This window comes from Dendrobates tinctorius, unplaced genomic scaffold (genome assembly GCF_039654945.1).
Source record: "Dendrobates tinctorius isolate UK_male_01 unplaced genomic scaffold, ASM3965494v1 ptg000020l, whole genome shotgun sequence".
Taxonomy (NCBI): domain Eukaryota; kingdom Metazoa; phylum Chordata; class Amphibia; order Anura; family Dendrobatidae; genus Dendrobates; species Dendrobates tinctorius.
Window position 1 is genome coordinate 11,446,320 of NW_027361688.1, and position 144,179 is coordinate 11,590,498.

Consider the following 144,179-nt stretch of genomic DNA (forward strand, 5'->3'; position numbering starts at 1 on the left):
TCCTATGTACAAGAATATAACTACTGTAATACTGCCCTTATGTACAAGAATATAACTACTATAATACTGCCCCCATGTACAAGAATATAATTACTATAATACTGCACCCTATGTACAAGAATATAACTACTATAATACTGCCCCTATGTACAAGAATATAACTACTATAATACTGCCCCCTATGTACAAGAATATAACTACTATAATACTGCCCCTATGTACTAGAATATAGCTACTATAATACTGCCCCTTATGTACAAGAATATAACTACTATAATACTGCCCCCTATGTACAAGAATATAACTAATACTGCCCCTATGTACAAGAATATACTATAATACTGCCCCTATGTACAAGACTATAACTACTATAATACTGCCCCCTATGTACAAGAATATAACTACTATAATACTGCCTCCTATGTACAAGACTATAACTACTATAATACTGCCCCTATGTACAAGAATATAACTACTATAATACTGCTCCTATATACAAGAATATAACTACTATAATACTGCCCCCTAAGTACAAAAATATAACTACTATAATACTGCCCCCTATGTACAAGAATATAACTACTATAATACTGCTCCCTATACACAAGACTATAACTACTATAATACTGCCCCCCTATGTACAAGAATATAACTACTATAATACTGCCCCCTATGTACAAGAATATAACTACTATAATACTGCCCATATGTACAAGAATATAACTACTATAATACTGCCCCTATGTACATGAATATAACTACTATAATACTGCTCCCTATGTACAAGAATATAACTACTATAATACTGCTCCCTATGTACAAGAATATAACTACTATAATACTGCCCCCTATGTACAAGAATATAACTACTATAATACTGCCCCTATGTACAAGAATATAACTACTATAACCCTGCTCCTATGTACAAGAATATAACTACTATAATACTGCCCCTCTGTACAAGAATATAACTACTATAATACTGCCCCCTATGTACAAGAATATATCTACTATAATACTGCCCCCTATGTACAAGAATATAACTACTATAATACTGCTCCTATGTACAAGAATATATCTACTATAATACTGCCCCTATGTACAAGAATATAACTACTATAATACTGCCCCTATGTACAAGAATATAACTACTATAATACTGCCCCCTATGTACAAGAATATAACTACTATAATACTGCCCCCCTATGTACTGCCGCTGTCTATGGGATGGGGGTCGCATACTGCAGCTGTCTATGGGATGGAGGCTGCGTTCTGCCGCCGTCTATGGGATGTAGGCCGCGTCCTGCCGCTGTCTATGGGATGGGGGTCGCGTCCTGCCGCTGTCTATGGGATGGAGGTCGCATCCTGCCGCTGTCTATGGGATGGAGGCCGCGTCCTGCCGCTGTCTATGGGATGGGGGCCGCGTCCTGCCGCTGCCTATGGGATGGAGGCCACGTCCTGCCGCTGTCTATGGGATAGGGGCCGCGTCCTGCCGCTGTCTATGGGATGGAGGCCAAGTCCTGCCGCTGTCTATGGGATAGGGGCCGCGTCCTGCCGCTTTCTATGGGATGGAAGCCGCGTCCTGCCGCTTCCTATGGGATAGGGGCCGCGTCCTGCCGCTGTCTATGGGATGGAGCCCGCGTCCTGCCGCTGTCTATGGGATGGGGGCCGCGTCCTGCCGCTGTCTATGGGATGGGGGCCGCGTCCTGCCGCTGTCTATGGGATAGGGGCCGCGTCCTGCCGCTGTCTATGGGATGGGGGCCGCGTCCTGCCGCTTTCTATGGGATGGAAGCCACGTCCTGCCGCTGTCTATGGGATGGGGGCCGCGTAATGCCGCTGTCTATGGGATGGGGGCCATGTCCTGCTGCTGTCTATGGGATGGAGGCCGTGTCCTGTTGCTGTCTATGGGATGGGGGCTGCGTCTTGCTGCTGTCTATGAGATGGAGGCCGTGTCCTGTTGCTGTCTATGGGATGGGGGCTGCGTCCTGTTGCTGTCTATGGGATGGGGGCTGCGTCCTGTTGCTGTCTATGGGATGGGGGCCGTGTCCTGCCGCTGTCCATGGGATGGAGGCCGCGTCCTGTTGCTGTCTATGGGATGGAGGCCGTGTCCTGTTGCTGTCTATGGGATGGAGGCCGTGTCCTGTTGCTGTCTATGGGATGGGGGCTGCGTCTTGCTGCTGTCTATGAGATGGAGGCCGTGTCCTGTTGCTGTCTATGGGATGGGGGCCGTGTCCTGTTGCTGTCTATGGGATGGAGGCCGTGTCCTGTTGCTGTCTATGGGATGGGGGCTGCGTCCTGTTGCTGTCTATGGGATGGAGGCCGTGTCCTGTTGCTGTCTATGGGATGGGGGCTGCGTCTTGCTGCTGTCTATGAGATGGAGGCCGTGTCCTGTTGCTGTCTATGGGATGGGGGCTGCGTCCTGTTGCTGTCTATGGGATGGGGGCTGCGTCCTGTTGCTGTCTATGGGATGGGGGCCGTGTCCTGCCGCTGTCCATGGGATGGAGGCCGCGTCCTGTTGCTGTCTATGGGATGGGGGCCGTGTCCTGCCGCTGTCCATGGGATGGAGGCCGCGTCCTGCCGCTGTCCATGGGATGGAGGCCGCGTCCTGTTGCTGTCTATGGGATGGGGGCCGTGACCAATTTCACAAATGAAAGGAGACAACGGTCACATGTGACCCTCAGGTCGTCCCTTGATTGCCAGGACCCCTCAGTGTACTCCTCGCCTCTGTTCACACTGGTCATTATAGCCTCTCGTCTTCCTCGTCTGTTAAAGGAGCGATTCCAAAAACTTTTTTTTTTTTCAAAAAGCAGCGCCACCCCTGTCCTCAGGCTTGTTGCGGTATTGCAAGTGAGATCCATTCACTTTAATAGAGCAGAGCTGCAATACCAGAAACATCCTGATGACAGGGGTGGCGCTGTTTTTTTTTTGTTTTTTTTTGGGGGGGGGGGGGGGGAGACATTTTTTCTATTCTCAGCCCAGTGCGACAACCAACCCAGCCACCATTATATAACCCACCGAGGTTGTCAGGAAAGCCTGAGCTGATGAACACATCTCCGGATAGGGGCGATCTAGACTGGGGGGACATTTGATGGGTTTTAGACCCGTAAACATTTTTTTCTGTGATATCTGTGGCGGATTTCACACGTTTTAAAGCCGACGGGAAAAATCAGCAGCGAAACTTACATTTTCCACATGCAGATTTTGCTGCTGATTTGCACGAGTGTCCGATTTTTCCGCGCCGTGTGGTCGTGCCCCCATAGAGAAAGGCAGCCATATTAGGATTGTCAGGCTTGGTTTCGTGCATGATAGGAATCCTGGCCCCTGAGACACAGACGCGGGGCCGCACCCAGCAGCAACGATGATGCATTCAGGTCACACACATTCCGGGGGATCGTGTCTGCGGCGCACATGTCACCTAATACATTCAATGTCCCTTTAAACCACAGCGACAGGTGATTGGCTGTTGAATGCCCGTCCCATGCCCCTCTCGATGCACTGATTGGATAGGTGTCACTACCACGCCCGCTGTCATTCTTTCCCTGCTTCCTATTGGTTGTTTATTCCCACAGACTCGCCGCTTACTTGTAATTTCTCCTCGAGCTGATTGGATGTCTCTCGTTTGGTTCCGCCCCTGTCTGGTCTATCCGGCCGCTGATTGGCTGTGTCTCCATAATGTTGCAGGAAGCTCCCAGCTGATCCGCTATGAGGGCAGGAAGTGTCGCCTGACTGGGGGTCTGTGTCACCGGCCGCGGGGCGATGAGAGGATCGGCGGCAGCGGCGGACCCTGATGGATGATGGCCGCGGTGAAGAGTCACAGCCGGGTGGGGAAGAGAGAGGAGGAGAACGGGGCTCTGGACCGCTCCCTGCAGCAGATGATCTCAGCCATAGTGGACGAGAGGAACCGCCTCAACATCCGCCAGGAGCTCAGCGGCCTGGGTGAGTGAGGCTCCGGGGGATGACGGAGGGGGACACTGGGCGGTGTGATCGGGCTGAGCCTCCCCGGTGTGAGCCGTCCCAGGGAGCAGGAGCAGCGCCTCCTCCGTGCAGGAAGCGTGTATGTGTGTGGTCACACGGTGCGATCACTATGGGAGGAGCGGCGGGTCCTGCACCGGGGAAGAGCAGCTGTCAGATGGAGGGACAGAAACTGCACGGTGTGACGTGTACAGAGTGTGTGTGTGTGTACAGAGTGTGTGTGTGTGTACAGAGTGTGTGTGTGTGTACAGAGAGTGTGTGTGTGTGTGTACAGAGAGTGTGTGTGTGTGTACAGAGAGTGTGTGTGTGTGTGTACAGAGAGTGTGTGTGTGTGTGTACAGAGTGTGTGTACAGAGTGTGTGTGTCTCTCCTCCTGTCCGTTCCTGTGAGGTTGTGGCTGATGTCACCGGTCTGCGCTGTGTTGTCGGCTTCTACCTCTCTACAGTGTCACATTATTCTGCTGACATTCTTTTTTCTTCCATCCTTCCTATATTGAGCCTCTCTTGCTGGTTTCCGGTTGCTGTATTGGGGTCCGGTGCTGACCTTCGGGGGGGGGGCCCGTCTCTGTCCTCTCTCGTCAATAATGTGATGTTAATTTACCCACGATTTAATTTCTAAACTGCTTCTACCTCCGATATGAGTAGGGGGTCCTGCATTTCGTTGCGGGGTCCTGATTGCCCCCCTCCTCTGCCCCGGATTCGTCTTTCATGCTGATTGTGACGTCTTTTTAAGGGACCCTAACCCCTCAGGACGTTCCTGACCCCGTTTGTGCCACAGCTGAATATACTTCTATTGTAATCTGATGTCAGCCGGTCCAGGCTAAAGACAGTGAACATAAAAATCCAGACCGGTCTCCTAACTCCTTGCCGCCATAGGATGTTCTATCCCAGCTCGCTTTATGGCAATGCTGCACTATTATAAGGTGATTCCTTTAAATGTATCATCCCTTTAAGAGAGCCCCATGCAGCTGTGGTATCTGGTGAGGTGGAGGTTCTGGAAGCGTCAGACATGTCTTTTGTTCATGAGTTGAAAATAGGTGTTGTAACATGATGTCATTTAAAGGGCCAGAGGCCTCAAATAGTGCAGGCGAAAAAGTCTATTACCAGAATTGGATTGTTCTGAAATCCCTCGTCCTGCTCACCCTGCGGAGACTGTTGGCAGATCTATGGCCCCTCCGATCGTATCTGTATTTTCATCGTCTGTAGTTCTTAAAGGGGAACTCCACCTCAACATGACACACAAGACTATCCATCATCGATGGCCAGATCTAGAAGGATGCTGCCGATGTCTGAAAAGGATTTGCCCCTTTAAGTGAATTTTTACAAAATTTAATCAGGAAGTTATAAATAATGTGCAGATCTGTCCGTTCTGGTTTCTGATCACACAAATAATCTCAGTTCCTCATTTCATGTAACCCAAGAAAAAGTCCTCCTTCCTCTACTGATTGTGCGCAGATAAACCTCAAACATTACACAAAGGATTGGGCGCAGCTCTCACCCCGATTCCCCTCTGTATCAGAAAGTTAGGTGCTTTTATGTGTCCAGGTTATTGCGGAACTGCAATATTGTAGTCAGTGGTAATATGTAACCCCGTATTCACTACCAGACACTGGTCACTTTCTAAATTCATGACATTACTGATCCTGAGTTACCTCCTGTATTATATTCCAGAGCTGCACTCACTTTTCTGCTGGTGCAGTCACTGTGTACATACATTACTGATCCTGAGTTACATCCTGTATTATACCCCAGAGCTGCACTCACTTTTCTGCTTGTGCAGTCACTGTGTATATACATTACATTACTGATCCTGAGTTACACCCTGTATTATACTCCAGAGCTGCACTCACTATTCTGCTGGTGCAGTCACTGTGTACATACATTACTGATCCTGAGTTACATCCTGTATTATACCCCAGAGCTGCACTCACTTTTCTGCTTGTGCAGTCACTGTGTATATACATTACATTACTGATCCTGAGTTACACCCTGTATTATACTCCAGAGCTGCACTCACTATTCTGCTGGTGCAGTCACTGTGTATATACATTACATTACTGATCCTGAGTTACATCCTGTATTATACTCCAGAGCTGCACTCACTATTCTGCTGGTGCAGTCACTGTGTACATACATTACTGATCCTGAGTTACATCCTGTATTATACCCCAGAGCTGCACTCACTATTCTGCTGGTGCAGTCACTGTGTACATACATTACATTACTGATCCTGAGTTACATCCTATATTATACCCCAGAGCTGCACTCACTATTCTGCTGGTGCAGTCACTGTGTACATACATTACATTACTGATCCCGAGTTACCTCCTGTATTATACTCCAGAGCTGTACTCACTATTCTGCTGGTGCAGTCACTGTGTGCATACATTACATTACTGATCCTGAGTTACATCCTGTATTATTCCCCAAAGCTGCACTCACTATTCTGCTGGTGCAGTCACTGTGTACATACATTACATTACTGATCCTGAGTTACATCCTGTATTATACTCCAGAGCTGCACTCACTATTCTGCTGGTGCAGTCACTGTGTACATACATTACATTACTGATCCTGAGTTACATCCTGTATTATACTCCAGAGCTGCACTCACTATTCTCCTGGTGCAGTCACTGTGTACATACATTACATTACTGATCCTGAGTTACATCCTGTATTATACCCTAGAGCTGCACTCACTATTCTGCTGATGCAGTCATTGTGTACATACATTACTGATCCTGAGTTACATCCTGTATTATACTCCAGAGCTGCACTCACTATTCTGCTGGTGCAGTCACTGTGTACATACATTACTGATCCTGAGTTACCTCCTGTATTATACCCCAGAGCTGCACTCACTATTCTGCTGGTGCAGTCACTGTGTACATATATTACATTACTGATCCTGAGTTACATCCTGTATTATACTCCAGAGCTGCACTCACTATTCTGCTGGTGCAGTCATTGTGTACATACATTACATTACTGATCCTGAGTTACATCCTGTATTATACTCCAGAGCTGCACTCACTATTCTGCTGGTGCAGTCATTGTGTACATACATTACATTACTGATCCTGAGTTACATCCTGTATTATACCCCAGAGCTGCACTCACTATTCTGCTGGTGCAGTCACTGTGTACATACATTACTGATCCTGAGTTACTCCTGTATTATACCCCAGAGCTGCACTCACTATTCTGCTGGTGCAGTCACTGTGTACATACATTACATTACTGATCCCGAGTTACACCCTGTATTATACCCCAGAGCTGCACTCACTATTCTGCTGGTGCAGTCACTGTGTACATACATTACATTACTGATCCTGAGTTACATCCTGTATTATACTCCAGAGCTGCACTCACTATTCTGCTGGTGCAGTCACTGTGTACATACATTACATTACTGATCCTGAGTTACCTCCTGTATTATACTCCAGAGCTGCACTCACTATTCTGCTGGTGCAGTCACTGTATACATACATTACATTACTGATCCTGAGTTACCTCCTGTATTATACTCCAGAGCTGCACTCACTATTCTGCTGGTGCAGTCACTGTGTACATACATTATATTACTGATCCTGAGTTACCTCCTGTATTATACTCCAGAGCTGCACTCACTATTCTGCTGGTGCAGTCACTGTGTACATACAGGATGTAACTCAGGATCAGTAATGTAATGTATGTACACAGTGACTGCACCAGCAGAATAGTGAGTGCAGCTCTGGAGTATAATACAGGAGGTAACTCAGGATCAGTAATGTATGTACACAGTGACTGCACCAGCAGAATAGTGAGTGCAGCTCTGGAGTATAATACAGGATGTAACTCTGGATCAGTCATGTAATGTATGTACACAGTGACTGCACCAGCAGAATAGTGAGTGCAGCTCTGGAGTATAATACAGGATGTAACTCAGGATCAGTAATGTAATGTATTATACTCCAGAGCTGCACTCACTATTCTGCTGGTGCAGTCACTGTGTACATACATTACATGACTGATCCAGAGTTACATCCTGTGTTATACTCCAGAGCTGCACTCACTATTCTGCTGGTGCAGTCACTGTGTACATACATTACTGATCCTGAGTTACCTCCTGTATTATACTCCAGAGCTGCACTCACTATTCTGCTGGTGCAGTCACTGTGTACATACATTATATTACTGATCCTGAGTTACCTCCTGTATTATACTCCAGAGCTGCACTCACTATTCTGCTGGTGCAGTCACTGTGTACATACATTACATGACTGATCCAGAGTTACATCCTGTATTATACTCCAGAGCTGCACTCACTATTCTGCTGGTGCAGTCACTGTGTACATACATTACTGATCCTGAGTTACATCCTGTATTATACTCCAGAGCTGCACTCACTATTCTGCTGGTGCAGTCACTGTGTACATACATTATATTACTGATCCTGAGTTACCTCCTGTATTATACTCCAGAGCTGCACTCACTATTCTGCTGGTGCAGTCACTGTGTACATATATTACATTACTGATCCTGAGTTACCTCCTGTATTATACCCCAGAGCTGCACTCACTATTCTGCTGGTGCAGTCACTGTGTACATACATTACATTACTGATCCTGAGTTATATCCTGTATTATACTCCAGAGCTGCACTCACTATTCTGCTGGTTCAGTCACTGTGTACATACATTACATTACTGATCCTCAGTTATATCCTGTATTATACTCCAGAGCTGCGTTCACTATTCTGCTGGTTCAGTCACTGTGTACATACATTACATTACTGACCCTGAGTTACATCCTGTATTATACTCCAGAGCTGCACTCACTATTCTGCTGGTGCAGTCACTGTGTACATACATTACATTACTGATCCTGAGTTACCTCCTGTATTATACCCCAGAGCTGCACTCACTATTCTGCTGGTGCAGTCACTGTGTACATACATTACATTACTGATCCTGAGTTACCTCCTGTATTATACTCCAGAGCTGCACTCACTATTCTGCTGGTGCAGTCCCTCCGTTGCTCGGTGTCGCCTCCTCTTCTCACTGTACAGCTGGATTCTTGGTGACTCTCGCACTGCGGTTACACAAGTCACACGGAGCCTCCAAATAGTTACAAAGAGTAAACAGGAAAATATTGGCTGTGGCTCCTGTGTTCACACCCGGGGGGCGATGTGCAGACTGAGGGGGCTGTCATCCTGCCGCTATCGGTGTGGGGGCGATTCTGGACCCTTACTCTCACTTGTGATCTCGGCGATCGGACGGCCTGCAGGTGATGAGAAGTACTGATAACGGGGAACAAAAACGCCTTTTATATTATAATCCCATATGGGACTCAAGTAATGCCCCCGTATTCAGTGTCCGTATAATGCTGCAGTACAGTGCCCCCTGCCGTTCTACATTAATGCCGCTGTGCTGGGCTTGAGTGTGGGATCTGTGCTGCAGTGTCGCCTGTGATAGTTAGGATTCGGCAGACAAGTCTGTGCCTCTGTTGTTCCTCCTGGAATTTTACGAATGAATGAGTTGACGGCTGGGTGATCTCCATGTCCTGCCGTGTGTCCTCCCAACTCTCTGATATTAGTTGGACTTTTACAAGAGGAGTGAAATCACAAGTCGCACATTTCCAGGAGGAATTACAGAGGGACGGCATAAAAAAAAAAAAAAAGTTGGGAAACCCCAAAGGTGCGGTTTATGGGACTTGTCCCTGTGTCACTGTCCGGTGTTGCTGCTTACAGTGAGTCCTGCTGACCAGACCAGAATGATTTCCGTAACTTGCCGTAGGATGATCCAGAACCTTCTCTGGATGGCTCTGGTAACCCACCTGACCTGTAGCAGAGCAGTGCTGCAGTGTAAAGCATGGAGAGAAATTGAGGACTCATTGCCAGGGTGTACGTCTAAGTACGCCACTTCTTTTAGTCACCATTAGATATGACACCCAGTGAATCTATCCATGATCCTTCCCCTGCCACATGCTGAGAGCTAACAAGTCCTCTCATGACGTGTTCTACCTGTGTCCACTCCCTGGCAGCCATCCAGTCCACCCGTCCCACTCCTGCCCACACTTTGGGCATCCACCCTGTCAGTCTATCACTTGTCCTACCCATCCCTCATCCTGGACAGCCATCCAGTTCTCCCATCCCTCTTTCTACCCCTGCCCAGACCCTAGGCTGCCACCCATCGCTCATCCTACCCTGGGCCACATCCTAGGCTGCCACCCATCTCTTATCCTACCCCTGCCCCATCCTAGGCTGCCACCCATCTCTTATCCTACCCCTGCCCCATCCTAGGCTGCCACCCATCTCTTATCCTACCCCTGCCCCATCCTAGGCTGCCACCCATCGCTCATCCTACCCTGGCCCACATCCTAGGCTGCCACCCATCGCTTGTCCTACCCCTGCCCCATCCTAGGCTGCCATCCATCGCTCATCCTACCCTGGCCCACATCCTAGGCTGCCACCCATCGCTTATCCTACCCCTGCCCCATCCTAGGCTGCCACCCATCGCTTATCCTACCCCTGCCCCATCCTAGGCTGCCACCCATCGCTTATCCTAGGCTGCCACCCATCGCGTATCCTACCCCTGCCCCATCCTAGCCTGCCACCCATCGCTCATCCTACCCCTGCCCCATCCTAGGCTGCCACCCATCGCTTATCCTACCCCTGCCCCATTCTAGGCTGCCACCCATCGCTTATCCTACCCCTGCCCCATCCTAGGCTGCCACCCATCGCTCATCCTACCCCTGCCCCATTCTAGGCTGCCACCCATTGCTTATCCTACCCCTGCCCCATTCTAGGCTGCCAACCATCGCTCATCCTACCCCCGCCCACATTCTAAGCTGCCACCCATCGCTTATTCTAGGCTGCCACCCATCTCACATCCTACTCCTGCCGCATCCCTAATCTTAACCCTGCCACATCCTAGGAGCTAAGAAGTCCGCCATGACGCATCCTACCTGGGTCCACTCCCAGTCCACCCGTCCCTTGTTCTATCCCTACCCACACTTTGGGCATCCACCCAGTCCGTCTATCACTTGTCCTGCCCGTCCCTCATCCAACCTTTGCCACACCATGATAGGATAGGCGCACAGGGTAACCATTGTCCTACCCCTGCCACACCATAGGCTGCCACACCCTGGATAGCCATCCAGTCCTCCCATCCCTCGTTCTACCCCTGCCCAGACCCTAGGCTGCCACCCATGCCTAGTCTTACTCCTCCTGTATCCTAAAGAGCCATCCAGTCTGCCCATGACATGTTTTACCGTTGTCCACTCCTTGGTCAGCCATCCAGTCCTCCCATCCCTCGTCCTACCCCTGCCGCTCCATGTGCCCACTTGGTGTCCTTCTCATTAGGACTACATGGCGGTGGGTCTGCTAATAACGCACCAACACTACTCCTGTATTGGCCCTGACCTCAGATCCCCCGTGTTTCTGGGGGAAGATCTGGGATGAGATCGCCGTCACGTGACAAAGATGGCAGAATATTTTTCATGAAATATTAATCAGACGGAGCGATGATAGCGGTGAGAAGCCGGCGCGTCTGTCTATGGAAACCATTACAAAACAATGTCGGTACTTTTCCATTAGCCGAATGGCAGTGACCCGCGGGCGGTCCGAATCCCCCATACGTGTCCATCATCCAGACCCACCACTGACTTAGGGTCTCTCCAGTCCATGGCGTCTTGGTACTGGGTAGGCCCAGTACTTGTCCGGTCTTGGAGATGAGGCTCTGGCACCAAGCAGAGGGCCTCAGACCATTTCCTGACGCTCGGGGGCTCGAGTGGGGTGAGGTTTTGGGGCGAAAGCATCATTGGGGATTCGGCAGTGATGGGGGGGGGGGGGGGGGAAAATCACGTGGGCACAAACGTTCCCCATTTCTTTTGCCGGATACCCTATGTCCATGGTCGGGGCACCTGTGGTGGCCATGGGTCTGTGTTTTTTTTTTTTAAGGGGGAAAAAAAAAGCGGTGCAGACTGTTCACAAATTTTGCTCAAAATTGCGCTTTATTTGTCTCCAACCTTTTTGTGCAATTTATTTATTTTAGTGTAAAAAGCAACACAAAAATTGTGCAAAAAAACCTAAAAAAAACTGCGTAAAAACTTAATAAACTTTTTAAAAAGTCACAATTAACGAATCGTCCAAAAAAAAAGATCAAAACCCCAAATTCCGTTCACAATGACCTTTAAAAAATGGCGCAGGTGAAAAAAATCCCCAAAAAACGATAAATGCAATAACTGGCCCCTGTTTCTGAGGGGCCCAATGAATTGAGGATCCATTTACTAAAAAAAAAACCCAAACCTTAAATTTGTTATTTCTGTAATAGAGCAGTGCTGCAGTGTAAAGCATGTGGCGTACATATAACGTCCAATCCTTCCATCTAGTGAAAAAGCAGTCATGTTTATTTTTTTTTTTTCCTACTCTCCCGACAACCCCTTTAAGTAAATGGCCCGCCTCTGCTATAAGGGGGTTCAGCTCTCCATACAAAGACTTCCTGCTTTTTTTTACCAAGCAGTCAATAGGAACAGCACTGGGGAGGAGTCTAGACAGGAAGAGCCGGTGACTTCATCAGAAGTGAGACAGGAAGGCGGAGCTCAGACTACAGCCCATTCTCCGGGGCGTGCAGAGCAGCTGCAGTTGCAGATCAGGGCTGAGCCCGTTTTTAGCAGAGCTAGGGCAGTGCAGAGGTTGTAGGAGCGAGCTTACAGGTAAGTGGCACCCATAGGTGCTGCTGGGTGGGCGATGTAGCCCGCACTGCCCCTCGGCTTTAACTGCACGTTATGTGACCTGTGGACCCCGGGGCTTCTCCTGCTGCAGCATTTCTTAGCTTTCTCCCTCTTTTTTGGGCTTTGTTCACATTGCTTTGCCACATTCAGAGCGCTCAGTGGGGACACGGCGTGCGACATCCAGGTAGCCAGAGCCTCCTCATCTCCGCAGATGGCAGCCCCCCTCCCTCCTTCCCCCCGTGCAGCTCCCAACTTTCAGCCCTCCTCCTCTTCCTCGCCCTTCCTGCTGCACACACTAGCCCCGTCCTCCTCCATAGTCCTGGCCGCTCGCACACAGCAGTCACATGAGACACGTGCAGCCGCACAGGCTTTTTCCAATTTGGCAAGCCCCCCCATTGATCAGAGGCGTATGGAGGGGCAGCCCTCTTCCCCATGTACGTTCCCAGGAATAACGAGGCGCTGGATTTATAACGTTGCCCCGAGATGAGCGGCATCGAGTGTTCGTTAGCCACTTCTCACCCAAGATCTGAGTCCGGGGTGAATGATAGGGCGCAGTCCATCAACCAAAATAAAGGAAGATCTACCTGCTGACTGTTTCCACTGAGCCTCTGTATGTGTATACAGCTTAGTTCCCTTTTTTTTTTTTTTTTGAAGGTGGGGGGTGTTTAAGTATATACAGCAGCTGCGCCTTATTTTTTCAGGAAGTTATCTTACATGTGCGGTCATAAAATACCCCTCCCTTTTGAGAGAGGATTAGGAAAACATGGCTGTTTTATTTCTATTAGCAGCGCCACCCTTGTCCACAGGTTGTTTGTGGTATTGCAGGTTATTTCCATTCCCTTTTAATAATACTGGGTTGCAGTACCAGATATGACCTGTTGTGGCTCGGTTTTTGAAAAATGTACCCCCCCCCCCACCCCTTAAAAAGAAATATCTGGGTGCCCCTCTGTATATTCGTGCAACCCCCTTCCTACCCCAGATTTAGCGACGATAAATAATAGCCGGACATAGGAACCAAAAAGTAAGTAAAAAAAAAAAAATTAAATTGTGACCTTCCGATACTCTCTGCCCATTACCTTCTAAACTTTGCCTTTAGCATCACACAAAGGCGGCACTGAATAGGCGAGTACCTCACATTTTGGGCTTGCGGGGACCATTAATATCAGGTCGGTGGGGGATCAGTTGCTCTTGGTGCCGGCCCGGAAGTGATCGTTGCAAAGCAGAACTCCACAGCGCCATCAACTGTATAGTGGCCGTGACCGGATACTGCACTTCTGCCCCCCTTTAAATGAATAGGGCCAGATCTGCAGTACCTCACTTTGGCCACTATACAGTTGACGGAGCTGTGTGATTTTTGTTCCACAACTGAGCACCGAAACCGGCTATTCAGTGGGGATTCTGAGTGTCGCCCCCTCTGATCAAATATTGATGTATCGGACAAGGGGTGTACCATAAACAGCATAGTTACCACCCATAATATGGCTAGGAGATATGTGATCGCTAGGGATTCAACCCCCTCCGTTAATCACATGAACATAGGTCACAAAATTCAATGTATGGAGAGAGTGGTACTGAGCATGTGCGGACAATGCTTAGGAGCGTGGTGGTCGCACATGCTCAGTAACTCCTCATTCACACAGATGACTTTGAGACCATGGTCCCATCAGTGGAGAACCCTCGTGATTAATATAACTCTGCCCTGTCGTCTAGATTTAACGTGTTCCTCAAATCTGGTTTTGCTGTGTTCTAGGATGCCTTCTTGTATAGTACACGGCTGTACCTCCTCTTCGAAAACCAAAGACCCGGCTCCGGTTCTTCACGCCTTCCCACCAGAAATTGAAAATGTGAGGACGTGGCTCCTACAGACGAAACAAGATTTCGGAAACCTGAAGGAATTCAGTAAAAAAGTTTCGAAAGCGCCAAGAGGAAGTTACCGCATGTGTTCTCTTCACTTTGGCAGAGAGTGCTACGAAATTAGAGGACGCTCGTATTTTCTGAAAAGGGGAGCAATCCCTACCATCTTCGACTTTCCAAAAAAAGCCCCCCCAAAAGCCCCAATAGAGCAGAAAGAAGAGGAGCCAAACACTCCCGTAAAAAAAATAAAAAGGGGTGCGAATGTGACCTTAACAGAAGCGGAAATGGCCGCCATGGACCACTGCTATGCCGGGTCGGTACCAGACGTGTCCTCCATTGACCAGACGTGTGGTAGCAGCAGTTTAGCCGAGGAATCCATAGTGGATGTAGAAGTCGTGCCCGATTCTCCAACGAACAGTCCCTTCGAAGACCTCGCTCCAAAATTTGCTAAAAGAAAAAAAATCAAGTTACCCCCACCCAAAAGAGTGGTGTCGAGAGTGACCGATTTTAACCCTCGTCCGACGCACCGCGGTTCAAACACCGACCCTTATTTTGGAAAAACGCACAAAAGAATTTCCGCAAATCTACGTCCCAAACATTTTTCTGTCGGCGTCCAATGTAACTTGCCAATTTTACCCCCAATGTCTCTCGAAGTGAAACAATGCCAGGCGGTGCCCTCGATTGGTACAGGAGGTTTGTCGAGGAGAAATATACGGAAGATGGTGCTACATCGGGGAAAGGTTTATGTTATGATTTAGTCGAAGATGATAAAATTTTGGACAATTTGTGTCTCTATTGAGTGAGACCACCGCATTCTGGTTACCAGCTGGTAAATAAAGTCCTACGGGGCGTTGTAATGAGTCAGTTGGATGGTGACTTCTTCACCCAACATCAGAGATGGTCGTAGTGAAGATGGCTTCTGGAATTAAGTATCATTAGTACGATTTCCCCCCCAAATCTTTGGTACTTTGTGCCTCACGTAACTTGTCTCCGCCAGGATTTGGTAGCATCACCTACTTTTGGTGCTCGTTGGCAAATAAGTACTAAAAAAATTAGTCTAGATGGGGAACAAATGGCTTGAGAAGTAGTTTTAAGTAATTGGTTGGGTCAAACAAATTTTGTCCACTTGTGAAAATCAACGGCCAGTTGAGGACATCTTCGTCATCTCTCCTTCTCCTATGTTTCTAATACTGTAAAGGTGGGATAGACGTCTATGACCAACCATAGACCAATGGTGACTTCAAAGCCGTAGAAGGTGGCTACGTGAACTGTCAAAAGCCAGCAATAAACCTGAAGGATACTTCTCGAAGCCATGTCGAAGAAGTGGTATCCCATCATAACAATAGCCCAATATATTCTTCATAGTGTGAAGACCTTTAAGGATGGTTCCAATTGTGGTTGGTTGGTGGTTGGTTGTAGACCCTAACCAGGAACCGTTGCGTTTTGGTCGGTTGGTTGTAGACCTTATTCAGGAGTATTGGTAGAATTCTGGTGGAAGTTCTTATTTCTTGTAGTACCAGATATCAGGTTTGACGAGATGAAAAGCTAACGAGATGTTGCAGAAGAAGAAGGTTAACGTAGATGAATCTGAACTTTTTTTTTGAGGTATAACATTTAGAAAAGAAAATGTAATTCTTAACAAATTTCAGTATTTGTGTTTTTGTTTTTTTTTCTTTATATCGACCGTTGACTTGGGTGCACGAGAGGGACGTATGAAGTTTGTTGGTTTCTTTTTTTTTTTTGTTTTGCTCGATTTAATAAAGACTTTTTGGTTCTCGTGTATTCGTGTTTGGTCAAATGATTTTTCATATAGAGGCATCTTAAAAAGAGAAATTTTGCACAAAAAAAATCTGAAAGAAAAGTTTTGCATGATTTAAAAGTTTCTAATGGCACCAGACGAAAAACTGTCGAGAACCCATGACGGAAGATATTGAGGGGTGACAGGGTCGGAGTTAAAAAGCAGAGGCCACTATTCCATTTGATATAACCAGGCGTGGATACGGATGAAATGGCGACCAAACTCTCAGACGTCCGTGGAGCTCTGGTCAAGCTTGGACTGGCCGTGGGTCTCTTAACCGGTGTGTGAAAGCCTCATAGAAGTGTATATATGGGTCGGGAGACCTGCGACCAGTCCGAGGTCGGACGATTTACACGTCTGAATGTCCGCCTCCAGTAGGCGTATACGCCCGAAAATAATGCACGACACAGCACATGTTAACTTGTCTGCTCCATTTATGGTCTATGGTCCTGTTGACACATACGCCCAAATCTTTTCTTTATGGGGTTGTTGGGATGCAAGCTGCGACGGGATCAATGAATGTGGGACACAACGCAGTGTGAAAGGAGCCTTAGGGCTCATACACATGTCAGTGATTTTTCTTGTACGAGAAAAAAAATCTGGAGTGTGGTCGTAGTGTGGTCGTAGTGTGGTCGTAGTGTGGTCGTAGTGTGGTCGTAGTGTGGTCGTAGTGTGGTCGTAGTGTGGTCGTAGTGTGGTCGTAGTGTGGTCGTAGTGTGGTCGTAGTGTGGTCGTAGTGTGGTCGTAGTGTGGTCGTAGTGTGGTCGTAGTGTGGTCGTAGTGTGGTCGTAGTGTGGTCGTAGTTTTGCTAATGTGATTCATGGACAAGAGGGGTGGGAAATATCGCTGCCTACAAGAACCTCGTATTGGGACCTTCCAACCATCCAATGTGGAAATCCAGCTTTTCCTCAATCAATAGATGGAGTCCGGGGACCGATCGGACATGCTGAATTTTGGTGCCCAATCCTTTTGTTCCCGTGATAGATACTTCGCCACCACCCCCCCCCCCCCCCCCATTAAATAAAAAACAAAAAACGGAGGAAATGGCAGTACATGTCGATAGAATCTCACAAACGTAGTTATTTGGTCATAGTATTAACTTTTTAAAAAGTCACAGTTGGTGAAATGGCCAAAAAACATCTGGAAAATAATAATAAAATGAATAAAAACCGGCCCATTGTGGCAAACGATTATAAAAACCAAAACATGTATGAAATACTTTTAAAAAAGATGCAAGTTAAAAGAATAAATTGGCGCAAATGAAAGACTAAAAAAAAAATCACAAAAAATAAAGTGAACACAATGAATCGGGCACATGGTGCTTTATGTTCTTGTAGATGGGCAGAAAAATGGAACTAAAGGGAGTGATGGATATGTCACCTTACCAATGTTGGCGCTGCCCAATAGAGTCCACAGCCATAGGATCCCGTACGATCTACCATGTTTTAATTTTTATAACATTTTAAGAATTATTATTAATGTTTACCACAATAAAAACACACAATATTGAAAAAAATAAATAAATAAAATGTAAAAATATATATATATATATATATATATATATATATATTTATTTTTTTTATTTATTCCTCTGTCTTTTCAGGCTGCTTTAAAGATGACCGCATTGTATTCTGGACCTGGATGTATTCCACCTATTTTATGGAAAAATGGGCTCCTCGGCAGGACGACATGCTGTTCTACGTGCGGCGGAAGCTTTCTTACGTAAACGCGGACGGAAGTGAAGGCACAAAGGTGACTACCAGAGGCGTACCCCGCAGGGTAAATGCTACATCCCCTTTCCCTAAAATCCATCATTTATTCATTGATGTTTAGCTCTATATACAGGACTGTTTATAAACAGAGGGATTCCACAATGCGGAGTTCCAGGTAAAGAGTTCTATGATTTTTTTTTTTTTTTTTTTTTTTAATATAGGTGATGCGAAAATAATTAAATAGTCGCATCACCTGTTAAAAAAAAAAAAAAAAAAAAGATTCATAGAACTCCTCCACATGGTCCCTCTGTTTATTCCTCCTGGAAATGGATAAAGTTAAAACCTAGAGGGCGTGTCATTACATACCTTAACACCATACCAATCAGGGCAGGCGGTCTCTTAACTGTCAACTGACACGACCCAATGAAATGGGGATCCGGTTATGAATTTCCAGGAGGAACAACTGAGGGACAACATGGAGAAGTGCACAGTGATATCTGAGGCATGGGGGGAGGTACAATATCTGTACTGTAGTTGTACTATTATGAGATCTGAAATTGTCCATCTGCTTTCATGTAAGAACCCCCCCAAGGGAGGAAATTCGAGCGAGAACTAAATACTCAGATTTAGTTCTCTAAATAAATAAATAAATAAATATATATAATTTTTTTTTTTTTTTTTTTATTTATGATTTTGCTTAATAAACTCAACTTTTTTTTTAAATTTTATTATTATGAGTAATGCCTCCACCATGGTGGTAACATTTTTGATCTAATAGCTTCGTATCTCATGATTTTAGTTCATGCTTTACCACTTTAAATTGCTTTTATCACTTCCACTCATCCGTGCCTAGAAATAAAGTTTATGGGTTGTACAAAATTTAGAAATACTTGGTCGCTTTCTTCCAGAAATGGTGCCACCCTCTGTTCACAGGTCATGTGTGGTATTACAGCTCTGCTACAGTGCAGTGAATGGGGCTTAGCTGCAATACCACAGTCAACCTGAGAACAGAGGTGGCGCTGTTTTAAGACGCAGTCGTGTGTTGGTTTTTGTTTGGTTTTTTTTTGCTTTGGACAACCTTTTTAAGAGACAGGAACAGTCTAGTGTTTTGAAGGCTTTTGTACGAATCCCCCATCAGGGCCATTGACGTTACATAGGCAGAACGTAGAACTTTAGACTCCATTTCACCTTCTTTCTGGCGGTGTCCTTCATTTTTAGCAGAGGCAGCATTGGAGGAGCGCAGGGGCACTGAAGCTGGTCGGATCCAGCGAGCTTCAGAGCAGCGCTTCCAAGCTCTATAGCGCAGAGCTTGTAAAAGCTGAGCTCCTCGCCAAGATTAGCCGCCGCTGATACTGTAGAGGTGGCCGGTAACGTAGGCAGTAAGCGTTAAACTATGAAAATTTAAAACTGAAAAGTAAATTGCTTGCTTTTTAAAATAAAAGAAAAAAAAATTACAAGCCCTTTGCAATTTTTTTTTCCCATTTATGAAGAGGAGATTCCAGATCCTGGAAGAACATAAAGTAGAGTCCAGAAGTTTCATGTTTTGAAGCACAATGGCTTCATTACAAGAAAAAAAAACCAAAACAACAAAAGACTAAAATCATTAAAAAAAGAAAGCAAAAGACTAAAATCTTTCAAAAAAAATGTGCACAACTGATAGCAAGAAATGAAGAAAAAATCCAACTAGAGACATAAAAATATATACTGAACTAATAAATACCTAAACACTGTACTAAACTGATGGGGGGGGGGGGGGGGGAGGGAAAGGATTCTGGGCAAATTAAAAATACAAATGCCGAATTAATAAAAATAAAATCTATACTTGACTAATAAAAGTAAAACCTACTATACTAGTAACATTAAAATATGAAAAAAATCATTAAAAAAACAATGCCGAGGTGGGGGAATTACAGAATTAATTAAATATATTAAGCTATAAAAATATAACAAAAATACTGAACTAAAAGGGAAACTATAAATACCAATCTATTAAAACATGAGCCGTACCTGACATAGGAATATGCTGAACTAATGACAGAAAAAATAATAAAACTACGCCAATAAAAAAAAAAAAAAACAATTTTAAAAAGATGCAATATAACAAATACTGGAAAATAAAAAAATAAATTGAAAACTAAAGTCCGAGACTTCCTGGGTGATGGAGGAAAAATGATCAATATGGTCAATAATCTACCGACCAAGTTCACCCTTTTGGATTCTGCTTCTTTCAGCAGGTGGATGTTGAGGTTTATCGTAAGGACTCGAAGAAGCTTCCTGGCCTTGGAGACCCCGACATTGACTGGGAGGAGAGCGTCTACTTGAACCTTGTTTTGCAGAAGGTGAGTAATTGTGCGTTGTGTATGGAGTTGTGGGTTTCTCCCTCGCATGCCGCTGCCGGAGGAGAGGTGGCTGCATACGCGCGGTTCTCTCTATTAGTCTGTGTGGGTAATATATCTAAAAAGATCAAGCGATCCCATTCACTGCCATAGGCTGACTGTGCGCTCAAAGGCAAAGGAAACCTGATGATGCAAGACCCGACCGAAGCCACAAAATCCTGCGAAAGTCTTCAGTATCATCCATACCCCCCGAAATAATATTACTGGTGAAACTACTCCCAAATTCTGTCTTCACAGCAAAGTCAAGACGCGCAGTGTCCTCACCAGCCCTCCCTATTTAACCCCATTTTCTCACTCTGCCAGATGACCATCACTTTGCTATGGACTTGTGAAAGCTGCTTATCTTGACTCGGGCAGTACTACACTGTACTGTGAAAGCTGCTTCTCTTGTCTCGGGCAGTACTACACTGTGTGATCTGCTTCTCTTGACTCAGGCAGGACTACACTGTGTGAAAGCTGCTTACCTTGACTCGGGCAGTACTACACTGTACTGTGAAAGCTGCTTATCTTGTCTCGGGCAGTACTACTCTGTGAAAGCTGCTTATCTTGTCTCAGGCAGTACTACACTGTGTGAGCTGCTTCTCTTGACTCAGGCAGGACTACACTGTGTGAAAGCTGCTTATCTTGACTCGGGCAAGACTACACTGTGTGAAAGCTGCTTATCTTGACTCAGGCAGTACTACACTGTGTGAAAGCTGCTTATCTTGTCTCGGGCAGTACTGCTCTGTGAAAGCTTCTTATCTTGACTCGGACAAGACTATACTGTGTGAAAGCTGCTTCTCTTGACTCAGGCAGTACTACACTGTGTGAGCTGCTTCTCTTGACTCAGGCAGGACTACACTGTGTGAAAGCTGCTTATCTTGACTCAGGCAGGACTACACTGTGTGAAAGCTGCTTATCTTGACTCAGGCAGGACTACACTGGGTGAAAGCTGCTTATCTTGACTCGGGCAGGACTACACTGTGTGAAAGCTGCTTATCTTGACTCGGGCAAGACTACACTGTGTGAAAGCTGCTTATCTTGACTCAGGCAGTACTACACTGTGTGAAAGCTGCTTATCTTGTCTCGGGCAGTACTGCTCTGTGAAAGCTTCTTATCTTGACTCGGACAAGACTATACTGTGTGAAAGCTGCTTCTCTTGACTCAGGCAGGACTACACTGTGTGAAAGCTGCTTCTCTTGACTCAGGCAGGACTACACTGTGTGAAAGCTGCTTATCTTGACTCAGGCAGGACTACACTGTGTGAAAGCTGCTTATCTTGACTCGGGCAAGACTACACTGTGTGAAAGCTGCTTATCTTGACTCAGGCAGTACTACACTGTGTGAAAGCTGCTTATCTTGTCTCGGGCAGTACTGCTCTGTGAAAGCTTCTTATCTTGACTTGGACAAGACTATATTGTGTGAAAGCTGCTTCTCTTGACTCAGGCAGGACTACACTGTGTGAAAGCTGCTTCTCTTGACTCAGGCAGGACTACACTGTGTGAAAGCTGCTTATCTTGACTCAGGCAGGACTACACTGTGTGAAAGCTGCTTATCTTGACTCAGGCAGGACTACACTGTGTGAAAGCTGCTTATCTTGACTCGGGCAAGACTACACTGTGTGAAAGCTGCTTATCTTGACTCGGGCAAGACTACACTGTGTGAAAGCTGCTTATCTTGACTCAGGCAGTACTACACTGTGTGAAAGCTGCTTATCTTGTCTCGGGCAGTACTGCTCTGTGAAAGCTTCTTATCTTGACTTGGACAAGACTATATTGTGTGAAAGCTGCTTCTCTTGACTCAGGCAGGACTACACTGTGTGAAAGCTGCTTCTCTTGACTCAGGCAGGACTACACTGTGTGAAAGCTGCTTATTTTGACGCAGGCAGGACTACATTGTGTGAAAGCTGCTTATCTTGACTCGGGCAGTACTACACTGTGTGAAAGCTGCTTCTCTTGACTCAGGCAGGACTACACTGTGTGAAAGCTGCTTCTCTTGACTCAGGCAGGACTACACTGTGTGAAAGCTGCTTCTCTTGACTCAGGCAGGACTACACTGTGTGAAAGCTGCTTATTTTGACGCAGGCAGGACTACATTGTGTGAAAGCTGCTTATCTTGACTCGGGCAGTACTACACTGTGTGAAAGCTGCTTATCTTGTCTCGGGCAGTACTGCTCTGTGAAAGCTTCTTATCTTGACTTGGACAAGACTATATTGTGTGAAAGCTGCTTCTCTTGACTCAGGCAGGACTACACTGTGTGAAAGCTGCTTCTCTTGACTCAGGCAGGACTACACTGTGTGAAAGCTGCTTATTTTGACGCAGGCAGGACTACATTGTGTGAAAGCTGCTTATCTTGACTCGGGCAGTACTACACTGTGTGAAAGCTGCTTATCTTGACTCGGGTGGTTCTACACTGTATCTGTGAACTTGGATACTTTTACTGGAGAGGAGAGTAACAGCATTAATAACACTGATATTTCATAGCTGATTAATAGTTTGGGGTTCTAGCCCTATCATCTGACCTCCCCTACCATTTCCCTACGAGTTACCACTCAGCTGTTCTGGACTCCAGAAAGGCAGAATTGCCAGAATATACAGCGATGGCGGCTGGATGTATCCTCATTTCTGTGTATTTTCTTTTCCCCACAGCTGGATTACATGGTGACCTGTGCGGTGTGCACACGCTCTGAGGCCGGAGACATCCACATCCATAAGAAGAAATCCCAGGTGGGTGCACGGTCTACCGAGACGCTGCCTAAACGTCAATTTACTTTGTATTCATACAGTTGTAGCGGAGTGGAGTTTTTCATTTGATATCATGATGTAGGTTTACATGGGACTGCAGGGTAAGGCCTCTTTCACACTTCAGTTTTTTGCATCAGTTCAAATCCGCCAAAAAGACAAGCGGATCCGTTCTCAACTGGTGTGAACGGATGCCACAGGAGGGAGGGAGGTTATGCCAGGAACATGTATTGTCTATCCATAGGGTAGGTGGTAACTGGCATCACTGGGTGTCTGACTGGATCTTCTCGGTAGTGCGCATGCGCGACCTCCACCCTAATTACTATTATGGGAGCGGTCATGCACAGCTTCCATGCACGGTGAGTAGTTGCATGGGCACTGCCGACGCATGGGCACTACCGCTCTACTCACTGGACTGTGGTATTTTTGTGTGCTATATGTATATATAATTTCATATTTTATTTTTCTAAAATGTGTGATCAGCAAGTATTCGCTTCTCCAAGCAAACACCCCATGGACAGTAAGGGAGAAGAGTCGAAGATCAGTTATCCCAATATCTTCTACATGATAGACAACTTTGAGGAGGTAGGGCGCGTGTGTGTATGTAGGGCGTGTATGTAGGGCGTGTGTGTGTGTGTGTGTGTGTGTGTGTGTAGGGCATGCGTGTGTATGTAATATGTATATATGTTACAGCATGGTCACTATGGAGCGTTGTTGTCTTTTAGGTGTTCAGTGACATGACCGTAGGGGAAGGGGAGATGGTTTGTGTGGAGCTTGTGGCCAGCGACAAGACAAACACCTTTCAGGGAGTCATATTCCAGGGATCCATCCGATACGAGGCTCTAAAGAAAGTATACGACAACCGGGTAAATATGTGATTTGGATAGTCGGACAGGGTGGGCTCTCCTCGCTCCACAGACCCCCCTATATGTGCTATGCTATAAGGATGCAGATATGTGGGAAAACCTCTTAAATAAATGTGACTGTCCTGTAATGTAATGGGTAATAGATTTCTCCTGTTTTGGGCCCAGGTCAGCGTTGCGGCAAAGATGGCCCAGAAGATGTCGTTCGGCTTCTATAAATACAACAACATGGAGTTTGTGCGGATGAAGGGGCCGCAGGGTAAAGGGCACGCGGAGATGGCTGTGAGCAGAGTGTCCACCGGGGACACGTCTCCATACGGCACCGAGGAGGATTCCAACCCCGGGTCACCCCTGCATGAGCGGGTGAATTACGTTCTGCACAGTCATAACTTTCCAAATCCAGAGTACCCCTTTATAGATCTAATTTGATGTAATATTTGACTATAAAATGAAAAATTTCACACACGCACGATTCTTCTATAACCAATGCCATAGGTTTGTTTCGCAACAATAAGGTTGTTAAGGTCTTGAGACAGCTCACAAATTATATCTTTTTGTTTACATTTTCTGTTTTTTTTTTTTTTTTTTGTGTGTGTGTTCATTTACCATTTTTATATCTCCCCTCCCCACCAGGTCACATCATTCAGCACTCCCCCCACTCCCGAACGTAACAACCGTCCTTCCTTTTTCTCGCCATCCCTGAAAAGGAAAGTGCCGAGGAACCGAATCGCTGAGATGAAGAAATCTCACTCCGCCAATGACAGCGAGGAATTTTTCCGGGACAGCGATGATGGGGGAGGTATGGATTGATCAGATATTGATGTGAGAGGGAGTATTTAAAAAAAAAAAACAAAAAAAAAACTCTGTTAAAGGGGTTCTCTACTTTTGGCAGCCCTTGTGTGAAAGTCATCTTGAAAATTTAGTTTTTCACAAAGTGCCTTCCATCTTGGAGCTCCCCTGATCAGCTGTGATCTGTGGAAACACTTGGCAGCAAGTGCTCAGTTTCCCTACAGTGCCACCACAGGCGAAATTAAATATTACACAGAGGTCCATTCATATCAATAGTGCAGGTTGGGTCCTCCAGAGAGACGCTCTTTATAACCGATATCTACTCTTCCTGACAGATGAGGATCCTGAACACAAGACCCTCCTCTAATAACCCAGGATTCCTATAAAGGGGTAGTCCAGCTTAGAGAGGCCATTTCTAGACCCTTTTAAAGTGTATCCTTATAGTTTTAGAATCTGAATAGATCCAAAATCGATGTAACCATACTTATGTTTTTTTAGAGAGGTCAGAGCTGTAGACGTGCATAGACATGGGGATCAAAAATGTAATTCTTTCTGCCTGAAGCCTCCACTAGGGGGAGCTCTCTGCATAGAGATGTATACAGATGCTATTGAAAGCAATAGGAAACTAGTTCTTTTTACCTAGTGACTAATTAATGGGGCGGGTCACAATGAGCTGCCAGTCATTAAAGGAGCCTCTCTTGTACCCCCTCTCCGCAGATATCCATAATGTCACCAACCTGAGGTCGCGCTCGCTGTCTGGGACGGGGAGATCCTTGGTCGGGTCGTGGCTGAAACTGAACAGAACTGACGAGAACTTCCTACTCTATGCACACCTGACCTACGTCACTTTGCCGCTGCAGCGCATCTTGTCAGGTGAGCCTTAGCGTGTAACACTTAATTTCGACCCAATCTTCTGCGCCTTCTTTACAGTGTGACGTGTACTCTCAGTTACTGTGGTCACAGCGCCACCCCTTTCTACAAGTTGTGTCTGGTATTGCAACTTGTATTCAAAGCTTTTTTAATTATATATCAAAAAATTTTAATTTACTACAATTGCAACCCCAAAGTGTCAATTGTGGCCCCTTCCTGTAGCAATTATTTTTATACATTGTGTATATATATATTTTTAATATTTTACACATTGTTCCCCCCCACAATATCATTTTTGGGGTCATATCAACATTTAAATACATTTTCACTGTTGCTGACTTCCCTGTAACTGGGGCCGGCATATTGTCTCCCAGGTACAAGGCAGATTTCAGCTCCTCGCTGTTACAGCAGGACTGATCTGGGGATCTCAGGACCTCGGCTGCTCCCTTCCTGGCACATGCTGATGACCTGGGTCTGGAGGAGGCGCAGCACTCCGGTATACAGCGATCAGGAAGGCAGAGATGGTATTAATCCACCTCTGCCTGGGGATTTTTTTTTTTTTTTTTTTTTTTTTTTTTTACAGCTTTTCGATCCTCCATGAAGCTGTTGCCTCTACAGCGCAGCTTATATACGGACCACCCAAGTGTTATAAATCATTGGGTGGCCTTCAAAGAGTTAAATAACTAATTCATTTCCTTTGAGGGAAGAATATAATAATAAAAAATATAAATATATATTTTTTTTTTTTCCCCCTGCAGATATTTTGGAAGTTCGACAGAAGCCAATCCTGATGTCATAGCAAATACAGTCGGCACTGCCTTTGGGAAAACTGCATTTTTCACTGCCATAGTGCCTAACCTGACCTGCAGTGTTTTTTTTTTTTTTTTTTTTCCCGTGAGCGGCACTACCACCTAGTGTCCACCCAGTGTACCTGCACCGAACAAAAGACGAGAGCGACGGGGACAAGCTTGTGCTTCCTACTGCCTACGACGGACCCCGCAGCAGTAGGAAAGAAATACCAGCCAGTCTAAAGTGCCTCTTTTTAACCCTTTCACCCAGCCTCGCTCTCGCCATCTAGTGGTCCTGTGGGGACTTTCTAATGAAAATAAAAATGAAAAAAAAAAAAGTCTCTAACTGCGGCCCGTCACGCTTTATAAACTATTTCTTATACCTTCTTTTATTGCGCGGGTTGGGGGAGGGGAGAGCAGGCTCGTCTGTGTACGTACGCGGGTCCGGTCCGAGAATTTCAATGATTGTGGACTCTGGACTTACTCTGTATTTTGATGTCTTTCGTCCGCCCTCCTGTCCTGCGAGTGATGTGTGCAGACGTCCGCGTCTGGGAACTTTTTTTTTTTTTCTGTATTTTTTTTTTATATATATATATATATATATATATATATATATATATATATATATATATATATATATATATAATATTATTTTTTTTTTTTTTGTGTGTGTAAAAGGGAAAAAAATTGAGCAAAAAGGACAAATTTCATCTTGTGATTTTTTTTTTTTTTTTTTTTTGTGAACTTGGAAAAAAAAAAACTTGTATAAAAGTATTAATGATGTGATTGTTGTACCTTGCGCAATACAGACGAGGTCCCAAGACTGGAATTCGGTGGCTTTTTTTTTTGGCTGTAGCCAGTAACAGGGCTGTAAGGAGAAAGAACACAGAAAATGAAAGTGCACTTACGGGTTTTGTACAGCAGAGGGCGCTCTTTGTCCAATTAGAATATTGAGTAACGCGGCTCCTCTCTCTTCTGCAGGTGGGCGGGGAATCAGTGCCGTCACTTCCACAGATCTGTGGCCGCTATCACGTGTGAGCAGCAGTATTTTTTTTAGAAAGTTGCCCATGTTCCTCTGTTATTCCTCCTGGAAATGTAGATCGACAATTGGGTGTTACAACTGAATGACAAATGAAATGGTGTCCTTCCAATTGGAGCATACCGTGCGGACTGCACCCCGCTGATGAGGGAACTGCTGGCATCTATTTCCAGGAGGAGTAACTGAGGAGCAGCCACTGACCACAGAAGGATGAATATATAATGCAGGTCCCTATTGTATGATGTCCCTGTGTAGAGCTCTGGCCGCAGACACTGATTATTTCCACGTGTTTGAATCTCCAGGGACAGGAGGCCTCTGACTACTGACATCTTGGTACATAAGTAATGGCACCGTGTCAGCAATAAACCTGTCACCATGTTGCTTTTCCCCATCTGTATAGATTTCCGGTGTCGGGAACAGATCAGAGACTGGAGTCTAAACTCTGCCCGGTAACATAAAGGGAATCTGCACGGTGTACATAAAGGGGTCACTATGTACGCGCATCATGTTACCTCCTGTATTATACCCCAGAGCTGCACTCACTATTCTGCTGGTGCAGTCACTGTGTACATACATTTACATTACTGATCCTGAGTTACCTCCTGTATTATACCCCAGAGCTGCACTCACTATTCTGCTGGTGCAGTCACTGTGTACATACATTACATTACTGATCCTGAGTTACATCCTGTATGTACACAGTGACTGCACCAGCAGAATAGTGAGTGCAGCTCTGGAGTATAATACAGGATGTAACTCAGGATCAGTAATGTAATGTATTATACTCCAGAGCTGCACTCACTATTCTGCTGGTGCAGTCACTGTGTACATACAGTTGTGGCCAAAAGTATTGACACCCCTGCAATTCTGTCAGATAATACTCAGTTTCTTCCTGAAAATGATTGCAAACACAAATTCTTTGGTATTATTATCTTCATTTAATTTGTCTTAAATGAAAAAACACAAAAGAGAATAAAGCAAAACATTTATCATTTCACACAAAACTCCAAAAATGGGCCAGACAAAAGTATTGGCACCCTCAGCCTAATACTTGGTTGCACAACCTTTAGCCAAAATAACTGCGACCATCCGCTTCCGGTAACCATCAATGAGTTTCTTACAATGCTCTGCTGGAATTTTAGACCATTCTTCTTTGGCAAACTGCTCCAGGTCCCTGATATTAGAAGGGTGCCTTCTCCAAACTGCCATTTTTAGATCTCTCCACAGGTGTTCTATGGGATTCAGGTCTGGACTCATTGCTGGCCACCTTAGAAGTCTCCAGTGCTTTCTCTCAAACCATTTTCTAGTGCTTTTTGAAGTGTGTTTTGGGTCATTGTCCTGCTGGAAGACCCATGACCTCTGAGGGAGACCCAGCTTTCTCACACTGGGCCCTACATTATGCTGCAAAATTTGTTGGTAGTCTTCAGACTTCATAATGCCATGCACACGGTCAAGCAGTCCAGTGCCAGAGGCAGCAAAGCAACCCCAAAACATAAGGGAACCTCTGCCATGTTTGACTGTAGGGACTGTGTTTTTTTTCTTTGAATGCCTCTTTTTTTTCTCCTGTAAACTCTATGTTGATGCCTTTGCCCAAAAATCTCTACTTTGGCTCATCTGACCAGAGAACATTCTTCCAAAACGTTTTAGGCTTTTTCAGGTAAGTTTTGGCAAACTCCAGCCTGGCTTTTTTATGTCTCGGGGTAAGAAGTGGGGTCTTCCTGGGTCTCCTACCATACAGTCCCTTTCCATTCAGACGCCGACGGATAGTACGGGTTGACACTGTTGTACCATCGGACTGCAGGGCAGCTTGAACTTGTTTGGATGTTAGTCGAGGTTCTTTATCTAACATCTGCACAATCTTGCGTTGAAATCTCTTGTCAATTTTTCTTTTCCGGCCACATCTAGGGAGGTTAGCCACAGTGCCATGGGCTTTACACTTCTTGATGACACTGCGCACGGTAGACACAGGAACATTCAGGTCTTTGGAGATGGACTTGTAGCCTTGAGATTGCTCATGCTTCCTCACAATTTGGTTTCTCAAGTCCTCAGACAGTTCTTTGGTCTTCTTTCTTTTCTCCATGCTCAATGTGGTACACACAAGGACACAGGACAGAGGTTGAGTCAACTTTAATCCATGTCAACTGGCTGCAAGTGTGATTTAGTTATTGCCAACACCTGTTAGGTGCCACAGGTAAGTTACAGGTGCTGTTAATTACACAAATTAGAGAAGCATCACATGATTTTTCGAACAGTGCCAATACTTTTGTCCACCCTCTTTTTTTATGTTTGGTGTGGAATTATATCCAATTTGGCTTTAGGACAATTCTTTTTGTGTTTTTTCATTTAAGACAAATTAAATGAAGATAATAATACCAAAGAATTTGTGTTTGCAATAATTTTCAGGAAGAAACTGAGTATTATCTGACAGAATTGCAGGGGTGTCAATACTTTTGGCCACAACTGTACATTACTGATCCTGAGTTACCTCCTGTATTATTCTCCAGAGCTGCACTCACTATCCTGCTGGTGCAGTCACTGTGTACATACATTACTGATCCTGAGTTACCTCCTGTATTATACTCCAGAGCTGCGCTCACTATTCTGCTGGTGCAGTCACTGTGTACATACATTACATTACTGATCCTGAGTTACCTCCTGTATTATACTCCAGAGCTGCACTCACTATTCTGCTGGTGCAGTCACTGTACATACATTACATTACTGATCCTGAGTTACATCCTGTATTATACTCCAGAGCTGCGCTCACTATTCTGCTGGTGCAGTCACTGTGTACATACATTACATTACTGATCCTGAGTTACCTCCTGTATTATACTCCAGAGCTGCACTCACTATTCTGCTGGTGCAGTCACTGTGTACATACATTACATTACTGATCCTGAGATATTCTTTATTATACTCCAGAGCTGCACTCACTATTCTGCTGGTGCAGTCACTGTGTACATACATTACATTACTGATCCTGAGTTACATCCTGTATTATATTCCAGAGCTGCACTCACTATTCTGCTGGTGCAGTCACTGTGTACATACATTACATTACTGATCCTGAGATATTCTTTATTATACTCCAGAGCTGCACTCACTATTCTGCTGGTGCAGTCACTGTACATACATTACATTACTGATCCTGAGATACATCCTGTATTATACTCCAGAGCTGCACTCACTATTCTGCTGGTGCAGTCACTGTGTACATACATTACATTACTGATCCTGAGTTACATCCTGTATTATACCCCAGAGCTGCACTCACTATTCTGCTGGTGCAGTCACTGTGTACATACATTACATTACTGATCCTGAGTTACCTCCTGTATTATACTCCAGAGCTGCACTCACTATTCTGCTGGTGCAGTCACTGTGTACATACATTACTGATCCTGAGATACATCCTGTATTATACTCCAGAGCTGCACTCACTATTCTGCTGGTGCAGTCACTGTGTACATACATTACATTACTGATCCAGAGTTACATCCTGTATTATACCCCAGAGCTGCACTCACTATTCTGCTGGTGCAGTCACTGTGTACATACATTACTGATCCTGAGTTACCTCCTGTATTATACTCCAGAGCTGGACTCACTATTCTTACCTCATCTCAAAGCTGGATTCATATCGCCACCGCTCAGTACTACTGTGTTGTCTTCCTTGCTGTAGCTGGTCTGTGTGTGCTGGGTAGGGGGAGACATAATCGCCTTTCTATATGCAGCAGCTCAGAGTCAACTGCAAATTAGTCTGCAAAACCAGCCTCACATATCACTAATGTGCTTGATGGGAGATAAGTCTGGAGACGCTGCAGGCTATGGCTGCTCTTCGAGGTATGACCAACATGCGGCCTGGCAAACCGGCTACTGGGACAGTTTGGAGAAATGGCCGTACCACATCAGTAGCTAAGTCAGCCTTTGAAGCAGCTGGCACCTTCTGTCCTATTTTTTTTTTTTGCCTCCTCCTGGGTGGCAAAGTCTGCCTGGGCAAGAGTATTTAGTCAGGGTGTTCTAGCGGCAGCTCCTCCGGATGAGATGACAGATTTGGATGGTCATATTGTCCATGCTGGCAAATACCTTTTTAACTGCTTCCTCAGATGCGGCCGGTTGTTCTGCCAGGGCTACCAGCAACATCGTCGTTATACACCGCATTCTCTGGATGAAAGCGTGGCATGCAGATCCACAGATAGTGACATACCGTTGAAAAGTCATCTTTTCTACCCCCCAGGAAGAAGTTTTCTTTCTGTCGCGCCAGCCGAAACATCCGTCTCAGGCTCCAGCGGTTCTTCAGGCCCTCTCCCCTATTTCGTACAGGGTTAATCGTACCAGTTCCCCGGAACGTACGGTTTCCAGGAAGTTTATCTTCATCTTCCTGTTTGTGTTCAGCATCAGAGGTTCTTACGGTTTGTTATCCAGGTGGATCACTAGCAGGTCTTGGCTCTTCCCTTCGCCCTGGCCTCAGACACCAGAGTATTCTTGAAAGTCATGGCAGCAGTCTTGGCCATCCTTCACTCCAAGGGATTCCTTACGTTGGATGATCTTCCGATCAATGGGGCAGTCTTCCGAGACTGCGACCAGTCTTCAGTTCATGATGGACACTCTGGTCCATGTAGGTTGGATTGTCAGCAGAGAGAAGTCCTCCCTGACTCCAGCTCCTGGTGTTTCTGAGCATGAGGTTCAACACTGCCCAAGCCCGCGTCTCCTTTCCAAAGGAGAGCTTGTTATCCCGCTCCCAGGGGTTCCACACTCTAAAGCAACCGGCTTCTCTCTCCCTGCGGTCCTGCATGAGAATTCTGGGGAGGATTATTGCCGTCATGGAGGCCATGCCTTTGGCCCAGGTCCATACCTGTCCTCTTCAGCTGGCCGTCTAATTGGCTTGGGAGAAGACCGTCTCTCTGGACCGACCTGGGCTTCTGCCTCTTAAGGTGAGGCAGCTCTTAATTGGTGGACTCTATCTGCTTCAGTCCTGTGCGTGAAGTCTTTCCTTCCGCTCTGGCGGCAGGTCTTCACCACCTGCACCAGTCTCCTCAGTTGGGGGGACGGTCTTCTTCATCAGCACAGGGTCGCTGGAACGCCCAAGAAGCTGTTCACCATCAATTTCCTGGAGAAAAGGGCAATTTTCCTTTGCCGCTGTCAGACCCTCCTCGCAGGCCAGCCGGTCTGGATCAGGGCTGTGGAGTCGGTAAGCCACAGTTGCGACTCCGACTCCTGGATTTTATCAGGCTCCGGCTCCGACTCCTTCATAAATGGCCAATTCATAACAACAAATTTACTGTTGTAAGGCTAGTTTCACACTTGCTTTTTTTTGCAGCGCGTTTTTCCCGCAAAAAAACGCATTGAAAAAACGCATACATAAGCATACAACTGCTGCGTTTTTTTCAAGCATTTTTATGAGCATGCATGAAAAAAACGCAGCGTTTTTATGCGTTTGTATGCGTTTTTAGCGCGTTTTTACCGCGTTTGCGTTTTTTTCCAACATTTTAAGGTGGCCCCTACACTACCCAAACCATGACTTTACTAACCCTAACCCTGACCCTAACCCTGACCCTAACCCTGACCCTAACCCTGACCCTAAACCTTAACAAAACCATACTTAACCCTAATCCTGACCCTAACCCTGACCCTAATCCTTAACAAAACCATACTTAACCCTAACCCTGACCCTAACCCTGACCCTAACCCTTAACCAAATCATACTTAACCCTAACCCAAACCCTAAACCCTAACTAACCCTAACCCTAACCCTGACCCTAACCCTGACCCTAACCCTAACAAAACCATACTTAACCCTAACCCTGACCCTAACCCTAACCCTAACCCTGACCCTAACCCTTAACAAAACCATACTTAACCCTAATCCTGACCCTAACCCTGACCCTAATCCTTAACAAAACCATACTTAACCCTAACCCTGACCCTAACCCTGACCCTAACCCTAACCCTGACCCTAAACCTTAACAAAACCATACTTAACCCTAATCCTGACCCTAACCCTGACCCTAATCCTTAACAAAACCATACTTAACCCTAACCCTGACCCTGACCCTAACCCTGACCCTAACCCTGACCCTTAACAAAACCATACTTAACCCTAATCCTGACCCTAACCCTGACCCTAACCCTTAACCAAACCATACTAAACCCTAACCCTGACCCAAAACCCAACCCTAACCCTGACCCTAACCCTAACCCTAAACCCCCTTAACTAACCCTAACTCTAACTCAAACCCCTAAATTCCATGGTTAAAAAAAAAAAACGCATATGCAAAAAAACGCTTACATGAGCATGCCAGTGCGCACATATGCGCATCCATAGGCTATAATGGCCCTTTTTAGCGCAAAACGTGCGCATATGTGCGCATGCGCTTTTTTTCAGGGCCAAAAAATGCAACATGATGCGTCTGGAAAATCCAATCGCACACCCCAAAAAAACGCAGCGCATGAAAATCGCATACATGCGCTTACAAGCGCGCAAGTATGCGCACCCATGTTAAAGATAGGGGAAAAAACGCATGCGCAGGTTAGCGTTTTTTTCCAGCGCTAAAAAACGCAAATGTGAAACCAGCCTAAAATATTAAACATCGTGCTTATTCAGTTTCTCACCATCATATAAGTAATCAGACCACTTAGAGCAAAAACTACATTTATTAGAATACAATTAGAATATAGCAAATAACTTTTATAAACTTTTCTAAACTGTAAGTAAATATGCAATAAACACTTTTATGCAGTTAATAAGAAATCTATAAATTTGACCTCAGAAAAAGTATTGCCTCTGTCAGATCCTCCTTCATGGATGCCCTGAAATCTGATCTAATTATTTTGAGAGCAGAGAACAACCTCTCTACACTAACTTGTGTTGGTGGCAAAGCAGTAACCACTCGGGCAACATCTCTGACAATGTCAGGATACAGAGGAATCGCTTGTTGCACTGTTATTTTTGATGAACGGTCAAATTTCTCAATTTCTTTTAGTGCACATGAAAAATTCTGCTGAAATGTACTGGCTGTGTTCCTTGATGGGGATGACTCTTCTTCTATGCGGGAACGCTTTGCACGGTCCTTGTGATCCAAATAATTTTCAAAATTAAATTCTTCATCAGTTGATGATGAGGGTGAAGATGTGGCAGGACGACCAAATTCTTCTTGTTCCTCCTGACTGTTCTGCAACCCTTTCATCCTTACTGCTATTTCAAGCAGAGCTTCTTTTCCTTTACTTAGCTGTTGATCCTCTAGAAGAATCCGATGCATTGGGTCTACATAAACAGCTGCCAAAAGAATGTTATTTTGTAATAGTAGCTCCTCCGTTTCATTGATGTAGCAATGCCACTTGAAATTAACCCTCCTCTTTGGGACAGGCGAAACATCAGGTTCTTCCACTCCTTTAAGAAAATACCTGGAGTTAAGTCCTCTGCTTGTAATTTTTTAGTCACTGTAAATGGGTGCTCTAGCAATTTTTCCAGCTCAGTCACCTGATTCCACTGACTTTCATTTAGCGTCAGTTGAGGGTTAGCCATGTCTACAAGAAAGGTTTTCAGTTCAACCAAGCGCTGAATCATTAAGTACTGCCCCATCGTGTGGCTTGATCAATAATTGCCCCTTTTCCAGCACGTCTCTTCAAAATTGAGTCAACTTTAGGGGTTCTGGCAACAGTAGCCAATTTTTTCACCTTGCCAATCAGTGCAGCAGCATGTCCTTCTTGCAGACTGTCTCTTATAGCCAGCTGTAGCGTATGCACAACACAGCGCATGTGATGAATGAAAGAACATTGACACAGTTTCAACAAGATCATCTAAACTATCATGTTGCTGTTCATCTGAAGCAACTTCAGTTTGCTCCTCAGTTACAATACTGTGTTCCTCTATTTCAAACATTTCTGTGTCTGTGGACCCAGAATGTTCTTCTAGCTGCTGGTCACCATCATTACTCTCATTCATTAGCTTAATAGTACTTATCATATTTGAAGCATTGTCAGTTACGACAGAAAGAACTTGCTCTTTTTTAAGTTCATAGTCTTGCAGAACCTTTTCCACCAAGACCTGGAGAAACTCACTGGTGTGATGAGCTTTGGTGTCTTTTACTGCCAATGTCTTGGTAACTATTTCATTTTTGTCACAAACAAATCGGACATTGATGGCAAAATAGTTCACTCTGTGACGTGTGCAGGCATCCATTTTAAGAAACAGAAAGCGTCCCTTGAGAGTTTTTTTAAGTTCTTCCTTTTGTTTAAAAGCTTCTTCGATTACTAATTTTCTAATACTCTCTCTCTCCAGAGAAACACCAAGCTTGCGGGCCATTTCCCCATTCAGACACATAAAAGCTGGTCGTGAAAATAATGAAATAGGCACACTATCCTTTACAACAAGCTCTATGATCTGTTTTTTAAATGTATCTACTGTCATTGTCACAGTAACTTTGTCACTGACAAAATATCTTGTAACTGATGGCTGCAAAGTTCTCTGCTCCTTTGTTTGGCTGGAAGAGCTGGGCACTGGTTCATTGGTTTGGATGCAGTCTCTCTCATCCACTGCTTTCAGTACTTCTGGATGAAAGAGCTGTAAATGTCTCTTTAGATTAGAAGCTCTGGTAGGAGCATTTTTATCTTTGCCTGAATATGCACTCATCTTGGCTTCACAGCATTTGTTTTCGTCTGGATCATTTGTCATACACTGACAGACATAATGTTTTCTATCTTGAGTGATGGTGAAATGTTCAAATACAGCTGATTTAATGTGATGCTTCTTTGACATTCTCAGGTTTTTAATTCTGCATTCACAATCCAAATGACAATTGTTTTTCCTAAAAACAATTGTACAAAATTATTGCCAGGTCGTACAACTGATATAGTGGTCAGTAATACTGTTATTATTCCTCATGTTCTCACAGTTAACTGATGCAAAGTTTGTTGAAAGGATAATACTTCTTACAGTCTTCCTCTTCTGAGTAGCAGGCAGCTGTGAGATGCTTGGAAGACGCACACCTAGTATGATCTAGTCTAGAGGAGGAGCTTTACTACTAAGAATTTGCAACACATTTTCAGTTTCATACATTGTAAGTAGGGGGGTTGGGGCAGCATGAGGTTAACCAAGTATAAGATTAGATAAGGGCAGTGGAGAACAGTGACACACAAGAAGTAAGGGTACCGTTACACCTAGCGACTCACCAGCGATCCCGACCAGCGATATGACGCGGTCAGGATCCCTGGTGAATCGCTAGGTGGTCGCTAGTGAGCTGCCACTCAGGCAGATCTCACCAGCGACATCGCTGGGGACAGGGGTCGCTACTTACCTTTCAGACGTGGCGATCCTGCGTCCTCCCGCCCGGCTCCACGCGTCGCTCGTCAGCACCACAGGAAGCACCGCAGGAAGTGGACGACGAGGAATGGTCCAGCAGCTTCTCGCGCGATCAGCGATAACCGGCGGGGGAGCCGGTCGGAGGTAAGTATCACATGCAGCGATATCGCTAGTAATATCGCTGTAACGTCACAAAATCGGTGACTTTACAGCGATATTGCTAGCGATATCGCAGTGTGTAACGGGGGCTTAAGAAATGTCTCTATCTCCAGCAGAACTGCTTATCACTGTTGTTCATAGTTTGATAGAACATATATATTTGAGTAACATTTATAAAATTCATATGAAAGTTCAATTATGAAATATTAATACATTTTTTTTTAAAGCTGGAGTCGGAGTCGGTACATTTCTACCGACTCCGACCAAAACTAACTCCGACTCCGCAGCCCTGGTCTGGATACAGTCCGACTATTCCACTGCCATGATTTTCATAAACCATCAAGGCGGGTCTCGCAGCTCTAGGTTATAGTACAGGTATCCAGAATTCTGCATTGGGCAGAATCATAGAATCGTAGAGTTGGAAGGGACCTCCTGGGCCATCTGGTCCAACCCCCTGCTCAAAGCAGGATTCGCTAAATCATCCCAGTCAGATGTCTGTCCAGCCTCTGTTTGAAGACTTCCATTGAAGGAGAACTCACCACTTCTCGTGGCAGCCTGTTCCACTCATTGATCACTGTCAAAAAGTTTTTTCTAATATCTAATCTGTGTCTCCTCCCATTCAGTTTCATCCCATTGCTTCTAGTCTTTCCTTGTGCAAATGAGAATAAAGTTGATCCTTCTACAATGTGACAGCCCTTTAGATATTTGTAGACAGCAATTAAGTCTCCTCTCAGTCTTCTCTTTTGCAAACTAAACATTCCCAAATCCTGCAACCTTTCCTCATAAGACAGGGTTTGCAGACCGGTCACCATTCTGGTCGCTCTTTTCTGAACTTGCTCCAGTTTGTTGATGTCTTTTTTAAAATGTGGTGCCCAAAACTGGACACAATATTCCAGATGAGGTCTGACCAAAGAGGAGTAGAGGGAAATAATGACTTCACGTGATCTAGACTGTATGCTTCTGTTAATACATCCTAGAACTGCATTTGCCTTTTTTGCTGCTGCATCACACTGTTGACTCATATTCAGTCTGTGATCTATTAGTATACCCAAGTCTTTTTCACATGTGCTGTCACTTAGCCCTATTCCTCCCATTCTATATATGCTTTTTTCATTTTTATTGCCCAGATGTAGTACTTTGCATTTCTCCCTGTTAAAAACCATTCTGTTAGTTACTGCCCACTTCTCCAGTTTATTTAAATCTTTTTGAATCCTCTCTCTCTCTTCTCTAGTATTAGCTATCCCTCCTAGCTTTGTGTCATCAGCAAATTTAATCAGTTTACCCTCAATTCCTTCATCTAAATCTTTGATAAAGATGTTGAACAATACAGGGCCCAGGACAGAGCCCTGTGGTACCCCACTTGAGACATTCTTCCAACTGGATGTGCAGCCATTTACGACCACTCTTTGGGTCCGATCACTAAGCCAGCTATGAATCCACCTAACAGTTGCCTTGTCCATTCCATACTTAGTCATTTTTTCAATAAGGATTGTATGAGAGACTTTGTCAAATGCTTTGCTGAAGTCAAGATATACTATATCTACAGCATTTCCTTGATCCACCCAATCAGTGATACCGTCATAGAAGGAAATTAAGTTAGTCTGACATGACTTATTAGTTACAAACCCATGCTGACTCTGTTTGATCACTTCATTCTTATCCAGGTATTGACTTACATGTTGTTTAATAATTTGTTCAAAGATCTTTCCTGGTATAGAAGTCAGACTCACCGGCCTATAGTTGCCTGGGTCCACCTTCTTCCCCTTTTTGAAGATAGGAACAACATTTGCTCTTCTCCAGTCTTCTGGCACTTCTCCTGTTCTCCAAGAATTTTCAAAGATTATGGAGAGTGGTTCAGAAATTTCTTCTGCTATCTCCTTCAGTACTCTGGGGTGTAATTCATCTGGACCTGGAGACTTGAATTCATTTAGGTTAGCTAAGTGTTTCCTCACTATCTTTCTGTTTATAGATATCCTGGATTCTTCTATTCCCTTAATAGGACAGTGAATAACAGTTGGTGTTACATTTCCCTTCTGAGAGAAAACAGATGCAAAATAGGAATTTAAAAGTTCAGCCTTCTCAACATCCTGTCTTACCATTTCATCATTTTCATCCTGTAAAAATCCTATAGCATCTTTGACTTTTCTTTTACTTTTGACATATCCCCAAAATCCTTTATTATTGCTTTTGACATCTTTTGCAAGCCTCAATTCATTTTCAGCTTTAGCTAATCTGATTTGTGCCCTGCAGATTCTGCAGACAGCATTATATTCTTTAGATATGCCTCCCTCTTTCCATTTTATAAACATTTTTTTCTTCCTTTTTAGCATGTGCTTAAGTTCTGTGTTCACCCATCCTGGTTTCCTTAAATGCTTCCTATTCTTCCCTCTTTTCGGAATTGTTTACAACTGTGCTTTGAGAATTTCATTTTTCAAGATTTCCCATCCTTCCTGGACATTTTTGTCTTTAAGGATATCCAGCCATTGGATCCCTCCAATTATCTTTCTGAATCCCTTAAAATCTGCCTTTCTGAAATCTAACCTTGACGTCTGAGTCTTCACAGGTCTTCCGCCTCAAGTTATCCAAAATTCTAGAATGTCATGTTCCCGCCATATCAGCCGTGCACATTCAGAGGATGGAAAATTGGGCAGCCGATTCCCAGACCTGTCAGGGTCTCCTATCGGGCGGGTGGTCATTCAGCCCCTTGTTTTCCAAGAATTGTTAAAAAGTTCAAGACAGAAGGGATTCCTGTAATTGATAGCTCCTGATTGGCCAAGATGGGTTTGGTGAACATGCTCATGGATGCTCCATGAAGGCTTTCAGATCATCTGGATCTTCCTTCGCTAGGCCCCTCTTCCACCAGAGTTCACAGTCTCCAAGTTTAATAGCATGGCTGTTGAGGCTGCAGTTCTGAGAGAGGCTGTTATTTTTTTTCCTCATAAGGTCATTCAGACCTTGATTAGGGCAAGAAAACCAGCATCCTCACGTATCTACCACAGATGCTGGAAGGCCATCTTCCTGTGGTGTGAGGACAACAATTTGATTCCCATGTCCTTTTCCTTCCATCCTTTTTTCCCCACAAGCAGATCTAGTCTCTGGCCCATCACTCAGTACTCTTAAGGGGCAAGTTTCTGCTCTGTCCATTCTTTTCCAATGAGATCTGGTGTCTTGTTCCCAGGTAAAGTTTTCTTCAAGGAATCGCCCGCCTGGATAGATCTATGGGATCTTAATCTTGTCGCACTCTTTTATTTGAGCCCATTCAGTTTTCTCTTGTCATGGGAGGTTGCCATTACAGCCATCAGGGGAGTTTGCGTTAGCGGCGTTATGCTGCCGCTCTCCGTTCCCGATTCTACGTCAGGACAAGGTAGTTATCAGAACTGTTTCTTCCTTTTTACCAAAGGTGGTCTTTTCATTTTACATTAATATACATTGTCCTTTGCCTGGAGTACTCCCTCCTGGGCAGCTTTGTCACCAGGTCTCAGCTTTACAGATGTAAGGCTGTGACCTGGTCATCTTTGCACACCTTCATGAGGCTTACAGGGTTCATACTCATGCCTTGTCTGATGCAGGCCTAAGAAGGAAGGTATGGCAGGCGGCAGTTTCGCCCTTTGGCAAGTTTTTTTTTTTTTTTTGGTGTTACGTTCTTTCTGTTCCCACCCTTGGAACTGCTTTAGGACATCCCATGGTTCCCTGTGTCCCCCAATGAAGAAAGAAAGATTTTTGGTAATCACCATAAAATCCTTTGGAGCCCTAATTGGGGGACAAACAACTACCATTTTTGGGCCTACGTGCCTTTGTTGTTGAGTTGGTGCATATGTGAAGTTTTTGGTTGCTTCTCCTACCGCTTTAACACTTAACTGAGGTGCTTGGTTCCTGTCAGTGGGTGTATACTACTGAGGAGCCATTTTTCTTTTTTGCATAGTGTCAGCCTCTTAGCGACAGCAGCATATACCCCATAGTTACCTGTGTCCACCAATGAAGGCTCAAAGAGATTTTACAGTGAGTACCAAAAATCCTTTTTTGTTTTACATCATTTGCAGATCATGTGAAAGAAAGCCGCCATATATTTTACCATCACACAACTACCATTAATGACGATGTACAGAGGCCATCTGCCAGAACATTAGTTTCCATGTTTTACCCTCAATTCAAACTTGTAAAAATATCTGCCCCCCTCAAGACTTCAAATCTGATCATCCCAACTCCATTATGGTGATTTTTTTTTTTTATTAATCAGGTATTTTAGTATATTCCTGTGCAATCTGACAGAAGGGTGTAAAACACAAGTGGAGGGGGAAAAAAAACCCATTGTCAAGCATTTGTACAAAGATGTCCATTGCTCAGAGAAAATAAGAGATGGTATAAGGGGGGCAGGGGGTGACATATTTTACACCAGGAAGATGCACTCCTCAGGCAGCTTCTCACTTCCTACATTGATGATGTGACCAATTTCCTAATAGGCGGCGATGGTCTCTGCAGAACTACAAGTTCCAGAAGGTCAACAAAACAAACTAGTCAACTCAGATGTAAGGCGTGGAGAAATATGGTGGGTACAGGAAGTGTGATCCCTCAAAGGCGCTTTATAACTGTGGCTTTGACCTATGGAATCACCCCCTCCCCACGGGCTTACAACATGGCTTATTTGTGATGAGAGCTTTACATGACACTTAGTAAATACGGCCATAAAGGACAACATCCATCAGACCATTACACGGCATTCATTACACCTGTCGGCATAGGGGGGGGGGGGGATTGAATAATGAGCCCATATAGTCCCCAAAAATTAGGACTTTGGGTGTAAAGACAAAAGATCAAAAACCACTCTGAACAGCCGGGACCCTACAAGCTTCATTTATTTCACTGCCACTTACTCGCCATCCACTCTGGAAATCATCCAATCCCAAAAACACATTTAATTAGCACAATATTAACACGTACAAAATAGATTTAAGAGGGAACGGTCGCTAAGTTTGGAGCCACTGAAGCACCCGTCCTTATCAGTAAGTAAATGAGCTTACGGGTTTGCGAGAGGAGTCAAGATCTCTCCTCCTGCTCCCAGCAATGCCAAAGAATCCTGCGCAGGCCTCACGAGTGTAATACACGAGGCCACCAACCCAAGAGAAATTGAGCCCCCCCCGCAAAAGAGTAATACTTGAGCCCGCCACCCAACGAGAAGAGTCCCAGACTCATGGAAGGTAACCACTTCCAACCCAGTGCTGGAATGACCCAGGTATGATTGGAAATCCAGAACCCAAATGATGGCATCATAACCCAAAACCTAGCTACAGGTTCCCTTTTTAAAGGGGTTGTCTTGCGATGCCTACTTACACTTGACAACACCTTGAAAAAAAAAAAAAAAAAAATATTTAGCAGCCCTCATTTATATATAAAAACAAAACAGAAAAGCAAAACAATGACATAATTGATGTCAGAATTGAGTTTTTGCTCCTCAGATACACAAGTCTGAACTGGATGCATCAGTAAGAGGTCTGAAAATCTGGGATGTGAAGGACGGGTCTGAAAACGGAAACATCGAATAGATTTTTTTTATAAACGGTAAAAGGGATTCCCCATCAGCGAGATTTATCCCTGGTATCGAGCAGTTTTAGCCTAAAGTTTTCAAACACTCTTGCAAAGCACTCGTGTAATATGATGCAGTCAGTATTCAATAACTCCACGAGTCACCCGCAGTCTCATCTGGGAAAAGTTGCACCAAATCTGCATTCTGCATTAAATCGCACCCAAAGTAGTGATGACTACAATATCCTGCTTTGGGAACAGTAAAAACATCACTTCCCAGTGCAGATTCCACATGGTAAAAATATATTATATATTTTTTTGCAAGACTGTTTCTTTGCAATGAAAAAAGGTAAACGAGTAGGGTTCCTCAAGAGGCTGGTCTAGCAATAGGGGTGGATAACTGGGTAAACCTTTCCTCCTATATTGGGGTTTATAGTTTATGACATAGCACTAGTACGGCATCTCTTCATGATTACAGAATCCCTAACAATCCTGACACGTGCTGGTTTTGCAATGTGTGCCATTAGGTTGCCCCAGCCCAGTTGACAGGGACACTGCCTTTCATCCAAGATCAGACCCCCATCAATCATTGGGAATACCCCTTTTCATAACATTGGTCCTGATTCACGAGACCAATGTAAAATAGACATTTTTGCGATTTAATACAGAAATCATCCACAACAAGGAAAGTGAACATCAGTCACAACGGCGTTCAGCGCGCAGATGTCGAGCGGGAAGAAAGCAACGCGAGTCCTTGATCGTTGCATGACACTTCCCATTCCCTCACAGAGCAGTTGTATGTGAGGACCAACTAAGGCTTTGGCTGTGATAATCAGCCATTCACATTGACAGCAGGCAGATTACTTTCTTACTTGACACCTTTCCATAAAGCTTCATTACCATCCAAATCTTTCCTGACCAAAAAAAAATTAAACTTTGAAAAAAACATTTTCAATCTTTCTGTATTGAGAAGATACGTGGGCCTTAAGATCAGGAATGAGCAGCAACTTGGCAAAAGGAGGAAGAAAAATCCCATGAAGGCATTTGGGGTGGGGGGTATATTAAGCCCCTTTTTTCTCCAAAAGAATTTTGTGCAGCTCGTCAGCGTCCTCTGTGGTTTTTACTCGGATTAGCATGGTGGCAGGGACGGACTGGTTCTTCTCGTCGATGGGAGGGTTGGGGACGCAGACAACGATCACGTTGTTCTTTCCCATTCTTGAACACGGCATCGAGGGCTGGACCAAAATATTCAACAAGATGTTTCCTGCAATTATAAAAAGGGACATCTGTATTAGAAAATACTAAAAATAAAAAAAAAAAAAAAAAAAAGAATTCCAGCCTCTTAGTGAGCAATTCTGTATTATCATACAAGACAAAGCAGTCTGGAATAAATGGAGGAATACAAGGAGCCGTGTTGTTCCTGCAGCATCCGACTTGGTCATCGGCAAAATGCTCCACGTTTAGAGTGACGGAAGTCATCCATTGAGGGAGGACTTAGAGCTGCCACGAGATGAATCCATTATTTCCCTCAGGGGAGAAACCCTGCAGCTCAGAACATGAGGATTTTGCAGAAGTGGCTTGTAGTGACGAGCGAATGTGGACTGACATGATATGATATGATATGATATACGAGCACGCCCAGATGCTCTGATAACACGTCATCTCAGCACCTTCGCTCATCACTAGTGGCTTGGTCTTTATTTGCCCGCCTGTCACAGATACGCACGTCCTCTGCTTTGAGACAGTGATGAATACTTTGGAGGACAGAGCTTCCAATAGGTGTGTGCAACTGAGAAAGTTGACGTGATGACGTCACTACACTGCGTATACTGTGCAGAGTCCGTGCACCGGAGCAGAGAGAGGGGAGTAAGTTTTCTTTTTCCGTGTGTATGGGAGACGGGGACTCACGTTGCATCTAGGGAGGCCATGTGGGGGGCTCACGCTGCATCTAGGTGTCTGTGTGGTTTCAGACTGCATATACAAGGGCAGTGTGTGGGTTCATATGGTACAGTTGTGGCCAAAAGTATTGACACCCCTGCAATTCTGTCAGATAATATTCAGTTTCTTCCTGAAAATGATTGCAAACACAAATTCTTTGGTATTATTATCTTCATTTAATTTGTCTTAAATGAAAAAACACAAAAGAGAATGAAGCAAAAAGCAAAACATTGATCATTTCACACAAAACTTCAAAAATGGGCCAGACAAAAGTATTGGCACCCTCAGCCTAATACTTGGTTGCACAACCTTTAGCCAAAATAACTGCGACCAACCGCTTCCAGTAACCATCAATGAGTTTCTTACAATGCTCTGCTGGAAACTGCTCCAGGTCCCTGATATTAGAAGGGTGCCTTCTCCAAACTGCCATTTTTAGATCTCTCCACAGGTGTTCTATAGGATTCAGGTCTGGACTCATTGCTGGCCACCTTAGAAGTCTCCAGTGCTTTCTCTCAAACCATTTTCTAGTGCTTTTTGAAGTGTGTTTTGGGTCATTGTCCTGCTGGAAGACCCATGACCTCTGAGGTAGACCCAGCTTTCTCACACTGGGCCCTACATTATGCTGCAAAATTTGTTGGTAGTCTTCTGACTTCATAATGCCATGCACACGGTCAAGCAGTCCAGTGCCAGAGGCAGCAAAGCAACCCCAAAACATAAGGGAACCTCCACCATGCTTGACTGTAGGGACCATGATGTTTTCTTTGAATGCCTCTTTTTTTCTCCTGTAAACTCTATGTTGATGCCTTTGCCCAAAAATCTCTACTTTTGTCTCATCTGACCAGAGAACATTCTTCCAAAACGTTTTAGGCTTTTTCAGGTAAGTTTTGGCAAACTCCAGCCTGGCTTTTTTATGTCTCGGGGTAAGAAGTGGGGTCTTCCTGGGTCTCCTACCATACAGTCCCTTTTCATTCAGACGCCGACGGATAGTACGGGTTGACACTGTTGTACCCTCAGACTGCAGGCAGCTTGAACTTGTTTGGATGTTAGTCGAGGTTCTTTATCCAACATCCGCACAATCTTGCGTTGAAATCTCTTGTCAATTTTTCTTTTCCATCCACATCTAGGGAGGTTAGCCACAGTGCCATGGGCTTTAAACTTCTTGATGACACTGCGCTCGGTAGACACAGGAACATTCAGGTCTTTGGAGATGGACTTGTAGCCTTGAGATTGCTCATGCTTCACCACAATTTGGTTTCTCAAGTCCTTAGACAGTTCTTTGGTCTTCTTTCTGTTCTCCATGCTCAATGTGGTACACACAAGGACACAGGACAGAGGTTGAGTCAACTTTAATCCATGTCAACTGGCTGCAAGTGTGATTTAGTTATTGCCAACACCTGTTAAGTGCCACAGGTAAGTTACAGGTGCTGATAATTTCACAAATTAGAGAAGCATCACATGATTTTTCGAACAGTGCCAATACTTTTGTCCACCCTCTTTTTTATGTTTGGTGTGGAATTATATCCAATTTGGCTTTAGGACAATTCTTTTTTGTGTTTTTTTATTTAAGACAAATTAAATGAAAATAATAATACCAAAGAATTTGTGTTTGCAATCATTTTCAGGAAGAAACTGAGTATTATCTGACAGAATTGCAGGGGTGTCAATACTTTTGGCCACAACTGTATATGGGGGGAGTTGTCAGACTAACTCTGCTCAATATTGAGTGACACAATATGAAAGAAAAAGTTATACGTTAATATTGAGCAGAATTAATTTCAGCCTATTGGTTCGTTCACCACCACAGTCAAGTTTCTCATGTGGCCCGCCCTCGGGAAAGTTAATTGCCCACCTCTGCTATGGACTGATTGTCAAGTCTGCTCCCCTGGGGGACTTAGTGATTTTAGGTTGCACAGCAGGAACATCTACAGGTAGGAGTGAGAAAGTGCAGCAAGTCTTTTGCCGACACTCGAGACGTTATTAATTTTAATAAAGTAATTATAGCCCTGCTCTGACTTCAGCATGGAAAGTTTCACAGCTACTGAGATCTAAACCAGCTCTATATGGCATTTTACCATATTGATATTCGGATTATTTGACAGCGCCAATGACAAGTGTGAATAAGAGCCTATACCATGTGCTAAGGGTCTGGTACTCACCTAGGTTGGTATCTGCACGGATCAGCAGCTGCACCTTTTGATCTTCTAACATTTTTAGATGAAGGGTGCCGACTCCTTTCTCCTTAAATTCGTTATCTTTTTTGTAGAATAATTTGCACCTGGAAGGAAAAGGAGATTTTGATTTGATAAGTTTTGAGAATGAAATGACGCCGCACATCTGGTCCTCCAGTATATCTAGAAGAGAGAGAGTCTGTATGGATTACCACTAAACCTTGTAACCATATGTTGGTGAAGAGGAGAACCAGATTTTGTGGGCGATCTGAAAAGACATATTGGCAGAAGGAACATAAAAAAAAAATTACGTGGCCCTTTCTTCCAAGATAACAGTGTGAGCACTAGATAGAAAACCAATCCATTTTCCATCAGGTGCGACCATGAATTTTTATTTTTTTTTCTCTCCATGTCATCCAATGCCTGTAGTAGGATGCAATTAGAACATGGCAGGCAAGTTTTATACTTAAAAAGGAGTTTTACGCTCTATAATAAACAATACCAAAAGGATAAAAGTCATATTTAACCCAAAGTCCAACCGTACTGGAAGTAATGACTTCTCGACCATCAGTCACCCGGCCCTGCGGCCAATTAGTAGTCTGGTCACTCGTGGTTGCCACGTCTATTATTGGGGTGATATCCCATTGGTAACGTTTAATAACGTGCAAATTTATTTTTTACGAAAGCCAAGAGCATTCGATACTAACTTTTTGGAATAGAAGGCATCATCTTCTTTCACTTCTTGAACAACTTCTTTTGGCGGCTCATCCACTTCTTCCTCATCACCTCCTTCGCCTGAAATTTTTTTAAAAAAGGTGAAAGCATGAAAAAAAAGGAAAAACAAAATCCAGAAAATTTGTATCAGGGTGAAAAATACCTTTAACGACAAACTTTGAATCAAAAAGGAAACCACAACTTTCTTATAATTATAAAACAAACAAAAAAAAGTATCTTCAGGGGCTACTTTGTATTGCAGGGACCCCCACCGATCCTGAAAAGGAAGAGACGGCAGAGTGGACCGTTTTGGATAGGCTATCAATATCAGGATTGTGGGGGGGACCAAAGCCCAAAACACCCGCTGTAGTGGCAGGACTTGGACCCACACCAATCTGACCATGATGGACAATCAACGAGGAAATAGGTCTCACTAAAAACACAATTGGCCCCCAGATCCCATAGCTGTGCACAATGTATAGACAATAAATAATCCCCTATGATCCACTGTGACATATTCCGCAAACACAATCATTTAAGGGCACCTGCACATTTACCTGAATCTTCGCTCTTCTTGGTGGACGACGATACAACAGAGGAGGCTCCGATGCTGCTCTTGCTTGCATCTTTACCAAAGAGATTGGCAGCCCCAGCGACAAACGAGAATCCAGCCGCAGACCCAGAGCCAAAGGAAGCAAAGCTACTAGTGTCCGCCTTTTGGCTGAATGAGAAGAGAGAAGCAGCCGGCGGAGTCTTTTTTTCTGAAGAGGATGGAGCCAGTTGTTCAGATTTATTTTCTTTACAGGTAAAAGTAAAAGATGGTTTGGGTTCCACCATAGAGGCAGCGAACGATGGAATGGTCGGGACGCCCTTGGAGTTGTCGCTCTCAGATCCGCTGTCTGAGCTGGTTCCGTATTTCTGCTCGATGGTGGCTATGTGTTGTTCGTAGTCTTTAAATATCGGCGTCAGGTCGCACAGAGGATTGGCATCCACGTGCTTCACGATCCAGTCACGGACAGAGAAGTTTAGGGACGCTAACTGTTTGTTGTAGTCGCTGGAGCCGATGGACTTGTTTGGACCAGAACCAGAGGTAGATGAAGATTTCTCGCCATTGGTTTTTGCAGCGCTGGACGCTCCAGGGGTGGAAGATGCGGGACCATTTGTGAAGGAGGACCCTGTGGATGAAAGACAACGTAGTAAGGGAAAAGTGAAGCAAGACAAGCTATTTAAAAGAAAAAAAAAAAAAAAAAAAAAAAAAAAAAAAAAGGTAACCACAGTTTTAAAAATTTTTTCCAGAGAAATACACTTTCTTCCTGTTCCCGAACTGATCATTCTCACAACCAAACAGGAGGTGAGAGATAGGGCTCAAAGTTCTATGGAGAAGTGCGACTGCCGTTTCTCACACCAGAATGCCCGCGTCCGCCTCTGGCCCCCTCCCCCATGAAAATGCCTGTGACCACCTCCAGGCCCCCATAGAATGTCTACATTCTCTTCATAGGAGTTTTAAAAGCACCAACAGTAAAAAAAAAAAAAAACCAAAACCCTACTTCATCTGCGTCAAAATGAAGATGTAGTAAAGTTGAAACGAGCGTCGGGGTCTGAGGTTATAGTGCACCAAACCAAATAAACTAAACTATTCTCTATGCCAGCATTTGGTTTTCAGTCATAGAGGCATGGTGCGCCACTGGTGAGCATACAGAGCAGCCGCTGCACCAACTAACAGCCAGCCTCAATGCAGAGGGAGTGTTTGTCAGGGCTGGGAGCACAGCGATGACTGAACACCGAATGTTTGCAAGGAGAATAAAGATGGATTTTTGGTTCTTACCGTAAAATCTCTTTCTTGGAGCCTTCATTGGGGGGACACAGAATACCATGGGTGTATGCTGCTGCTGCTAGGAGGCTGACACTATGCAAAAACAAGAAAATTAGCTCCTCCCCGGCAGTATACACCCACCGACAGGCACCAAGCACCTCAGTTGGTGAAAAAGCAGTAGGACAAGCAACGAGAAAAACTCGAACCATATGTACCAACCCAACAAGGGACTCTAAGACCCAACACGGTACAACTTAAACTGGGAGGGTGCTGTGTCCCCCAATGAAGGCTCCAAGAAAGATTTTACGGTAAGAACCAAAAATCCATCTTTCTTTATCGCCTTATTGGGGGACACAGAATACCATGGGACGTCCCAAAGCAGTCCCAAGGGTGGGAACAGCAATAAGGAACGAAGGTAACCGAAAGGCTTAGGTCGGCCGGTGAGCTACCGCCGCCTGCAGAACCTTCCTACCAACCACAGCATCAGACGAGGCCTGGGTATGAACCCTGTAGAACCTCGTGAAGGTGTGCAAAGATGACCAGGTTGCGGCCTTGCAAATTTGCATGGCCGAGGCCTGGTGACGAGCAGCCCACGAAGCCGCCACAGCCCGGGTGGAATGAGCTCTTACTCCCGGAGGGGGCCGCTTTTCCTGAAGACGATACGCTTCCAGAATGGTAGAACGAATCCAGCGAGCGATCGTGGATTTGGAAGCCGGAAGGCCCTTCTGGCGACCTTCAGAGATGATCAGCAAGGACTCAGACAGACGAAAGGAAGAAGTCCTGGCGAGATAGACACGCAGGGCTCTAACTACGTCCAGTTTGCGGAGAGACTTCTCAAGAGGATGAGATGGAGCCGGACAAAAAGGAAGGACGATATCCTCATTGATATGGAAAGCGGAAACCACCTTTGGAAGAAAAGAAGGAACAGGCCTGAGGACGGCTTTGTCCTGATGGAGAATGAGGTAAGGGGAACGACATGACAAGGCCGCCAATTCAGAAACTCTTCTGATGGATGAAATGGCGATCAAAAAGGTGACCTTCCAAGAGAGAAGGGACAAAGGAATGTCCTGGAGAGGCTCGAACGGCGCCTTCTGGAGAGCGCTAAGGACGAGGTTGAGATCCCACGGATCTATTGGCGAATGATGAGGAGGAGCCACGTGGGAAACCCCTTGTAGAAAGGTCTTGACCTGTGGTAGAGAAGCTAGCTCTCTTTGGAAGAGGATAGAGAGAGCGGAAACCTGGCCCTTGAGCGTACTGAGGGACAGACCCGCGTCTAGCCCAGCCTGAAGAAACCCCAGGATAGACGGGATAGAAAAAGACATTGGGAAGACTCTGTTATCATCGCACCAACAGAAAAAAGCTTTCCAGTACCTATAGTAAATGCGGGAAGAGGCTGGTTTCCTGGCTCTGATCACAGTTTGAATAACCTGACTGGACAGACCTGATTCCTTCAGAATTGCGGTCACAACGGCCATGCCGTCAAACTCAGAGACTGAGAATTCTCGTGGTAAAGGGGGCCTTGCGAGAGAAGATTTGGACGGTCCGGAAGCCTCCAGGGAACGTCCGCGAGCATGTTGACCAGTTCCGCGTACCAAGGCCGTCTCGGCCAATCTGGAGCGACTAGAATCACTGGTACGCCTTCCGCTTTTATCTTTTTGACCACCCGAGGGATCAATGCCAGAGGCGGGAACATATATGGAAGTTGAAACTGGGACCACGGAGTCACCAGTGCGTCGCATGCGACGGCTAGAGGGTCCCTGGACCTGGCTACGAACTGCGGCACCTTGTGGTTCATCCGAGATGCCATGAGATCGACATCCGGGGTGCCCCAACGGTCGCATATCTGAGAGAAAACCGTGGGGTGCAGGGACCATTCGCCGGACGCTAGGCCCTGGCGACTTAGAAAGTCGGCTGCCCAATTTTCCACCCCTGGAATATGGACGGCGGAGATTGTCGGAACGTAACGTTCTGCCCTGCGTAATATTTTGGCCACTTCTGACATTACTTGTTTGCTGCGCGTGCCCCCCTGATGGTTGATGTACGCCACGGCCGTGGCGTTGTCCGACTGAATACGGACCGGCTTGCCGGAGAGGAGGGGCTGCCAATGAAGAAGGGCCAGGAAAATAGCCCTGATCTCCAAAAGATTGATTGGGAGGAGAGACTCCTGTGGCTTCCAGCGGCCTTGGGCCGCTTTCTGATGGAACACAGCTCCCCATCCTAGAAGGCTCGCATCTGCGGTGATGATTTGCCACTGAGGCGGAAGGAAGGACCTCCCTTGGAGAACTGACGCTGGCCGTAGCCACCAAGTGAGAGACTGCCTCACTATGAGAGGAAGCCGAATAGGACGGTCCAAGGACATCGTGGTCTTGTCCCAGGCTGAAAGCAGAGACAGCTGGAGGGGGCGAAGATGAAACTGCGCAAAGGGCACCGCTTCCATGGCGGCCACCATCTTCCCCAGGACCTTCATGCAGAACCGAATGGGAATGGGAGCAGGCGTCTTGAGAGTTCTGATGCCTTTGGACAGAGTTGTAAATTTGTCCTTTGGAAGAAAAACACGGGCTAGCTCCGTGTCGAATTCCATACCCAGAAAGGTCAGACGCTGGGTGGGGATCAGAATGGACTTCTCCTTGTTGACCAGCCAACCTAGGCGGCTGAGAGTGTCCAGGGTTATCTGAAGGCTCCGGAGACAGTCCTGGTGAGACGAACCCTTGATCAAAAGATCGTCCAGATAAGGAATGATGAGGATCCCTCTGGAGCGAAGGATAGCCATGACGGTCGCCATCACCTTCGTGAAAACCCGGGGCGCTGAAGCCAGGCCGAAAGGAAGAGCTGTGAACTGAAAGTGGTCTCCCTGAAACGCAAATCGAAGATACTTCTGATGTTGCACACAGATTGGAATGTGCAGATAGGCATCCCGAATGTCCACCGAGCAGAGAAATTCCCCGGGCTCCATGGAAGCAATCACCGACCGAAGAGACTCCATCCTGAAATGAAGAATCTTCACGTGGCGATTGAGCAGTTTGAGGTCCAGAATAGGACGAAGAGAGCAGTCTTTCTTCGGGACCACAAAGAGATTGGAGTAGAACCCGGAAAACCGTTCGTCTGAGGGAACGGGAACAATGACTCCGGCGGAAAGGGAGGAAATGGCCTGCAGAAAACCCGGAATCTGGGCCCGCTGTCGCGGAGGACGAGACCGGAAAAACCGTCTGTTCGGGAGTGAAGCAAATTCGATTTTGTAACCGGATGCGACGAGTTCTCTGACCCAAGCGCCGTCGACAACGGACAGCCAAGCATCCGCGAAAAAGGAAAGTCTGCCTCCCACCCTGGAAGAAATTCCAGGTGGGGGTGACCCGTCACTTAGACGAAAATCTGCCGGAACTGGCTCCTGCAGACCTGGAATATTGACCTCTAGATCTCCAGCGAGGAGCGGGTTTGTAGGAAGGTTTCCTCTGATCCCGCTCCCTGGAGGCAGGCGGCCGATCCTGTTGAGTGGCTCTCTCCGTGGCAGAGAAGGGACGAAAGGGCCTGAACGGTCGAATCCCCCTTCTGTTGAAAGGACGTTTTGGTCGAGACTGGGGAAGCGAAGTACTTTTACCTCCAGTGGCATCGGAAATTATCTGATCCAGCTTTGCTCCAAAGAGCCTAGAGCCATGGAATGGCAGATTGGTAAGCGACTTTTTTGAAGTAGTGTCCGCATTCCATGACTTTAGCCAAAGGACTCGGCGTACAGCTACTATGTTGCTGTTACCCCTTGCTACGCAGCCGGCCGCGTCCAAGGAGGCGGCCAAAAGGTATTTTCCCGCCTGGTTAATCTGATCTGCAAGATCTGCCAACTCGTCTTGAGGAGCTGACGCTAAGATGCCTCTCCGAAGAATTTTTGCCCAAGCGGAAATGACCTTCGCCACCCAGGCGGATGCGAAAATAGGGCAGAGAGAGGCGCCAGATGCCTCAAAGATAGACTTAGCCAGAGATTCAATCTGCCTGTCAGTAGGATCTTTGAGCGATGCCCCGTCTGGCAGAGAGAGCACCGTTTGAGGCTATCCGGGAAACTGGAGGATCTACCTCGGGAGCCTTGGACCACTTTGAGAGCAGTTCTGCGTCAAAGGGGTACAGAACGTCCAAGTACTTGCGGCCTGAGAAACGTTGCTCAGGGCGCTCCCAGTGTTTGGATAAGGTAGTGTCGAAATCGTTGTGATTTGGAAAGGTTCGAGACAGAGGTCTGGCTCGTCTAAGGAGAACAGAGCTTTCCTGAGTTGGAGCCTCATCCTGTTTAAGTTTTAGTGTTTGGAAGATAGCTGCAATAAGACTATCGACCATGTCCCGCGTCTTAGAAACGCTGTTCCCCTCTGAGCTAGCTTCCGAATGGGAATCCTCGCCTGACTGAAGGTTGTCATCCGAGGAAGGAGAAGGAGGCCTGGGAGCGGAAGGGCCCTGCGAGCTCGAAGACAAAGTGGACAGAGCCCGCTTCCTAGAAGTCCTTCCCTGTCTGTCTCTCTGAAGGTCGCGGTCAGGTGCGGACGACTCACCCCGAGAGGTGGTCGGGGCAGAGGTGGCTGAGGATAGCTGAGGTAAATGTTCTAAGACCTGGATCAGCGACTGTGATACTTTTGTCAAGTCAGAAACGGACTGTGACATTGTAACGGCCCACTCCGGGGGAAGAGAGGAGGGAAGAGCGCCCTCCGCCCGGGACTCTGTGCGTTCCTGAGATGCTGACATATTTGAAGGACTGCAGGGGGGGCAGAATGGGGACGACTGACCCGATGCCCACTTCTTTTTACAGCGCGCACAGGCGTAATAGGTAGCGGTGGGCCTGAAGCAGAGATCCCCTGAAGGGTTGGGCATAAGTAAACTGCACTGATTGGCTGCAGATATTAGGGAATAACTGCCGAGGAGAGCTAATCCTTGCCTCAGAGCCGAGCCTACCTAGATTCTGTGCGAGCAGCAGAAGAAAACGCCGAAGTGTCCCCCAAACCGCGCAGGAAGGAGTGATTCAGGCATCAGGAAACGCTGTGCTGGGAGATGGGCGGAGCTTAGCGGCCGCGCCGTGATTGGTTAATAGCGACTGGGGAGGGCATGGTAGAAGAGGGGGCTGGCATCCAAAAGAGAAAGAAGCCCTGTGATGGGCTAGAAAAGGCGCGCTGAAAAGAGCGCGCTCAGGAAGGGAGGAGGGAGAGCAGAGGACTTCCCCGCGCTGAGGGGAAAATGAAAGTGAAAGTGCCTCCCACCCTGACGGCACCGCAGCCCCATGCCCGACATACCGCGCTAAGAATGAGCTGACCAGGTCCTGACGCTGCGGTGAGTGAGGGGATCCCCGTAGACTCCCTGGCTAGAGCAGGGAAAGTGAAGGAAGGCAAGCGGCTGAGCGCGCGACAGGCAGAAAAAGGGCGGGAGATTCAAACTTGTGGAAGTGCAAAACCAGGTCCCTTCTTCTCCCATGTCACTGGAGCTTATGCAGGGCCGGAGGGAACGTACAGGCACTTACCTGACGTCCCAGAAGAGGATGACCACAGGGGCCCACGGGGAAACGGCAGGCCGCTGGGAGGGGAAGGAGTCCTCTGTACCCGCATCCTGCAGAAGACGGCTTGAAACACCTGCGATCGCCGTCTTCCTCTCAGCCCTGTCCCAAGAAAGGGGTGAGGAGGGGGATTCGGCAAGGACCAGCCACCTGTCCGTAACCCTTGTCACCAGAAGGTGATAGGGAAAAGTCCTGCCTGCGGTACTGAGAGTTGCGATGTGGGTGACACCACACTGCTCGCTCAGCCGCATGATATGGGAAATAAGAGTAACAACTATACCCTGTTTCCCGATGGAAAAGAACCTAAAAGAGAAAAGAGGGAAAAATTAAAAAGTTCAAACTAAACCTGAAAGGAAAATTGGATTAAAACTGCGGATCTGGGGAGATCCCGGTCCGCCTCCTACAGACACTAAGCACAAACTGAGGTGCTTGGTGCCTGTCGGTGGGTGTATACTGCCGGGGAGGAGCTAATTTTCTTGTTTTTGCATAGTGTCAGCCTCCTAGCAGCAGCAGCATACACCCATGGTATTCTGTGTCTCCCAATAAGGCGATAAAGAAAGTTCATTTTCTACCCGTGGCGTGCATGTGCCGGGCAGCATAACACTGCTAACTTTCAGATTAACCGCATACCTGCAGGTTAATAGCGTTATTTCTGGCGATAAATCAGAGTTACACGATATATTTGAAAATTTAGAAGGGTCTGTACCAAGACCCCCCCCACCCCAAACTAGATAAAAGCACTGTATAGCTTCCAACATACGGAGTTTTTTTTTTTTTTTTTCTTATCCAAATTGGCTCATTGGCTGTAAAATGTGGAAGCACATTCCCCCCTTATTTGCAGGACCCATGCACACTTCTCCATTTTTTACATAAAAAGTCAAATAAGCCTGTTCTGGAGTGAGAAGGACCCATGTGCCAATCATTTATGGCATCCTTCAAGTAAGACATGAATGTACCGGAGTGGAAGACCCTTCACGTGCTCGATAAGGGTGAATTCACATAAGAACGAACAGAGCAGCCGTTACAAGCAGAGGAGCTGCCTGGCGTAAAATATATCTGAATACTTGACACTGGGGACCACAAACTACAGGAGACTTTTGGGGGCAGGGGGGTTTCCTAGTGGAGACCCAGTTTGTCAGCCATTTATAGAGGTGTCCCATCCAGACAATTACGTCTAAGGCGGAATGCACACGTAGCTTATTAATGGAGCGGGTTTTGTAGCGGCAAGTCGGCAGCAAAAAAAAAAAAAAAAAAAAAAAAAAAAACTCACTGAATCTGTAACATGACAACTAAGCAGAGCTGTGACAACCCAGAAACTCACCGACAGACTGCTTGCTTTCCCCCAGAGGCTTTGAGGCGAACATTGATGGCGTGCGGTTCCCATTGGTCAGTCCATCGAATGACTTTGCAGCAGATTCGCTTCCAAATCCACCAAAACTTGCTCCGGATGGGGCAAATAAACCTTTAAATCCTTTAAAAGCTCCACTGCTCTCAGACTAGAGGGGGAAATACAAAGACGCAGGTTTAGCTTCAAGAAGATGCAGGTGACAAGTTACCGACATACCGCGGTTAATACCTCGCTTCCTAGATTCCTCCTCTTCGCCTTCTTAATTTCTCTGCTCTTCAAAACGTCCTGACTAGCGACACAGAACCTTCCTGCCTGTAAGACAGATAGACAGACGATGAGACGGACAAAGTAACATGGGTGAAAATTGTGCTCGTTATGCAAAAGCTAAAAGAACAAAGGGAGAAAACTTCACGGCATTTGTAAGACATTATAACCCTGGAAGAACTATTGGGTCACAAAGGCTCCAAACATTGCAGGATGACAGCATCGATTAAAGGGGGCTTTATGCTAAATACATTTATTGCTTATCCAGATCATCTCTATATATAAAAGTGAATATGTATGTATGTATGTATGTATGTATGTATGTATCACCAACCAATCACGAAGCATCTTTCATTTTACCAGAGCTGTTCTAAAGAAGTTGAGCTGTGATTGGTTGCTATGAGCAACAGTTTTCCTTGCAACCAATCACTAAGCATCTCTCACTTCACCAGAGCTGGTGAAAAGTAGCTGAGCTGTGATTGGTTCCTACGAGCAAATTTTCCCACTTGACAACACCTCAGCAGACATTGACATGGTGGGAGAAATCTAGCATCCCCAGGAACATAAGCTCCCAGCCATTGTCTGCCCCCCAGAAAGGAGCAGAGAGCACGTGACATAAAGGAATCCCCCCCTCCCGTGCCTATATACCCATCACACATCCTCCATCCCGTAGGCACATCTTCCCTCTTAAAGGGTTTATTGGTATGGAAGTCAGAGCAAATCCATCCAGGGGTTTGGTTTTGACCCCAGGCCTCTCTTAAAGGGATCCCTGGTATGGAAGATAGGACCGTTCCACTCCGCTCTGTGGTTCTGACCCCAGGGTCTCTTAAAGGGATCACTGGTAGGGAAGTTAGGGCAAATCCATCCAGCGCTTTGGTTCTGACCCCAGGCCTCTCTTAAGAGGATCCCCGGTATGGAAGTTAGGGCAAATCCCTAAACGCTCTGATTCTGACCCCAGGGTTCTATTAAAGAGATCATTGGTATGCAAGTCATGGCAAATCCACTCAACACTCTGGTTCTGATCCCAGTCTCTCTTAAAGGGATCCCCGGTATGGAAGGGAGGTCAAATCCACTCTGCGCTTTGGTACCGACCCCAGGCTCTCTTAAAGGGATCCCCAGTATGGAAGTTAGTACCATTCCACTCAGCGCTCTTGTTCTGACCCCAGGCTGACGGGATGATATGGGATATTAGGTGTAGTAGTCCAGTGGCTCTGGCTGACGGGATGGTGTGGGATATTTGCTAGTTGCCCATACAGCGACGTTTCGGTCCTGGGAGTTGTGGTCCTCTCTCAAATATATATACTCTTCAGCTATTAGAGTATAAAACCATAAAAACTCAAGTGCAAAACTGTGGGAGCAAAAAAAAAAAAAAAACCACGTGTGGACATAAATAGTTGCCATGCTTAATTTTTGGTTGACTGGGATTGTGTTTTTTGCTGAATGAGCTGAATTTTTTTTTTTTTTTTTTTTTTTTTTTACTTATAACGTTCTGGGGTCGATACCACTTGATTATCTTTCTTTATTCTTTTTTTCTGGGAGGCAAAGTGAAAAAACTCCTGCCACATCCATTTTTTGCATGTTTCAGTGTTCACAAGTATGGAATAAATATGACATTTTAGTAGTTTGGAAACACACTCGATTATTTTCTTTCCAGAAACTAGGGGCAATTCTAACATACATATATATGAATAGTGAACGTTTGATCTAATATACATTATACGCAGTCACCTGCTAAGCGCTTTTATAAAATACACCAATACTGTAAAAGTTGGGTCCACGATGTGATTTTTAAGCGTTTTTGCTGCGATTTTCGGAGCGAAAACATTTAAAAATCTTGTACATGACGCATCCCATGCATTCCTATGGCATTCCGCACATGCTGTGCTAATGCTGCACTTTTTTCCGCGGCGGAATCGCATCGCGGAAAAAAAAAAATCGCAGCATGATCATTCTTTTGTGCGGAATCGCAAAGAATTGCCGCGATTCCGCACCCATAGGAATGCATGAGAATCGCTTACTTCCCGCATGTGGCTATGCCCACCATGCGGGAAGTTAAGCGTCTCATGTGCGGTTGGTACCCACGGTGTGGAGGAGAGGAGACTGTCCTCCAGGCCCAGGGTACCATACCCCTGTAAAAAAAAAAAAAAAAAAAAAAAATAAAATATAAAAAAAAAAATAAAATAAAAAAAAAAAAAATCGGGGTATATTTACTTCCGATGTCCCGCGCTGCATTCCCGGGCCTCAGCGCTCCCAGTAATGCCTTGCGGCAAGGTCCTGTGATGACGTGGTCTCGCGAGATCGCTATAGTAACGCGAGACCAACGTCATCACAGGTCTCGCAAGGCATCGCTGAGAACGCTGAGGCCCGGGATGGCAGCGCGGGACGTCGGAAGGTAAATATACCCCGATTTTTCATTTTTTCATTTTTTTTTTTTAATCATTTTTAACATTTTATCTTTTACTATTGATGCCGCATAGGCGGCCTCAATAGTAAAAAGCTGGTCACACTTGTCAAACACTGTTTGACGAGTATGACCAAACTGTCAATCACTTTCCAAGCGATGCTTCAAATCGCTTGGAAAGTGCTTGAGAAAATCGCGGCAAAATCACGAACAGAATCGCGGTAAAATCGCGGTGAAAAAACTGCGTGATTTCTGGGAAGGAGTCCGATTTTCATTGTGCGTTTTAAAACGCTACGTGGGCCCATAGCCTTAAAGGGTTATTCCCCGTCCATACGATAGGGGATGACGTGATAGCTGGGGCTTGGATCTGTAGTACTGTCCACGACCTCGGGTTTAAGGCACTGAAGCAATAAACAAGGGCTTCAGACACTGCACTCCCATGAAGCGGTCGTCTGCTTTTATCCAACTTCTGCCAGCAGAAATAACCCCCCCCGCCCAAAATAAAAACCCCAAACCTCCCAAAACAGAGCTTGACTCAACTTCCACAGGTCAAGTGCTGAGTCTACGCACCTGATCCAGTGTCTTGTTTGGCTGCACAGTTGATGTCATGTCAACAGCGCTGCAGCCAATCACTGAGCTTAGCTAATGATTGAGCCTACAGGTAGATGTTTGGTGAAAGCAGAAACCTCCACAGTGGTGCGCATGCTCCTTGTACCGGCGTGGCAAAAAATGCCGACAGATCACAAAGCCGCATCAACACAACGGTAATAAAAAAAACCCAAAAAAACAAAAAAAAAAAAATTAAAGCAACAATATTCGGTTTCATAAATAGAGAGCGCAGAAAACAGACAACACTCACATCCTCAGTCTCTTCCTCTTGGTCCCAGTTCCGGTCCGTCAGCTCCTTGTCTGCTACTCTCTTGGCCATTTTCACCTGCACTGAAGAGACACGAAGATAAAGTTTTCTGTGGATCGTGCAATAATCACATCCAGAGAGTCAGTCCTGTAGAAAACATGAGCCGGTCTCCGGCCGTATCCACATCTGTCAATGTTATCTCTGGTTTCTAATTTCTCTTACTATAGCAGGAAGCAGAATTTGGAAAGTCCGGGCGACGATGTGAACACGTGTGATCTGATCAGCACTGCGCGGACGCAGTCGGTCTGAAGAGGCGCCTGATCCCTGCACAGAATCAGCTGCGCCATTACAGCATTTTTGTAATGCAATGACAGCAAATAAACATGTACAGCTTTTAGGAAACTCATGTGCTGATTTGCTGCGGATTTGTGACAAATGGGCACAGCCAACGGGGGTCACATACAGAACGATGCACAACGGATTTATTTTCTCTAACTAGCATGTATCTTCTTAGGCCTCTTTCACACATCAGGTTTTCGCCGTCAGGCGCGATCCGGCGCTTTTGACAGAAACCGGATCCGGCGAAGTGCAATGCCGGATCCGTTTTCCCCCCCATTGACTTGCATTTGCGCCGGATCGCGCAGGATGGCCATGCGTTTCATCCGGTTTTCGCCGGATCCGGCAATGTGTCGCGATCCGGCGTCTGGAAAAAACGGTGACTGTAACGTTTGTCTCCGTCGAAAAAGCCGGACACGTCGGATCCGGCGCGTCCGGCTTTTTCACACAACGAAAGCCTATGAGCGCCGCAATGCGCCGGATCCGGTTTTTTGGTCTGAGCATGCTCCGTAGCTCTGCCCACAAGACATATATAAAAGCAAGACAGTGGGACCCACAGCCACACCCAACATGCCACCCAAGACAGCAACCAGGCGCAGGAGAAGGCAGGAGACCACTGCAGCACCATCCGCACCACCACCACCCCAAATGGAGCAGCAAATAGAACATGCTGAGGAGGGGAGGCCAGCAGCAGATGAGAGTCGGTAATTATCAAATCCCCCATTCCTCCAAACTAGGGCTATTGAATATCAAGATATTCATTGGCCCTTTGTTTCTCTTTATTCAACAGCCGCCCAATAGATGCAGCAGCAATGGCAGCAGCTGGACCACCACCCACAGGCATGGAGTGTGGCCACCAGGAAGACAGCACATCATCTTCTGGGAGCCCTCCCTCGCATCGTCAGCGTTTGACGGTAAGTTTTTATTTCCAAAATCCATCTTCTCTGTAATATATGTCTATTCATTGCCTTTTATTTCAAAACAGGAATCACAAGATGAAGAGGAGCTCCCAGAAGAAGGAAGGGGTGGACAGACACTTGGAGTGGGCTCACAATTCGTACGTTTTTTTGCATCAAACGCAGAAACACAACATCACACTACACACAACACATAGAAAACAATGTTCTGCAGACCACACACAGCAAACAAATGCCTACATCCAAAGACATAACTTTTTTTGTTTTCTTCTCTAGTCTTCCCAATCTGGTGCTTGGCCAAGAGGTCCTCGCAGTGCCTCCCAGGGTCGTTGGCGACAGCAACGCGGCGGTCACCAGCGTGTAAGTATAAATATTTTTGCTTTGTTTTTTTGCACTTTTTATTTCATTTCTTTTGTGGAGGCTAATTATGTTATTTTTGTCTTTTTCTTTAACAGCCTTCACAGCGTGCTACCGACTCTGACGGTGAGGATGGAGGGATTGATGTGGACCGCCTCATCGATCTCGTCAGAGAAAGGGAGCCGCTCTGGAATATGGCTGACCGCCGCCACGCTGACCTGATTGTTACCCGACGACTCTGGGAGGAAATCTGTTCTCTCCTTGTGGGCCGCTGGGAGGACCTCGAAGCTCGGGCCCAGATTAAAGAGCGTAAGTATATACAGTACCGGTTGCTTGATGTAAACCAGTGTTTCCCGAACTCCAGTCCTCGTGGTCCCCACGGATCATGTGTTCAGGATTTCTATTTACTATGGAAATCCTGAAAACATGACCCCTGGGGACCATGAGGACTGGAGTTTGGGAAACACTGATGTTGTATACTAACCACTCCTTTCTCGTTTCAGGGAACAGAATTGTGAATCGGTGGCGGTCTGTGAGGGATCGTTTCAAGAAGGAGTTCAATAAAGAGATGCGGGCCCCGAGTGGATCTGGAGGACGCAGGAGCAAGTACAAGTACGCAGAAGCCCTGTCGTTCCTCCGGGAAACAATGGTCACCAGAAGGTAAATATTACACACCACATGTGAAAAAAAATGTTATATGTAAAATTTTTTTTCAGCCAGGGCCATACCATGTCAGTATTTTAATTGTTTTTTTTCCTCTTTATTCCACAGCACGGTGAGCAGCACTCGGGAGCCGGCACGATTGGACCCTTCTGAGGCGATCCCTGAGGAGACCGGCACCGAGGGACACTTCGACCGCCCCGGTACATCTGCACCTTCCCAGCCTTCCCACACATTCGACCCATCTGTCCCATCCACCAGCACAGGAGCATCGTGGCCGCCTACATTACATGAAGCTGCTGGTGAGGAGATCGCTTTCCCTTTACCCCACCCTTCTGCCCCTGCCACCTCTAGTACACCTGCGGGTACTGGGCGGCAGCGGCAGAGGGGTCAGGAAAAGACTTATGCGCCAGAGTTCTTGCATCTGAATGCATCTTTCCAGAACTGTCTAAAAGTCTTGTCAGAGCAAATATCCGCAGGCTATCAGCAGATCAACTCCAGCATTCTGGAGGTGAAGACACTTCTGCAAACCATGCATTCAGAAGCAAGATCTTCGCCAAACCACACCTTTTTCAGGTCTGTTGTGGAGCGCATGGAAACGCTCTCTCCTGCCCAGCAGATGCATGTAATGCATTCATGCCACGCTGCTCTCCAGCAAGTTACCTCCCAACCTCCTCCTCCCACCACAGTAGTTCCTCCACCTGCACCCCCTCCAGCCACTTTCCATCCTCCCCCTCCTATTACGCACCAGCAACCTCCCCAGCACCAGCAACCTGCCCCGTACCAGACATCTCCCCACTTCCAGCAACCTGCCCCGTACCAGACATCTCCCCACTTCCAGCAACCTGCCCCGTACCAGACATCTCCCCACTTCCAGCAACCTGCCCCGTACCAGACATCTCCCCACTTCCAGCAACCTGCCCCGTACCAGACATCTCCCCACTTCCAGCAACCTGCCCCGTACCAGACATCTCCCCACTTCCAGCAACCTGCCCCGTACCAGACATCTCCCCACTTCCAGCAACCTGCCCCGTACCAGACATCTCCCCACTTCCAGCAACCTGCCCCGTACCAGACATCTCCCCACTTCCAGCAACCTGCCCCGTACCAAACTCCTTCCCCATACAACTTGCCATCAACATCATCTGCTCCTACAGTCCCTGCCCAACCCTCCACTCCACCACCTCTTCTGCTTCCCACATGTCCACCCATTCTGTAGTTTTTTCCACACCTTCACCTCTAACTGTTCCTTCCCCACCACGATCCCAGTCCTCTCTCCACACTCCCAGTGTCGAAGTGTCCCGCAGCCCCTACAGCAGTATTTCCACCACACACTACACAGAATTATAATGTGTGTATTTAAATAAAAATGACCAGTTTTATGGTTTCAGTTTTATAGTTTCAAAGTTTTATTAAACAAGTTTATTAAAATTTTAAAAAAGTTTACTAAAAAAAAACATTTTTCAATAAAAGTTAAATTATTTTACACTGGTTGTCTGTCATTTCTTTCTGCGGCGAAAAAGGTTAAATACAGGGTATTTAAAAGGTGAAATGGTATTCAAAACTAGGTATATAACTGTGGGTAAATTTTAGCTTTTTGCCACAGTTGTGTTCCTGGTTGTGTTTGAAGCAAAGTATTTCACCTAAAAAGTTGTGTTTATTGTTGGTGATTTCCTAACAATGTACACAACTTTTGTTAAAAGGTGAAATACTTTGCATAAAACACAACCAGGTACACACCTGTGGCCTAAAGCTAAAAATAGAGACCATGACAAGATAGCCAACTTTGGTTGGCAAAGGTATATACTGTTGGTCCAGAAGGTACACAAGTTTGGTTAGGGCACAAATCTTTCACACTCTGTCATCCTGCCAGTGTACTCTGCCTTGAGGTGACAAAGTATAGTGCAAAATTGTCCCTCATTACTGAAACCGTCACAGAACTTCTAGTGGTAATGTCATGGTAATCTTGCAAGGTGGTTTCTTCAGAGGTGTCCTCAATGGAAATGGGTTCCTTGCAGATAACAAAATTGTGGAGTACCACGCACGCTTTGATCACCTCGTCCACAGTTTCTGTCTTGAGGTTGATCGCAGTCAATAGGACCCGCCATTTGGCTGTCAGAATACCAAAGGTACATTCAACCATTCTTCTTGCTCTTGTGAGGCGGTAATTAAAAATGCGTTTTGGTCTTGTCAATCCTCTGCTAGAGTACGGTTTCAAAAGGTGTTCTGACAGCTGGAAGGCTTCATCCCCTACACAGACAAATGGCATAGGTGGACCAGATGTTTGCGGCAGCGGTCTAGGTGGTGGGAACTGGAAGGTGTTTCCATACAGTTTACGCCCCATGGCAGACAGTTTGAAAACTTGAGAGTCATTGGAGCGGCCATAGGCCCCAATATCAACCGCAATAAATTTGTATTCCGCGTCAGCGATGGCCATGAGGACAATTGAAAAATATTTCTTGTAATTGAAATATTCCAATCCCGATCCAGCTGGCTTTACAATGCGGATATGTTTCCCGTCCACAGCGCCCAAGCAGTTTGGAAACTGACATATCTGTTGAAACTTGTCAGCAATTTCAATCCACCTCTCTGTTGTGGGCTCTGGTAAAAACTCTTCAGCTAAGGAGTCCCACAGTGCACGGCATGTGTACTTCACAATTCCAGATATGGTGGAAATCCCGAGTCTGTACTGGAAATGCAGTGACGAAAGGGATTCTCCAGTTGCAAGAAATCTGTGGGGAATTAAAAAACAATAAATTAGTTTTAAATCACAGCATTACATACCAAAACTGACCTATAACACTTGGAGATACAAATTACCACCAACAAGATTGCAGTGAAAGTGTGCTCTGATGCGATCATATCCAATAAATGTGGCTTACCTTAAAGTCACCATCAGACGCTCTGCGGGTGAAACAGAGAAGCGGCAATAGGTGTCCGCTTTTCTTATGAGGTGTGCAATGCGCTCCACCAAGTAATCAAAATTCTCCATTTTCATCCTAACATATCCAAAAAATTTATCCGGGTTTCGTCGAAGGTCCATGCATAGTGTAGAATAGACCCCACGCGTCATTCTCTTGGCTGTGATGGGGTGGATCCACAAACGTCGTCTACGATGCCTGATGCGCTGCTGTCTCGCTCTCTCCTTCTCCAGAACAATCACCCTCAAACGATTCGCCTCCGCTGTAAAATCCGCCAAATTCTTCAAAATATTTCCAATCACAACATCCATCTTCGCCAGTAACTTGCTCTTCTCTCCAACCTGCACTTTCTCCTCTACAACCTGTCAAAGAAGGGCTGTAGGAACACGCTATATATAGTTTTCCAGTAGCCAATCCCGTTCGGAAGGCCACAAGGGTCAATTTTAAAAACCGGATCCGGCGTAATCCGTCGAAAAAACGGATAGAAAAACGGATGAACCGGATGAGACGGATCCGGTTTTGTCTGTCCAGAAAAAGACGGATCCGGCAGAAAACCGGATCCGTCACATCCGGTTTTAAGAAACATTTGCCGGATCCGGCGTTCCGGCACGACGCCGGATCGCGCCTGACGCCGAAAACCTGATGTGTGAAAGTAGCCTTAATTGGGAACCTCAAGCCTTGACCTATGGTGTTATGGGAGTGTTGTGAACCCCATCCTAGCGAATTGTCTTCTATATTGAAGGTATATTACAGGCCACAGATAGTTCTACAATCAACCCGCTGACCCTCCCGGACATGGGGGAGGGGGAATTCAACCTGCTGACCCTCCCGGACACAGGGGTGCTCATCCCGACGAGGTCCTGCTTCCTCTACGAGAGTTGCCAGTTGACAAGTCGGCCGGCCGTTCATCTCTGGGAGAAGAATGAATGATCAGCAGTCCAAATTCAAACATGTCCCATCAACATCCCTCCCAACTACTCACACATTAGATATCAGAGGGTTAAGCAGACATTACTCTGAGTATGGGGGGGCCTTATGACCAGTGTCTTTATTAAAGGGATATCTGACACAAAGTTTAGGAAAATTCCCTGCTGTCACACCTGTGACGGCTGAATTCACAACTGCGGCCGCTACCACTTGGAGACTAAAGGTCGCCCACAAATCCCTGGCAACGACAAACATCCTCACAACTATTACACGTCAAGCCAAGTCTTGCACCATTTCTCCCCCGCAGAGGAGAACAGGAGTCACATTGCATCAGATCCCCATGTGGCGGAGTCTGTACAGCACCTTATCACCAACCCAGCCTCCGCACTGCAGCCTTCCTGAAGATCTGTTGACCCAGACAGATGCTGCCCATACACCATGAAATCTGGCCGAATCTGCCGAGAAGACCCATTTGTAATGTGTAAGTGGTAGGCTCAGGGACACCCACATGTCCTGAGAGGTTTCCTTGCACAACTATATTTTCATCCATGACAGGGACGTGGCAGGACACCAGACCTGACCAAATGATCGCAATGTTTAGAGTAAAACCCCGTTACACACTGCGATATCGCTAGCAATATCGCTGTAAAGTCACCGATTTTGTGACGTTACAGCGATATTACTAGCGATATCGCTGCATGTGATACTTACCTCCGACCGGCTCCCCCGCTGGTTATCGCTGATCGCGCGACAAGCTGCTGGACCATTCCTCGTCGTCCACTTCCTGCGGCGCTTCCTGTGGCGCCGACGAGCGACGCGTGGAGCCGGGCGGGAGGACGCAGGATCGCCGCGTCTGACAGGTAAGTAGCGATCCCCGTCCCCAGCGATGTCGCTGGTGAGATCTGCCTGAGTGGCAGCTCACTAGCGACCACCTAGCGATTCACCAGCGATCCTGACCGCGTCATATCGCTGGTCGGGATCGCTGGTGAGTCGCTAGGTGTAACGGTACCCTTACTCTTTAACCCCTTCACCCCCAAGGGTGGTTTGCACGTTCATGACCGGGCCAATTTTTACAATTCTGACCACTGTACCTTTATGAGGTCATAACTCTGGAATGCTTCCATGGATCCCGGTGATTCTGACATTGTTTTCTCGTGACATATTGTACTTCATGTTAGTGGTAAAATTTCATTCAAATAACTTGCGTTTATTTGTGAAAAAAAACGGAAATTTGGCAAAAATTTTGAAAATTTCGCAATTTTCCAACTTTGAATTTTTATGCCCTTAAATCACAGAGATACGGCACACAAAAAACTTGATAACTAACATTTCCCACATGTTTACTTTACATCAGCACAATTTTGGAACCAAAATTTTTTTTTGTTAGGAAGTTATAAGGGTTAAAAGTTGACCAGCGATCTCTCATTTTTACAACACCATTTTATTTTTAGGACCACATCACATTTGAAGCCAGTTTGAGGGGTCTATATGATAGAAAATACCCAAAAGTGACACCATTCTAAAAGCTGCACCCCTTAAGGTGCTCAAAACCACATTCAAGAAGTTTATTAACCCTTTAGGTGCGTCACAGGAATTTTTTTGAATATTTAAAAAAAATGAACATCTAACTTTTTTTCACAAAAAAAATACTTCAGGTTCAATTTTTTTTATTTTACCAAGGGTAACAGGAGAAATTGGACTGCAAAAGTTATTGTGCAATTTGTCCTGAGTACGCCGATACCTGATTTGTGGGGGGGGGGGGGGGGGACGACTGTTTCGGCGCATGGCAGAGCTCAGAATGGAAGGAGCGCCGTTTGACTTTTTCAATGCAAAATTGGCTGGAATTCAGATCGGACGCCATGTCACGTTTGGAGAGTCCCTGATGTTCCTAAACAGTGGAAACCCCCTACAAGTGACCCCATTTTGGAAACTAGACCCCCCAAGGAACTTATCTAGATATGTGGTGAGAACTTTAAACCCACAAGGGCTTTACAGAAGTTTATAACATACAGCGGTACAATTAAAAAATCATTTTTTCCACAAAAATGATCTTTTCACCCTGTTTTTATTTTTCCAAGGGTAACAGCACCCTAAAAGTTATTGTGCAATTTCTCCTGAGTACGCTGATACCCCACATGTGGGGGTAAACCACTATTTGGGCGCATGGCAGAGCTCGGAAGGGAAGCAGCGCCATTTGACGTTTTTGGCTGGAATTGAGATCGGACACCATGTCGCGATTGGAAAACCCCTGATGTACCTAAACAGTGGAAACCCCCCACAAATAACACCATTTTGGAAACTAGACCCCCAAGGGACTTATCTAGATGTGTGGTGAGCACTTTGAACCCCCCAGTGCTTCACAGAAGTTTATAACGCCCGGGCGTGAAAATAAAAAATTCGTATTTTTTCCACAAACATGATCAATTAGTCCCCAATTTTTTTATTTTCCCAAGGGTAACAGGAGAAATTGAACCCCAAAAGTTGTTGCCCAATTTGTCCTGAGTACGCTGACGCCCCACATGTGGGAGAAAACTACTGTATGGACACACGTCGGGGCTCGGAAGGGAAGCAGTGACGTTTTGGAATGCAGACTTTGAGGGAATGTTCTGCGGGTGTCATGTTGCCTTTGGAGAGCCCCCAATGTACCTAAACAGTGGAAACCCCCCACAAATGACACCATTTTGAAAACTAGACCCCCTAAGGAACTTATCTAGATGTGAGGTGAGCACTTTGAACCCCCAAGGGCTTCACAGAAGTTTATAATGCCCGGGCATGAAAATAAAAAATTCGTATTTTTTCCACAAACATGATCAATTAGTCCCCAATTTTTTTATTTTCCCAAGGGTAACAGGAGAAATTGGACCCCAAAAGTTGTTGTCCAATTTGTCATGAGTACGCTGACACCCCATATGTGGGAGAAAACTACTGTATGGACACACGTCGGGGCTCGGAAGGGAAGCAGTGACGTTTTGGAATGCAGACTTTGATGGAATGGTCTGCGGGTGTCATGTGCGTTTGGAGAGCCCCTGATGTACCTAAACTATTGAAACTCCCCACAAGTGACCCCATTTTGGACACTAGACCCCCCACGGAACTTATCTAGATGTGTGGTGAGCACTTTGAACCCCCCAGTGCTTCACAGAAGTTTATAACGCTCGGACGTGAAAATAAAAAAATCATTTTTTCCACAAAAATGATATTTTTGCCCCCAATTTTTTTATTTTCCTAAGGGTAACAGGAGAAATTGGACCCCAAAAATTGTAGGCTGATACCCTACATGTGGGGGTAAAACACTGTTTGGGCGCATGGCAGAGCTTGGAAGGGAAGGAGCACCATTTGACTTTTTCAACTCAGAATTGGCTGGAATTGAGATCAGACGCAATGCTGCATTTGGAGAGCCCCTGATGTGCCCAAACAGTGGAAACCCCCAATTCTAACTCCAACCCGAACCCCAACACACCCCTAACCCTAATCTCAGCCCTAGCCCTAACCTAACCCTAATGGAAAAATTGAAATAAATACATTTTTTTTATTTTATTATTTTTCCCCAACTAAGGGGGTGATAACGGGGGGTTTGATTTACTATTTATGGCGGTTTTTATGTTTGGCGGCTGTCGCACGCTAAGGCTAGTTTCACATTAGCGTTTTTTTGCGCAGCGCATCGGGCGCATAAAAAACGCAAAGAAAAACGCAAAACAAACGCGCTTTTTTTAACGTCATGCGCACGCTGATGTGTAAAAAAAACGCAGCGTTGTTTGCGTTTTACATGCGTTTTTTGCATGCGTTGGCGTTTTTTATGCGCATGCGTTTTTAAGTGTGACTTTTTTCCATTGTCTAGAGAACATTCCAGACTTGTTTACCTCAAAAACGCATGCGCAAAAAAACGCAAGCGTGCGCAAGACCATGCGCACGCATGCGTTCCCATAGGCTCCAATGTGGTGTTTTTGCGCATTCCGTGCGCAAGCGTGCGCATGCGTTTTTTTGACGAGACAGGGCGGAACCAAAAATGCAACATGTTGCGTCTGGCGCACCTGGCGCAAAAGACAAAAAAACGCATGCGCACGAAAACGCAAGTATGCGCAAGACCATGCGCACGTCATGTTAAGTATAGGTGCGCAGTGCGCATGCGCACGGGTGCGCACGATGCGCTGCGCACAAAAGCGCTAATGTGAAACCAGCCTAAAAGACGCTTTTTATTGTAAAAATAGTTTTTGCATCGCCACATATTGAGAGCTATAATTTTTCCGTATTTTGACCCACCGAGTCATGTGAGGTCTTATTTTTTGCAGGACGAGTTGACGTTTTTATTGGTACCATTTTCGGGCACGTGACATTTTTTGATCGCTTTTTATTCCGATTTTTGGGACGCAGAATGAACAAAAACCAGCGTTTCATGAATTTCTTTTGGGGGAGTGCGTTTACACCGTTCCGCGTGCGGTAAAATTGATAAAGCGGTTTTATTCTTCGGGTCAGTACGGTTACAGCGATACCTCATTTAGGTCGTTTTTTTATGTTTTGTCGGTTTTTATGCAATGAAAACTATTTTATATAAAAAATAATTATTTTTGCATCGCTTTATTCTGCGAGCTATAACTTTTTTATTTTTTCGCTGATGATGCTGTGTGGTGGCTCGTTTCTTGCGGGACAAGATGACGTTTTCAGCGGTACCATGGATATTTATATCCGTCTTTTTGATCGCGCGTTATTACACTTTTTGTTTGGCGGTATGATAAATCATTTTTTGCTTTGTTTTTTATTTTTATTTTTTAAGGGGTTCACTAAAGGGGTTAACTAATGGGACAGTTTTATAGGGCGGGTCATTACGGACGCGGCGATACCTAATATGTGTACTTTTATTGTTTGGTTTTTTTATTTCCAAAAAATGGATTTATTTGGGGGAATATTTTTTTTTGTTTTTCTAATTTATTTGCCAATTTTTTTTTTAATTGTTTTTACACTTTTTTTTTACTTTATTACATAGTCCCAGGTGGGACATCACTGTCCTGTGACAGATCGCTGATCTGTCACATCACAGATCACTGTGACAGATCAGCAATCTGTCACAGGCATTGAAGAAGACGTCCTCTTGCCTGCGCTTTGCAGGCACTGAGGAAGCCAGCTTCCTGCAGGCTCCCGAAGGCCCCCCGTCGCCATATTGGATTCGGGGGCCTGCAGAAAAGGAGCCCCCCGCAGCAGCGCTGCACATTGCGCTGCCGTGGGGGGCTCAGGGAAGCACGGAGGGAGCCCCCTCCCTGCCGATGCTTCCCTTTAACCCCCGGTACACCGCAATCGTGTTTGATCGCGGTGTGCAAGGGGTTAACGTGTCGGGGGCGGTCCGTGACCGCCCCTGACACATTATCACAGCTGACACCAGGCACAATCAGCTGACACCCTGCCGCGATCAGCGGCGCTCACCACGTGGGCGCCGCTGATCGCAGTAGACGTACTATCCCGTCTATGGGCATAGGGGCCTGGGTCCCATGGACGGGATAGTACGTCTGATGTCAGAAAGGGGTTAAGCCAGCTTCTGTAGCCATGTGGGACATCCGGGCACTTTGGTTGGAGGAGAGATTGTATGTCCACTGTGTTAAATCCACCTCAGAGTCCTGCCCCGAATACTAAGAAGGGAGAGAAGTGGCTGCCGGACTGGATCGCCCGGACGGTTCAGATATGGACAGGCGCCTGGACCACTGGGCAGACGATCATCGCACCAGTAGATCATTACCCCAACTTGACAGGTTGATTACTCATGTCTGAATTCCTATTTGGTTATCCTGGATAAGATTAGTGAACTGCAGAGTAAATATGGACGTTAGTCCGGTGATAGTTTCCGGTGAAAACTACGGGTCCATCCCAAGTCAGACGTGTGTATAAAGCCGGCTCAGGAGCAGTGATCGATCACCACTTAAAGAGAATCTGTCAGCAGGATTAAGCCCTATAAACCAAAGGCATGGCCATAATGGCACCGTGATGCAGATTAGTCTGATGTCAATGTATCTGGCTGAATACTCACCTCGTGAAGTTTTCCTCAAGTGACGTCTTCTGTGCCGGCCGTGGGATCAGGGTCTTCTAGGCCCCCCAGCCTCCTTTACCAAAAAGGTTGCACCGCCATGATTGTGTGGGTGGTGCGTGCACAGTGCGAGTTGGGTGTCCTTCAATAAAATGGCGCCAATATCTCGATCTGCGCTGCATCCGGCACCATTATGGCCATGCCTTTAGTTTGTCAGCAGGATTTAGCTCTATAAAGTCTCTTGAAAGGGGTTGTGTCAACTTTGGAAATTATCCCCCCCAAAAGTGTAGAAGAGAACTACTACTCAATCGCTGATGGTCCTAAGAACCAGGGCTCTCGTGAACACAGCCGGTGGTAGGTCAGGAGCCATTTATTCCTACAGGGGGTGTGTGTGCTAAGAGCAGCGGACACAAGTGGTCAACCATTACACGCCCCGATTATTGGGATGAGGGCCCGAGACACGACAACAACTTCCAAACTTGAGAATACCCTGTTGAATGCCTCGGTCAGTCTCCAACAGTGACATCTAAACGGAGTCTGAGGCCGTCAGCACCCCCCCATGAAGCAATCAGAGGGTACTCATGGGTTGCCATGGCAGTGGATGGCACCAGATGCCGCCATCTTTGAGCCCAGGTACACATGGCGGTTCCCAGTAGGATTAGGTGGATTTCTCCATTATGCAAAATTAAAGAAAAGAGGAAAAAAAAAAAAAAAATATATAAACAAATATCTAAAAAGTATGAATATGTAAAATATATAAAAAAATTTATAGTATATAAAAATATATAAATAGAAGTATATAAAATTAAAGAAAATAAATATATATATACAAAATTATATAAGTAAATTATATATATATATATATATATATATATATATATATATATATATATATATATATATATATATATAAAAATAAAGAAAAAGATATATAAACAAATATATAAAAAAATAATATAAAATAAATACAGAAATATATAAAACAATATAAAAAGAGAAAAAATATATAATTATATATAAAAAAAATACAAATAAAAAAGAAGAAAAAACTGGGTTAAAAACAGGAAAAAATAGACAACTTGTATCAATGCGTCTGGGAGAAATCGGATCTGTCGGGCGAAATACATATATAAAACGAGAAATAGCTATTTTTTGGCGGCGATCAAAACGTCGCACGGACCCTGAAGTGGCATCGATAAAAACTACGACTCGACGGAAAAGAAGAGACGTTATACGGCTTCGTAGGCGGAAAAATATAAAGTTACAGCGCTCGGAAGAAGGCGAGAACATTAATGGGGGCAGAAAACTGAAAAAGGCTTCACAGGAAAGGGTTAATGTAAGGCACTAGGCGGTATACCGCACAGCACGCGGTCATATACCGCGTCCACGCCGCCATGTGACAGGATCCCGGGCCCGGCCTCCTCCACCCCCTCAGCCTCCATATTTACCTCCACAGGACGCGAGTGAGGCCTGCTCGCTCCACAGCCGCGCACACGACGACGCCCAACCGCCACCTCACACGCACATTCCGCCCGGCAACACGAAGAAGGCGGGAAACGTCTTCAGGCCGCCATTTTGTAAGAGCGCCGACAGGTCCAAGCGCCAGTGCGCAGACTCCAGCAGCAATGGCCGGAAGGAGGCGGAGGGGAATGGGCTGAGCTACGGCGCTCCATTCATGAAAAGAGAAGTTGCGACTGCGCATGCGTTGCGGGAGTGAGTGACGTCATTGCCCAGCGAGCAAAAAGTGAGGCGCATGCGCGGTTTCTTCTGATTCCAAAACAGTGAAGTGCTGAAGTGATTCTGGTGCTGTGGAACTAAAAGTCCCAGCTGTGGGTTTCTGATGAGATTTGTAGCAGCTGCATTATTTCACTAATATGGTGGGAGGAGCCAGCATTGACCAGCCCCCTCCACTAGGTGGAGCTCACTTCTCACCTGCATATTCGTCATATGTAGTATGGGCATATATAGTGTCCTAGAACCTAGTATGAAGACATACGTGTCCCCCCCAAACAATCGCAGCCCCTTCCTTAGTCATGTCCCCATCCTGAGTCCCTTCCTGTAATATTGTCCCCCCCATCTTGGGCCCTTCCAGTAATAATGTCCCCCATCCTGGGCAGTCTCATTTTGGTGTAATGTCCTCCATCCTGGCTCCTTCTTTAATAATCATCACCATTCCAGACCTCTTCTTGGTATAATGTTTTCCATCCTGGCTCCCTCTAGTAATAATGTGTCCGATTCTGGGCCTCTCCTTGGTCTAATGTCCTCCATCCTGGGCCTCTCCTTGGTATAATGTCCCCTATCCTCGGCCCCTTCGTGTTGAAATGTTTTCCATCCTGGCCCCTTCCAGTAATAATGTCCCCCATTCTGGGCCTCTTCTTGGTATAATGTCCTCCATCCTGGCCCCTTCCAGTAATATTGTCCCCCATTCTGGGCCTCTTCTTGGTCTAATGTCCTCCATCCTGGGCCTCTCCTTGGTATAATGTCCCCTATCCTCGGCCCCTTCGTGTTGTAATGTTTTCCATCCTGGCCCCTTCCAGTAATAATGTCCCCCATCCTCGGCCCCTTCCAGTAATAATGTCCCCCATTCTGGGCCTCTTCTTGGTATAATGTCCTCCATCCTTGCCCCTTCCAGTAATAATGTCCCCAATTCTGGGCCTCTTCTTGGTATAATGTCCTCCATCCTGGCCCCTTCCAGTAATAATGTCCCCCTTTCTGGGCCTCTTCTTGGTATAATGTCATCAATCCTGGCCCCTTCCAGTAATAATGTCCCCCATTCTGGGCCTCTTCTTGGTATAATGTCCTCCATCCTGGCCCCTTCCAGTAATAATGTCCCCCTTTCTGGGCCTCTTCTTGGTATAATGTCCTCCATCCTGGCCCCTTCCAGTAATAATGTCCCCCATTCTGGGCTTCTTCTTGGTACAATGTCCTCCATCCTGGCCCCTTCCAGTAATAATGTCCCCCATTCTGGGCCTCTTCTTGGTATAGTGTCCTCCATCCTGGCCCCTTCCAGTAATAATGTCCCCCATTCTGGGCCTCTTCTTGGTACAATGTCCTCCATCCTGGCCCCTTCCAGTAATAATGTCCCCCATTCTGGGCCTCTTCTTGGTATAATGTCCTCCATCCTGGCCCCTTCCAGTAATAATGTCCCCCATTCTGGGCCTCTTCTTGGTACAATGTCCTCCATCCTGGCCCCTTCCTATAATAATGTCCCTCACCCTGGTCCCTTCCATGTATAATGTCCCCCATCCTCGACCCCTTCCTGGTATAATATCCCTCATCCAGCTCCCATTTTACGTTCTATCATTATTTCCCTGGAGCTTCTTATTTTTTTTTGCAGGAGATGCTGTACTTTCCATTGCAATAGCAAAAACAAAAAAAACCTGCCAGGACAAAAATAACAACATGAATTAATTAAAAATTAATGAACTTTATTGAATACAGATTATAGAAACATGACAATTTTCAACAAAGTTAATTCATTTTTAATTAATTAATTCTATTATTTTTGTCCTGGCACGTTTGTTGGTATAGCTATGGCTGTTAGTGCCTTCCGGGACAACTTACATCTATCTTTTTAATCGCGAGTCGATGAGGTGATAACCGGAGCCGCTTCTCTCTGTCTAACCGCTTAGATGCTGGTCGCTGTTAACCACAGTGTTTAGGGGGTTAATCAGGCTGGGATCAGAGTTATGTGGAATATTACGGCTCTGCATGGTGCGGGCTCAGCTCCTGCACCTGCGCCATTATTATGCTGTACATACATACCCTACAGCTATCCATGCCTGGGTACCCCACTGATCACCTTCCTCTTCCTTAGAATAAATAAAGGAAGCATAAAGTATCCCTGTCCTTTCCCATACAAGCTGTAGAAAAGCCCTCCTCCATTAATCATAATCTATTCTGCCAGCACTATAGGTGTTGGACCTTTCTTTCCCCTCACTATTCAGTAAACATCGCCCCCTACTGTTGACAAATGACTTGCCTGCCCTGAACAGAAAGCCATTATGCCTGTAAACTGGAAGAAATGTTCTCCTGCTTGCTTAGGTCTCCGTCGGTACTTTACAGCTGATATTGACGATGATAATGAGATGACTTTGCTGATTTTGTCCCAGTCTACACAGCAAAGCTACATACTGTCTAATGTGAAAGCTGTTTTTATTTTCTTTAAAAAAAAACTGTAGTTCTAATACAGTTCTAAAACTGTAACTGTTCTAATAGAAACCTGACTTTCCGGACATAATGTTCTAAAGCAGAAATGAGCTCAGAACAGTAGTCACTTCCCTTCTCCCGCTAAGCGACGAGGTATGAGAAAGCTCTTTCCTGGAACACGGTAATGCAAGCAATGATATCACCTGAAGCACATGGGCCCCAATGCAAAATCTCCAAAGGGTCCCCCTGGTCTTTAATAGTACTGGTCTCTAAAATGAAGCAAAAGGACCTTTTTAAGTAAAGTATGATGTTTCTGGAACATTCTAGAATCTCCCATTTCACTCTGAGGAGAAAATCGCCTTGTCACACAGCTGCAGCCCCCCATCCTTTTGTTTCTCCCTCCTTAGCAGCTGTGTGTGTGTGCTGGTCTGCCTGCTGGTAACAGGACACCGGCCATTTCCTCTCGTGGCTTTTTCCTCCCCCCTCCCTGCACAGCTAAGTGAAAGGATGTCTTTTGTTTTTAAAACTAGGGGCTTGAATTCAGCTATGGGAAGTATTAAAACAAGTCATATTGCAAAAACCATACACCGCAGAGATATAATATTTACATTTCTGCGAAAGGCACGAAACCAGCTTTTCTACCCCTAGTTTTCACGGCTCTAACCCCTCCAGAAACTGAGATATGGATTGCTCCCAAATGGAGTGTCTTAAGTATGGCATGTTTGATGTTGTTTTATTGGGTTCGATAAACTACAACCAATTAGACCCTCGGTGAGTTTATACGAGCTTTTCTCGTCTAGATCAGGGGTCCCCAACCGCCAGTCCGCGGCCCAGCACCGGGCCGCTGCAGTGCCCTTGCCGGTCCGCGGACAAAAGGGGAGCCAGGGGCGGTCAGTGGCGTAGCGGGGCCCTCATGTGTAGCGGCGGCAGGGAGCGATCCAAGCAGCTCCGCTGCCTGCAAGAGGGAATAGCAGGAGCGGAGCTGCAAGGACCCGTCCACTGCGTCCAGCTTCCTGCCCACCGCCCGCGCTTCCTGTCTCTGACACAGAGAGGAGCGCGCTGCTGCTGTGTCAGAGCGAGGAAGCGCGGGCGGCGGGCAGGTGAGAGGAGAGAGGTGGTGTGTATGTACGTATAATATGTGAATGTGTGTGTGTGTGTGTGTGTGTGTAGCCTGGCCCTGGAGGAGATGGGGACATGAGGAGAAGGCCATGAGGGGAGTGATGGAGAGACAGCAGTGATGGGGAGAAGGGAGTGATGGGGTGAAGGCAATGATGGGGAGAGGGGAGTGATGGGCTGAAGGCAATGATAGGGAGAAGGCAGTGATGGGGTGAAGGCAATGATGGGGAGAGGGGAGTGATGGGCTGAAGGCAATGATGGGGAGAAGGCAGTGATGGGGTGAAGGCAATGATGGGGAGAGGGGAGTGATGGGGTGAAGGCAATGATGGGGAGAAGGGGGTGATGGGCTGAAGGCAATGATGGGGAGAAGGGAGTGATGGGGTGAAGGCAATGATGGGGAGAGGGGAGTGATGGGGTGAAGGCAATGATGGGGAGAGGGGAGTGATGGGCTGAAGGCAATGATGGGGAGAAGGGAGTGATGGGGTGAAGGCAATGATGGGGTGAAGGCAATGATTGGGAGAGGGAGTGATGGGGAGAAGGGAGTGATGGGGTGAAGGCAATGATGGGGAGAGGGGAGTGATGGGGTGAAGGCAATGATGGGGAGAGGGGAGTGATGGGGTGAAGGCAATGATGGGGAGAAGGGGGTGATGGGCTGAAGGCAATGATGGGGAGAAGGGAGTGATGGGGTGAAGGCAATGATGGGGAGAGGGGAGTGATGGGGTGAAGGCAATGATGGGGAGAGGGGAGTGATGGGGTGAAGGCAATGATGGGGAGAAGGGGGTGATGGGCTGAAGGCAATGATGGGGAGAAGGGAGTGATGGGGTGAAGGCAATGATGGGGAGAGGGGAGTTTTGGGGTGAAGGCAATGATGGGGAGAGGGGAGTGATGGGCTGAAGGCAATGATGGGGAGAAGGGAGTGATGGGGTGAAGGCAATGATGGGGTGAAGGCAATGATGGGGAGAGGGAGTGATGGGGAGAAGGGAGTGATGGGGTGAAGGCAATGATGGGGAGAGGGGAGTGATGGGGTGAAGGCAATGATGGGGAGAGGGGAGTGATGGGCTGAAGGCAATGATGGGGTGAAGGCAATGATGGGGAGAAGGGAGTGATGGGGTGAAGGCAATGATGGGGAGAGGGGAGTGATGGGTTGAAGGCAATGATGGGGAGAAGGGAGTGATGGGGTGAAGGCAATGATGGGGAGAGGGGAGTGATGGGGTGAAGGCAATGATGGGGAGAGGGGAGTGATGGGGTGAAGGCAATGATGGGGAGAAGGGAGTGATGGGGTGAAGGCAATGATGGGGAGAAGGGGGTGATGGAGCACTCATTCAAAACCTATGGTGAGTTGAGTCACATTATAAATGTTATTTAATTATAAGTATGCACTGCTACACTACAACCGTGTCCATAGCCACGCCCCCTTATGACCAAAGCCCCGCCCCTGCCACACCTCCATCCCCGCCCTGCCGGGCCATGGAAGAATGGTCTTGCTTGAAACCGGTCCCTGGTGCAAAAAAGGTTGGGGACCACTGGTCTAGATATAGTTAGTATAAGTTTTTAGTTAAATTGCAACCTAGAGAGTAGGGGGGCAGACCTCCAGACCGCCCCTTTCATGAGGTCACAAATCCAAAGGGATAAGGTATTCCCTCCCAAAATTCATTCAGTTGTAGCTGGAGATTTGATGCTGACAAGACGTGCAGATGTCTTGGGATATTTGGCTGCTGCCCATCCCCCAGCCACATGGGTTTGCCTAATACCAACTAAGCACATGTAAGTGTTAATCTCTGTTTTCTTAATCCTTGTTATTTTATATTTGCATTGTACATATCTAATGTCTCAACTTTGTAACAACTTTTATCTGTGTAATCACTGCCCGCATTTTGGGAATAAATGATAAAATTATCAGTCTGCCTTCATGCTCTAAGAAACGAACTATGCGCCTTTTTTAGATAATCGCTACTAATTTGGGGGTTTGCCACGGACCCTCTTAATTAACTCTTTGATTAAGTGAATCGTGGCTGGTGGCAGCGTGGTGTGTGCGGTTGGTTAGGCTAGTTGGCAGTACGGAAGGGTCTTATATTGCTGAATGAGTGTCAGGCTGAGGCCAAAGCATTGATAATTCCCTTACTGCAGTAGTCTAATTGCCCGTGCACAACAAGCAGCCCATCCGGCGGCTAATTATCCTAGGTGCAGTTCCCTGACTGACCTGAGTGTAAGGGGGGCGCCGGAGAGCTGCGAGTTCCATTGTGGAACTGAGAAGGTGGGATATCCATATATCCCCGCAGTTCTTGGAAGGTTGTTAGCAGTGGTGGGGCAACCAAAATACCCCCCTGCGGTAAATTGTTAGAGCGAGATTAGCTTGCTGTATATTTTTGTCACATGGTGCCAGCGGTGGGATAACTAAGATAAGCCCCCACTGTGCCTGTGATAGCCGTGTGCCAGCAGTGCGTCGCGTCCCTCCGTCCGCTGACATACTGGTGCCAGTGGTGGGATCGTGACATATTGGTGGCACAGGGCGTGCTTGTGCTTTCGTTCGTCACAGGTAATGCAAGCAATGATATCACCTGAAGCACATCAGCCCCAATGCAAAATCTCCAAAGGGTCCCCCGGTCTTTAATAGTACTGATCTCTAAAATGAAGCAAAAGAACCTTTTGGGCTCCAGGACCTGGATGTGACTGTAACCCCGGCACCCTCTATAGTTAGAGACATGATTCCTGGATTGTAATACCCTTTAAAAGTGAATCTGTCACCAGGTTTTTGCTATGGAATCTGAGAGCAGCATGATGTAGGGACAGAGACCCTGATTCCAGTGATGTGCTACTTACTGGGTTGCTTGCTGTAGTTTTGATAAGATCACTGTTTTATCTGCTGCACATGTAGCAGAGCTCAGAATGCTGAGCCCTGTATAACCCTTCCCCCACCACTGATTGGCAGCTTTCTGTGTCCACTGTGCATAGGCAGAAAGTTGCCAATCAGTGGAGGGGCGGGGTTAGAGCAGGAGGACTAGGAGACATGGGACCCCTAGTCCTGTAGTGATAATTTCCTGCTGATAAAACACTGATTTTATTGAAACAACAACACACAGCCCAGTAAGTGACACATCGCTGGAATCAGGGTCTCTGCCCCTACGTTATGCTGTTCTAAGAAACCTGCTGACAGATTCCCTTTGAAAACAAAAGCAGAGTCTTTGTGTTTTTTAAGACACATGTCGTTCACTTCTTTAGTGATACTAATCTGCAATACCACTCAGAGCCTGTAGTCAAAGGGGGGCACTGTTTAAGCCAAAGCAATCATGATTAACTAGACACCGGGTCGCACACCGTACCCTCTGTTTTATCGCCATTAACCCAATGCTGCCATTACAATTATCCCACGTCTCCCGTAAAGTACCCCCAGCTATGAATAAGAGCTGCCCCCCAAAAAGATAGATTATAATAGCTTTTTTTTTTCAAAGGGGTTGTAAAGAATAAAAAAAAAAAACAAGTCTGCTTTCTTAAAAAAAAAAAACAGCACCACACTTGTCCACATGTTGTGCGTGGTATTGCAGATCAGCCCCACTCACTTCTATGGATCTGCAATACCAGACACAACCAGCAGATGGGAGTGGCGCTGTTTCTGGAAAAATAAGCCGGTTTTTTCTTCTAAATTGGAAAATGATGTACTGTCTATACCACTGACAACACCCCTGTATATGCATGCTCCATTTCAAGGCTCTATGTCAGGTCCGGTGGAGGCTTGCATCATTGTAAGTGATGTGTAATAGCGCTGAGGACATTATCTCGGCCTTCTATTAACATGAGGCAGCAGATACAAGTGGCAGCGTTAGCGCAGAGCTGCGAGCAAACGCCGAGCTGTCCGTCACCACACGTTCAGACTGTTAAACCCGTAATGAATGATAGACACTGATCTCCCAGGAAAATCTATAATAGGATCTGCTATAATAGAGCAAGAGACATCAGGAAATATCCAGGAACGGCCCATGAATGAGAATGAAGTTCTCGGCTATTCACGTCGGAGCACCACGATACGTGCAGAATTTCAGGACTTTTATCAGAGACGCATAAGGACTTTCATGATTAAAGGGGTAGTCCAGGCTTGAGGCTCAAGTTTGCAGTCACTCTATGGGACTACAGATGTGTGAATCCTCATGGTGCGCAGTTTGGGAACCTGTCAGCATTCTCCAGTCCCAGGAGCGGCGCACGCGTAACTTCAAGAATGCGATCAGCATACATGCGGTCACATACCGACTAGACGTGTGCAGCAGTGAATTGAGCAAGTCTAGTTGGAATGTGGCTGCCCGCTGGAGAACCCTTTGGTTTCGGAAAGAGAGCTCAGCCACAGAGACTGGAGCACAGGTTTGGGTTTATGGAGACCCTGAAATGGCAAAAGAGAAAATGGGGCTGAGGCAACGTGTAGGCTGGACTTGGAAGCTTTACTGAAGAAATACTAGACCTGACCAGGTCGGGACACAGAGGAGGAAGCATTGGGGCCCAAACCATGTAACGGAAGTGTTTGTCACAAGTAATGTGCCACCGCAATGCCTGAACCTCCGTCTAGCGCAGAAACTTTATCTGCTAAGTCAAGCACTTGCTACCAACTCTTCATTTTTGCACACCAGAGTGACTCCTCCTGTGACAAAAATGTGGATTCAAGATTCAAATATGTTTCTGTCAATTTATGGCATGCAACCATAGAGGAAGATTTCTAAGGAAATTACTGCCACACACACACACCACGCACACACTGACACTCTGTTGTACTCCACGTTAGGGTTTGCAGATGGCTTGGTGTGATCCCATTTGATCATCTGCCTGGACCTATACAAGGTCTAAAAAGACACACATCTGTGTATTGGTATTAAGACTTCTAAGTGCTCCAGAGGTCTTACTTCCTGCAGCCTCCAGGTCCTCTGCAACCTGTTCCCAGTCACTTTAGACTTTAGGACTTCTTCTACCTGTCTGCGGTCTCCAGGATCTCTGCCACCTGTTCCCGGTCTCCTATCTACCTGCAATCTCCAGGTCCTCTGATACCTGTCTGCGGTCTCCAGGACCTCTGCTGCCTGTTCCTGGTCTCCTGTCTACCTGCAATCTCCAGGACCTCTGATACCTGTCTGCGGTCTCCAGGATCTCTGCCACCTGTTCCCGGTCTCCTATCTACCTGCAATCTCCAGGACCTCTGATACCTGTCTGCGGTCTCCAGGACCTCTGCTGCCTGTTCCCGGTCTCCTGTCTACCTGCAATCTCCAGAACCTTTGCTACCTTTATGTGGTCTCCAGGACCTCTGCTGCCTGTTCCCGGTCTCCTGTCTACCTGCAATCTCCAGGACCTTTGCTACCTCTCTGTGGTCTCCAGGACCTCTGCTGCCTGTTCCCGGTCTCCTGTCTACCTGCAATCTCCAGGATCTCTGATACCTGTCTGTGGTCTCCAGGACCTCTGCTGCCTGTTCCTGGTCTCCTGTCCACCTGCAACCTCCAGGACCTCTGATACCTGTCTACGGTCTCCAGGACCTTTGCCACCTGTTCCCGGTCTCCTGTCCACCTGCAACCTCCAGGACCTCTGATACCTGTCTACGGTCTCCAGGACCTTTGCCACCTGTTCCCAGTCTCCTGTCCACCTGCAACCTCCAGGACCTCTGATACCTGTCTACGGTCTCCAGGACCTCTACCACCTGTTCCCGGTCTCCTGTCCACCTGCGACCTCCGGGACCTCTGATACCTGTCTGCGGTCTCCAGGACCTCTGCTGCTTGTTCCTTGTCTCCTGTCTACCTGCAGTCTCCAGAACCTTTGCTACCTCTATGTGGTCTCCAGGACTTCTGCTGCCTGTACCTGGTTTCCTGTCTACCTGATCTCCATGACCTTTGCTACCTCTCTGTTGTCTCCAGGACCTCTGCTGCCTGCTCCCGGTCTCCTGTCTACCTGCAATCTCCAGGACCTCTGCCACCTATTTATGGTCTCCATGACCTCTGCTACCTGTTCCCGGTCTCCTGTCCACTTGCTGTCTCCAGGAACTCTGCAACCTGTCTGTGGTCTCCAGGACCTCTGCTATCTTTTCCTGGTTCTATTGTCCACCTGCTGTCTCCAGGACCTCTGCTCCCTGTTTTCTGCACGCCTCACCTGCCTGCTCCACCGATGCCCGTGGCCTGTAAGCCCACCAGGACCTTGGGCTTTCAGGATTCATCTCACCAGTCGAGCCTAACATCCCCATATGTTTCTTTTCCTGTTGATATGTTCCCGTGTTTTTACTTTATGTGTTTGTTTCCTTTTGTGATGCTTATGGGTCGCCCTCCCAGGGCTGTGGGGTACTCGGTACCGGGCCGTTCTCTCAGAGGGGAATGTCACAGCAGCGGTGACCCGGTCCGTGGCCCTGGGCGCCCATGTAAAAGGGATGAAGTGATGGAATAAAGTTTATTAGTGAATGATTCGTGACGCCACCTGTAGTGTTCGGCAATGAATGATGTTAAGCCGACGCTGCAGACAGATCCTCTGGGACAGATGGTGTGGTGCAGCAATGATGGTATAGCCCTCCACAGGCAGGGCTGTTGTCCCAGGGAAGAGTTGGTGAAGTGACACTGAGATGGTGTAGTGTCAGGCGCAGGGAATGTAGCAGTGCCTGGCGGGTTGACGCAGGAATAAGTGGAGGACACCAGGGCATGTAGTTCCAAAGCTTTACTCACAGTCTGTTGCGGCACAAGAGCTCGCATCCACGCCTTGTCCTCCGGGTCAGGAGCTCAGCCAACTTCCAGGCAAGATGAAGTCCTCCTTTCCAGCACTCCGCCAACATGCGCCTTTTCTGAACGTCTCCCTCTTAGCGCCTTTAGTGAAGTACTCACAGTACTGAGTTACACTGGAGTTCCTCCTTTCAGATGTTCCTATGAACTCTACTTGTACGGCAGACAGCTGTAGCCTGCTTCGGCGACTCCTTGTTACTAAGTCCCGGCTCACTATCGTTGCTGTTGTGCCCCCCAAGTCTTGTGTGGGAATAAAGTGGTGACAACTTCTATTCCTCCAGTGTCTGCTGCAGGACCATTAGTATCCAAACAACCTCGGGGACCGGACCCCGGCCTTGCGCTTAGAACTTGGGAAGGGTTCTCCTCTAACCCTAATCCTTAGTTCTGTTCTTCTCTTCACGTTCCATACTAATTCTTTCCTTCTTATGGAGAGTCAGGCTTTCTATCGGTGTTCCTTTCCTGTGCCAGCGGACCCAGATCACTGAGGTCGGGTGCAGCACTTCCTTCATCCATCCCACTCCGGGGATCTCCTTTCACAGACTGACCTTGTCAGACTCCTATGACTAACTCCCTAATCCTAGACCACTTCCCGCTCTTTTAGTGCAAAACTAAACTCCACCCGCCTCCCAGCACGCTTCGTGCAGTACCTCTGTGGCGACTGAACCCTCAGGGGCACCACACTTACCTTCCTTGGTATTTTGGTTGCCGATGTTCTGTGGGCCACAGTATATAGTGCTGCATTTAATCCCTTACATATCAGTCTGTAGGAGGTGTAGGAAGGACAGGCTGAGGCAAGGTTTGATGCTGATTAAGGGGCAGTGTTATGGCACTGTCTGTTCCTGGTAGCCTGGCAGGTCTTATTATGGCTTTGCTTATACACAGGAGCTCTGTATATAGTGTGTAATACAGTGATCACTGGTGACATTATACACAGGAGCTCTGTATATAGGGTCAGTGTACAGGTAATACACTGATTACCAGTGACATTATACACAGGAACTCTGAATATAGTGTCAGTGCACAGGTAATACAGTGATCACCGGTGACATTATACACAGGAGATCTGTATATAGTGTCAATGTACAGGTAACACAGTGATTACCAGTGCCATTATACACAGGAGCTCTGTATATAGTGTCAGTGTACAGGTAATACAGTGATCACCGGTGACATTATGCACAGGAACTCTGTATATAGTGTCAATGTACAGGTAACACAGTGATTACCAGTGCCATTATACACAGGAGCTCTGTATATAAGGTCAGTGTACAGGTAATACACTGATTACCAGTGCCATTATACACAGGAGCTCTGTATATTATGTCAGTGTACAGGTAACACAGTGATTACCAGTGCCATTACACACAGGAGCTCTGTATATAGTGTCAGTGTACAGGTAATACAGTGATCACCGGTGACATTATACACAGGAGCTCTGTATATAGTCTCAGTGTACAGGTAATACAATGGTCACCAGTGACATTATACACAGGAACTCTGTATATAGTGTCACTGTACAGGTAACACCCTTTTTAAATCATTTTATTAAAAAATAAAGTTTTTCATACTTCTCATACGATCCCCTGCAGATGCAGCTCTGCTTGTGGGGACTTGGTGAAAGGCGCACGTACATGCCGGCGCAAATGCGCTGACGTCATCGCGTATGCACCGTCATGAGCACGTCACAGAAGAGGTGGAGGAACTCCTTTGGAGCTGCACAGCTGTTCCGTGCAGCTCCAGGAAGGCCCCCCGCGCCGAGATGTGTGCTGCTGTTGGTGGTGTGCTGGAAGTAGCACACCCTACTTTATTATACCCCGGGGCCAGGTGAGCAGAGGTCCAAAAGGGGGGCTCAGACTGGGTCTGGGCTTCTCCTCTTTAGTTCTGCTCACCGGGCCCCATACAACAATAAGGGCAGTAACGCTCTTATGGCGGCCCTGTATCCAAGCAATGAAAATCGAGGCTCTCAGAAGGATCCTCAGTGCCTGCCCTCACCTACTAAACTCCCTCCCCTCTCCTTAGACTTCAATAAGTAGCTGTAATCTGATCCCTCAGTGAGCAGCCAGTCCTCTTGTTTTGACCCATATGGATTTTACCAGGAGGAAACGGGAAAAGAATTGGCTAGTAATGTCACGCACAGTGTGGGAAGACTAAGTGCAACACAGGGGGAAGAGGAGGGGGGAGCTCAAACACTAGGGAGGTGGGGAGTGGAGACCCCTAGGCAGCTCTAACCTCACCCTGTCTGCCCTAAATGTCCCTATATAGGTTCTGCACCTATCGCTGAGCATGAACCTAATCCCTGCCTGACCCTGGTTAGGGAGAGGATGGGGTATGCAATAGTCAGTCCCCACTATAACTTAATACAGAGAGGATAGACAAAAAAGGGGAACACTTATCTTGAGCAGACTCAGAGAGGTAACACCAGACGTCCTCCAACAGCACCAGAGAGGAAGATAGCGGACTGCTATAGCTCCAGGTCTTCACAAGGGAGGAATGTGAATATCACCAGCGATTCCCAGAAGCAGACTGGGAGTCTATAAACACCCAGATCCATGTGTGTCAATTAGAGCCAGAGGGAGGTTACCACTGGGTCCAAGAGTAAGAAGGATTAAGAAGGCATCTGCAAAGCCAAACGCAGAAACCTTCTGCAGCCAGATGCAGAGCGACTGACTTACAGCATCTGACACACCCGTGACACATAGGTGAAGAAAGAAGCCTATTTTTCTGATAAGAAAAATTGAATTTTTTTCATTTTACACTTTGCAGTTTGCTTTACGATGAAGCTTCCTTAAATCCTTTCAGACAATGAGCGCTCATTCGTTTGTGTTCCCATCTATAGGCGTATAAATAAGGCTGACTTCTCACTTTGGGTATATCTGGAGTACATTTTGCTTTGATTACACCACTGAAGACATCGTCGCACAGGAGAAGTCATTACCTGTCACATTTATAATCCAGTAATGGCCTGTAAACAGCTCAGTACTGCAGCGTCTTCTCCAATAATCACTCTCTGATGGTTATAATCCCCCCCACTCACCGCAGCTTTACAGAGCAAACACTTAAAGTCTCGCTCTTGACGTTCTGATCAAATGATGCTTGAAAGATTAAGGGAGGAAAGGAAAGAGCAAGGTGTTTGGCCCGCATAGACTTCATCATATTCCGTGGTGTGTGGGATACGACGAGCTCTTTTTATGGTCAAGTATTGGAAAATTGACCCTCTAAACCACAAATCGCTTGGCGCAGGTTAATCCAGGGTGTGTAATCTAAGGAATCCCAAGGTTTTCTTACTCAAGAAGGTGCAGACTTGTTTGCAAGAGGTTGAGGTCCATGAGATAGCCACAAATTGGTGGTGGTGACGCTACCAGAGCGAAACATGCTAAGGGTCAACTATCACCTGAATGTGTGTTTGGATGGTGGAAATTGTCCCTTCAGAGAAGAAGAGGACTTGAACTCTAGTGCTATGTATTGGAAGTAGCAATCCTAAAAGTCAATATCGACTCTTTAACAAGCCTTGTCACGTGACTTAGGCCAAACCAGAATCTCAATATGCAGACGTGTTTCGGCGTGTTCTATCTCATCAGTGTAAAGCATAAGATCTGATTTGGCTGTGTTAGAGGTCTGTGACTGGGGTCTAAAGGGTAATGTTTCTCCTTATGACGAGTGACATGTCTGACATGCCAGGGTGAGGAGGCCTATAGGCTATGCAATGCCTTATTACCCTGGAATATCAGGCATGTCACTCTCCATAAGGAAAAATGGTATCCCTTTGAATGGTGGGGAAGAGGAAATCTTCAAGGTGCACTGCTTTCCGAGAGATTTGGTGTTGCCCAGAGGACCCTCCTTTATCCGGTTGCTTCATGGATATATCAGGAGGTTTAGCAAATATGGTTGATCACCCACCGGATAGGCCACCTAGCCGATATTAGGAGATGATATTGGTCGTGACAACCTGATGCCAAGAACCAGGAGAAGGAGAGCCACTGCCTGGAGCAGGAGGAAGAAAGACTAGGCTGCCCAACAACCCAATCCAGATGACAACTGATACCGAGAGCTGGAGCGAGGAGTCATGAGTATAGATGATTCTAAATAGCATTTATTTTGAAAAAGGCAAATGCCACCTTATAGCGCCTCCTCATGGTTCTGAAAGTGACCGTGCGGAGTAATGTACCTACCAGGCTGCTTTCAGTGCTTACAGTGACACTGTAATAATGACGTCCTGCATCCACCTAGTTGTGGCTGCATGTTGCCAAAACTTTCATTTATCAGGTCTGAGCTTATTTATCAATGCAGCTCGTCTGTTCAGATATATTATGAAACTATTTGGGACCTAAAAATTAAATTGTGGACATTAAATTTAATATTGGAGCAGCAAATTTGTCGATGCTTGTGGGTCCTATGATTTCTGTGTGGCCTTCATTACTTTATCATGCCAGTTTATCATGTATCAACAAAGCTTCCGGATAAATACATATTATGAATTCAATCACATCGTTTTGAACCAAAAAATGGAATAGAGAATATAAACTTTAATACTAGTATAGTAAATTTGTTGGTGCTATGACGCTTTAAGATTTCTGTGTGGCTCACATTTCTTTAGGCAGAAACACTAAGAGTGAGCCACAGGCATACTATTAGTGTTTTTGCCTTCCATTTCCCTTAGTGCATTTTAATATTGGTGTTGCAAATTTGTCAAAGCTAAGGGATCCTATGATTTTTGTATAGGCCCCATCTTGTTTGGTATTTAGGCAGAGACACTAAGAGTGAGTCACAGGCTTACTATTAGTGTTTCTGCCTTCCATGTCCCTTAGGGTTCTGTAATATTGGCGTTTGAAATTTCTCAAATCTAAGGAAGCCTTTGATATCTGTGTGTGTTTCTCATGTCTTTAGTCAGAAACACTAAGAGTGAGCCCCAAGCTTACTGTTAGTGTCTCTGCCTTCAATTTCCCATAGTGCTTTTTAATATTGGCATTGTATATTTGTCAAAGCTAAGAAATCCTATTATTTTTATGTGGTCCCTATTAATTTAGGCAGAAACACTATGAGTGAGCTACCGGCTTACTATTAGTGTTTCTCCCTTCCATTTCCTTTATTGCTTTTTATTCAAAGCTAAGGGACCCTATGATTTTTATAGGGCCCCATTTCTTTCGGCAGAAACACTAAGAGTGAGTCACAGGCTTACTGTTAGCGTTTCTGTCTTACATTTCCTTTAGTGTTCTTTAATATTGGCTTTGTAAATTTGTTAAAGCTAATGGATCCTATGATGTTTGTATGGGCATCATTTCTTTAGGCAAAAACAGTAAGAGTGAGTCACAGGCTTTCTGTTAGTGTTTGTCAGGAACACCGCACTGCACTTGCTCACTGAGCCAGTGCGCGTGTCCTGAGTAAGTCAACCTGTGCTCAGAGATACCTGTGGAGCGGGCAGCAGCAGAGAAGATGCGTGCTTCAGACCCACAGGACCTGAAGCATGTGACTGCTGGGGGCGTGGCCTAAACTCCCGAGAGTTAGGAGCTGCAGGAAAACTTCTAGAATGGTAACTACGGAACAAAGTTACTAATAGGCATAGACAGGGAAATAAACCAGATCAGGCCGGGGTCAAAGCACGAGATAGCATGACAATTACCAAAGGGCAAGAGAGAACGGATAGTCAAGACGTAACCAAGAAGTCAGAAACCAGAGAAACAGATATACAGTACAGAATCAACAGGCAAACTCACAACGGGGGACAGAACCGGATCAGAACCATATAAGCAAGCTATAAGACAACGAACAGGCACACAGGGGTCAAAACACTCGGCCAAAGGCAAAAGTATAACTGACAGGGATTGGAGTATCTCAGGGCAATAAAAAGCTCTCCCTGAACCAAAGAGAGGCCATAATAATTAACCCCAGGCGTGCAGGTCAAAGCCTGCACTGAGCTCAAGACATTAACCCCTGACGTGCAGATCAAAAACCTGCACTAGGATCATGACAGTACCCCCCTCTCAATGGGGGGGCCTCTGGACCCCCAGGCTTCCCTGGGTACTTGGCATGGAAAGCCCGAACTAGGCGATCTGCATGTACAGAGTGAGCAGGGACCCACGAGCGATCCTCCGGTCCATATCCCTTCCAGTGGACCAGGTACTGCAAAGAGCGGCGCACCCGCCGAGAGTCCACAATATGTCCAACCTCATACTCCAAGTGACCCTCCACCAACACTGGAGGAACAACAGACTCGGAGTCCTCCTTGACAGACCCCATGGGTTTCAACAGAGATTTATGGAACACATTGGATATCTTTAAGGAGGCGGGGAGACGCAACCTATATGCCACTGGGTTGACTATCTCCACAATCTCGTACGGACCAATGAACTTTGGTCCCAATTTAGCTGACGGTACCTTCAAGTTGATGTTACGTGTGGGAAGCCAAACCTTCTCCCCCACCTGAAACATGTGTCCCGGGGCCCTCTTTTTGTCAGCAAAATATTTGTACCTCCCCTGGGCCCGAGAGATATTACGCTGGACTTCAGCCCAGAGGTTTTTTAACCGTTGGACGGACCCCTCTGCCCCTGGACAATCGGAATCCACCCATGAAAACTCCCCAAAATGAGGATTAAACCCATAATTGATTATGAATGGGGACATGTTGGTGGACTGACTCACCCGGTTGTTAAAAGCGAATTCCGCCAACGGTAACGCATCACACCAATCCTCCTGTCTGGCGGAGGTCAGACACCTGAGAATTTGTTCCAGGGATTGATTGGTGCGTTCCGTTTGACCATTACTCTCTGGGAGATATGCCGACGAGAAGGAGAGTGAGATGCCCAATTTCATACAGAATGCCCTCCAAAATTTGGCCACAAACTGCACACCTCTATCAGACACCACATTCAGGGGTACCCCATGCAATCGGACCACATGCTGCACGAATAACCTTGACAATGTTTCTGCTGAGGGTAGTGCTGCCAAGGGAATGAAATGGGCCTGTTTAGAAAACCTATCCTCCACCACCCAGATCATGGTATTGCTCCTGGAAGGTGGAAGACCGGTAATAAAATCCATGGAGAGATGAGTCCATGGCCTATCAGGGACCGGTAAAGGTATGAGTTCCCCAGCCGCCCGGTTATGCGAGCTTTTGGAACGGGCACAAACTCCACAAGCAGCAATGAATTTCTTGACATCGGACCCCAGTGAAGGCCACCAAAAAATCCTGGCTACTGCCTCTCTAGTGGCTGTGATACCGGAATGAGCACTCAGCCTAGACTCATGAAACTCCTGCAGAAGTCTAGGCCGCAATAAATCCGGAACAAACAATTTATCCCCTGGCCTGGTCGTCGGAGCTAGGAACTGAGCCCTCAAAATTTCTTGTTCCAACTCTGATGAGACCCCCGCCACTACCACCCCTGGGGGAAGAGGGGAAGAATGGAGGACGGCGGCTCGGGGGGAGACACAGGGTCAAAACTTCTGGACAGGGAATCCACTTTAAGATTTTTGGACCCTGGTCGAAAAGTAATGGAGAATTGAAAGCGTGAAAAAAAAAGTGACCAACGGGCTTGTCTTGGAGTAAGCCTCTTAGTAGATTCAAGGTATGCCAAATTTTTGTGATCCGTGATAACAGTGATAGGGTGAGCCGCCCCTTCCAAAAAGTGCCTCCATTCTTCGATTGCCAGCTTGACTGCAAGAAGTTCTCTATTGCCTACATCATAATTTCTCTCGGCGGATGAGAACTTCTTGGAGAAGAAGGCACAGGGTTTGATATTAGTAAGGGTGGCCGGACCTTGGGACAACACTGCCCCCACCCCTACTTCAGAAGCATCCACCTCCACAATAAATGGTTTGGACGGGTCTGGCTGGACCAACACCGGGGCGGACATGAAACATTTCTTAAGACCTGAGAAGGACACCTTTGCGAGTTCCGACCAATTTTTTACATCAGCCCCCTTCTGGGTAAGATCTGTGAGTGGTTTAACCACTTGAGAGAAACCTTTAATGAATCTCCGGTAATAGTTTGCAAATCCCAAGAAGCGCTCCAGCCCCTTGAGATCATGAGGCTGAACCCAGTCAGCAATCGCCAGCACCTTCTTAGGGTCCATATAAAACCCTTCACAAGATACAATCACCCCCAAAAAAGACAGTTCCTGTACGAAAAACGAACATTTTTCCAATTTAGCAAACAGGTGGTTCTCCCTGAGTCTCTGGAGAACTGTCTGTAGATGTTGTAAGTGAGACTGACTGTCCGGGGAATACACCAAAATGTCATCCAAATAAATGACAACAAAACGGCCTATCAGATCAGAAAGCACAACATTGATAAAGTTCTGGAAAATAGCTGGGGCATTAGTTAACCCAAAGGGCATAACCAGGTTTTCAAAGAGTCCCTCAGATGTGAGGAATGCAGTTTTCCACTCGTCCCCTTCCTGAACCCTTATCAGGTTGTAGGTGTGGCGACCCCAGGAGTATGGTCGCCACACTGGCTTTGCCTTCCTCCAGGGGAGGGTAATGCCAGGCTTGGAAGCAGTGATGGGTCTCTCCAGCAGTTAACCTAATGCATGCAACACAGTTCCACTCCGGGCCAGCAGGGGGGACTCTGAACCAGGATTCTAGAGAGGAGTGTCCTCTGAGGGCCAGGAGGAAGAAGGGTCAGATAGTCTGCGGAGGGTGAAGTGTGCAGACGGGAGGTGCGAAGCTGAGAGGTTGAGCTGCAGAAGGCGAGCTCCCTCAGCTTGAGAGTGCACAGAACTGGAGCCTGGTCTCCACGGTGGTACGGATACTGACGGTCCTACCACAGATACCAGAGGAGTAGGAGGCTGTAAATGCCCTGCTCCCAGCAAAGACTTGGGACACAACAGCAATTGAATTGAGAGCCAGGACTCAGGAGAGGAGTCCCCGAGAGAGGCTACAGCTGTCTGTCATACAAGTATAGTTCTAGGAACATCTGAAGAGAGGCATTCCAGAGTAACTAAGTACTGGAGTGCTTCACACTACAAAGCGCTAGGAAGGAGACTGCACAGCCCTTCTGCTGAGAGAGAATCCTGATCTGCTTCCAGGCTAACCTGCTCCAATACCATCTGTAATCAGGACTCTGGACTGCATACACTCAGTAAAGGTACAGAAACTGCAACCGCTGTGTCTTGTCTGTTCCCTACGCTTTCGGCACTGCTACATCCCCATGCCAGCTACATCTACACTGCCCTGGGACTACAGCTCCACCTGTGGGGAGCTTTACCATCTAAGCTGCACCTACCATCAGTCCCAGCGGATCTGTATGCAGCGTTGGCCTAACACCATATTTGCGAAACACCACGGGTGGCGTCACGAACTATCCTACCATTAACTACATCTCCCCATTGCTTGGGCGCCCAGGGCCACGGACCGGGTCACCGCTGCTGTGACACATCCCCCTGACACCGGCCCGGTACCGAGTACCCCACAGCCCTGGGAGGGCGACCCATAGGCCCCCCGGAGATCTAATTTGGAGAACCATTGGGCTCCAGATAACTGGTTACATAGGTCTGGGATGAGGGGAAGTGGATAAGTGTTAATAACCGTTATCTTGTTAAGTTCCCGAAAGTCGAGGCATGGCCGCAAACCACCATCTTTCTTCTTCACAAAGAAGAATCCTGCTGCCACGGGTGACACAGAAGGCTTGATATGCCCTTTGCGGAGACTCTCAGTTATGTACTCCTTCATGGCTTGGCGCTCAGGCCCGGACAAATTGAACAATCGAGCCTTAGGTAAAAGTATATAATAAAGTAACTTGGCATTCAACTGAATAATCCTTTGCAAATTAGATTTATTTTATAATTTATTGCAGTCCTGGAAACGTTTCGGCCTATTATCGGCCTTCCTCAGTCCGACTGCTATCGTGAAATACTAATCCGGTACCCAAGTAAGCAGCTGACGAGCGGGGGAATACCGCGTCCCACCAGTGTATGCCGCTTCCATATTTAAACCAGGCATTTAAATCACTTTATCTACTCTTATAATAGTAGGAGATACCATTTAGATCAACATGACATTCTGAAGTAGATCTCCATAGGAATTCTTACTTGCGTACCGGATTAGTATTTCGCGATAGCAGTCGGACTGAGGAAGGCTGATAATAGGCCGAAACGTTTCCAGGACTGCAATAAATTATAAAATAAATCTAATTTGCAAAGGATTATTCAGTTGAGTGCCAAGTTACTTTATTATTCACTTTGGTCTGGGTAACCTACTTGCGCACCCTGCGGTAGTGCCACGCTATATTTGACTTAGGTAAAAGTATAACTGACAGGGAGTATCTCAGGGCAATAAAAAGCTCTCCCTGAACCAAAGAAAGGCCACAATAATTAACCCCAGGTGTGCAGGTCAAAACCTGCACTGAGCTCAAGACATTAACCCCTGACGTGCAGGTCAAAACCTGCACTGGGATCATGACAGTGTTTATCCCGTCCATTTCCTTTAGTGCTCTTTAGTCAAAGCTAAGGGATCCTATGATTTTCATATAGGGCCCCATTTCTTTCGGCAGAAACACTAACAGTGAGTCACAGGCTTACTATTAGTGTTTCTGCCTTCCATTTCCCTTAGTTTCCTTTAATATTGGCTTTGTAAATTTGCTAAAGCTAAGGGATCCTATGATGTTTGTATGGGCCTCATTTCTTTAGGCAGAAAGAATAAGAATGAGCCGCAGGCTTACTATTAGTGTTTCTGCCTTCCATTTCCCTTAGTGCTTGTTCATATTGGTGTTGTAAATTTGTCAAAGCTAAGAAATCCTATTATTTTTATATGGTCCCTATCAATTTAGGCAGAAACACTAAGAATGATTTACAGGCTTACTATTAGTGTTTCTCCCTCTCTTTACTCAAAGGTATGATTTCTTTAGGCAGAAACACTAAGAGTGAGCCCCAGACTTACTATTAGTGTTTCTGTCTTCTGTTTCCTTTAGGACTTTTATTTCTACATAGACAATAGTGTAGAATTTAGTGCTCATACATGGGCCGCGTACCGATTTCTAGAAGCAAGGGGGTTGCATTTTTTTTGCTTTGGATGTGAATTGGGAAGAAAAATGAATGAGAAAGAATAAGTGAAAATATAAAGCCTCTACAACGTACTGTGAAAGATCTTCGAAGCGCCCAATAGAGAAGTAATGTCGTTTTGGCGGAGTATACGGTTTATTTTACTAGGCGGTGTGAATTTCATGCACTTTTCATTCGGCGTTCTTTATGCGCCCATCACGAATAAAACTTTTTCGAGTGTTAAACCTTTACCGTCGCCGAGAAGAGATTCACCTTCTCCTGTCGTATCAGAGGCAGATAAATATAATTTTATGGATGGCCGACATAAAATAAGAGGCAGTATCTTTTCTGAGGACCTCGGCTGGCATCATAAACCATAAGAGGGAGATGTGCCGTTCTAAATGTCACCGCCAGACAGATAAAAAAAAAAAAAAAAAATGAAATGTTTCTATCTCTGTCTTTCATATCGGTCACATTATGTACGGAAAATTTCCAAAAGGAGGAGGAAACTGATAAGGGAAGCAAAGATATGCAGAAATGATGGGATGTCTGGCGAGACAACAGGGAGAAAATATTCGTCCTGTTGTATGAAGTCTGTTACAAAGACAAAGTTAAACATATACCCTTAAAGGGGAGAATCACTTGTGTTTTCAGCCATCATGACTGTTAAAACCATGCTCAAAAGTTTTGATGACATTTCTCTTGATTTCCTCAGGACAGGGTCTAATATTGCACTGTAAATGCTGGTCGATATGCGAAAGACTAAACTCCGAGGTCCAGTAACATCCTCCATAATTCCAACCTCCTAATCCAGTCTCGAAAAAAATTTCTCTTGTGCTGCACCATTTCTCTAGAATGCGCTACCCCAGGCAATCAGATTGGTTCCTATCATTATTTCCCATCGAACGGGCTCTAAAAAACCCTACATCCCCTTTTCTAACAAGATTTCTGTCCTTTTAACCCCTCCACTTTTTCATTATTCCTTTTACAACCTATGAAGGCTCCTTCCCTTCCATACGTCCTGCTGATAAGAGTCACCCTGATGGGTTTTTTTCTGAGCCTTCTCTTCAAAATAGGACAAGAAATGAAGTGAGAAGCGAGGTGCAAGTGCTCGTAAATTATCCCGTTATCACCACCGGAGAGATACTTCTTTCTTGCTATCAGTTCTTTAATTCCTGGGCTCCCAGGCTATATTTTTCTAACTTTATTAATTACCTTTACTCTAAAATTTGACAATTTCTGGATTGATACAACTTTATTGCACTGTATTAGCTCCCCCTAGTGGTGACTGCATCACCCTGAATTTTATCGCTTACCCCTAAAAGCTGGTGGTGAAGGGGCTTGTATTTAGAAGGGTTTTATAGTATGGCGATTTGTTTTTATGGTGCCAGGGGTCTATAATAGAAAACTGGTGATAAGGGGACTTTTTTGGGGAAATGAATGGTAAGAAAAAGGGCAGATGTAACAGGCTGGGGTCGGGTAAAGACAGTTTTGAAAGACACCATTAATTTTACCATATAAAAGACCCTAAAATTAAATGTGCCATTGTTTTTATGGAGGGGCCTCTGTTTTTCCATCTATACTTATGCAGATCAGATATGATTATTCCGATACCAAAATTGTATGAGCTTTTTTTATATTTTAATACCAAAAAAAATTCTCAACTTTATAAAAAAAATTAATAATAATTGGTGTTTCACCATTTTCCAAGATCCAAAATGTTATTACATTTCCACTAATGAAGCTGTCATGTATAATAAGTGAGTACACAGACAAAACAGCAGGAGCTCACAGCTGCGCCTTTCTGCGGTAAAACATCTCCCTACCTGTTTTATCACAGGAGCGAGTGTTTCTCCAGTCTACAGACCTCAACATTAAAGTCTTCAGCTGACGGTGATTTTATATGTCACTGACTTGATTTATGACAAGCTCAGAGGGTTGGAAACGTGGCAGAAACACTCATTCATTCCTGTGATAAAACAAACAGTCAGGGATATGTGTTCACTCACACAAACAGATGCAAGGCTTTGCTGTTTCGTCTCTACACCCACTTATTATAAGTGACTTAGGCAGTATTATGTGGTATATGCCAACTATAAACTGGAGCAGCTCTTCATGGTCAGACACAGCCATAGCAGGGGCACATTTATAATATTATTTCAGCACAGGAACATTTTTTTTAACCGCATCTAATTGTGGAAAGTATTATTATTCTAAGATCTATTAATTAGAATGTACTTTGTTTGTGGGACAACTCAATTAAATGCCACTGTCAGTAGCATTTAAGTGGTTAAACAGCAGGGATTGCTGCTAACTCCGATCACGGATGTTAGAAGCAGGTGCTGTCTGTATAGAGCGGCCAGCACTCCATACACTTACATGTTCCGTACTTGTAAAGCAGATGTCAGGAAAGGGTCTAATGAAATTAATAGGAAAGAGATACAATACCACATACAACCTGTGGACGGGTGGGGCGCTGTTTCGGTTTTTTTTTCTAATTCTTTAAAGCAGTTATCTGCATAGAATAACCTTTATGAAACAAAATAACTTTCGAGTATTCGTAGCTGAGAGTTAATTGCTGACTTGGCTGGATTTCCCGTATTCACAGAACGAGAATCCCCACCCGTCGTTTTGAAAATCCACAAAGCTCGGAGCCAGCGCCGCACGTACCAAAGTCATTTGTAAATCCTCCAGATAACTGGCATGCTGACTTCCATATGGCCGGGAACAGCAGTTGTTAACTACGGGGTGCCGGGATCACGCAGGCAGACGACACCACGATTATACCAACCTCTACTTCAGGGCGTGTGACAAATGAAACAAATTAGATTTGTGGTTCAATGTGTTGGTGGAAGTTTGTTTCTGTAATTAACATCTCAGGCTTTAATGCCGCCACTTGCTCTTTTTCCCAGCGGCGGATAATCAGCCACCATTCCTAGGGTGCTAAACTTGACCCCGGCGTTCTTGTATTACAAGATATTTGTGTCTGCCCAGGAAACTGGGACATGGTGAGTTCAGACGAGGACACAAGTGCGATGATGTCTGCGTTACTCGTCTAGGTGAACTGTAAGCTCTTGGGTCAAGGGAGAAAAAGTAACATGGAGGCCGAGCAGAATAATTGTATTTTGGTTGTAGAGGAAGCAACAGAGAAACTTGTCATCATGGACTTCCATTTTCCTTGGCATCAGATCGTGCAACCTGTGAGCTAGGAGGAGGGATACCCCCTCTCCTGGTCCCTGGACATCGACGGTATCTGCATCTGATCCAGCTGTGCGTCTAAGTGCCAGTGCAGCAGGCACAATGATGATACTAGATGGCGCCGGCTGCGCAGAGTCTCAGTCCATGCACTGCACAGACCACGGCTGTTCATCAGGGGGAATGGGGCTAGGTAAGTACAGGTGCTTCACACAAAATTAGAATATCATCAAAAAGTTAATTTATTTTAGTTCTTCAATACAGAAAGTGAAACTCCTATATTATACAGAGCCATTACACATAGAGTGATCTATTTCACATGTTCATTTCTGTTAATGTTGCAGCCAGCCAATGAAAACTCAAAAGTCATTATCTCGGGAAATTAGAATAATTAACAAAAATCACCTGCAAAGGCTTCCTAAGGGTTTATAAAGGTCCCTTAGTCTATTTCAGTAGCTCCACAATCATGGGGAAGACTGCTGACCTGACAGATGTCCAGAAGGCAGTTACTGACACACTCCACAACGAGGGTAAGCCACAAAAGGTCATTGCTAAAGAAGCTTCTGTTCACAGAGTGCTGTATGCATGCATATTAACCACTTTGCGACCTTCGCCGTACTAGTATGGCGCAGGTCGCTTCCCTCTCTTTGATGTGGGCTCTGGCGATGAGCCCACATCTTTCCCGGTACATGTCAGCTGTTTTGAACAGCTGACATGCCCTGAACAGCCGGCGGGGTTGGAATCGCGATCGACCCGCGGCTATTAACTCGTTAAATGCCGCTGTCAAACTCTGACAGCGGCATTTAACGTGATCTTCCGGCCATCGGGCCGGAAACCCGCCCACCAGTGACCCCGTCACGTGATCGCTGGTCACCGGTGGGTTGGCATGACAACCAGAGGTCTCCTGGAGACCTCTATGGTTGTCAGTGCTGAATTGCTATGAGCGCTGCCTGGTGGTCGGCGCTCATAGCAAGTGAGTAATTCTGCTACATACAAGGCGACCTGATCATTGCCTGAGTGTAGCAGAGGAGATCAAAGTACTGAAGCTTCTAGTCTCCCATGGAGACTATTGAAGCACGCCAAAAGTTAAAAAAAAAGTTTTTAAAAATATTAAAAAAATATAAAAGTTTAAATCACCCAGCTTTTGCCCCATTTAAAATAAAGCAATAAAATAAAATAAAACATACACACATTTGGTATCGCCTCATTCAGAATTGCCCGATCTATCAATACAAAAAAAGGATTAACCTGATCCCTAAACGGCGTAGCATTTAGCATTTAGTGAATAATGGTAAAATAATTTAGAAAAGTTTGCGAATTTGCAATTTCACTGAACTTGGAATTTTTTTTCCCATTTTTGAGTACACGATATGGTAAAACCAATGGAGTCATTCACAAATACAGCTCGTCCTGCAAAAAACAAGCCCTCACATGGCCATATTGACAGAAATATAAAAAAGTTACCTGGAAGAAGGGGAGCGCAAAACAGAAACGCAAAAACAAAAAAGGGCAAGGTCTCAAAGGGGCTAATGGAAAGTTGAGTGGAAGGAAAAAGTGTGGTAGATAAAGGTGCACGAGCAACCGGGATAACCGCAGCCTGGAAAGGATTATTAAGAAAAGGCCATTCAAAAATTTTGGGGAGATGACCTGACCTTAACTCCATAGAGAATCTATGGAGTATTGTCAAGAGGAAGATGAGAGACACCAGACCCAACAATGCAGACGAGCTGAAGGCTGCTATCAAAGCAACCTGGGTTTCCATAAACCCTCAGCAGTGCCACAGGCTGATCACCTCCATGCCATGCCGCATTGATGCAAATGTAAGGAGAAGACCCGGACCAGGCCTACCTACTCCATGACGGATCCGGAACTGTCGGGGCTGTCATCCCGGTTTCACGGGGGAAAGCTTAGGGCCCTGGACCGACCTCTGCACCTAGGAGTAGGGGGCGTGGCTAAGATGAAAGGGCAACAGCGCGCAGAAAATCAGTCGGTTGCCGCAGGAAAGGGCAGCACGCATGAGGGCAGTGTCAGGGCTTTTGCGAATAAACAAACTGCTAGATCAGGCCTAAACGAGCAGAGGCAAAAAGCTGCTAACAGAGACTGCCGACAGCGACGTATCCAGTCCCCGCTGACAACGCTGACCGTGAGTGACAGGACGCCCAGTCAGGACATCAGCGTGCGCATGCATCGACGGGAGAATTGGGACACTCGCTGTAAGGGGTTTCCCTTTATACCTGAGTCGAGTCGCTCGTTGTCCCTGTACGCTGACAGGGGGAAAGACTGTGCCCGTGTGCCACGCAGGCGCAGCGCAGTGCCCCTGTATTACTGTACCCGTGAGCCCATTTTACTGTGCCCATATACCACACAGTGCCCATGTTACTGTGTACGTGTGCCCGTGTGCTACGGTGCCCATGGGCCACGCAGCACCCATGTGTTAAACACTGCTCGTGTGCCCAGCAGCACCCAACACTTGTATGCCACGCAGCACCACTGCGTTGCTGTACTCGTGCCCCTGTACCACAGTGCCTGGATTACAGTACCCATGAACCACAGTACCCGTGTTACAGTACCCCTGTGTACCACACAGCGCCCATGTTACAGTGCCCGTGTGCCCCTGTTACTGTATCCCTGCCCCTATACCACAGTGCTCCATACTGTACCCATGTTACTGTGCCCGTGTGCCATGCAGTGCCCATGTTACAGTGCCCATGTACCACAGTGCCCCTGTGTTACTGTACCTATACACACTCAGCAGCTGGCCGGGCATGCGGTACCCCAGAGACCGGGACAGCAGAGACAATGTGCCGCGTCTGGTACCTTGGTGAGCAGCGGTCTCATCTGGTCCCCGGCGCGGTCCTCGTCCATGGCTCCCGGGATGATGAGCAGTGGCTAGGAGGCGGGAGCTGTACACGTGTCCCCGCCGGGCACTCCCGGTGCTCACAACATGAGACAGGTCCTGCTGGCTGCTGCTGCTGCACTGTGCTTGCCTCCGCGTTTCTCCCACAGAGGAGAGGAATTGCTGCTGCTGCCGCGCCGCCCCCACACGTGCCGCCTGGGGCGGACCACCCCCTTCGCCCCCCCACGCTACGCCACTGCTATGGTATCTATGTACACTGCTGTCTTTTTGTACTCGGTGTGATGCAGTAACCCAATTACAGCTAGGGGGCGCTGTGTATGCGCTTCAGGATGCGCTTGGAGGCATAATTATGATGGTGAATTAGGGACTGGCATTATTGTAAATGGCCGGTATGTGTCGCAGAGGTTCTCTGCGCTGTAAGCCCAAAATGATATGGTTATGCTGGGACTTATAGTTCCACAAGTGTTTGTTGTGTATTACTTATAAAGGTGGCTTATAGGGTTAGTCAGAGAGCTGGGCGGGAATTGACTAACCACACATGTACTGCCCATCCATGGGGGTAGTTACATCCATATAATGTTACTGAGGTCTGGTCACATGGTCAGAGTGTGTGTACCTGAATGGTTTAGGGTGCAAGGTCCTGGAAGGTCCGTGTTGGAAGATCCTGGAAGTAAGATCGGATTCCTGGAGCACGTGGTTAAGACCTTGGACCTGGTGACCTGGGTGTTGGACAAGTGTCCTGAATAGCACCCGGTCAGGCCACATGTCTGTACAGAGCCTGGGACGGCCTCACACGGAGAAAGACGCCGTCCTGTTGAGGACCTTGGATGGAAGAGGAGTCAGCCTGTGGAGCAGGAGCTCCTGAGAGGTAACCCCGGGTATGGGGAAAGAACTATGTGCACTGGCAAAGGTCTGTTACTGAACTGTCCGGTCGCCCGGTGACTGGAGAGAGTCAGGCGTGACTAGTAAATGTTTTGTAAAGCAACACGTGATGAAGCAATGGACTGTGTGTAAGCTGGTGATGTGCAACCTGGCTTACGGTGCGGTTTATGATGTTTTAAATAAACCGTATGGACTGTTTTGTGTGAAAAACCGTGTCTGACTACATTAATCCGCTGCCAAGCGAGTGTTCACCAACACACATAGTAGGCACTACGCCACATTGGGAACAAATCGCAATACATTGGGGAACCAGCAGTTTTTAAAAGGATTGTTTGTTTCCATAAACTCTATTCATGTAGATGGGGGACCTCTTTTCAGGTTCACCATCTCCTGGGTAGAGATAACTTAGTTATAACGTTCATGTCCTGCTTTGGAGGACCTGTCTTCTTCTAATTTACACAACCTATTAATTTGAATGTAATCCTTAATTTCTCCTGTGGGGGAACTGCAGAGAAAGGATACCAATATTATTATTAGTGTATCATTGCTATTATTTTATTTGTATTATTATTGACAATAATAATTTTTAGGCGTCAGATTTCTGTCGCTGCACAGCAAGAATCCCAAGCCTTACTTCCAACGGTCTCCCATTCCTCCCCAACCACAGAGGAGGTTGCTCAGCAAACTCGTCAGTCCAGGCGCTCTGCCCAGACCAGCTCCGTGGGTCTGCTTGCTGCTGCCACCTCTGGCACAGCTATGGCAATACATGCTGCTCAGCAGCAAGATTCTCCAGGGACTAAGTCCCCATGTCGGGCCACTGAGCATGCCCATGGAGTGATCTCCCATTGGAGATCGAGGGTCACGTGCTCAGGTCCTGCTCCTGTTCGGATTGGCCCATCCGAAAAGCCAGGCAGGTCCCGGACGCTCGCGGCTATAAAAGGTTCGCATGGCCGCTTGGCCATGCGCTAGGATAAGACTGTATTTACAGACTATGTGGAGTGAGTGATGTATGCACGAATGAATGTCTCTGGTGACTGACTCATTATGAAACCCCTACCCTTGGTACGCATGTGTTGTGCAGCCTAGCCTGCTAGCCCCCAGGCTTAGGCGTAGGTAGGTCAGAGGTTGAGTCAGGCATCTGTCCTCACCAGGAACTCGGCACGCCTCAGTGCACGTGCTCCATAGCCAGCGTCTATAGCGGCGTTCGCGGCAGCAACGCCGCGCGCTCAGTGGGCCTAGAAGGACTCTAACCCCGTGTCCTTGGGGTAGAGTTCTGTGGCCGTACACTGTGCACTCTTTTGGCCGGGCTCTGTGAGCTTAACAGGCTCCGGCATCTACGTTCAGCGGTTGTGCGGCTCTGTGCATTAACAGAGTTCGCCCCTGTTCACATTGGGTGACGTAACCCATGTGTGACTGGTTTCACACCGCTAGATTCTCCCGCCATTATTTAGCAGCAGTGTACCACCTCTGCACGGTGGACCCCGGGCTGCGAACGCACCTACTATTATTTTATAATTTGGTGCGTTCCGCCAGCCCTAACATCCTAGCGCCAGGTTCTGGCTAATAATGGCGGACGAACAACGACTGCATAGATACATCCAGCAGCTGGAGGGTAGGTTGGCAGCGCTAGAGCGTTCCACCTCAGCTGCGGATGTTACTTCGGTCACTGTTCAAGCAGCTACAGAGGCTGTCGCCCGTGTCTCCACGGCTGGTCCTGCCCTGTCCTTGTCTTGCCTCCCGCTGCCCGAAAAGTTCGTGGGTGATAGTGCTTCATGCAGGGGTTTCGTGAGTCAGTGCTCCGTTCACCTGGAGTTGCTGGCCACACGATTTCCCTCTGAGCGGGCCAAGGTGGGATTTATCATCTCCCTTCTGTCGGGCAGGGCCTTGGAGTGGGCCACCCCGCTGTGGGAGCGTGGGGATCCCCTGGTACAGCGTGCCACCCATTTTCTGGTCACTTTGAAGCAGGTGTTGCTGGGGCCTCGGGTCACGCACGACACTGCACTACAGTTGCTGGCCCTAACCCAGGGTTCGTCTCTGGTCAGTCAGTATGCCATCCGCTTCAGAACTCTGGCCTCAGAGCTGAAGTGGCCAGACAAGGTTCTCATACCTATTTTCTGGATAAGCCTGGCTGACCATGTCAAAGACGCCCTGGCCACCAGGGAGGTGCCCACCACCTTGGAAGAGCTCATTATGGTCTCCACCAGGATAAACATTCGCTTCACTGAGCGAGGGCTGGAGCGCACCAAGTCCCGCCAACAATTTAGATTGGCTCCAAACTTTGTTAGGCCGCTGGAACCCCTCAGTCAGCCGCCTGAGCCTCCAGAGGCCATGGAGGTGTCTCGCACGGGGCCCAGGGCCCGGTCCACGCGGGTACCTTCAGTCTGCTTCCATTGTCGGCAGACTGGGCACCTAGCTAACCAGTGCCCACAGCGTCCGGGAAACGCTCCCGTCTTAGTGGTGATCGGAGGGGACCTACTAGACACAGCGACGTTCTCCTCCAAGCTCCTGTTTAAAGGGGCGTTAGAATTTAATTCTTCCTCTCTGGTGGTGGAGGTTTGTGTGGACTCTGGAGCGGAGGGCAATTTCAAGCCATCTGCCTTCACCCTACAACACACAATCCCCCTGGTCCTGCTACCTCAGCCAGTCACTATCAGAGTGGTGAATGGTGCGACTCTCCCATCTCAAATCACCCACCAGACGTCTCCACTGAGACTCTCACTGTCTCCTTCCCATCAGGAGATGCTATCTCTTCTGGTCATGCCCGAAGGTATCAACCAGGTCCTCCTAGGTGTTCCCTGGTTACGAGCTCACTCTCCTCACATAGAGTGGTCCTCGGGAAAAATCCTTGGTTGGAGCAAGTCCTGCGAGGGTAGGTGTTTGAGGGCCTGCTTACAGGTCGCTACCTCTGAGGTTCCCGCAGATCTCTCCTCGCTTCCCAAGCCTTACCAGCAGTATGCAGACGTTTTCTCCAAGAAGGCGGCGGAGACCCTTCCGCCACACCGCCCTTACGACTGTCCTATTGACCTCTTGCCCGGTGCTGAGCCTCCCCGGGGTCGAGTCTACCCCCTATCTCTCCCAGAGACAGAAGCCATGTCTCAGTATATCAGGGAGAATCTGGCAAGAAGATTCATTAGGAAGTAGGTGTCTCCGGCAGGAGCGGGATTCTTCTTTGTCCAAAAGAAGAATGGAGAATTACGTCTGTGCATCGATTAAAGGGGTCTTAACGCCATAACCGTTAAGAACAAGTATCCTCTACCCCTGATATCAGAACTGTTCGATAGGGTACGGGGAGCGAGAGTATTTACTAAGCTCGATCTGCGAGGAGCCTATAACCTGATTTGCATCCGTGAGGGGGACGAATGGAAGATGGCATTTAACACCAATGATGGGCACTATGAATACCTGGTGATGCCCTTCGGGCTATGTAATGCGCCAGCCGTCTTCCAAGACTTTGTGAACGATATCTTCCGGGATATGCTTACCACCTCGGTAGTAGTCTATCTGGACGATATGCTCATTTACTCTCCAGATATTGACTCCTACTGGAGAGATGTTCGGAAATTTTCGATCTCTTGCGGGCAAACTCCCTTTACGCCAAGTTGGAGAAATGTGTGTTTGAGCAGGAGTCCTTGCCTTTCCTGGGCTATATCATCTCGGCCCAGGGGTTGGCCATGGATCCTGCCAAACTACAGGCAGTGATGGATTGGCAGGAGCCCCATTCTCTCAAATTGGTGCAGCGCTTTATGGGGTTCATAAATTACTATCGCCAATTCATCCCCCATATCTCAACTTTGGTAGCGCCCTTGGTAGCCCTCAACAAGAAGGGTGCAAACCCCAAACTGTGGTCGGAAACTGTCTCCAAGGCCTTCGCCGCTATTAAATCCCACTTCGCTAGCGCACCCATTCTACATTGCCCCGATGTAGATAAGCCCTTCATTCTGGAGGTGGATGCCTCTTCCGTCGGTGCTGGAGCGGTCCTGTTCCAGAAGGACTTGCAAGGTCGGAAGCACCCATGCTTCTTCTCTAAGACCTTCACACCGGCGGAGAGGAATTATTCCATCGGGGACAGGGAGTTGCTAGCAATGAAGCTGGCCTTTTCAGAGTGGAGACACCTCCTGGAAGGAGCTCGCCATCCTTTCCAGGTGTTCACCGACCACAAAAATTTGGTCTATCTACAGACTGCCCAGCGCCTGAATTCTCGCCAGGCCGGATGGTCCTTGTTCTTCTCCCAATTCCATTTCACCCTGCATTTTCTCTCCGGGGAGAAGAACGTCCGGGCCGACGCTCTTTCTCGCTCCGTGGTGTCATCAGAGGAGGAGGAGGAGGAGCCTCGGTTGATAGTTCCATCGGAGAGTCTGAGGACTGTGGCTCCGGTTGCTCTCGAGTCGGTACCTCCGGGCAAGACTTTTGTTCCTGCCCATCTGCGACTGGAGGTCCTCTCTTGGGCTCATTCGTCCAGGGTGGGGGGACATTTTGGGACCAAACGAACCTCTGATCTCCTGGCGAGGACGTACTGGTGGCCGCATATGGCTCGTGACGTCAGGGACTATATTCAGGCGTGTGTCTCTTGCACCCAGAATCAGTCCTCTCGGCAGCGGCCCGCTGGGTTACTCTATCCGCTGCCGGTTGCGGACAGGCCCTGGGAGATGGTTGGTATGGACTTTGTGGTGGGTCTGCCCAAGTCCAGTGGCAGCACCGTCATTTGGGTGGTCACCGATCATTTCTCCAAGATGGTACATCTGGTACCACTCTCTCGGCTACATTCGGCACGGGGCCTGGCAGCATTGTTTATTAAACATGTTTTCCGCCTACACGGCATGCCGGACAAGATTGTCAGCGACCGGGGTCCTCAGTTTGCGTCTCGGTTCTGGAGAGAGCTCTGTTCTCTGCTCAGCATTGAGCTAAATCTCTCGTCGGTCTATTATCCCGAAACGAATGGGTTGGTTGAGAGAACCAACCAGACCCTGGTGACATACCTGTGACATTTTGTCTCGGCCAGGCAGGATGATTGGGCATCTTTGCTGCCGTGGGCGGAGTTTGCCTTGAACAACGCTGTGGCCGACTCCACCGGTCAGACCCCATTCCTCCTAAATTACGGTCAGCATCCGCGCGTCCCCGTGCCCATGCCCGTGTCGTCCACCAACTCTAGGGTGGCAGACTAGTCGATGGAGGCACGTGACCTTTGGGATCGCACGCAGGATGCTATCCGGGCCTCCAAGGGGAGAATGAGGTCCTCCGCTGATACTCGCCGGCGCCCTGCTCTGACCTTCGCCCCTGGCGACTTAGTGTGGCTCTCCGCTCGAAACATCAGGCTGCGGGCGGATTCCGCTAAGTTCGCTCCGCGCTATATTGGCCCTTTCAAGGTCCTCGAGCAGATTAACCCTGTGGTTTACCGTCTGGCCCTTCCACCACACTTGGCTATCTCGGACACGTTTCATGTGTCTCTCCTTAAGCCGGTTCACGTGTCCCGGTTTTCTGAGCCATCTGCCGGGACATCAGACCTGTCATCTGACGTGTTTGAGGTCAATGCCATCGTGGGATGTAAGGTGATGCGGGGCAAAAAGTTTTACTTGGTGGATTGGAAGAGTCATGGTCCACAGGCTCGGACCTGGGAGCCGGTGGACAACATCCACACTCCTCTTCTCATTGTGGAGTTTGAGCAGAGTGAGGCCCCTAGGAGGGGGGGTAATGTTAGGCGTCGGATTTCTGTCGCTGCACAGCGAGAATCCCGAGCCTTACTTCCAGCGGTCTCCCATTTCTCCCCAGCTGCAGAGGAGATTGCTCAGCAAACTTGTCAGTCCAGGCACTCTGCCCAGACCAGCTCCGTGGGTTTGCTTGCTGCTGCCACCTCTGGCACAGCTATGGCAATACATGCTGCTCAGCAGCGAGATTCTCCAGGGACTAAGTCCCCATGTCGGGCCACTGAGCATGCCCGTGGAGTGATCTCCCATTGGAGATCGAGGGTTACATGCTCAGGTCCTGCTCCTGTTCGGATTGGCCCATCCGAGAAGCCAGGCAGGTCCCGGACGCTCGTGGCTGTAAAAGGTTCGCATGGCCGCTCGGCCATGCGCTAGGATAAGACTGTATTTACAGACTATGTGGAGTGAGTGATGTATGCACGTATGATTGTCTCTGGTGAATGACTCATTAAGAAACCCCTACCCTTGGTACGCATGTGTTGTGCAGCCTAGCCTGCTAGCGCCCAGGCTTAGGCGGAGGTAGGTCAGAGGTTGAGTCAGGCATCAGTCCTCACCAGGGTCTCGGCACGCCTCAGTGCACGTGCTCCTTAGCCAGCGTCTATAGCAGTGTTTGCAGTAGCGACGCCGCGCGCTCAGTGGGCCTAGAAGGACTCTAACCCCGTGTCCTTGGGGTAGAGTTCTGTGGCCGTACACTGTGCACTCTTTTGGCCGGGCTCTGTGAGCTTAACAGGCTCCGGCATCTACGTTCAGCGGTTGTGCGGCTCTGTGCATTAACAGAGTTCGCTCCTGTTCACATTGGGTGACGTAACCCACGTGTGACTGGTTTCACACCGCTAGATTCTCCCGCCATTATTTAGCAGCAGTGTACCACCTCTGCACGGTGGACCCCGGGCTGCGAACGCACCTACTATTATTTTATAATTTGGTGCGTTCCGCCAGCCCTAACAATAATAATACCAGTACTACTACTTCTACTACTACTGCTGCTACTACTAATCCCTGTGAGGATCTGAAGTGTGGCTTGTAATAATCACCTAGGCGTGTTAATGATACAGCTATTTCTCATTCCTTACATCTTCGGTTTTACAACAAATCCAGGTAGATGGCCAAAATACGTTGCCCCCAGTCCACAAAATCCCCTCCCCGATAGTCCCACTGCCTTCATACCAGGTGATACTCACTATCTCCCAACTTTTGGTTGTCCCACAGATTTCGTATCTCCCACCAATATAGTCTGTAGTCCCAGTCCAAGCTCCTCCAGACGACAAATAACACAACTGAAGCCCATGTATCTGTGAGGGGAGCCAGGGTCGTAGTCATGGCTGACATATATTGCTCATGTGCGCCCTGGTCTCCCGCCACATGCATACAATGTCCCCTTTGTGGCATACCTTTTGTTACACCTTCTGCAGCATCAGGGTCCCATCTGGTCTGCTGAAGTTCTGCTGCTGGCTTTGTTATGCAGAAAGAGACAGAGTCCAGTTGCAACTAAACAACAAAGAATTTGCTTGCATCAGTACACAGTATGTCCATTTCAGATACAGCCACATCAAGAGGTTCCACACAATATACATCCTTCTCTTTCCCTGTGTCTTCCCTCTCTCCTCCCAGGGTGTCCCTGGGACGTACCAACCCGTTCAGTGCTGCAGCATCTCTCTTGTCCAGCTTCACTAACTTTAGGAGTTCCCCTGTCCGTTTCGCCCCAGACATAAGGGCGTCTGCCATGTAGTAGGCTGCCACATCCTGTTGCTGCCCTGCATCATCGTTCTGCTGCAACCTTCGGCCCCCTATCAGTCCCTGAACAAACTGGGCTCCTACTTGAACGTTGCAGGGTCACTGTTAGGTCCCGGGCTCTAAGGCCCTACAGGACTGTTTGGGCTCCCTGGCCCTACTGACTATATTCAGGAAATGCTCCTGGCTTACCCACAGTTGATTTCTCCTAAGTAAACTATGTACAGTACTGTAACCCCATCTAGTGTCCACACTGAGGTACAGCAACTACCCTAAGCTACAGTATAATATCACAGCAATAAATATAAAATACTATATACAGAGTAAGACATGAACCAACGGTCTACCGGGACAAGTGTGGGGGATCATACTGTCTTTGCAACCCCTTACATATCCAGCACCAACAGTCCTTAAAGTTTCAGAAATCCAGACGACAGATCCCTCAACTGTAGCACGTGTGTCCAGGCAAGTCAACCTATCTCCAAACTCTATAGTCCATCCATCAATGTGCTCCAGGACCTCAGCCTAGATCCTCTCCACTCAACATCACTCTAACAACATTTATTATAATGAGTCTCCTTCATACCCCAAGCCGCCCCCAAGAATTGAGCCCGGCCCTCGGGAAACATCCCCATCTCAAAACTAACTGTGCACTGGTGGGGGTGTCTAACTCAGGTTGAGCCCCATCACCTGGGACTGCATGTGAGAACCCTGGGTCTACTATCTCTATCCACACAATGGGCCTAGTTGCTGGAAGCACAATGGCTTGAGACCCCTGAGATACAGATGAGATTGATAGGATGATTGCTTTACATTTACCTTTAGCAATCTCATGTCTGGCCTTAGGTATACATAAGATCCATCCAGCCTGCCTTCCTCTGCTCGCTGTCACTGAATGGAAACATTGATTCCTGCGGCTGAACTAAAGAACAAGTGAATCTCTACTACAACACAACAATAATATCGACGTAACCTGTGGTCCGTGCTGGAAAAAGTCTGCATCCCATAGAGCCGTGGACTCCACTCTATGTGCATTGGTCCAATTGTCTTTAGTCCGTGGCCAGCTCCTCACACTACCAATAATAATAATGCCACCAATAATAATATTAATATTGTCAATAATAATATTAATGATACTACTACTACTAATAATATTGTTATTATTATTGCTTTTAATTTATTTTTTATTACTATTGATATTATTATTATTATTACTAGTAATAATAATTCCAATAATATCATCACTATTATTATTGATACTAATAATAATATAAATAATATTATCAATAATAGCAGTAATAATTCTATAAAAAATAATATTAATACTAATAATTTAAATAATAACAATAATAGTAATCATACTGCTAATAGTATAACCCATGTAGGCACTAATGATATTAGATCTGCCATTAATTCACGACGACGTTTGTCGCAGTGGCAGAATTATTACAGCTTCCGACAATATAAAAATTCCTAAATTATCTGCAACGAAAAATTCTATTTCATTTTGCTTGCGGTAAACAAGCAATCATCATATTTTGCTGATTTATAGTCATAGTTGTGCTTGCTGTATTACTATGGAAATATCCCGATTTCAGATCCCTGCCTTTCTAGGTGTTATAAAAGTCTGACAAAGTCCCTGTGAATTAACATACGAGGGAGCGGAATAGGAAAGTGAAGGCTGTTCTGAATTGTAAAAAAAAAACCAAGAAGATGCCCGGTAACAGCTTGCTGAGCAGATGAGCAGAAGGATTTATCTGTTCCACACCAAGGAAAACCTTGCAGCTTCATGCTGGTATTTTATTTCCTGACAAGGACCCTGTATATGTGAGACACAATCCAACCCCTTGGATCCAAAATCTCTCGTTATTATTTCCATTTTTATTAAATGCCTAAAAACATCCTCATCCTTACTACTAATATTTTTGAGCCATCGTGCTCGGTGATGCTCAGTTATTACTCGAGTATCACGGTGCTCGGATGTGCTCATCAAGGGGCGAGTAATGGGCGGCACTCGATCTAAAGCTCGATTCCCCGCCTCACATGTTTGGCGCCTGTTACACAGCCAATAAACATGCAGGGATTGCTTGCCAGTCACTGTAATACTGTAGCCATCTTGGTTGTGGCATTACTGTATGATTGGCAGCCCTTCTAAGGGTTAATGTTGTGTGTGGAGACACAAGGGAGGTCGGCAGGCGCTCCAGTCCACTAGGCGATACCGCATGGATCAGGGATCGTGCCACCAAACGCCCGCTCTCCCTTTAACATGGGCATAACGCTACTCAGACAACACAGGGTGAGGGTAAAACAGTGTGGCAATGCTTTATTGAACCATAAAACATAGAATCATAGAATCATAGAATCGTAGAGTTGGAAGGGACCTCCTGGGCCATCTGGTCCAACCCCCTGCTCAAAGCAGGATTCGCTAAATCATCCCAGTCAGATGTCTGTCCAGCCTCTGTTTGAAGACTTCCATTGAAGGAGAACTCACCACTTCTCGTGGCAGCCTGTTCCACTCATTGATCACTCTAACTGTCAAAAAGTTTTTCTAATATCTAATCTGTGTCTCCTCCCATTCAGTTTCATCCCATTGCTTCTAGTCTTTCCTTGTGCAAATGAGAATAAAGATGATCCTTCTACAATGTGACAGCCCTTGAGATATTTGTAGACAGCTATTAAGTCTCCTCTCAGTCTTCTCTTTTGCAAACTAAACAATCCCAAATCCTGCAACCTTTCCTCATAAGACAGGGTTTGCAGACCGGTCACCATTCTGGTTGCTCTTTTCTGAACTTGCTCCAGTTTGTTGATGTCTTTTTTAAAATGTGGTGCCCAAAACTGGACACAATATTCCAGATGAGGTCTGACCAAAGAGGAGTAGAGGGAAATAATGACTTCACGTGATCTAGACTGTATGCTTCTGTTAATACATCCTAGAATTGCATTTGCTTTTTTTGCTGCTGCATCACACTGTTGACTCATATTCAGTTTGTGATCTATTAGTATACCCAAGTCTTTTTCACATGTGCTGTTGCTTAGGCCTATTCCTCCCATTCTGTATATGCTTTTTTCATTTTTATTGCCCAGATGTAGTACTTTGCATTTGTCCCTGTTAAAAACCATTCTGTTAGTTGCTGCCCAGTTCTCCAGTTTATTTATATCTTTTTGAATCCTCTCTCTCTCTTCTCTAGTATTAGCTATCCCTCCTAGCTTTGTGTCATCAGCGAATTTAATCAGTTTACCCTCAATTCCTTCATCTAAATCGTTGATAAAGATGTTGAACAATACAGGGCCCAGGACAGAGCCCTGTGGTACCCCACTTGAGACATTCTTCCAACTGGATGTGCAGCCATTTACGACCACTCTTTGGGTCCGATCACTAAGCCAGTTATGAATCCACCTAACAGTTGCCTTGTCCATTCCATACTTAGTCATTTTTTCAATAAGGATTGTATGAGATACTTTGTCAAATGCTTTGCTGAAGTCAAGATATACTATATCTACAGCATTTCCTTGATCCACCCAATCAGTGATTCCGTCATAGAAGGAAATTAAGTTAGTCTGACATGACTTATTAGTTACAAACCCATGCTGACTCTGTTTAATCACTTCATTCTTATCCAGGTACTGACATACATGTTGTTTAATAATTTGTTCAAAGATCTTTCCTGGTATAGAAGTCAGACTCACCGGCCTATAGTTGCCTGGGTCCACCTTCTTCCCCTTTTTGAAGATAGGAACAACATTTGCTCTTCTCCAGTCTTCTGGGACTTCTCCTGTTCTCCAAGAATTTTCAAAGATTATGGAGAGGGGTTCAAAAATTTCTTCTGCTATCTCCTTCAGTACTCTGGGGTGTAATTCATCTGGACCTGGAGACTTGAATTCATTTAGGTTAGCTAAGTGTTTCCTCACTATCTTTCTGTTTATAGATATCCTGGATTCTTCTATACCCTTAATAGGACAGTGAAGAACAGTTGATGTCACATTTCCTTTCTGAGAGAAAACAGATGCAAAATAGGAATTTAAAAGTTCGGCCTTCTCAACATCCTGTCTTACCATTTCATCATTTTCATCCTGTAAAAATCCTATAGCATCTTTGACTTTTCTTTTACTTTTGACATATCCCCAAAATCCTTTATTATTGCTTTTGACATCTCTTGCAAGCCTCAATTCATTGTCAGCTTTAGTAATCTGATTTGTGCCCTGCAGGTTCTACAGACAGCATTATATTCTTCTTTAGATATGCCTCCCTCTTTCCATTTTATAAACATTTTTTTCTTCCTTTTTAGCATGTGCTTAAGTTCTGTGTTCATCCATCCTGGCTTCCTTAAATGCTTCCTATTCTTCCCTCTTTTCGGAATTGTTAACAATTGTGCTTTGAGAATTTCATTTTTCAAGATTTCCCATCCTTCCTGGACATTTTTGTCTTTAAGGATATCCAGCCATTGGATCCCTCCAATTCTCTTTCTGAATCCCTTAAAATCTGCCTTTCTGAAATCTAACCTTGACGTCTGAGTCTTCACAGGCAGATAACACGTAGAACAGTCCCAGCAAAATACCTAAGATGGTGCACATTACAGTCTCACCCTTCCACTGACAAGCCGGGATAATGGCAGCTGTTACTTCAGAGCTTCCAGGGTCGACTACCCCACCTGTGGTACGCACACAGCGAGGAGGTAACAACAACCATAGGAAGATGACAGTCCATTCAGGTACAAGGCCAGTTGACCCAAGGGTCATAACCTGGCTTCTCCGAGCATCTCCATGGAGCCAGGCAACCAGCGGGTCCCAATCCTGGCTTTCTCCAAACGTATCCATGGTTCAGCGATGGTCAATGGAACAGATCTGTATTCTTCCAACTGGTACCGAGTTCCCCTAGGTTGTTTACTGTAGAGTGATTGATAGATCTGTGCCCCTTGTGATGAAACCATGATGTACTGGCAGCAGTCCTGTAGGGTCCCTTAGGGCAACCATGGCCACAAGAAAATGATGGTGTGGAATGGCAAATTTTGTCTAAGGAAGAAGATGATGATGAGACACAGTTGTTAAGTCTTGTTGTTGTTAAGTCACGAAATCAGGAGGGCAAGATTGCAGCAGAGGAAGACGAGGTGGTGGATGGCAAAGTCGCTGACCCAACATGGGAATCTAGCATGCAGCACAAGTCCAGCAGTGCGGAGGGGAAGGGATTGGCAGCACCGAAACAGGTAGGAAGAGGTAGTGGGGTGACTAGAGGGCGAATGCAGGAAACTGTTCCACAGAGCACCAAGACTCCTGAGTGCCAAGATCAGCAGAGGCCTGACCACTAAGAGCCTAACCACCACCAGCATGATCAGTCTCTACCCAGGCCTTGGAACGTAAAAGAAAGTTTCCAGCCACCCACCCACAGGCCCAAAGGTTAAACGGGCACATTTCCACGCTGCTTGCCATGAGAATGTTGCCGTTTAGTCTTGCTGACATGGAGGATTTCTGCAGACTCAAGGGAGCAGCTGTCCCTCAGTACTCAGTCGCCAGCCGCCACTTTTCCTCCTAGTGTGGCATCCCACCAGCCCAACCTCATCTCATGTGTTCAGCGCGAATAGGGTAACAAGGAGGAGATGGAGGATGAGGAGAAGGAGGAACAGGAGCTGTTGGCTAGCTCAACAGCGGCTAGTACCCACACAACCTTTGTCCTGTCTCTCCTATGTGAATGGGCTGAGGATGAAAATGAGGAGGAAGAGGAGATGGAGAGTTGTCATGGTGGAGGGGACAAGGAAGTGTTGGCTTTAGGGAACTTGGAACATATGACCGACTTTATGTATCGCTGCCTTTCCCGTGATCATTGCGTTATATTCATCTTTGACAAAAAAGACTACTGGTTGTTCAACCTGCAAGACCCACACTAAACGGAGAACTTTGCATCTTCTTACTGAGGTGGAGAGGTCTACTAAAATGGTGTTATACAAGAAGGCCATTGTGGAAAATATGTTGGAAAAATTCCCATCAGACAATGCTAGCAGTAGGTGGCAAGCTTCCTTTAAGAGTCAAGCGTACACTTTCAAAGGCCTGGGACAATTTCATGACATCCTCCTAGCATCTAGGCCATGATGATCAAGTATTTTTGGCAAGTAGGGAAAAGTTTTTAAAGATGGTGAAGTAATAACTGGCTGACATAATCAGCGTACTACTTAATTCCTCAGCGACCTTCAGCTATTGGTTCACAAAGCTGGACACCTGGCATGAGCTGTCCCTCTATGCTTTGGAGGTGTTGTGCTACCTTGCTGCTAGTGTCTTGTCTGACTGAGTTTTTAGTGCCATTGGGGATCATAGCAGACAGGTGCTTTTGACTATCATCAGAAAGTGCTGTCAGTCTCACTCTGATAAAAATAAACAAAGCTTGGATTATCCCCAACTTTTCCACACCACCAGATGAGAGCAGCTCGTATAGTGTATTAAATCTTCAACATTTGAATGAGGCCCACCAGTTGCTGCTTTCAAAGGTCTATGGATGACTGGATGACCTTACTTACAATTTTTTCCTAACTTTACACTTTTTGCAAAGTCTTTATGAGTGTACATCAACTACACTTTTAACATATTGTCATGAGTGAGGCCCTCTAGTTTTTGCCTTCAATGGTCTATGTGTCATGATCCAAGGTGGATCTGACAGTTTAAATGCACAAAGTAATTTTTTTTTTCCTTTGGCTAGTTGCCAAAGTGGGTTGATTGCCCCCGGTGGCCATTAGAATTATTACACGTGGTGTCGTTCATTCTAAGTTGCCCCGGTGGTGGTGAGCGGTAGTGCACCTTAGGTTCTTTGGTTTAATGTGCACGTAATTATAAATCAGGTGTGTGGCTCTATAAAAGAGAGCCAGATGTGTTTGATCACGGTTGGTGATATTGTGTGTTCATTTGGCAAGTAAGGCTGGGGTGAGGAAGGAGCTGAGCATGAGTCCTGCTCAGCCCAGCCAGAGGGGACGAGTGGCAGCTATGTGGTCTGCAAGAAGGGCTGGCATGGCGTGGTGGAGTCACAGTTTATGGTGTCAGCAGGAAGTGCTTGCATGGCTTGGTGGAGTGGCAACTATGGAGAGAGTTGCACTCAGCATGTGGGACTTGGTTGCTGAGAGCTGGACTCAAGCATGCTTGACTTTTTGGGCAGGAGCTGAACTCATCTTTGGGACTCTGTTACTGGACTTCTGCAGTTGGTGGTGGACTCTGCTCCAAGACTGCACTATAGTGAAGGATCCAGTTATGGTGATGGATCCGGGTGGAGGAGAAGATGCATGCAGGTGGTGGGCTCTGTTGCTAGGAGCGTATGCAACAGAGCAAAGCTAAGTGGTGTTTCCCCTGTTTTGTCATCTTTCCTCATGTGTGTTTTAGTGCAGTGGTGGGATTAGTTTCCGCACCAACCAATTCCCTAGTGAGGGTTTAGGTCAGGGCGAGCTAGGGTTTTTAAGTTCCTGTTGCGCGCCCAGTGCGGAACCGGCATAGGGAACGTTAGGAGTGCAGGGACACTGGCTCAGGGGAGCTCAGGAGGTCTCCACTTCCCTATTCCCTATCGCAGGGCCCACCATTGTTAATGTTTCCCTTATTGTTTAAATTCGCCTTACTGGAGGCGGAGTTTCCAGACTTGTATATACATGTAATGTCTAAATTCGCCAGTTGGAGGCGGTGTATCCAGCTGCACATGTTTATTGTTTAAATTCGCCCCACTGGAGGCAGTGTATCCAGAGTCACGTGTGTCACATGGGTTCGCCTTGCGGTACTCGCTGCATCCAGACACACGTGACCGTGACACTATGGATGACTGTATTAGCCTCCTAATCATTTTTTCCATGGCTTTGGACTTTGTTCAGAGCCTTTATGAGTGTAGAAGCACAACAACTTCACTTTCTTAATATTTTAATGAGTGAGGCACTCCAGTTGTTGCCCTCAAAAGTCTATGGATGAGCCTGCTTATATTCTTTTTTTGGCTTTGCACTGTGTGTAGAGCCTTTCTGAGTCTATGAGTACCACAGCTAACAACTACACTTTGTTCAGAATATTTGAATGAGGTTCTACATTTGGTTCCTTGAAGGGTGTATGGATGACCCTGTTTCCATTTTTGGCAGGCTTTGCACTATGTGCACAGATTTTATGAGTGTAGGAGTACCACAACTATACTATGCTCACAATATTTGAATGAGGCAATACAGTTGGTGACTTCAAACGTGTATGGATGACCCTGCTCGTAATTTTTGGCAGGCTTTGCACTTAGTTCATAGCCTGCATGAGTCTAGGAGTACCAGAACATGACAATTTGAACAGAATGTGTATGAGGCCCTCCTTTATGTCTATTACAGGGTGTATCTGAGTCCCTCTTCCATCAAATGTTGGCAGTTCTTGCTTCCTTCAGAAATTACATTGAAATTTCCAATTTTTTAATAAAAATTTCAATTGTGGTTTACTTAAATTGTAATTTGTTTAAAAATTCTTTTTAAATGTATCCTTATATACAAGTCATTATACAGGAAATAATGTTTCTTCATACTTTTTTTCCTGTAAACTCCAATTTCTCATTGAAGTAAAAGTGTGACACCATTGTTCTCAGCAGAGTCAGAGATGCTTCCAGGGGTCTTTCCCATGCTGTTCTCCTTCCATTCAGCACGTTTTCCATCCATTTCAGCATTTTCACTGTCTCCCAGACCACCTTGTAGGGTCTCCTGGAAAAATGCTCAGATTTCCTATTGACTCCCATTATACTCGTTACTCGAAACGAGCATGCGAATATTAGGAATTGCTCAGTTCGAGTAACGAGCATCCGAGCATTTTATTGCTCGCTCATCTTTACTAATAATTAATTTTAGAATTTTGGGAAAATTTTACATTTGGCCACTAGGTGTCACTACTTCCAACGGAAAAAATGCAAAGTGTTAGCGGACCAGCAAAAACACTAGTGTACTGTTATACCAAATGTAGGGCCTAAAAGGGGGCGGTGCATGTCACAAATATAAATAAGCCATGTATCATGCTCCGCCACACTGGGCATAATACAGTATAATGGTGAGCACTTGTCTCCACCATTGATAATGAACCTCTCTCATCGTTTAAAGAAAGCCACATATTAAATAATACTGACATACAACGCATATGTAAAATCTCTATCTAATACAGAAGCAATGCTCCCATACAGTGCCCTTGTGTCACTGCCATACATTGCCAACATAATGCTGCCATTCAATGCCAAAATAATATAGTGATAAAGTGCCTAAGTTGTGCTGCCATCCAATGCCTAAAATAATACCCCCATACACAGTTCATAGAGCATCATTATACAATGCCTATAATAATATTCCGTACAGTTTCTAAATTACCTTTATACAATGCCTAAAATAATACTTCTATGTACTGTCTAAATAGCAATGCCATGAAATGCCTAAAATAAAGCTTCTAAATAGTGTCCAAATAGCAGCGCTATACAGTGCCTAAAATAATATGAAGATGGCCCGGGCCGGTGGTGCTTCTCTTGTGCCGATCCCGGAACCAAAGGGACTGCACCATTGTTGCAGGGGGGAAAACATTTAGACCTGGACCAACCTTTGCGCTGGGCTGAAGTGGGAATGTCAGTGATAAAAGGGGCTGTGCGCGGGAACAGGGGAGACTTGGCGGGAAGACAGAGTACGCAAAAGAGAAAGTTAACTCTCTCTCCGTGAGATGACTCCTCAACACCGTCCCTCACTGTCGTACGCTCCCCTGACTGTGAGGGAATTGACTGCGTGCCGTTCCTCAGTCTAACACGGGCGCGCGGCCTACTCCTGAACAGCGGTGTCAGTCGGAGCCGGCTAGCTTGCATCCTGCCTCCGCCACTGAACTCTGCGACACTCCGGTGGAACCAGAGACTGCTGCATGACTCACATGTTGCACCATCCTCGCAGGACCCCGCTCAAGGGAACCCGGACACGCCGCTTTCGTCAGGAGACAGTGCCTCGACTATCTTCAGGACCAAGCCAGAGACTTCACTCGCTTTCTTCGCCGCCACTGTGGAAGAACAAGCCTGCATTGCCCTGAGAACTTCAGACTGATAAGTTTGCCAGTTACTTAGATAACTGTTTTGTTTCCCCTGTTTTATGCATTTGGCTTTCCCCCTTCATCACCAATACTCTCCCTGCGTGCAGTATCCCCTGTAATAAACCCCCCATTTAACTCTTGATCTGCCTCCTGCTCATCACTGCATCCCGCGTCCCTGTGCTTTACTACAAATACACCCACACAATGTCCAAATAGCAGCCTCATACACAACCTACAATAATACTCCCATACAGTGTCCAAATAGCAGCTCCATACAGAGCCAACAATAATACTCCCATACAGTGTCCAAATAGCAGCTCCATACACAGCCAACAATAATACTCCCATACAGTGTCCAAATAGCAGCTCCATACATTGCCTACAATAATACTCCCATACAGTGTCCAAATAGCAGCTCCATACAGTGCCTACAATAATACTCCCATACAGTGTCCAAATAGCAGCTCCATACAGAGCCTACAATAATACTCCCATACAGTGTCCAAATAGCAGCTCCATACAGTGCCTACAATAATACTCCCATACAGTGTCCAAATAGCAGCTCCATACAGAGCCTACAATAATACTCCCATACAGTGTCCAGATAGCAGCTCCATACACAGCCTACAATAATACTCCCATACAGTGTCCAGATAGCAGCTCCATACACAGCCAACAATAATACTCCCATACAGTGTCCAGATAGCAGCTCCATACACAGCCAACAATAATACTCCCATACAGTGTTCAAATAGCAGCTCCATACACAACCTACAATAATACTCCCATACAGTGTCCAAATAGCAGCTCCATACACAGCCAACAATAATACTCCCATACAGTGTCCAAATAGCAGCTCCATACAGTGCCTACAATAATACTCCCATACAGTATCCAGATAGCAGCTCCATACACAGCCAACAATAATACTCCCATACAGTGTCCAGATAGCAGCTCCATACACAGCCAACAATAATACTCCCATACAGTGTCCAAATAGCAGCTCCATACAGTGCCTACAATAATACTCCCATACAGTGTCCAAATAGCAGCTCCATGCAGTGCCTAGAATAATAGGTAGGGGAGAAAACAAGGGGAACTGCTACCTTGGATCTAATCCTTATAAACAGGGAGGAAATGGTTGAGGAGGTAAAGGTGGCTGGGACCCTAGGAGGTAGCGACCATACTATTTTAGAATTTTGGATAACTAGAGGAGGAAGACCCGTGAAGACTCAGACGTCAAGGTTAGATTTCAGAAAGGCAGATTTTAAAGGATTCAGAAAGAGAATTGGAGGGATCCAATGGCTGGATATCCTTAAAGACAAAAATGTCCAGGAAGGATGGGAAATCTTGAAAAATGAAATTCTCAAAGCACAATTGTTAACAATTCCGAAAAGAGGAAAGAATAGGAAGCATTTAAGGAAACCAGGATGGATGAACACAGAACTTAAGCACATGCTAAAAAGGAAGAAAAAAATGTTTATAAAATGGAAAGAGGGAGGCATATCTAAAGAAGAATATAATGCTGTCTGCAGGGCACAAATCAGATTAGTTAAAGCTGACAATGAATTGAGGCTTGCAAGAGATGTCAAAAGCAACAATAAAGGAATTTGGGGATATGTCAAAAGTAAAAGAAAAGTCAAAGATGCTATAGGATTTTTACAGGATGAAAATGATGAAATGGTAAGACAGGATGTTGATAAGGCCGAACTTTTAAATTCCTATTTTGCATCTGTTTTCTCTCAGAAAGGAAATGTAACATCAACTGTTCTTCAATGTCCTATTAAGGGAATAGAAGAATCCAGGATATCTATAAACAGAAAGATAGTGAGGAAACATTTAGCTAACCTAAATGAATTCAAGCCTGCAGGTCCAGATGAATTACACCCCAGAGTACTGAAGGAGATAGCAGAAGAAATTTTTGAACCCCTCTCCATAATCTTTGAAAATTCTTGGAGAACAGGAGAAGTCCCAGAAGACTGGAGAAGAGCAAATGTTGTTCCTATCTTCAAAAAGGGGAAGAAGGTGGACCCAGGCAACTATAGGCCGGTGAGTCTGACTTCTATACCAGGAAAGATCTTTGAACAAATTATTAAACAACATGTATGTCAGTACCTGGATAAGAATGAAGTGATTAAACAGAGTCAGCATGGGTTTGTAACTAATAAGTCATGTCAGACTAACTTAATTTCCTTCTATGACAGAATCACTGATGACACAAAGCTAGGAGGGATAGCTAATACTAGAGAAGAGAGAGAGAGGATTCAAAAAGATATAAATAAACTGGAGCAGTGGGCAGCAACTAACAGAATGGTTTTTAACAGGGAAAAATGCAAAGTACTACATCTGGGCAATAAAAATGAAAAAGCATATACAGAATGGGAGGAATAGGGCTAAACAACAGCACATGTGAAAAAGACTTGGGTATACTAATAGATCACAGACTGAATATGAGTCAACAGTGTGATGCAGCAGCAAAAAAGGCAAATGCAATTCTAGGATGTATTAACAGAAGCATACAGTCTAGATCACGTGAAGTCATTATTTCCCTCTACTCCTCTTTGGTCAGACCTCATCTGGAATATTGTGTCCAGTTTTGGGCACCACATTTTAAAAAAGACATCAACAAGTTCAGAAAAGAGCGACCAGTATGGTGACCGGACTGCAAACCCTGTCCTATGAGGAAAGGTTGCAGGATTTGGTAATGTTTAGTTTGCAAAAGAGAAGACTGAGAGGAGACTTAATAGCTGTCTACAAATATCTAAAGGGCTGTCACATTGTAGAAGGATCATCTTTATTCTCATTTGCACAAGGAAAGACTAGAAGCAATGGGATGAAACTGAATGGGAGGAGACACAGATTAGATATTAGAAAAAACTTTTTGACAGAGTGATCAATGAGTGGAACAGGCTGCCACGAGAGGTGGTGTGTTCTCCTTCAATAGAAGTCTTCAAACAGAGGCTGGACAGACATCTGACTGGGATGATTTAGCGAATCCTGCTTTGAGCAGGGGGTTGGACCAGATGGCCCAGGAGGTCCCTTCCAACTCTACGATTCTATGATTCTATAATACTCCCATATACAGTGTCCAAATAGCAGCTCCATACAGAACCTACAGAGGAATGGAAACATGTGACCCAGAGAAGCAGGAGGATCAGGAGGCAGTCACCACCCATACTTCTCAGGAACCAGTACCAGGCTCTCACGCAGGAAAACGACGAAGAAATACATCAGGATAAGACTTTGCCCACAAACAGCAACCTTGTACGCCTTCAGAGTCCTCCTGGACAGAGAAAGAAAACTGTTGTGAAGAAGAAACGGAGAGTGGTGGTCATGGGGGATTCCCTGTTGAGAGGAACAGAGGCCGCTATCTGCAGACCGGATATAACTTCAAGAGAAATGTGCTGTCTTCCAGGTGCAAAAATTAAAGATGTGTCTGACAGGATATCAGGACTCTTCAGACCTACAGATGACTACCCATTCCTGCTACTACATGTGGGGACAAATGACACCGCAAGAAACGACCTGGAAACCATCTGCAGAGACTTTGAAGACTTAGGCAAAAAAGTGAAAGAACAGGGAGCGCAGGTGGTCTTCTCTTCCATCCTCCCAGTGGATGGCCATGGAACAAGGAGGTGGAATAAGATTCTGCAGGTGAACAACTGGCTACGTCGATGGTGCCGTCAGCAACGGTTTGGATTTATGGATCACGGAGTGAATTACCTTTACGATGGACTACTTGCTAGAGATGGGGTGCACCTTACGAAGACTGGAAAGCAGGTATTAGGAAGTCGCCTTGCTACACTTGTAAGGAGAGCTTTAAACTAGAACAACGTGGGAAGGGAAGCAAAAGGCCAGTAAAAGTCACACACCTGACAAATGCTATTGAGAACTCTGCTATTAAAAGTGGAAAGGAAGAACAAAGACAAAAGAATCTAATTAATAAAAATATTGGAGAAAGAGAAACCAATCACAAACTAAAATGTTTCTATACTAACGCACAAAGCATGGGCAACAAACAAGGAGAATTGGAACTACTAACACAGGAAAAGAAATATGATGTCATTGGAATCACTGAAACTTGGTGGGACAATACACATGATTGGAATACAAGACTAGAAGGATACAACTTATTTGCAAGAAACAGACTTGATAAACGAGGAGGGGGTGTCGCATTGTATGTTAGAAACGCGTATATCTGCACAGAGATTGAAGCTTCAGAGACTGGAAGTTCTGTGGAAACTGTTTGGGTAAGAATACAAGGACAGAACAATGGAAAGGACACCATTGTAGGCATTTACTACAGGCCGCCTGTGCAAGCTGAAGATATGGATGAACTCTTTATGCATCATATGGCCAAGTTCTCCAAAAAATATGACATAGTTGTCATGGGAGATTTCAACTATCCTGACATTTGTTGGGAATCTCTCTCAGGCAAAACTAACAGGTCAAGGAAATTCTTATCCTCTCTTGCTGACAACTTTATCTTCCAAAAGGTAGGGGAGAAAACAAGGGGAACTGCTACCTTGGATCTAATCCTCATAAACAGGGAGGAAATGGTTAAGGAGGTAAAAGTGGCTGGGACCCTAGGAGGTAGCGACCATGCTATTTTAGAATTTTGGATAACTAGAGGAGGAAGACCTGTGAAGACTCAGACGTCAAGGTTAGATTTCAGAAAGGCAGATTTTAAGGGACCCAGAAAGAGAATTGGAGGGATCCAATGGCTGGATATCCTTAAGGACAAAAATGTCCAGGAAGGATGGGAAATCTTGAAAAATGAAATTCTCAAAGCACAATTGTTAACAATTCCGAAAAGAGGAAAGAATAGGAAGCATTTAAGGAAACTAGGATGGATGAACACAGAACTTAAGCACATGCTAAAAAGGAAGAAAAAAATGTTTATAAAATGGAAAGAGGGAGGCATATCTAAAGAAGAATATAATGCTGTCTGCAGAAACTGCAGGGCACAAATCAGATTAGCTAAAGCTGACAATGAATTGAGGCTTGCAAGAGATGTCAAAAGCAATAATAAAGGATTTTGGGGATACGTCAAAAGTAAAAGAAATGTCAAAGATGCTATAGGATTTTTACAGGATGAAAATGATGAAATGGTAAGACAGGATGTTGATAAGGCCGAACTTTTAAATTCCTATATTGCATCTGTTTTCTCTCAGAAAGGAAATGTAACATCAACTGTTCTTCACTGTCCTATTAAGGGAATAGAAGAATCCAGGATATCTATAAACAGAAATATAGTGAGGAAACACTTGCTAACCTAAATGAATTCAAGTCTCCAGGTCCAGATGAATTACACCCCAGAGTACTGAAGGAGATAGCAGAAGAAATTTTTGAACCCCTCTCCATAATCTTTGAAAATTCTTGGAGAACAGGAGAAGTCCCAGAAGACTGGAGAAGAGCAAATGTTGTTCCTATCTTCAAAAAGGGGAAGAAGGTGGACCCAGGCAACTATAGGCCGGTGAGTCTGACTTCTATACCAGGAAAGATCTTTGAACAAATTATTAAACAACATGTATGTCAGTACCTGGATAAGAATGAAGTGATTAAACAGAGTCAGCATGGGTTTGTAACTAATAAGTCATGTCAGACTAACTTAATTTCCTTCTATGACAGAATCACTGATTGGGTGGATCAAGGAAATGCTGTAGATATAGTATATCTTGACTTCAGCAAAGCATTTGACAAAGTATCTCATATAATCCTTATTGAAAAAATGACTAAGTATGGAATGAACAAGGCAACTGTTAGGTGGATTCATAACTGGCTTAGTGATCGGACCCAAAGAGTGGTCGTAAATGGCTGCACATCCAGTTGGAAGAATGTCTCAAGTAGGGTACCACAGGGCTCTGTCCTGGGCCCTGTATTGTTCAACATCTTTATCATCGATTTAGATGAAGGAATTGAGGGTAAACTGATTAAATTTGCTGCTGACACAAAGCTAGGAGGGATAGCTAATACTAGAGAAGAAAGAGAGAGGATTCAAAAAGATATAAATAAACTGGAGAAGTGGGCAGCAACTAACAGAATGGTTTTTAACAGGGAAAAATGCAAAGTACTCCATCTGGGCAATAAAAATGAAAAAAGCATATACAGAATGGGAGGAATAGGGCTAAGCAACAGCACATGTGAAAAAGACTTGGGTATACTAATAGATTACAGACTGAATATGAGTCAACAGTGTGATGCAGCAGCAAAAAAGGCAAATGCAATTCTAGGATGTATTAACAGAAGCATACAGTCTAGATCACGTGAAGTCATTATTTCCCTCTACTCCTCTTTGGTCAGACCTCATCTGGAATATTGTGTCCAGTTTTGGGCACCACATTTTAAAAAGACATCAACAAACTGGAGCAAGTTCAGAAAAGAGCGACCAGAATGGTGACCGGTCTGCAAACCCTGTCTTATGAGGAAAGGTTGCAGGATTTGGTAATGTTTAGTTTGCAAAAGAGAAGACTGAGAGGAGACTTAATAGCTGTCTACAAATATCTAAAGGGCTGTCACATTGTAGAAGGATCAACTTTATTCTCATTTGCACAAGGAAAGACTAGAAGCAATGGGATGAAACTGAATGGGAGGAGACACAGATTAGATATTAGAAAAAACTTTTTGACAGAGTGATCAATGAGTGGAACAAGCTGCCACGAGAAGTAGTAAGTTCTCCTTCAATGGAAGTCTTCAAAGAGAGGCTGGACAGACATCTGACTGGGATGATTTAGCAAATCCTGCTTTGAGCAGGGGGTTGGACCAGATGGCCCAGGAGGTCCCTTCCAACTCTACGATTCTATGATTCTATGATTCTAATACTCCCATACAGTGTACAAATAGCAGCTCCATACAGAGCCTACAATAATACTCCCATACAGTGTCCAAATAGCAGCTCCATACAGTGCCTACAATAATACTCCCATACAGTGTCCAAATAGCAGCTCCATACAGAGCCTACAATAATACTCCCATACAGTGTCCAAATAGCAGCTCCATACAGAGCCTACAATAATACTCCCATACAGTGTCCAAATAGCAGCTCCATACAGAGCCTACAGTAATACTCCCATACAGTGTCCTATAGCAGCTCCAAACAGAGCCTACAATAATACTCCCATAGTGTCCAAATAGCAGCTCCATACAGAGCCTACAATAATACTCCCATACAGTGTCCAAATAGCAGCTCCATACAGAGCCTACAGTAATACTCCCATACAGTGTCCAGATAGCAGCTCCATACAGAGCCTACAATAATACTCCCATACAGTGTCCAAATAGCAGCTCCATACAGAGCCTACAGTAATACTCCCATACAGTGTCCAAATAGCAGCTCCATACAGTGCCTACAGTAATACTCCCATACAGTGTCCAAATAGCAGCTCCATACAGAACCTACAGTAATACTCCCATACAGTGTCCAAATAGCAGCTCCATACAGTGCCTACAGTAATACTTCCATACAGTGTCCAAATAGCAGCTCCATACAGAGCCTACAGTAATACTTCCATACAGTGTCCAAATAGCAGCTCCATACAGTGCCTACAGTAATACTTCCATACAGTGTCCAAATAGCAGCTCCATACAGTGCCTACAGTAATACTCCCATACAGTGTCCAAATAGCAGCTCCATACAGTGCCTACAGTAATACTTCCATACAGTGTCCAAATAGCAGCTCCATACAGAGCCTACAGTAATACTTCCATACAGTGTCCAAATAGCAGCTCCATACAGTGCCTACAGTAATACTTCCATACAGTGTCCAAATAGCAGCTCCATACAGAGCCTACAGTAATACTTCCATACAGTGTCCAAATAGCAGCTCCATACAGTGCCTACAGTAATACTCCCATACAGTGTCCAAATAGCAGCGCCATACAGAACCTACAGTAATACTCCCATACAGTGTCCAAATAGCAGCTCCATACAGAACCTACAATAATACTCCCATACAGTGTCCAAATAGCAGCTCCATACAGAGCCTACAATAATACTCCCATACAGTGTCCAAATAGCAGCTCCATACAGTGCCTACAGTACAGTAATACTCCCATACAGTGTCCAAATAGCAGCTCCATACAGAGCCTACAATAATACTCCCATACAGTATCCAAATAGCAGCTCCATACAGTGCCTAGAGTAATACTCCCATACAGTGTCCAAATAGCAGCTCCATACACAGCCTACAGTAATACTCCCATACAGTGTCCAAATAGCAGATCCATACAGAGCCTACAATAATACTCCCATACAGTGTCCAAATAGTAGCTCCATACAGTGCCTACAGTAATACTCCCATACAGTATCCTAATAGCAGCTCCATACAGTGCCTACAATAATACTCCCATACAGTGTCCAAATAGCAGCTCCATACAGTGCCTAGAATAATACTCCCATACAGTGTCCAAATAGCAGCTCCATACAGTGCCTAGAATAATACTCTCATACAGTGTCCAAATAGCAGCTCCATACAGTGCCTAGAATAATACTCCCATACAGTGTCCAAATAGTAGCTCCATACAGTGCCTACAGTAATACTCCCATACAGTATCCTAATAGCAGCTCCATACAGTGCCTACAATAATACTCCCATACAGTGTCCAAATAGCAGCTCCATACAGTGCCTAGAATAATACTCCCATACAGTGTCCAAATAGCAGCTCCATACAGTGCCTAGAATAATACTCTCATACAGTGTCCAAATAGCAGCTCCATACAGAGCCTACAATAATACTCCCATACAGTGTCCAAATAGTAGCTCCATACAGTGCCTACAGTAATGCTCCCATACAGTATCCTAATAGCAGCTCCATACAGTGCCTACAATAATACTCCCATACAGTGTCCAAATAGCAGCTCCATACAGTGCCTAGAATAATACTCCCATACAGTGTCCAAATAGCAGCTCCATACAGTGCCTAGAATAATACTCTCATACAGTGTCCAAATAGCAGCTCCATACACAACCTACAATAATACTCCCATACAGTGTTCATATAGCAGCTCCATGCAGTGCCTACAGTAATACTCCCATACAGTGTCCAAATAGCAGCTCCATACAGAGCCTACAATAATACTCCCATACAGTGTCCAAATAGCAGCTCCTTACAGTGCCTACAGTAATACTCCCATACAGTGTCCAAATAGCAGCTCCATACAGAGCCTACAATAATACTCCCGTACAGTGTCCAAATAGCAGCTCCATACAGTGCCTACAGTAATACTCCCATACAGTGTCCAAATAGCAGCTCCATACAGAGCCTACAATAATACTCCCATACAGTGTCCAAATAGCAGCTCCATACAGTGCCTACAGTAATACTCCCATACAGTATCCAAATAGCAGCTCCATACAGTGCCTACAATAATACTCCCATACAGTGTCCAAATAGCAGCTCCATACAGTGCCTACAGTAATACTCCCATACAGTGTCCAAATAGCAGCTCCATACAGAGCCTACAATAATACTCCCATACAGTGTCCAAATAGCAGCTCCATACAGTGCCTACAGTAATACTCCCATACAGTGTCCAAATAGCAGCTCCATATAGAGCCTACAATAATAATCCCATACAGTGTCCAAATAGCAGCTCCATACAGTGCCTACAGTAATACTCCCATACAGTATCCAAATAGCAGCTCCATACAGAGCCTACAATAATACTCCCATACAGTGTCCAAATAGCAGCTCCATACAGTGCCTACAGTAATACTCCCATACAGTGTCCAAATAGCAGCTCCATGCAGTGCCTACAATAATACTCCCATACAGTGTCCAAATAGCAGCTCCATACACAACCTACAATAATACTCCCATACAGTGTCCAAATAGCAGCTCCATACACAACCTACAATAATACTCCCATACAGTGTCCAAATAGCAGCTCCATACACAACCTACAATAATACTCCCATACAGTGTCCAAATAGCAGCTCCATACACAGCCTACAATAATACTCCCATACAGTGTTCATATAGCAGCTCAATACAGTGCCTAAAGTAATACTTCCAACTTTCTTAAAGGAGGCATGACCAATATAAGCCAAATACTGACTGATCCCATTACCTAAGGCTCCATCCGGGTTCTGCTGCTTTTGATCCTCTTTTTTTTTTAACTCTACGTCTGCCTGATTTTACGCTTAGGGGTCCTTTCTCTTAATACATAATAACTAATATATCGTACCGCACATATACAAAGAAGAAAAAGATGATGAGTTTATGGTGTAAGAACTGAGAGCTGGTGCCCACTGCATTCAACCCACTGTAAGTCCCCGGTAATGTCATATACTTAGAAGGTAATGACTATGTTGGATATGTCACTCTGTGGACTCCAGGGTCATTTATGGCTAATGGCCACTGCATGAAGACACTTGCTACCCCACCCCCACCCCTGTATATCTCATCTCTTCAACTGCTGAGGTCCATAATCACACAACCATAAAGTTTGCAATCGGTAGAGCAGAATTTATTGCAATAGTCATCCTCTGCACTAAGCAGGTCATAAACATTGAAAAAAAGAATAGTAGATCATCATAGACTATGGGGACAAATGGTTTTTCAGCTGATACCTCATTAACAGTTTGGGGAACTTAGAACAAGCAATTGATTGTGGCCATACAATTTACTGTACATAGCAGCAGGCAGAAGACTAACCGTGTAAATGGAGATAGAGATTCAAGCCTACAGTATGGCCAACGATTGCCAGATGAATTTTTGTGAGCGGTCTTATAACCACCAAGTTATGTGCTGAAGAGTGCAAAGAGTGTAACTGCCAAACTATGTACCAAAGACTTTAACCTGCAAGCACCTGTGCCAAAGAATGTAACCTGCAAGCACCTGTCCCAAAGATTGTCACCGACAAGTATCTATGCCAAAGATTGTCACTGACAAGTATCTGTGCCAAAGATTGTCACCAACAAGCACCTGTTCCAAAGATGGTCACCGACAAGTATCTATGCCGAAGATTGTCATTGACAAGTATCTATGCCGAAGATTGTCACTGACAAGCATCTGTGTCAAAGATTGTCACCCACAAGCATCTGTGCCAAAGATTGTCACCGACAAGTATCTATGCCAAAGATTGTCACTGACAAACATCTGTGTCAAAGATTGTCACCGACAAGCATCTGTGCCAAAGATTGTCACCGACAAGTATCTATGCCAAAGATTGTCACTGACAAACATCTGTGTCAAAGATTGTCACCGACAAGCATCTGTGCCAAAGATTGTCACAGACAAGCATCTGTGCCAAAGATTGTCACTGACAAGCATCTGTGCTAAAGATTGTCACCAACAAGCATCTGATCTGTGCCAAAGATTGTCACCGACAAGCATCTGTGCCAAAGATTGTCACAGACAAGCATCTGTGCCAAAGACTATGACCGACAAGCATCTATGCCAAAGACTGTCACCGACAAGCATCTGTGCTAAAAATTGTCACTGACAAGCATCTGTGCCAAAGATTGTCACCGACAAGCATCTGTGCTAAAGATTGTCACCAACAAGTATCTGATCTGTGCCAAAGATTGTCACCGACAAGCATCTGTGCCAAAGATTGTCACAGACAAGCATCTATGCCAAAGACTATGACCGACAAGCATCTATGCCAAAGACTGTCACCGACAAGCATCTGTGCTAAAAATTGTCACTGACAAGCATCTGTGCCAAAGATTGTCACTGACAAGCATCTGTGCCAAAGATTGTCACCGACAAGCATCTGTGCCAAAGATTGTCACCGACAAGTATCTATGCCAAAGATTGTCACTGACAAAAATCTGTGTCAAAGATTGTCACCGACAAGCATCTGTGCCAAAGATTGTCACTGACAAACATCTGTGTCAAAGATTGTCACCGACAAGCATCTGTGCCAAAGATTGTCACCGACAAGCATCTGTGCTAAAGATTGTCACCGACAAGCATCTGATCTGTGCCAAAGATTGTCACCGACAAGCATCTGTGCCAAAGATTGTCACAGACAAGCATCTGTGCCAAAGACTATGACCGACAAGCATCTATGCCAAAGACTGTCACCGACAAGCATCTGTGCTAAAGATTGTCACCGACAAGCATCTGATCTGTGCCAAAGATTGTCACCGACAAGCATCTGTGCTAAAAATTGTCATCAACAAGCATCTGTGCCAAAGATTGTCACCGACAAGCATCTGTGTCAAAGACACTAAGAACATGTAATATCTGTCTGAAACGCGTAAGGTAGCCTTGCCTGTTATGGTGGCTTATTAATATGATTTTAAAACCTTCCTAATAAATGTGAGTTTTATCTTTTTTCACTAATTTTGGTGCTGGAGACCCCCCCTTTTTTCTTTTGGATTTGCATTTGAGCGTCAGTTGAACCGCACTGGACATCTCCTGGCATCAGACCGCTCATGGACTATATAGACACTGAAACATGGTAGGCTGAATTATTTTTTCCTTTTTGCTGTGTCAAAGACTGTCACTGACAAGCATCTGTGTCAAAGATTGTAACCGACAAGCACCTGTGCCAAAAACTGTCACCGACAAGCACCTGTGCCAGAAACTTTCACCGACATGCACCTGTGCCAAAAACTGTAACCTGAAAGCATCTGTCCCAAAAAGGTAACCGAGAAGCATCTATGTCAAGGAATGTAGCAGTAAAGCAATGTATTAAACATTGTAGCCTCTAGACTGCGTGCCAAACAATGTAACCAGAGACTGTAGCCACCAAGCTGTGTTCCTCACCACCAAGCCGTGTCAAACACTGTAACAACCAAGCTGTGTGCCAGAGACTGTAACCACCAAGCTGTGTTCCAGAGACTGTAACCACCAAGCTGTGTTCCAGAGACTGTAACCACCATGCTGTGTACCAGAGACTGTAACCACCAAGCTGTGTACCTCAAGCACTGTAACCACCAAGTTGTGTGCCAGACACTGTAACCACCAAGCTGTGTTCCTCAAACACTGTAATCAAGTTGTGTGCCAGACACTGTAACCACCAAGCTGTGTTCCTCGAACACTGTAATCAAGTTGTGTGCCAGACACTGTAACCACCAAGCTGTGTTCCTCAAACACTGTAATCAAGTTGTGTGCCAGACACTAACCACCAAGCTGTGTTCCAGAGACTGTAACCACCAAGCTGTGTGCCAGACACTGTAACCACCAAGCTGTGTGCCAGACACTGTGACCACCAAGCTGTGTGCCAGACACTAACCACCAAGCTGTGTGCCGGACACTGTAACCACCAAGCTGTGTGCCAGACATTGTAACCACCAAGCTGTGTGCCAGACATTGTAACCACCAAGCTGTGTGCCAGAGACTTTAACCACCAAGCTGTGTGCCAGACACTGTGACCACCAAGCTGTGTGCCAGACACTAACCACCAAGCTGTGTGCCGGACATTGTAACCACCAAGCTGTGTGCCAGACATTGTAACCACCAAGCTGTGTGCCAGACATTGTAACCACCAAGCTGTGTGCCAGAGACTTTAACCACCAAGCTGTGTGCCAGACACTGTGACCACCAAGCTGTGTGCCAGAGACTGTAACCACCAAGCTGTGTGCCAGAGACTGTAACCACCAAGCTGTGTGCCAGACACTGTAACCACCAAGCTGTGTGCCAGACATTGTAACCACCAAGCTGTGTGCCAGACACTAACCACCAAGCTGTGTGCCAGACACTGTAACCACCAAGCTGTGTGCCAGACACTGTAACCACCAAGCTGTGTGACAGACACTGTAACCACCAAGCTGTGTGCCAGACACTAACCACCAAGCTGTGTGCCAGACACTGTAACCACCAAGCTGTGTGCCAGACACTGTAACCACCAAGCTGTGTGCCAGAGACTGTAACCACCAAGCTGTGTGCCAGACACTAACCACCAAGCTGTGTGCCAGACACTGTAACCACCAAGCTGTGTGCCAGACACTGTAACCACCAAGCTGTGTGCCAGACACTGTAACCACCAAGCTGTGTGCCAGTGACTGTAACCACCAAGCTGTGTGCCAGAGACTGTAACCACCAAGCTGTGTTCCTCAAACACAGTAATCACCAAGCTGTGTGTCAGACACTGTGACCACCAAGTTGTGTGCCAGACACTGTAACCACCAAGCTGTGTGCCAGACACTGTAACCACCAAGTTGTGTGCCAGAGACTGTAACCACCGAGCTGTGTTCCTCAAACACTGTAACCACCAAGCTGTGTTCCTCAAACACTGTAACCACCAAGCTGTGTCAGACACTGTAACCACCAAGCTGTGTGCCAGACACTGTAACCACCAAGCTGTGTGCCAGAGACTGTAACCACCAAGCTGTGTGCCAGACACTGTAACCACCAAGCTGTGTTCCTCAAACACTGTAACCACCAAGCTGTGTGCCAGACACTGTAACCACCAAGCTGTGTGCCAGAGACTGTAACCACCAAGCTGTGTGCCAGACACTGTAACCACCAAGCTGTGTTCCTCAAACACTGTAACCACCAAGCTGTGTGCCAGACACTGTAACCACCAAGCTGTGTGCCAGTGACTGTAACCACCAAGCTGTGTGCCAGAGACTGTAACCACCAAGCTGTGTTCCTCAAACACAGTAATCACCAAGCTGTGTGTCAGACACTGTGACCACCAAGTTGTGTGCCAGACACTGTAACCACCAAGCTGTGTGCCAGACACTGTAACCACCAAGTTGTGTGCCAGAGACTGTAACCACCGAGCTGTGTTCCTCAAACACTGTAACCACCAAGCTGTGTTCCTCAAACACTGTAACCACCAAGCTGTGTGTCAGACACTGTAACCACCAAGCTGTGTGCCAGACACTGTAACCACCAAGCTGTGTGCCAGAGACTGTAACCACCAAGCTGTGTGCCAGACACTGTAACCACCAAGCTGTGTTCCTCAAACACTGTAACCACCAAGCTGTGTGCCAGACACTGTAACCACCAAGCTGTGTGCCAGAGACTGTAACCACCAAGCTGTGTGCCAGACACTGTAACCACCAAGCTGTGTTCCTCAAACACTGTAACCACCAAGCTGTGTGCCAAACACTGTAACCACTAAGCTGGGTGCCAGAGACTGTAACCACCAAGCTGTGTGCCAGACACTGTAACCACCAAGCTGTGTTCCTCAAACACTGTAACCACCAAGCTGTGTGCCAGACACTGTAACCACCAAGCTGTGTGCCAGAGACTGTAACCACCAAGCTGTGTGCCAGACACTGTAACCACCAAGCTGTGTTCCTCAAACACTGTAACCACCAAGCTGTGTGCCAGACACTGTAACCACCAAGCTGTGTGCCAGACACTGTAACCACCAAGCTGTGTGCCAGACACTGTAACCACCAAGCTGTGTGCCAGAGACTGTAACCACCAAGCTGTGTTCCTCAAACACTGTAACCACCAAGCTGTGTGCCAAACACTGTAATCTGATTTTTTTTTTCTCAGAGCGGATCAGCGCTCCTTTTGATTGTGCCTCATCTCTACGTATGCACCACTCTGCGAGGCTTCGCCACAATGCCGCAACGCTGAAGCTCGGACAGGTAAGAATCAGCCAAAAAGAATTTTTAAAAAACGTAACTAAAGAGGGTGACTTGAGGACGTGTGCATCCTTGCTGGATCTTTCACATTTTTTCGGGTCCATTTGGTTTTCTCCTGACTTTTTTGCGCGGCGGGGCTCAGAAGAGGATCATAAATTCTGACTATTTTGCTCTGATTGTGGCGGAATCTCTCCCTCATCCCTCTTTACCTGGATTTCTTTGGTAAGTTATTTCCCCTGCTGTGCCGCAGACAACAACACTGCAATCTTTTCACAGTGGGGATTAATTGTGCCGCTTGTGTTGTAGTATGTGGGTCTCAGCATGGGGCCCCGGAGTGGCGCTACAGAGGAGTGACGCCACAGCCTGAATCGGGGACGGTGGGGAAGCGTTTAGGGAATAGCTCAGTTCTTGGCTAAGACAAAAAGATGGGTTTTAGTTAAAACCAAGGCGACCATTGCCGGATGTCCTACTATTTATGTTCTCGGGGTGTAGTTTTGGTAATATTTGAAGCATACATGTATAGAGTTTCTCCCATTATTACAAGCCTCAGTCAGCGCTGTCTTTAATACTAAGATTCCCCGTTGTGCAACAAATGATTGTGAGCAGCGGAAAAAAAAAAGCAACAAACATACAGTATGTCACCGTCCCTTTAAACAGAACTTCCTACATTACTCCTGATAGGCAGTTCATTCATTCAATTGGAAATAAGTTATTACCAGACAATGACCTATTGTTTCATATTTATGTGTTACATGTAGTTTTTTTTTTTTACATTTTGATTTTTATTTTTTTACCAGATCATGATCTTTGTTAAAAAAAATAAAATGCGTAATCTTGCAATTTTCACACTGGCTACTGCTTTTCTTTTAATTTCATACTACCTGTGCTTTTTCTTAGGAATAGTTTTCAGCAGTTTCCTTACCAGCAGAGACAGAATTGCAATGATAGGTAACAGCTCTGATAACACAAGATCCACCAATCGCAATAGGTGATGTGACAACTCACCTCCTCCTCCTCCTGTACAATGACTGATAACACTTCTATATACAGTAGATAACACAGAATCCACCATTCACAATAGGTGATGTCACAGCTCACCACCTCCTCCTGTACAATGACTGATAACACCTCTATATACACTAGATAACACAGGATCCACCTCTCAATAGGTGATGTCACAGCTCACCTCTCCCTCCTGTACAATGACTGATAACACCTCTATATACAGTAGATAACACAGGATCAACCATTCACAATAGGTGATATCACAGCTCACCACCTCCTCCTGTACAATGACTGATAACACCTCTATATACAGTAGATAACACAGTATCCACCATTCACAATAGGTGATATAACAGCTCACCTCCTCCTCCTGTACAATGACTGATAACACCTCTATATACAGTAGATAACACAGGATCAACCATTCACAATAGGGGATATCACAGCTCACCTCCTCCTCCTGTACAATGACTGATAACACCTCTATATACAGTAGATAACACAGTATCCACCATTCACAATAGGTGATATAACAGCTCACCTCCTCCTCCTGTACAATGACTGATAACACCTCTATATACAGTAGATAACACAGAATCCACCATTCACAATAGGTGATATCACAGCTCACCTCCTCCTCCTGTACAATGACTGATAACACCTCTATATACAGTAGATAACACAGTATCCACCATTCACAATAGATGATGTCACAGCTCACCTCCTCCTCCTGTACAATGACTGATAACACCTCTATATACAGTAGATAACACAGGATCAACCATTCACAATAGGGGATATCACAGCTCACCTCCTCCTCCTGTATAATGACTGATAACACCTCTATATACAGTAGATAACACAGAATCCACCATTCACAATAGGTGATATCACAGCTCACCTCCTCCTCCTGTACAATGACTGATAACACCTCTATATACAGTAGATAACACAGGATCCACCTCTCAATAGGTGATGTCACAGCTCACCTCTCCCTCCTGTACAATGACTGATAACACCTCTATATACAGTAGATAACACAGGATCCACCATTCACAATAGGTGATGTCACAGCTCTCCTCTCCCTCCTGTACAATGACTGATAACACCTCTATATACAGTAGATAACACAGTATCCACCATTCACAATAGGTGATATAACAGCTCACCTCCTCCTCCTGTACAATGACTGATAACACCTCTATATACAGTAGATAACACAGGATCAACCATTCACAATAGGTGATATCACAGCTCACCTCCTCCTCCTGTACAATGACTGATAACACCTCTATATACAGTAGATAACACAGTATCCACCATTCACAATAGGTGATATAACAGCTCACCTCCTCCTCCTGTACAATGACTGAAAACACCTCTATATACAGTAGATAACACAGAATCCACCATTCACAATAGGTGATATCACAGCTCACCTCCTCCTCCTGTACAATGACTGATAACACTTCTATATACAGTAGATAACACAGTATCCACCATTCACAATAGATGATGTCACAGCTCACCTCCTCCTCCTGTACAATGACTGATAACACCTCTATATACAGTAGATAACACAGGATCAACCATTCACAATAGGGGATATCACAGCTCACCTCCTCCTCCTGTATAATGACTGATAACACCTCTATATACAGTAGATAACACAGAATCCACCATTCACAATAGGTGATATCACAGCTCACCTCCTCCTCCTGTACAATGACTGATAACACCTCTATATAAAGTAGATAACACAGGATCCACCTCTCAATAGGTGATGTCACAGCTCACCTCTCCCTCCTGTACAATGACTGATAACACCTCTATATACAGTAGATAACACAGGATCCACCATTCACAATAGGTGATGTCACAGCTCACCTCCTCCTCCTGTACAATGACTGATAACACCTCTATATATAGTAGATGTCATGCACTTGGGTCTTGGGTCCACTGTGCCACAGGCCGGGCTGCTTAGTAGGGATGTAGCTTACCTGGTCTCACTAGAGCTCCTGATGGTGGAGTCAGGCTTGAGCTGCAGGTAGCCGCCAGGTACCACTCCTGGGCAGTCCCCAGTACCGCAGCTGCTGACCCCAAGGGTCGTCTTTTCTGACAGGGACTGGACTCTGAGTCACAGACAAGGCTGGACTCAGAACCTGTTCAGACGAGTGTGGCTACAGAGTTCAGGTACCGCCAGAGTGGCTTCATGGTTCTAGCTATAACCCCTGGTCTGTGATTCATGCACCCACCGTGATCTTACTCAGTATTTCGGTACCTTAGTGTGAATCACATTGTAGCGTTAGTCGTTTTACAAGTCTCTGGTGACATTTTGTGAAACCCGCTAATTGCTGCGTTTCCAGGGTCTATTTCCAGAATCTATAGCCATTTTAGTCTTACTTGCAGGTTCGTACGATAGCAAGCGACACATTTCCACGGATTGCTCATTTCATATCATGTCAGGCTCACTGATTTCAGCTTAGTAGGATAGTTCCTCCGTTGATCCTCCTGGAAATGTATAAATCACTGGATGGGCGTGTCTCTAAAACTGTCCAATCAGGATTGACTATGTCAACTTATTGTCAACTAGAATAACAATGCCCACTTGTAATTGAATTCAAAATTTTCCAGGAGGATTAACAGAGGAACAGCACAACACATAGTTCTAAGAAAAGATGCATTAGAATTGTTATTTCATGAGAAATTCACATATTTACTGAAACAGGCATGTCAGGAGAGGTTCTTTTTAAAGGAGTATTTCCCCTCTGAGAAATGTAAGTGATTCCTGGAGGATATACGCAAAATGTTTGAGTTTTTTATTACTTGTGTAGACTTAAAGGGGATATTTCCATTTTCAGAGGTTTATATTTTCAGATAGAGTTTGTAAAAAGAAGCATTTTTGCAATTTACTGTTTATTAAAATTTTCAGCCGTTACTGAGATATTAGTATTTTCACTTTCTATTGTTTATAGCTTGTTGCCTAGGAGACCGACCACTGCTGCTCTTTAGTTTATAAGTTTGAGGTCACTGCTCTGAAGTCTGATGAGATTAAGAGGTGTCATTTCCTGGCCAGCTTCAAAACAGAGTTTACAAGCTCAATAGAAGTTCCATAGAAAAAAACTCAAGCACTGGTCATGTTCTGTTGTGTAGCTGAGGTGGTCGGCATCCATGGCAACGAGCTGTAAACAAAAAGAAAAGTGCTAATATCTCAAGAACGGCTGAAAATTTTAACACGCAACAAATTGCAAAATTGCTTGTATTTAGAAGCACTATCCAACAATACCCATTCCTTTAAAACCGGAAATGACCCTTTTGGGGCAATCTGTCTAAGCAGACCCTTTCGTCATGATTTGGTGTCAGAATTAGGACCCCCCGCCTTTCAGATATAGATGGCATAGATACTTAACATGAAAGGTTTAGCTTTTTAGTGTTATTCCTAAACTATGGGGTCTCCGACACACCGTATTTTCGTTCAGGACGCAGCTACTTAATTATGGCTGCAAATAAGTGATTTATCGGGGATCAGATTGGCTCTTAAGAACCTCAGAGAACAGTCAATAGGGCACCCTAAGGCTCTGCTGAAGAAATGGCAAAATGGTAAGTGGAAATCCTCTGTACAGTCTATGCGACGGGCAGGACGGGGTGACTGACTCTCGGCACCATAGCGTCCGCTTAGCAATTCTTTGAGGAAATTTGTATACAGGTGGGATTCAAGTCCCCTATGCCCTTGGAAATAGATGAAACAATGAGGAAGATGAGTATGTCACATTCCTCTGCCGCAAAGTGTCTGCCACACTATTCTACACACAGAGATATAATATGGATATATAAGACCCTGTAATAATGTGCCCATCATAGAAGACCCCATAACAATGTGCCATCGTAGAAGCCCCATAACAATGTGCCATCATAGAAGCCCCATAACAATGTACCATCATAGAAGCCCCATAACAATGTGCCATCATAGAAGCCCCAATAAGAATGTGCCATCATTGACGCCCCCATAACAATGTACCCATCATAGACGCCCCATAACAATGTATCCATCATAGAAGCCACTATAACAATGCGCCCATAATAGAAGCCTCCATAACAATGTATCCATCATAGAAGCCACTATAACAATGCGCCCATAATAGAAGCCTCCATAACAATGTATCCATCATAGAAGTCCCCATACTTATGTGCCATCATTGAAGCCCCTATAGCAATGTGCCCATCATAGAAACCTCAATAACATTGTGCCCATAATAGTAGCCCCCCCATAAAAATGTGCCCATAATAGAATCCCCTAAAACAGTGTGCCCATCACAGCACAGCTTCTCTAGGTGTAGTCCACACGTAGTATTTTGCAATCAAGATTCCAGATTATCAACTTCTCCTAAATGTTCTCCTTGCTGTTCACGCCTTAACTCTGCTATCAAGGTAAAACATCTCTGCCAGCAATTCACCTGTTAGCCAATACATTTTGTATGCATACCGAACCTCTGCAAGCAAGTTACTAGTTCATCAAAATATCACAGATATCCTGCAGTTAACTATGTGCCTGCTACAAGATCCCAATTGCATACATCTCTGCTATTAACCATATCCCTGCTGCAAGTCTCACACTGCATGTACTGTTTGGGAGTGTGACTGGCCTCCAACAGCATCTAGTTCATCCAGCTTCACTTGCTTATCTGCTGTCCCTCATACCCTGCAGTCTCATTCCTTACTGATCCATGTACTGTCCTTTTCCTCTGCACTATCATCTCTGGTCTGCACTGCAAACGCTGATCTACGGCTCAAAGAATCCACCTTACCAGCAGTGCCCATAACAAATAAATATCAAAACTGCAGCATAGTACTTTATTTATGCCAAATTATGTTTTCAGCCCACAAAACAATAACTTTTTGAGCACTAGGTGTTTCCAGCTTCTGTCAAACTTGATGTCAACTGCCTGTTGTAAAGTGTAATAAGTCCTCAGCAGCAGAGACAGAGAGACAATTGTTTCTTTATGGAAGTGTGGGCAGATCTTTATCTCTTTAGGGGGAACAGGGGGTGAATATTTTCCCTCTGTTCCTACACTCTGTTAAACTGCTTACAAGCATAACAGAATAGTGCTCTTTGTTAAGAAGACTGAACAATGGTAGTAGTATGTGCTGGGAAGGGAGAGAACGTTCCAGACCCTACAGTGCTGGCAGAATGGTAAAGCAGAACTACCCACTGAAAAGCCTGGAAAGTTAATGTGTTATGTTTCTGTAAAGGGGTTAAGTTAAACATGTTCATTGTTGTATTTATGACTTTTTGCCAACTGGTATTGCTACATGTTTACATGTACTACCTCATGTATGATATGGTACTGCTACATCTTCTGGGTATTACCATTGCCTTGTCTTCACGTTTTATTGTTTTTACTTGCACGTAGTTGTGATAATGTTTACTGCATTTCATGTACAGTATAGGGAAAGCGTGGTGCTCTTGTTTAGACAATAGATGGGGGCACTCTAGTATACAGAACAGCTGGTAGGTAGTATAGGGTTAAGTGTAGGAGGGGCTGCCATGAGTTAAGGTTAGAGCAGAAAAGAAGTTAGTCAGATGGGGCCAGGGTGCCCGAAGTGTCCACATGGGCTATAGGCCCAGGACGGCTCAGCAGCCACGCAACATTAAGCAGCAACAGCCCACGTTATCCACGGCCACTGGGCATCATTGCAGTGGGCCAGTACAGTAGGGTGAAGACGTGGCGACTCATAGCCTTAGCGGACGCCTTTAGTCAGTTGGAGTGAGGAACAGAAGGAAGTTGAAGCTTCGCAGGGAACGGTACAGACGGCCCAGATGCTTTTCCAGAGGCAACTAAACTGGGTGGTGGATGATTTCAAGTCTGGGGCGAAACAAGCAGAAGGAATTGTTATCATGGCGAGGTTAGGCCAGGAAGAAACTGGGAAGCAGTCTAAGATAGTCCATTCCGGACATGTGCTGTATGGAAGCATCAGCACAGTAGGGAGAGCTGAGGAAACAAGTGAAGTTGAGTTGAATGTGTATCCCATGATGTGCCAACTGTGGATATAGTGTGTGAAGTCATAAGTATGTGTATCCCATGATGTGCCAACTGTGGATATAGTGTGTGAAGTCATAAGTAAAGAAAATGTTCAAGTTACTCTGGACTATGTCTGCATTACTGGGGGTTGCCTCGGAGAAGGGTCACCATTGCTTGGGAAGTGCCCAGGGGGACCTGAACCTGGAGACACAGGTATACTGAGCAGTGGATTACAGTTTTCTGTGAGGGAGAACGGGAGACAGATGCTTCAGCGTCTCTGGCCATGACTATAGACCTGGCCTCCCCTTACATCTCACTGGGTGAGATGGATTCTCAAAGCTTTTGATCCGCTTGACATCTTGTGTGCAGTACTGAAAGGTGGTGATTTTGCTGCATAGTAGATGAGTTGGAACAGGGTTGGCTGATGTAGCAAAGCTGAAATAATGACAAGTGGTGTAGCAGAGCTGGGAGAATAGCAAATGATGTTGCAGAGCTAGAACAACAGCGATTTATGTAGCAAAGCTGGAACAATGGCAACTGATGCAGCAGAACTGGAACAGTGGCAACTAATGCAGCAAAACGGGAACAACGGCAACAGCTTTGGCAGAATTAGGAGCATGATGTAGCAGAATTGGCATAATGATGTAGCAAAGCTGGAACCACGTTGTAGTAGAGCTGGAACCATGATGTTATCAAAGATGGAACCACAATGTAGCAGAGTTGGAACCATGATGCAGCAGATTTGGCACAACGATGTAGCAAAGTTGAAGACTCAATGAAATGCAGTGGCCTGAGGCAGGTTTAGCGACCTAGATGGATGGGCATCACTGGAGCCGAAGTTGGGTTGCAGTATGGGAGACACGACAGGCCAAGGAGGTAAAGTAATGCAACTCTGGGCATAGAAAAGGAGATGGATGAGTAACCTAGAACATGAGAATCAGGGCAGTTCTAGATATATTAGACTGCTATGTACTAAAAGTAGTTTTTACATGGATGATGGCAGCCTCCTCAAATGAGCAGGAGCAGAACCTCTAATAAATAAAAAAGTTGAAGAAACACAAAAATAAGCAAAAAAGCTAAAATCTCACCATATAAATTATCATTTACGTCCCTTTTTTGAGTACAATTCTGATCTGTATAGCAGCCAGTTACTCAGAACGTGTTATTGGGACGGCGGTCTATCGACTGCGTCAGTCCGGAGAATGATTAGAGCGTTCATTGACAATCTGAGAACGAGACAGTATTTGTGAGCGGAAGATAATGTCCTGCAATGTTCTCCTGCCTTTTCCAACGTAGCAACCTGTGAAATTCTATTATAAAACATATTGGTCTTCTTCGCTCTTGTCTAACACTTCTGAAATAACGATTTGCTGACACCTCCAGACATTGAGCATCAACTCCGTGGCAGGTGAAGAGTTAAGCAATTTTAGTTTAATTTCACCAGGGAGGAAAAGAAGATTAAACTGCAATATTTGAACTGTTTTCGGTTTGTACAATTGAACTGAAGTTCCCATTGGACCTACAGTTCGGAATATATTAGGTAGGACCATAACGGGAGTTGTCTTATCAAAAGAGACCCTATGCTGATTAAAATCAACTGATCGCTGTGGGTCTGACCCCAGGTGGCCAAGAAGTTTCCCTACAGTGGCCACTTCAGGTGAAATGTAGTATTACATGGAAGTAATATGTAAAACCTTGGGGGCTGCTATTTATTAGTGGTTCCTCTCCCAGGCTCAGGTATGTGCCCAAATGGGAAGAAAGCCCCATTAAGATATCTATAAGCTCTAGTAAGGCATATTTAAGCTTTCCTTGTGAAACAACCCCTTTAAATCCTCATTAAAGATGATAATTTTTTTTTCAATCGGCCCTGAATTTGCCCTTTTAACCAGTCTTCCCCATCTCAAAATATTTCTGATACAGATCATTATTCTTCCTGTACAAAATTATAAAGGCTGAAAATATAGATTCTTGCTCTTCCCTACTGGACGGTGACTGGCCCATGGGAGGATAGGAGGATCCTCTGGTAGGCCCCAGCCATGACATTATAATAGGTCCCAGACAGAATACCAGATTGTCAGGATCCTGTGATCGTCGGCAAACTGCCACGGCTGAGCAGGGTGACTTACCCACACTACGGGAGGGCCCGGGGTCCGATACTGCAGTGAAAGTTCAAGCAGACAGGACCTGTGACACTGAAAGTGGTAAGGAGTACAAGGACCTACGATCATATGACTGCAGGGGGCGGGGCTTAGCATCCTACTGCTGCAGATGATGTAATATACTTACTCCAGGGATACTGTAGTAGAGGAGAGGGAAACGCAGGTCAGACAAGCAGAGGTCATACACGGAGAGGGCGGTGCAGTACCAGAGGGACGAGCAGAGAATAGTCAAGTCACAGGCAGAGAGTCATACACAGAGAGGGTAGCGCAGTACAAGAGGGACAGGCAGAACTCGTAACAGGGACAGAACAGGATCAAAACCAAACAAGCAACAAGTTATCAGGCACAAAGCAGACGTGCGCAAGAGGTCAACTAACTCAGCCGAGGGCAGGAGTATAACTGACACCAGATCTAGGTCGAGTGGCCACTAAATAGCCGCCCTCTGCCAGAGAGAGGCAGGAACAATTAACCCCTGTCTGACCAGGACGGGCCAAAGACAAAACCTCGTCCT

General features: G+C 46.0%; 2 protein-coding genes and 1 long non-coding RNA gene across 4 annotated transcripts; 2 read left to right on the forward strand and 1 right to left on the reverse strand.

Annotated features, from left to right (window-relative positions):
* The first annotated feature begins 3,673 nt into the window (after positions 1-3,673).
* KIAA0930 (KIAA0930 ortholog) lies at positions 3,674-27,297 on the forward strand. Of its 2 annotated transcripts, none has more exons than XM_073567668.1 (10): positions 3,674-3,936; positions 17,941-18,116; positions 20,281-20,388; positions 23,074-23,151; positions 23,650-23,751; positions 23,892-24,032; positions 24,198-24,392; positions 24,663-24,828; positions 25,536-25,691; positions 26,447-27,297. In XM_073567668.1, exons 1-10 carry the CDS (start codon positions 3,792-3,794, stop codon positions 26,485-26,487), a joined length of 1,308 nt encoding a protein of 435 aa, XP_073423769.1. In that variant the 5' UTR covers positions 3,674-3,791; the 3' UTR covers positions 26,488-27,297. The 2 variants fall into 2 exon arrangements, with proteins under 2 accessions (XP_073423769.1, XP_073423770.1); XM_073567669.1 differs by having other exon boundaries at positions 17,941-18,089.
* LOC141083422 (uncharacterized) lies at positions 11,905-16,319 on the forward strand. Its single transcript, XR_012230713.1, has 2 exons — positions 11,905-12,667; positions 14,436-16,319. It is a non-coding gene; the product is annotated as an uncharacterized lncRNA (long non-coding RNA).
* A 14,516-nt stretch (positions 27,298-41,813) lies between the features above and the next one.
* On the reverse strand, positions 41,814-73,292 carry NUP50 (nucleoporin 50). Its single transcript, XM_073567671.1, has 8 exons — positions 73,092-73,292; positions 59,519-59,598; positions 56,223-56,306; positions 55,968-56,142; positions 47,876-48,493; positions 47,312-47,399; positions 46,593-46,711; positions 41,814-43,762 (listed from the first exon to the last, which is right to left on the reverse strand). The coding sequence occupies exons 2-8, from the start codon at positions 59,585-59,587 to the stop codon at positions 43,560-43,562; spliced, it is 1,356 nt and encodes a 451-aa protein (XP_073423772.1). The 5' UTR covers positions 59,588-59,598; positions 73,092-73,292; the 3' UTR covers positions 41,814-43,559.
* Between the last annotated feature and the right edge of the window lie 70,887 nt (positions 73,293-144,179).

What these genes read in the sequence shown, in the direction of transcription:
- KIAA0930 (XM_073567668.1), top strand. Translation starts at nt 3,792, where the DNA reads ATGATGGCCGCGGTGAAGAGTCACAGCCGGGTGGGGAAGAGAGAGGAG. An exon ending in CCAGGAGCTCAGCGGCCTGG is followed by an intron (nt 3,937 to 17,940) that starts GTGAGTGAGGCT and finishes CTGTCTTTTCAG; the next exon opens with GCTGCTTTAAAGATGACCGC. An exon ending in TGATAGACAACTTTGAGGAG is followed by an intron (nt 23,752 to 23,891) that starts GTAGGGCGCGTG and finishes GTTGTCTTTTAG; the next exon opens with GTGTTCAGTGACATGACCGT.
- NUP50 (XM_073567671.1), bottom strand. Translation starts at nt 59,587, where the DNA reads ATGGCCAAGAGAGTAGCAGACAAGGAGCTGACGGACCGGAACTGGGAC. An exon ending in GGAAAGCAAGCAGTCTGTCG is followed by an intron (nt 48,494 to 55,967) that starts GTGAGTTTCTGG and finishes TTTCATCCACAG; the next exon opens with GGTCCTCCTTCACAAATGGT. An exon ending in CCGTGCAGATACCAACCTAG is followed by an intron (nt 43,763 to 46,592) that starts GTGAGTACCAGA and finishes TTATAATTGCAG; the next exon opens with GAAACATCTTGTTGAATATT.